A 144,179-nucleotide genomic window follows, 5' to 3' on the forward strand; every position below is an offset into this window, starting at 1 on the left:
CCCGCATCGGGCTCCCTGCTCAGCGGGGAGTCTGCTTCTCCCTCTGACCCTCTTCCCTCTCATGCTTTCTATCTGTCATTCTCTCTCTCTCAAATAAATAAAAAAAAAAATCTTTAAAAAAAAATGTCATAACATGAATAAAGGAAGGTGGAACAAAAACATGGAATGAGAGAGAGGACAAAGGCAAAGAGCACCCATCCAGAGTCTGGCTTAAGGACAATGAGCATTTTGTCAGCGCTGCGGTCGTCCCTGGGCAGAGACAAGCAGACGCACCCGTAGTGCCCCAATGGCCACTTCTGTAAGGAATGCCTACAAGGGGGCCTGTTTCCCTGTAGCCTGCTCAGCTCAGTAAACATCAATATTAAAATAAATCCCAGCCGGGGCAGAGCAAGAAGGCGGAGGAGTAGGAGACCTGGATTTCGTCTGGTCCCAGGAATTCAGCTGGATAGGGATCAAACCATTCTGAACACCTACGAACTCAACAGGAGATCGAAGAAAAGAATAGCAACACCTCTCTGAACAGAGAAGCGACCACTTTCTGGAAGGTAGGACCTGCGGAGAAATGAATCCGAGGTGATATTTGGGAGGATAGAGGGCAGGGGAGGGGGCCTCCGTCGCCTGCTTCTGGCAAGTGATAGAGCCGCGGAGCATAAAAGCGGAACTTTTAGAAGTCGGCTCCGCTGAGGGACGTTGCTCCAGTGGCTAAGTGGGGGGTGGAACCCTCACGGGACAGTGTGGTCTCAGGACCCTCGGGGTCACAGAAAGACCGGGGGTGCCTGAGTGCGGCAGAGCTCCCAGGTATCGGAGCGGGGAAGCCGGCTGCAGAGACGGAGCAGAGGGGCAAGCTCTCAGCTCGGGGTGGCCATAAACTGTGATCCGCGGCCCAGTCGGGCCACTGCTCCTCCAGCAGGGACCCAACAAGCAGCAGAACCAGGGAGACTCCCCTTCCTCCCCGGGAAGGAGCGGCGCGGGAGCGCACCGCAGGGATCTGCTGGGTTTGGAGACTCCACACGGGGTCAAATGCCAGAGACAGAAATGCTCGGTCACAGGCCGGGTGAGCACGGAGTGCGGCCGGAGACTGGGGACACATGAGTGACTGACTGCCTTTCTCTGGGGGTGCACTGAGGAGCAGGGCCCCAAGTTCTCCGCTCCTCCGAAGAGATTGGGAGGCCACCATTTTCACTCTCATCCTCCAACCTGTACGGAAAGCTTACAGGGAACAAAAGCTCCTGAGAGCAAACCCGAGCAGATTGCTTAGCCCGGACCGACAAGGGCAGGGCAATTCTGCTTCCGGCAAAGACATTTGGGAACCACGGCAACAGGCCCCTCCCCCAGAAGATCAGCACGAACAGCCAGCAAGCCAAGACCAAGTTTACCGATCAAGGAGAACGGGAGAACTCCAGCGCTAAGGGAATACTGCACATAGAATTCATGGCTTTTTTACCATGATTCATAAGTCTTTCAAAGTTAATTTTTTAACTGTTTTTTTTTTAATTTTTCTTTTTCCCTTTTCCAACCAACATCTTATCAATCCCTTTTTTTAAAAAAACATTTTTATTTTTCATTTTTAGAGTCATATTCTATCCCTTCATAGTAGTTACCCTTATTTTTGGCATATATATATAAGCTGTTCTCTCTTTAAAATTTTGAGATACAGTTTCTTCTAACAGATCAAAATATACCCTAAATCACTAGTGTATGGCTTTTTTCCAGTCTCCTACCTGATCGCATTCTCTCCCTTTTTTTTCTTTCTTTCCTTTTTTTTAATCCTCTTCTTTATTTTTTCAAACACCTTCTGATCAATTCCTTTTTAAAAATTTTTTATAATTTTCATTTTTACAGTCATATTCCATCCCTTCATCGTATCAACCTTTATTTTGTACATATATAAGTCTTTCTTTCTTTAAAATTTTAGGAGGCATTTTCTTCTAACAGACCAAAATATACCCAAAATCTAGTGTGTGGCACTGATCTATGCACCAGCCTGATCATATTTGATCATATTCTGTTTCTTTTGTTTTGTTCTGTTTTTGTTTATTTTTATCTTTTTCTTTTTTTCTCTCTCTCTTTCTTTTTTCTTTCTCTCCCTTTCTTTTCCCCTGGTTTGAGGTCTTTTCTGATTTGTTTAGAGTATATTTTCCGGGGATGTTGTTAACCTGTTAGCATTTTGTTCTCTCATTCATCTGTTCTCCTCTGGACAAAACGACAAGACGAAAAAATCACCTCAACAAAAAGAACAAGAGGTAGTACTGTCGGCCAGGGACCTACTCAATACGGACATTAGTGTGATGTCAGACCTAGAGCTCAGAATCATGACTTTAAAGATACTAGCTTGGCTTGAAAAAAGCATGGAAGTTATTAGAGAAACCCTTTCTGGAGAAATAAAAGAACTAAAATTTAACCAAGTCAAAATCAAAAAGGCTATTAATGAGGTGCAATCAAAAATGGGGGCACTAACTGCTAGGATAAATGAGGCAGAAGAGAGAATTAGCGAAATAGAAGACCAAATGATGGAAAATAAAGAAGCTGAGAAAAAGAGAGATAAACAACTACTGGATCACGAGGGCAGAATTTGAGAGATAAGCAATACGATAAGACGAACAACATTAGAATAATTGGAATCCCAGAAGAAGAAGAAAGAGAGAGGGGGGCAGAAGGTATATTGGAGCAAATTATAGCAGAGAATTCCCTAATGTGGGGAAGGAAACAGGCATCAAAATCCAGGAGGCACAGAGAACTCCTCTCAAAATCAATAAAAATAGGTCAACACCCCGACATCTAATACTAAAAATTACGAGTCTCAGAGACAAAGAGAAAATTTTGAAAGTAGCTCGGGGGAAGAGATATGTAACCTATAATGGTAGAAACATGAGATTGGCAACAGACCTATCCACAGAGACTGGCAGGCCAGAAAGGACTGGCACAATATCTTCAGAGCACTAAATGAGAAAAATATGCAGCCAAGAATATTATATCCAGCTAGGCTGTCACTGAAAGTAGAAGGAGAGATAAAAAGCTTCCAGGACAAACAAAAACTAAAGGAATTTGCAAACACGAAACCAGCCCTAAAAGAAATATTGAAAGGGGTCCTCTAAGCAAAGAGAGAGCCTAAAAGCAGCAGAGACCAGAAAGGAACACAGACAATATATGTAACAGTGACCTTACAGGCAATACAATGGCACTAAATTCATATCTTTCAATAGGTAGCCTGAATGTAAATGGGCTAAATGCCCCAATCAAAAGACACAGGCTATCAGACTGGATAAAAAAACAAGACCCATCAATATACTGTCTGCAAGAGACTCATTTCAGACCCAAAGACACCACCACATTGAAAGTGAGGGGGTGGAAAACCATTTACCATGCTCATGGACACCAAAAGAAAGCTGGGGTGGCAATCCTTATATCAGACAAATTAGATTTTAAAACAAAGACTGTAATAAGAGATGAGGAAGGACACTATATCCTACTTAAAGGGTCTATCCAACAAGAAGATCTAACCATTGTAAATATCTATGCCCCGAACATGGGAGCAGCCAATTATATAAGGCAATTAATAACAAAAGCAAAGAAACACATTGACAACAATACGATAATAGTGGGGGACTTTAACACCCCCCTGACTGAAATGGACAGATCATCTAAGCAAAAGATCAACAAAGAAATAAAGACTTTAAATGACACACCGGACCAAATGGACTTCACAGACATATTCAGAACATTCCATCCCAAAGCAACGGAATACACATTCTTCTCTAGTGCCCATGGAACATTCTCCAGGATTGATCACATCCTAGGTCACAAATCAGTTCTCAACCGGTACCAAAAGATTGGGATTATTCCCTGCATATTTTCAGACCACAATGCTTTGAAACTAGAACTCAATCACAAGAGGAAAGTCGGAAAGAACTCAAATACATGGAGGCTAAAAAGCATCCTACTAAAGAATGAATGGGTCAACCAGGAAATTAAAGAAGAATTAAAAAAATTCATGGAAACCAATGAAAATGAAAACACAGCTGTTCAAAATCTTTGGGAGAGAGCAAAGGCAGTCCTAAGAGGAAAGTATATAGCAATACAAGCCTTTCTCAAGAAACAAGAAAGGTCTCAAATACACAACCTAACCCTACATCTAAAGGTGTAAGCTAGAGAAAAAACAGCAAATAAAACCTAAACCCAACAGGAGAAGAGAAATAATAAAGATCAGAGCAGAAATCCATGAAATAGAAACCCAAAGAACAGTAGAACAGATCAACGAAACTAGGAGCCGGTTCTTTGAAAGAATTAAGAAGATTGATAAACCCCTGGCCAGACTTACCAAAAAGAAAAGAGAAATGACCCAAATCAACAAAATAATGATTGAAAGACGAGAGATCACAACCAACACCAAAGAAATACAAACAATTGTAAGAACATATTATGAGCAACTCTATGCCAGCAAATTAGGTAACCTGGAAGAAATGGATGCATTCCTAGAGATGTGTCAACTACCAAAACTGACCCAGGAAGAAATAGAAAACCTGAACAAACCTATAACCACTAAGGAAATTGAAGCAGTCATCAAAAATCTCCCAACAAACAAAAGCCCAGGGCCAGATGGCTTCCCAGGGGAATTCTACCAAATATTTAAAGAAGAATTAATAGAAATGGAAAGAAAACTTCCAAACTCATTTTATGAGGCCAGCATTACCTTGATCCCAAAACCAGACAAAGACCCCATCAAAAAGGAGAATTACAGACCAATATCCTTGATGAACATGGATGCAAAAATTCTCACCAAAATACTAGCCAATAGGTTCCAACAGTACATTAAAAGGATTATTCACCATGACCAAGTGAGATTTATCCCTGGGCTACAAGGTTGGTTGAACATCCACAAATCAATCAACGTGATACAATACATTAACAAAAGAAAGAACAAGAATCATATGATCCTCTCAATAGATGTAGAAAAAGCATTTGACAAAGTACAGCATCCTTTCTTGATCAAAACTCTTCAGAGTATAAGGATAGAGGTTACATACCTCAATATCATTAAAGCCATCTATGAAAAACCTACAGCAAATATCATTCTCAATGGGAAAAGGTGAGAGCTTTCCCCCTAAGGTCAGGAACGCGGCAGAGATGTCCACTCTCACCACTGCTATTCAACATAGTATTAGAAGTCCTAGACACAGCAATCAGACAAAAAAAAAAAATCAAAGTCATCCAAATCAGCAAAGAGGAAGTCAAACTCTCACTCTTTGCAGATGATATGATACTTTATGTGGAAAACCCAAAAGACTTCACCCCAAAACTGCTAGAACTCATACAGGAATTCAGTAAATTGGCAGTATATAAAATCAATGCACAGAAATCAGTGGCATTCCTATACATCAACAACAAGACAGAAGAGAGAGAAATTAAGGAGTCGATCCCATTTACAATTGCACCCATAACCATAAGATACCTAGGAATAAATCTAACCAAAGTGGCAAAGGATCTGTATGCAGAAAACTATAAAATACTCATGAAAGAAATTGAGGAAGACACAAAGAAATGGAAAAACGTTCCATGCTCATGGATTGGAAGAACAAACATTGTGAAGATGTCCATGCTACCTAGAGCAATCTACACATTCAATGCAATCCCCATCAAAATACCACCCACTTTTTTCAAAGAAATGGAACAAATAATCCTAAAATTTGTACGGAACCAGAAGAGACCCCGAATAGCCAGAGGAATGTTGAAAAAGAAAAGCAAAGCTGGCGGCATCACAATTCCGGACTTCCAGCTCTATTACAAAGCTGTCATCATCAAGACAGTATGGTACTGGCACAAAAACAGACACATAGATCAATGGAATAGAGAGCCCAGAAATGGACCCTCAACTCTATGGTCAACTCATCTTTGACAAAACAGGAAAGAGTGTCCAATGGAAAAAGGACAATCTCTTCAACAAATGGTGTTGGGAAAACTGGACAGCCACACGCAGAAAAATGAAACTGGACCATTTCCTTAAATATTCTTACAAACATATATCTTCATGACCAATATATAGTATTGGGGTCTCTATGTGTGGGTAATTTAAGCAGTATTGTTCCATATGCTTTATTCTTCATCTTGCCTGTTGTTCAGCAATATTTTTGAGATCTATCCACATTGACACATACGAGCTAGTTCATTTCACTGAACATCTGTGTATAAGTTCTATCATATGAATGTGACACATAGATTTATAACAAGATTTATACGAATTTATACTCCTACCAGTAGTGAAAGAGATGTAAAGTTGCTCCACATTCTATCTAACCTCTGTCTTTTTCATTTTAGCCATTCTGGTACGTATATCTCACTGTGGTTTTTATTTGCACTTGTCTGGCAGCTAATGCTGTTGATAATTTGTATGTTTGTCATTTGGATATTCTCTTTTGTGAAGTATCTGTTCAAGTCTTATGCCCTTTTTTTGTTTACTATGCCTTATTTCTTACTAATTCATAGGAATTTGTATATTATAGATAGGAGCCTTTTTTGGTTTTCTTTTATGGCAACTATCTGCTACTGTTCCATGACTTGCCTTTTCATTTTCTTAATTATATATTGCAATGAGCAGGCATTCTTAAATTGAATGAGGTCCTATTTATCATATCAGTCCTTTATTTTATGATTGGTGCTTTTACCTCCCATTTAAGGAATATTTGCATCTCTGAAATTATGTGATATCATCTTTTATTATCTTCTGGAGACTTTAATTCTTATATCTATAGTATAATCCACCTTGGAAGTATTTGTGTATGTGTGTGTCTATGATGTGAGATAGGGATCAAGATTCATTTTCCCTTCCAAATGAATTTCCAGTAGATCTGGCACCATTACATGAAAGGCATTCTTTACCATTGCTCCACAACTCCACTTTATCATAAATTAAGTACCCATATTTAATTGAGTCTATTTGCGAGCTATTTTCCCATTTATCTGTTTGTATATTCTTCCCTAATATCACAAACTCTTAATTATTTAAGTTTTGTAGACTTGATAATTAGTAGAATGACTCCTCCCACTTGGTTCTTCTATTAAAATTACCTTGGCTACTCTTGGCCTTCTTGCATTTTCACATAAATTTTCTTTCAGCTTGTGAATTTCCATCAGAAACCCTACTTGATTTTTGTAGAGATTGCCTTAAATTGTAGGTCAATTCAAAAGAGAATTAAAATCTTTATGATGCTGAGTCTTCTAATCCATGAACATGGTAGACCTTCTCATTTATTTACATTTTATATAATGTTTTAGGGATTTTTGCATAGATTTATCTTTTACTAGTTTATTACTTGATCTGTGGCATATATTGGTTAAATGGTATGTTTTTATATTTAATTATCTAACTTTTTTGTTACATATAGATATATAATTGTTTTTTAATCTTACCTATTTCTGGGCACTTGGGTGGCTCAGTCAGTTAAGCGTCTGCCTTCAGCTCAGGTCATGATCTCAGGGTCCTGGGATTGAGCCCCACATTGGGCTCCCTGCTCAGTGGGGAGCCTGCTTCTCCCCCTCCCACTGCTGCTCCCCCTGCTGGTACTCTCTCTCTCTGTCAAATAAATAAATAAAATCTTATAAAAAATCTTAGCTATTTGTCTTTTATTGTGTCAACACCATTGTATTTGTTTACTAGGGTTGCCATAACAAAATACCACAGACTAGGTGGCTTAAACTACTGAGATTTATTTTCTCACAGCTCTGGAGGCTACAAATCCAAAATCAAGGTTAAGCAGGTTTGGTTTCTCCTGACTCCTCTCTCCTTGGCTTGTAGATGGCACCTACTTACTGTGTCTTTACATGGCATCTCTTCTGGGTGCACACATCCCCAGTGTCTCTTCATGTGTGTCCAAATTTCCTCTTCTTGTAATGAAACCAGTCAGGTTGTAAGGACAACAATCAGATTATTCTTCTTGTAAGGAGACCATTCTAACAGTCTCATCTTAACTTAATCACCTCTTTAAAGGCTCCATCTGCAAATACAGTTCAAGTACTGAGAGTATAGGACTTCAACATATGAATTTGGGGGGACATAATTCAGTCCATAACAACCACATTGTTATAATTATTATAGCTTTACTATATGAATTTTACATGTTTAATGCATTACTTCCTTTTCTTCTTCCTTTTTAGAATTATTTAAAATAGTTATTTAGTTTTACTCTTCCAACAGAAAGGGAAACAGGAGGAAGAAAAGAATATGGGGATAGTTGAAAGCAAAACCTGGAGGAATTCCATGAAGTGCCAGAGAAGTAGTACTCATGGTCAAAGATAGAACCGGTAAGCATTCTGAGTTCCTAAGATTTCTCTCTTTCAACCTCTTATTGCAGGTAAAATAAGGCAATGAGTCACCTGGGTCCAGTGGGTGGAAGACCCTACCATTTTCTGGAGCAATCTGAATGTGGGACAGGGTTCCTATTTCCTTTTGTCTGAGTCATACTCTCCCCAGTGGACCAAGTAGTAGAGTTTACTGTAGCTTCCCCATGGGTCTTGGGCCTCTTTCACTTTACTACTACTACTAATAGCTACCATTTAATAACATTAAATTGGACCTAATTTAATCCTTTCAATAACCCTGTGAATTACATATTCTCCACATTACAAATGAGAGAACTGAAGTTTATGGAAACTAAGTAACTGTCCCAAGATTTCATTAGTTGGTAGTGGAGCTGAGAATTAATCCCAGGCTATTCTGACTCCAGATCTCATCTTGTCCCTTGGCTTTTATCCTCTCATGGCTAAGTAAGAGTCTCAGAGCACTGGCCGCATTGTCCTGGGTACAGGTCTGAAGGAAGAGGACTTGCCTAAGGGCTTTAATTCACAGAGCAAGAGAGTGATTCCAAAGATTTTCTAACCAAGATTTTTGTTAGGCCAAGAGGTACAGTATGAGAAAAGTGGATATCAAGGCACAAATTTTGGGAAACTAAGTAATAGTCGTATTGGTAAGAAGTGAATGCATGGAGGCAAATCTCTGATTTCTTTCCTACTCTAATATCCCTCCAGAATTCATATCTACCTGGAACCTCAGAATGTGACCTTATTTGTAAATGAAGATGTAATTAGCTAAGATGAGGTTATAAGGAATTAGGGTGGGTCCTAAATCCAAAATGATTTGTATCCTTATAAGAAGAGGCGAGCACACACAGAGATACCATATACATAGAGAAGGCCATATGAAGACAGAGGTAGAAATTATGCTGCCATAAGCCAAGGAAAGCCAAGGATTGATGGCAACAACCAGAAGCTGGGAGAGGTCAAAAAGGATCCTCCCCTAGAGGTTTTGGAGGGGGTGTGGCTCTGTTGACACCTTGATTTCTGACCTGTGGCCTCCTGAACCATGAGAAAGTACATATCTGCTATTTTAAGCTACACAGTTAGGGGCACTTAGTTACAAGTACACTACTTAGAAGTGGGAAGAGATATCTCTAATGAGATAATTGAGGTGACATCACAATACTCCTAATTTCTTATTCTTTTGGTTTTCTGACTTTCAGGGTTATCTCTGCTTCTTGGCATGTGAGATACAAATGACACAAAAACCTGGAGCTGGGGCTGCTTCTTGATATCTTCGTTTTAGGCTGTGATGGACTTCTCAAAATGAGCATTGTCTGGCATACAGTAGACTGTGCATATATAAGTGTATTGAAATGAATGAATACATTTATGAATGTTGGGCATGGGAGATAGAAGATGATTATACCTCCCTGTAGCAATCAGGCTCCTTCATATTTTTCTTTGATTCAGTTGTCTACTGGGGACAGTCTGGTCTGATGCATTATAGAGAATGGGCTGGAAAGTCAGACAAACCTAGAGTCACTTACTGTGTAAGTTTGAGCCAATCACTTAGCCTCACCAAGCCTTGTTTCCTCACTTGTGAATGAAGAGTACAATGACTGCCTCAAAGGGCTACTTGTCAGGGCACCTGGCCTACCATATGAGCATACATGGTCACAAGTACTAGAGTGCTGATCCACGCCCACTCCTCTTCTCAAGCAGGAGGTGCATAATGGTAACACTTGTAACAGCCTTCTGCAAACAGGAAGCTGCTTGCACACATGTTGTGATGTAGATCTGTGTGATGTGTGTATTTTTAAGTGTAAGGTGTGTACAAATTAGTGTGTGTGCATCAAACGTCTTTCCTTAAATAAATGTGAAAAGCTGTGACCGCCCTTGGCAGCGGCCTATTTCAGCTCTAGAAAAAAATCAGTTTTCTTAATAGTACTCCTCTGACAGTGGAACATCAAAGAATTAAGTCACTAAGTCACACATTTTACATCTCTATAACATTTTCCTCATTCATCCCAGGACTGTCAACACAGCTGTTACCCCAGCTTAGGTGTAGACAGCTTTCTAAACAGAGTGGTAAGTCCATTGGTTCTGGTTTAATAGACACAGTAGTAGATGTTTTCCAGTTTGGGCTACTGTATTCAATAAATCATCTTCTCTGGAGGAAATAAAAAGGGAACTAAAAGAAAGAGGGAGAAGACAAAGATATCAATCTTTGATAATGATCCCAGACCCTTCTCTCCCAGGGAAGAGTTTGGGAAGAGAGAGTGGATGCTAGTGCTATCAGTGGACACAATTAACCCATTCCAAGATCGATACACCAGCACCCCATCCCTGGACTGTGACCCTGGGGAACATGCTCCCAAGATGTTTGTAAGGAAGCAGTGGGAAGTCTGACTGCCGAAGGCAGCGGCTCCAGGTACCTTGGAAGCAGATGTTGGCAAACATGGCCTGGTCTCCAGCCAATTTCTTAAGCTTCACCAGATCCTATAACTAGAGCAAAGTGGCTTCAAGGCGCTCTTGGTAGATTTTAAATCCAGATACATACCTAAACCATTAGATGACGTTGCATCCGTGTTTTTATGGCTTTGTAAATCCACTCTTTGTCTAATGCCTTAGACACCTTGGAAAACTATTTGGGTGGCTGGGAGGAAGGGAAAGCCAGAAATCCCCAAAACAAGGCAGCACGGGCATGGAAGCTAGGTCTGACTCCAGACGCTCATAATCTGGCCTCAGCTCCTCTCTTTGGTCTTATTTCCCACAAATCTACACTTGCCTTCCTGGTCTCCAGCCACACTGAATTCCTCACTTTTCATGGATGCACATTAGCACTCACATTGATGTCTTTGCACTTACTTCCTTCGATCTGGAACACTCTCTGCTTAGAATAGCTTTTACTCTCCCGGATGCCTGCCAAATTTCTAAATAAGGGCAGCCACTTCTGAAAAGTTTTCTCCAGCCCCTTTCCCTCTGCCCTGGCTTTTCATAGCTCTTTTTCATAGCTCTTTTTTTGATAACGCATATTCTTGAGTCTCTAATTGTTCACCTGTATGTCTTCCTCACCAAACTGTCACATTCATCTTTGCAGCTCCTGATTTGGGAGCACTTCTGGGCTCTGGTGGTATTTGACAGGGATAATTTAATGAATGAAGGAAGGAAGGAATGGACAAATCCAATGAAAAATCTCTGTGAGAGTCCCCAGATCCTTGGGATGAGGTGAGTTATTATCATTATGTGTCACACACATCATTACATAGCATGCTAAATAAACCATGAATGAGCCAGATCTTTCTGAAGCAGACTACATGCTTTTTTCTGAGAGGGCAGAAGTCCCAGTTTGGCTATAAATTAATTATCAGAAATAATCAGCATTGCAGTCGTCAGCTGGTATAGCCAGTTATCTCATATATCCAAGGAAAGAGTTTAACTACTAATTCAACTACTACCTTAGCATGTGACTTTGAGCAAGTTTCCGTTGTTCCTTAATCTCCCCAATCATACATGAGAGATAAAGACTTTGATCTTTAATTCAAGGACTAATGAGATTGAGTGTGTGAAGGCTTTGAGCATCTTGGGGGAAAACACTTGCCACAGGATTTATGACCAGGCACTCTCATCTCATGTGGGGCATAGAAGTGGGTGGTAGAAGTTGTCACCATTCTTCTCCCCCAACTAAGGCAGATAATCTGGATTCAAAACATCACTATGGGGAAGGTTGCAGTTAAGATAGACATTTCTGGCTAAGAAAGAGAAGAATTAGCATTTTGGGAATTTTCACTAGCTTGAGGTACAAAATGAAGCCAGCACAGCTTTATAGGGCTAATTTTGGGGAACACCCAATTTGCAAAATGTAGGAAATTCTATCTTCCCTCTTGGATATCTCCCTCCCGTGATAAATTTGGGACATTCTTTCTTGCCCCCTGAAGGTTGGTCCTGGTGATTATGGTCATCCAGATGCTCCATTGCTTTAGGTACTGAGTTCTGTCAAAGGTCCCTCACGCTGAAGGCTGGAAAGAGCCATGCACCCAATTACAGATGCTCTACTCGAGAGAAACCTGGGGCTTGGATGCTGTGTTTTCCCTTAATCACATGCGGTGTCTGGAATGAGCTTTTCCCACAGAAAAAGTTCATGATATTTAGATGGCAGCTTCTCTCAATTAAAAAAAAAAAAATGAAACCCCACAACTATAAATGAATCAAGATGGGATCCTAAAATATTCTTCAAGTAACCAAAAGGAAGGCAAGTAGAAATAAACAAAGGAACAGAAAATAGAGAAAACAACAAAATGACAGACCTAAGTCTGTCGCATTCATGATTGTCTTAAATGAGAATGATCTAAATACCAATCAAAAGATAGAAATTGACAGAGTAGATTTAGCAATATGGTCAAAAATATGTTGTCTTAAGACATATACAAATACAATGATGTACAAACATCAAATACAATAACCTAGGTAGGTCGAAAGTAAAAAGATATATCATGAAAACATTAATTAAAAAAGAAACCAGGGATGGCTATATTAATATTAGGTAAAGTAGGCTTCAGAGGAAAGCAAAGAATAGATACAAAAAGGGACATTGCATAATGATAAAAGCATTTACCCACCAGGAGGACATAATGATCCTAAATGTGCATGCAACCAACAACAGAGCCTCAAAATACATGAAGCAAAAACTTTTGGAGCTGAAAGGAGAAATAGACAAGTCTACAATTATAGTTGGAGACTTAACACCTTGCTCTCAACAATTGATAGAACCACTAGACAGAAAACCAGAATGAACACCACCATCAACAGACAGGATTTGCTTGACAGGATTTGCTTGACATAGCAGGATTTGCTATTCAATAACAGCAGAACACACATTCTTTGCAAGTGTCCACTGAACAATAACCAAGATAGACCATATTCTGACTCATAAACACACCTCAACAAATTTCAAAGAATTAGAATCTTACTGAGTACGTTCTCTGAGCATAATGAAAATCAAACTAGAAATCAATTAACAGACAAGAGGAAAATCTCCAACAACTTGGAAATTAAACAACACACTTGTAAATAACCCATGGGACAAAGATAACGTTTAAGAGGAGATTTTTAAAAAATACATACAACTGAATCAAAATAAAAATATAAAACATCAAAATACGTGGGATATAGTTAATGTTGTGCATAGAGGGAAATTTATAGTCTGAAATTTTGAGTTTAGAAAAAAGGAAAAATCTCAAATTAGCAATTTAAGCTCCTACCTACTTGGGAAAAAAAAGCAAAATAAACCCAAAGCAAGCAGAATAAACATAATAATAAAGAGCAGGAATTCGTGAAATCTAAGACAGAAAAACAATACAGAAAAATCAGTGAAGCAACAAAAAAAAATTATTCGAAAAAAATCAGTAAAAGTGATAAGCCTCTAGCAAGGCTGACAAAGAAAAAAAAAACACAAATCACCAATATAGGTAATGAAACAGAGGATATCATTACAGATTCTAAAGCCATTAAAAGGATAAGAATGAAATACTGTGAACAGCTTTACTCTCATAAATTCAATAACTTAGAAGAAATGGACCAATTACTCAAAACCAGAAGCTAGCAAAACTCAGTGAGGATAAAATAGACAATCTGAATAGTCCTATAATCATGGAAGAAATTGAATTTATAATTTAAAAACTCCCAGAAGGGAATCTCCAGGCTCAGATGGATTTCCTAGAGAATTCTACCAAAGAGGAATTAACATCAACTTTACACAACCTCTTCCAGAAAACAGGGGAGGAGAGAACACATCCCAACTCATTATACCAGGCTAGTATTATACTGATACAAAACCAAAACAGTACCAGAAAAGGAAAGAAAGAAAACTACAAACGAATACTTTTTTTGATGCAAAAAAAAAAATCCTCAACAAAATATTAGCGAACAAATCCAGTAATGTATAAAATGAATTATAAACCATGACTAAGTGGGATTTATTCCAGGTATGCAAAGCTGGTTTAACATTTGAAAATCATCAGTGTAATTCACCATATCAGCGGGCTGAGGAAGAAAAGCCATATGAGCATATAAATTGATGTAAAAAAAAAAGGCAAAAAACAGAAAATGAAGTTCCATTTTACCAGAAAACAAGTGTGTGTTGTACTCATCTTGTCCAGCTGTGGCAAAGATGGAGATGAACAAGCTTTGGCCCCCTGGCCTTGGAAAAACAGGAAATCTGGGATGGAGTAGAGATACAGAGAAGGATGGAGATAGAGCCCTTGCACTATAGGCTCAAACGACTAAGTCCTTTGCCTTATGTCACACTGCCAGAAATTGAGAATCAGATTGTTTGACAGCAAATCCAGAGATATCTACACAAGTGTACCCTGGAATTATACTCTCGATCAAATTCCTTCCTAAAATTACACACACATACACATACATGTGCAGGCACATTACCATAAAGATGAAAACAACATGTATCAGGACAAGATCGTAAACACAGTAATGTGAAATCCTTGCAATAATTTCAACTAATGAATTTCATTCTCATAATATTTTGGAGGGATAATTGGCATCACAGAACTCTTTCAGATGCCTAGGTTTTCAAGGCTGAAGTTGAAGTTCAGAACAGTAAGGCTTGCTGAAGCCACAGAGTTACTTAACGGCACAGAGCAAACTAGACCTAGTTTACTGTCTGGCAAAAAAATGCTTTTTACATTGATTTTATGCAGTTCACTAAAACGTCAGTTATGAATGCACTATGTGTATTAATTACACAAGAGAACCTCATATCCTTCAAAAAATGTTAATGCCATGTAAAAATCCAGCCTCACTGTATCGTTAATTGGAATTATAAATCTGGCTTTTACTATAAACTGTCTCAAATTCTTCTAAAATTATGTGGGAAATACTTCATAAACACGTAGAATTAGATCTCATGGATTTGGTCTCTAAAATGAATATTTCAGCAAATATGGTAAATATCCATAAATATTTTAAGAACAAAATCTGGCTAGAGGATGTGGAAGGGATTGGTTTGGAGGCACTGTCTATGTTATTTACAAAAGCTGTTCATAAAAATGGGAACAATGTCTTATTTTTTCCCCAGTACATCTCCTCAAAGCAAACAGCTGTTCAGAATCCTTCCATGAACTGTTCTTTTCACAGGGATTTTTGAGCATTTGGAGGAGAAGGCATTTTTTAAATTGTATCTCATTAACATTAATAATGGTTTTGTGCCAGGCACAATTCTAGGCCCTTTCTACATATTTTTTTTTAAATCCTCACAACACTTTTCAAAGGTAAGTATTACTGATGGCAATATTATTCTAATTTTACAGGTGAGTAAACTCTTTAGCTCACCCAGCATCATAGTGGGCAGCTGGGGGAGCTGGGGCCGGACCCCAAGCAATTCTGATACAGAAGCCTGGGCCCCTCCTCACTCCCACTGCCCCCCCCCACCCACCATGCTCCCCACTCACCTCCAGTGATGGAAGTCAGTGTGAAGTTACCTTCCAGGATACTGTAAAGGGAAAATCTGAAAGGACTGCTCGGAAGGAGGGGAAGGTCAGGGTAGTCTGCAGACGTCACATTCTTGACCTGATGTAAATGCCCAGGATTTTGTAGAAAACTCAGAAACTGCCAGAATGGTAAAGGCTAACCATCACCTCAGAATGCAACTGAAATTGTGCCCACTACCAAGCAGACCCATGTCACATGGCTGGCCATATCCTTCCAAAAGTTCATGCTAAAAGGAATGGTTGCTTTGGCAGGCATGATGGCCCCACCAAGCACCCCTCCAGCTGCACCTGGTTTTGGATCAATCCTCAATTGACATCCATTCTTTTGCTTCCTATTTTCCAAAAGTTAGGGAGAAATTAGAACTAGACCTAAGAGGAGCAAGTATTTGATTAAAAGGAAAATAAAAGAGCTCACTGAGGGAAAGGTTAAAGGAAGTGGGTGGATTTGTGGGAAAATCACAAAGCCCACTGTTAATATCAATCATGGAGGAAAATCACTGTTTATGTAACTTTGGATCTGAGGTATACAACAGGTTATGGTTCTGAACAAAAGTGGTGGCACAGACCCTGGATTAATCCCATTTTGCAGGTGACCCTAGGGAAGTCATCTGACACTTGTGATGTTCAGTCGTCCCTGACCTGAAGGAGTTTTAGAGAATCAAGTGTGATAATGGACCAAAAGTGCTCCATGAATCATAGTAACTTATGTCTATCGAGGATCATTGAAAGATCATGGTTACCTCCTATTTCACCAGAGGTGACCCCACTCAAAAAAATGAATTTTTGTTCAGAAAACAGGAAACCAGACCGACATTGAGCCATGTGCTCCTGCCTCTGGAGGGAATGCTGTCAGCTTGGCACTGGGCCACCAGGGAGTCAATGGATACATGGAGTGCTAAGATGCAGGGTGGCTCTGGGGCCAGAATGTGGAGCCCTGCAATAATCATGAGAGTTTCCATAGAAAAGCCTCCTACACTGGAGATGCCACAGCTCTGAGCAGGGTCAGTTAGAGCGGGGAGACTGACATTGGACCAGAGTCAGCTGGAGCAGGACCATCCTGGAGAGCAGGTTGTTGAAGAAAGCAAAGCTGAGGAGCAGGCAGTAAGATTTCTACCAAGACTCCGGGCTTTCTCTGTAGCTTTGGGGCTTTGGGGGTTCCTGGTGACTGATCCAGCCACATTTGCTTGCTTAGAGCCTTCAAAAGTGCATTTCTCTGCTTACAACAGGGATAGCACTGGCCACCTTGGCAATAGGAATTGCTAGGGTTAGAAAAAAAGAGAAAGAAAACCAGAAGAATTAGTCGTCTATAGCTGATTCTTCCCCATTTTCCCACCATGGCCCACTTGGCAGGTAACAGTCAAGACTTACTCCCATGGGTCTACTTCTAGTGCAGCCTCTATCTCTTGCTCTATCAAGAGATGTTGGGGAGTGAGAGGGACATTGTTGGGAATAAACTTGAATCCTCTCTATTAAAAATTAACTGTTTTATTCATAATGCCCAAAGTTGGGAGTAACCAAGATGTCCTTCAGTAGGTGAGTTATTCAGAATTAAAAAGAAATGATCTATCAAGCCATGAAAAGACATGGAAGAAACTTAAATGCAAACCACTAGGTGAAAAAGTCAATCTGGAAAGGCTACATACTGTATGATTTCAACTATATGACATTCTTGAAGAGGCAAAACTATAGAGACAGTAAAAAAACCCATAGAGACAGTGGTTTCCAGAGATTGAGGAGAGGTGGTTGACTAGGTATAGCACAGAGAATTGTTAGGGCACTTAAAATACTCTGAGACTGTAATGGTGGACCCATGTCATTGTGCACTTGTCCAGACCTGTAGAATGCACAATACCAAGAGCGAACCCCAATGTCAACTATGGACTTTGGGTGATACTGATGTGTCACTGTAGGTTCATCTATTGTAAGAAATGTACCACTCTGGTGGGGATGTTCATGATGGGGGAGACTGTGCCTGTGTAGGAGCAAGGGGTATATGGGAAACCTTTGTAATCTCCACTCAATTTTGCTATGAATCTGAAACTGCTCTAGAAAAAAAAAGTTTTTTTTAATTAACCATTTACAGGGTAAATGCTTTCCTATGCATTAATTAATATGCATGATGCACCTCATTACACATCAAGACAGCAGGGTTTGGATGGGACAGGATCCATTCTCACATATTGCCTCAGGGTACATCCTCTGACTGAAATTAGCAACTAAAAGAAGTGCTAAAGAAGTGGACAGAAACCATATTTTACCAGTAGGAGAGCAGCCACCTCAGTGGTGACAACAGAGGGAAGCTGAGGTCTCAACACACACACAGCAGGCTGGGCTGGAAGGTGGACACACAGCTCTGTATCTCCTGCCATTGGCTCAGCAGGACTGACCCTGCCCCACTCCGCTCAGGAGGCTGAGGAGGCAGGGCTTCTAGGAGGACCATCCATATTCACTCATGGCAAAGTTTAGCTCTGAACCTGAATAATAAACTTTCCAGAACCTGGGGGATGAGGGAGGAGGAAGGGTTTTCTAACATGACCAAAGAGCCTCCTCTGGGAAATGCATTTTATGTTGGACTTACCAACATCAAGGTAACCTTGGTAACTTCCATATCATACCTCACTTGTGGCAACTGAAGGAAGCCATGTCATCTACAAGGGAAGCTCCACCTGGGGACAATTGCATAACCATGGTGGTCACAACATTTGCACTCTTTCAGCGGTATAGTCTAAGCCTAACATTTTAGGAATGAGAACTCTGCTCACCAGCCATATATAGGATATCCAGTCATCAGATTGAAAAATGATTTCTTTTCTTAGGTGACCACGACCAGATCTTCTTTAAAAAGTGAGCAGAAATTTCAACCTTAACACAGTATGGAGTTTAGTGACATTGAAAAATAATCAACATATTTTTATTTTAGTAATAGCTTTATTGACATATAATTCACATATCATAAAATTCACCCTTTTTAAAATGTACAATTGAGGAGTTCTTAGTATATTCATAAGGTTGTGCAATCATCACCACTATCTAATTCCAGGACATGTCATCACTCTCAAAAGAAAACCCATGCCCATTAACAGTCACTCCCTATCCCTACCCTCAACTACCTCCAACTTGCAAGGATTTTCTATCTCTATGGATTTACCTATTCTGAAAATATAATGTAAAAGCATCATATATATGTGGTCTTTTGCATCTGGCTTCTTTCACTTAACATGTTTTCAAGGTCCATCCGTGTTGTAGCAGGTATCAGTAGTCCGTTACTTTTCATTGCCAAGTAATATTCCATTGCATGTATATACCATATTTTGTTTATCCATTCACCAGTTCATGGACAGTTAGATTGTTCTCAATTTATAGCTGTTATTAACAATGCTATTATGAACACTCAAGCACAATTTTTGTGTGGACATGTTTTAAATTCTCTTGGATATATATCCAAGTGTGGAATTGCTCAGTCAATGGTAACTGTATGTTTAACTTTTTCAGAAATTGCCAAACTGTTTGCCCAAGGGTCTGCACCATTTCACATTCTTACCAACAATATATCTAAGGGCTCTCCAGTTTCTCCATATCCTTGTCAACACTGGTTATTGCCTGTCTTTTTTATTATAGTCATCCCAGTGAGGGTGAAGTGTTTTTTATTGCATTTCTCAAATGATGTTGAACATACTTTCATGTGCTCATTGGCCACTTGTGTAGTCTTTTTAATAATCAATCAATCAATCTATGCCCACTTTTTATTGGGTTATTTGTCTGGATACCAGACCCTTATTTGATATATGATCTGTAAATATTTTCTCCCATATTGGCTGTCTTTTCACTTTCTTGATAGTATCCTTTGATGCACAAGTTTTTAATTTTTATGAAATCTGACATTAATTTTTTTCATTTGCTGCATGTGCTTTTTGGTGTCATATCTAAGAATTCATTGACAAATCCAAGGTTTTGGATTAACTATGCATTATTCTAAGAATTTTATAGTTTTAACTCTTACAAAGAAATGTATAGTTTTAATTTTTACAGAGATACATTTATATCTTTGATTTGTTTTGAGTTAATTTTTCTATATGGTATGAGGTAAGAGTTGAACTTCATTCTTTTGCATATGGATATCCAGTTGTTTTAAGCACCATGTGTTGAGAAGATTATGCTTTCCCCCAATGAGTGACCTTGACACCCATCAATTAATAATAAGTGTGAAGGTTTATGTACAGACTCTCAATTCTAGATCACTGACCACTTTATTTACCCTTATGCCAATACCACACTGTCTTGATTAGTTTTGTAAGTTTTAAAATGAGGAAGTGTGAGTGGTCTACCTGTTTTTCTTTCTCAAGATTTTTTCAACTATTCAGAGCCCCTTGCAATTCCATGCAAATTTGAGGATCAGCGTGTCCATTTCTTCAAAAAGGAAGTTTTGATTTTGATAAGAATTGCACTAATCTGTAGATTATTGGAAGTATTGTCATCTTAACAATGTTAAGTCTTCCAGTCCATGAATATGGGAAATATGGGAAGTCTTGCCAGTTATTTAATTTAATTCTTTATTTCAATGATACCTTGTAGTTTTCAATGTGTGAGTCTTGCATTTCTTTTGTGAAATTTATTCCAAAATATGTTATCCTTTTTGATGCTATTAAAATGGAATTGTTTAATTCTATTTTCAGATTGTTCGTTGCTAGTAAATAGAGAAACGATTGATTTTTGTATATCGATCTTGAATACAGAAACTTTGCTGAACTCATTTCTAATAGTTTTAATAGTTTTTAGTGGATCCTTTGGGACTTTCTATATACAAGATCACAGCATCTGCAAATACAGTTTAAATTCTTTCTTCCCATCTGGATCCTTTTTTATTTCTTTTTCTTGCTTAACGCCAGCCTGCTAGAACCTCCAGCATAATGTTCAACAGAAGTGGCAAGTGCAGACATCCTTGCCTTGTTCCTGATCTTAGGGGGAAAATATCTAGTATTTTACCACTAAGTATGATGTTACTGTGAGCTTTTCATGGATACCCTTTATCAAATTATATAATTAGCTTTGTATGTGATTCCCACGACTAGTTAGTTTCATTTGCTAGCCATCACATACCTCAGGAGGTGTTTGAAGCTTTGTTGGTATCATCAGAGTTTCAGATGACAACTTCCCCTATTATATCTGTATAATATATCACCATCTGAATAATCATATTCTAGCATTTAATAGACCACCAGGCAAATATGTTCTCTTTGATACATTCTGGTAAAGCTAAAATAGCTTAGGCCAAATATCAGAAAACCTACCATGCTCTTGTTTGGAAAGGTACCTGCCCTGGCTTAGCATTAATTATCCCTCTATAACCCAGAGGGAAATTGCCTTTACTTTGACTTTCTAACCAGGTAAATAACTGGCAAATGAGAAAAAATGGATATGAAAATGCATGGGATCTTAGAGTGCTGCGTGGCTCTGAGGGTGATGATGTTGATGAGGAAGACAGACCAGGTGGAAAATACAGAGGTCCAGTTGGCCCCTGCCTGGAGCTGTGCTCTCGATTTATGGTTTTCATATTCTGGCTGCAGCATGCACGTGACCAATATCTCCACGAACTGAAACGGGACATCAAGTATGAGTGAGAACAGATGACTAGAACAGGCAATGTGCTCAGGGGCAGAGGAGAGTATAACAAGACAATAATCAGAAAAGGGGAGAGAGGGCTCCCCTTTACCTTTACCCCCACAGCTTCTATTGCAATGTGCCGTGAGGCCATGGATTAAATGGAAAGGGGAGCGGGGGCACTTCTTCTTTGACTCAGGACACGGAGGGTGCCTGACTCCGGGTGCACAGAAAGAGAAGCAGAGAAAAACAGTGCTTGTCCCTCCAGCCAGCCTGTCTCAGGGTGACCTCATGCTGCTCAGCTGCCAAGGCAGTTGACCTTGTGAGCCTTAAGTTTACCAAGAGCTTTCTTGACTTTGGTGTTTCCTGGAAGGAACCCTCTCTTTGGGGTGATTATCCATGATGGGACCCAAATGTAGCATTTTCTACTAAGCAATTTGATGATAAAATGATAACCTCAAGTTATAACTGAAAAAATATTTTTAAGAGTAAATCTGGAAGTTGTCAGGGACACGACACTCCAGTTACAACACTCACAGCTGCCTTGTTTTAAAAAAGGGAGCCGGGGGCGCCTGGCTGGCTCAGTGGGTTAAACGACTGGCTCTTGATTTCCGCCTAGGTCGTGATCTCAGGGTCGTGAGAATAGAGCCCTGTGTCAGGCTCTGTGCTGAGTGTGGAGCCTGCTTAAGATTCTCTCGCTCTCTCTGCCTCTGACCTGCCCTCTGCTCTCTCTCAAAAATAATTAATTAGTTAATTAATTAATTAAAGTAAATTAAAAATGGAGCCAGAGGACTTCTTCAAACGATGACCAAAAGTGAAATGTGTAAGGGTCTTGGCACAGTAACAGCTAACAGCCTCAGAGAAGAGAGACTCACTTTCCCTAGTTGGCCATCCTTGGAGCACCAGGACCCAGCTAGCAATGTCCCTGTGACAGCGCTGGGGACGAAGGCACCGCGGGATGCATGATGGGACACGTATTGGCTGGTAGCCTCACCCTGGACCTTCCTAGATAGAGTCCAAAGTAAAGCATTGCTCTGTGTCTGTGAGTGTGCGGCAAAGTCAAAACACACCAAACAAAACCCAAATTCATTTTGTTGATCTCTGAACCTGAGTTAGCAGAGCAATCTTGCTACAAAGTAGGTGGTCTTTGTTGTAAAGGCGGAGGCTCCCAGGAAGTTATTTGGAAAGAGCAAAAGGAAGAGAGCTAAAAGATGCTGTCTAGGAAATCAAAGGGAATGTGGATGTGGAGGAGGCCGACGATGAGAGTGGATGCTTTTGGGGGGAGGGGAGGAGGCATGAGGGGAGAGTCACACAGACCACTCACGAGAAATGTACTCAGTGAGGGGCGCCTGGGTGGCTCAGTTGGTTAAGCAACTGCCTTCGGCTCAGGTCATGATCCTGGAGTGCCTGGATCGAGTCCCGCATCGGGCTCCCTGCTCAGCAGGGAGTCTGCTTCTCCCTCTGACCCTCCCCCCATCTCATGTGCTTTCTCTCTCATTCTCTCTCTCTCTCTCAAATAAATAAATAAAATCTTTAAAAAAAAAAAAAAAAGAGAAATGTACTCAGTGAGAGATTCCCAGAGGCATGAGGTGGCTGAACACTTTGGAAAACAAGGCTGGTGTACATTCAGTTTTATTTGTTTGCTATGTGCTACTGGCATTTCACTTCCTGCCCCCCAGCCTCTCAAACCTTTAAGGGTCAGCTAAACCCCTGTTTACTTTTGAGGTGGTCTGGGGAACACAGACATGGGCAGCAAAGATTCCCCATCTCCATTTAGGGGACATGATCCCAGGCAGCAGTGTCCAAAAGAGAGGTCAGAAGTCCTGCAAGGCCCTGAAGTCACCAGCTGCAAAGAGCATGGAGGAGCGAGGTCCTGCTGGTGGGATGGGCCAATGCTGACGGACAGTGACAGGGACAGTTGGAGGGGCTAAGGCAGGTGGTGGTGGGAGTCAGCGATGGTGGGAGGGGCTGGGGCTGGTGGCAGAAGCCCCTGCCAATGGACTGGCCAGGAGCAGGTTTAAGGCCAATCTTATTTGTCTCCACACAGAAGGAAGTAGGTGGGGCACAGGAAACCTACCCAAGTAACCTTTCGTAAGTGTCATTCAAGCAATGAAGATGGAGAATCGGTTCAAACAAGAGCAGAAAACTGGGAAAATTGGTGCCAGTCTCAAGGTCGAGAGGCTGCCGGTAGGGCAGAATTGGCTCAGAATTCTGAGGCAACACAAATCGAATGTGAATCTTACTTCTGTCACCTGTGAGCTGAGTGATCTTGAGCAGAACAGACCTTCACTGGGCCCCAATCTCCTTACCCCAGAAATGGAAAGTAAGAATAATGATGGTGCTGGTAATCTTACCCCCTCATCCCCTTCCCAGGGGGAGAAGCCAACTTCCCCTTCGCCATGGCCATCCCCGGCACTAAGAGAGCCAGAGGGTCTGAACTAAGGAGGTCCTGTCTGAGGGAGCACGGGCTACCTCCAGAGTCCAGTGCGCTCCTGGAGGGCTCCGGCTCCTCTCTTGGCTCGTGGCTGCCAGGAGCCCTTTATCAGGCTGTGTGGACAATGCCCCCTCACTCTCCAGCACCAAGCAGGCCAGTATCTCTGGGACAGCAGCTCAGAAGGGGGTATGTGGTGGATTCCAACACAAACAGGGACTATGTCCCTTTTTAAACAACCTGTTTGGAAACATAGGAAATGGACAGGGGGATAGGGGAGGTACAAAGACCAATCCCTGTAAGAATACGACACAGCAGGTACCAATGATTATGTCCTGGAACGCATGAAAGGAGGTTCTGGGATATATCCTGGACTCTCAGTATTCCCTGAATTATCTACGGGGCCAGGACTGGACAAAGGTATTTTGGGGTTAGAAGAGGCTCTGTAAATCCGGGTGTAAAAGGACCAAGGTCTGGACAAGGCCTCATGGCAGAGATGCATTTTCCTGAACCAGTCCATGTTCCAGAACCCAAATGTTACTGTGTCAGCCTTCCATTTAAAGCCTTCTATGGTACTCATTTCACAGCTTAATGATGACCATTTCCTCAGCTGATGTTCTAGACCTTCTTGGTTCAGCCTTTCCTGCCCCTTCCCCTTCCTTCCACTCGCAGCATTCTGAGGTCCTCTCATACTTCCCAAAGGAGCTGAGGGAGGTACCGCAGCTTACCTCACTGCCTGGAAAACTCAGGCTCTTCCTTCACTGCCTGGTGTGTGTTTGTTTTTTTCCTGTCCTGCCTCCAGATTATGACAGTGTTTACTGTCTTTACTGTGCCGGGCACTTTGCTGAGCATTTTATGTGCTGAAATGTATTCCCATTTCATCCTACAAACAAATCGTCCACATTAAAAACCAAGAAATTAAGGAATTGGGCTAAAGTCAAACAGCCAGTAAGTGGCAGAGCCAAGACCAAACAGATTCATCCACATGCCCTCCAGCATTGTTTTAAAGTTTGGAAAAATTCAGTAATCTTTTTAAGCAAATTGTAGAGACTAAATTGAGGGAGCTATGCAGTGCAGGGAATGCGTGCGAGCTTATTTGCCACGTGCCTTTGAACCTGAGCCTCAGTTTCTTCCATCTATAAAATGGAGATAATCCTTTTGAACCACAACGCTTTTGTATGAATTAGATAAGCTAATGTAAGTAGGTCCTTAACAACCCTCCTGGTCAGGGCTGGAACACGGGTGAGGCCAGGCACGCACTGCCCCGCCAAGGGCCCGACATTTAAGAAGGTGCAGACTCTGAGGAGCCGACCTCCAACCAGAACGACGCTGAGCACGAACACTTATGCCCTCCTTTACCCTCGTACCCTCCAGCACTTGGGCGGCGAGGAATCATTACCAGTCCCTCTCCATCTTCTTAATCCAGCTGAGTTTTCTTCTAGCCACATGAGGCGCTATTTCCACAAATCATCTCTCTTACCTGCAATCATACACACCTCAGTATTATTACTGTTCTTATTAGGAACGCCCCCCTCCCCGGACTATTTTCAAATCTTCACACAGTTTCCACGCACAGTGGGAGTGATTTGCTGTGAGTCTGGTTATCCAGTTATCTGCAGAAGCTCCAAGGGGGCCCTTGGGCAAATGCAGTCACGTGCACAGTCTGTCCAGGAAACACGCTATCCTTTCCACTTCTAGAACGATTTCAGCCTTCCCCAGACAGCAGGGTCCTTCCCAAGGCTTTGGCAGAAACCTCACTGGGCTACAGAGGCCATACTCCTGCCCTAGGCCCTGTACTGAGCCTGAGACCTTTGACTCCCTCATCACTGTTGGACAGGCAGGTGGCTCCGGGGCCACATCTGAAGGGCTGGCCAGGTCCTGATTACCAGGAAACTGCTTCGTGACGTGTGGGGAGAGTGGAATTTGCTGCAGGGCCGTGCTATAATGGAGTGGCCACTGGCTGCTTGGTGGGGAAGGCCGGGCAGAGAGGAATGCCGGGTGCCCTACAAGTTTCTGAAATGTTGATTGTGAAATAATCCTGACAAAGGACTGGGGAAACTGAGTCATGTGGCTAAGGCTCCCTTCTGATTTTTGGGGAAATATTTCCTTGGGCATTTCTCCCCTTGTTGCCTTCCTTGCCTTGAAAACAACACAGCGGAGGTCGAGTCCTCTCGATCCGCACCCTCCGTGGCGGCAGAGCATGGGCTACATGCTGAGCCCTGTCCAGCACGTACAATTGTCTAGTCACCACATCAAGCAGAGTAAAAGCAGATGAAATGGATGTTTATGATGTATTTGCTTTAACTCAATATTTCCAAGCTATCATTTCTACATATTATCAATATAAAAGATTATTAATGAGATGGTTTCCATTTACACAAAATGCACTGTGCATTTCACACTTGCAGCACATTTGAATTTGGACTGGCCACATGTCAATGACTCTATGACCACTAGTGGCCCCCACGTAGGACATTGAACTAGTTCTAGACTCTCTGTGTCCACTCAGGATCACCATGCTGAAGCCCCTGGCAGAAGAACATAATGGATTCAGACAGACCTGGCCCATCAGTTGTCACATAATGGTGCGTTCATCTCAGTAAGAGATTTGAGTGCAACAGACCTCAGTCTTTCCCACTTATAAATGAGAATGGCATATCTACCTCATAGGTTTATTATAAGAATGAAGAAAATTGCTGAATTCAAAGTCACAAACAGTCAAAAGTGCTCATTATTATTAGAGTACTAGTAGTAATGGGGTACTATTATAAGCATCAAGTTACAGGTGTCAGAAACAGTGGGTCTATATTGTGAGTGATCATCTACATACGTTGTAAAAGAGTTAGGAGGGATGTCCCAGCCATTCATCGTAAGCAATAAAACTAAGGCCCAGAGAGAAATAGCAATTCTCCAATGTCACATAGCAGAATAGAGCAAACTCTTGATTTCTTGTCACAGATCCTCACACACATTTCCGCCTCTTCACAGTCACATCTTAGGCCTCAACCATCACTTTAAGATATTTTAAAGTGAGATAAAATTCTGACTTTTATGTGTATATTTTATAATATATACTATATTATATATTTATAATATATAATATATATATAATATATAATATATACTATATTATAAAATATACATATAAAATAGTAACTATCTTGCGTAAGGTCTTTGTCATACATCTCATACACATTACACACATATTTGGGCACAGACCAAAGAGATGGGTGTTAAGTTGTATTAAAAACAAAAGGTTTAGGAATGAATAATAGCGTGAAATCAGTGCAGGACAATTTATGACTAATATCAGGAAGTCCTTGTTAAGAATGCCATCTATTATTAGACTAAAATAGCCTCCCCAGGGAACCAGGGAGGCGCTATGACTTGAGACATTTCAGCCAAGACAAGGCACTGCTAAGCACAGGAGGGAAACAAAGCACCCTCCTCCCAGGGGATGCTCCCAGGGACAAAGCTTCAATGCTAGCCTGCTTTCTGGGTCAAGGGCATAAAACAGAAGTTTGAACCAGAATCAACCATGCCTCTGTATGTAGCGGCGGGACCTCAGTGTCCGGCCTGGTCAGCCGAACAATAAGCTAGCTCCTAATAGGAGCCACTTAAAAGAAATATGTCAAAACCCCACAGCAGAGCAAGGAAACACGAATGCACTTACTAGGCTGCACATAGGGATGTGGTGGGCTCAGTGTCTCTGGGTTTTTATGAGACATGTGACAAGGTGACATGTGGAAGCTTTTTGATCAATCTAAAGACAACAGGACAAGATCCTCATGGGCTCCTCATAAAAGCCTTGGTAGTTGATTGAACCATCTTTCACAAAGGGGTGTGATGAATGTGGACCCAAGGGAGCTCTCTAGGAGCTGCGTGGCCTCTTTAAATAATTAAGATGGATCATGGTAGTCAGAAGTACTAAGACATAGAAAGGTTACCTGCCAAACTCGTCAAATTGATCTGGAAGGTGTTACAGATATACTGGATATATAAAACTAATTCACATCTCAAATGATCTTTGGACATGAGAATTATGGACATAATAAACCAGGAAGAAATTTAATACAGAAATTGTGAAGATGTACCAAGACCAAATGACTGTGGTAACAACTGCCTGGCACATGGTGGGAATGAAATGTTTGCTAGCTACTCTGGAAAACAGTATGGAGGTTCCTCAAAAAGGTAAAAATAGAGCTACCCTATGACCCAGAAGTGCACTGTTAGGTATTTATCCAAAGGATACAAACATAGTGATCCAAAGGGGCATATGCAACCCAATGTTTTAATAGCAGCAATGTCCCCATTAGGCAACTTATGGAAAGAGCCCAGATGTCCATAGACAGATGAATGGATAAAGAAGAAGATATGGTATATACACATATATATATAGAACAGAATATTATTCCACCATCAAAAAGAATGAAATCTTGCCATTTGCAACAACGTGGATGGAACTAGAGGATATTTTACTAAATGGAATAAGTCAGTCAGAGAAAGACAAAATACCGTATGATTTCACTCATATGTGGAATTTAAGAAACAAAACAGATGAACATAGGGGAAGGGAAGGAAAAATAAAATAAGATGAAATCAGAGCGAGAGATAAACCATAAGAGACTTAACTCTAGGAAACTGAGGGTTGCTGGAGGGGAGGTGGGTGGGGGATGGGGTAACTGGGTGACGGGCATTAAGGAGGGCATGTGATGTACTGAGCACTGGGTGTTGTGTGCAACTGATGAATCACTAAATTCTACCCCTGAAACTAATAAAAAAAGAAATAAAAATGTTTGCTGGCTAGATTAATGGGTGGGATTAATTAGCATATATAAAAATGAATTAAATTTGAACATAAACGTAAAGTGCATCAGAAGTGCACAGGTTGTGAGGGGCGCCTGGATGGCTCAGTCCACTGAGCATCTGACTCTTGATTTTGTCTCAGGTCATGATCTCAGCGTCGTGAGATTGGGCCTGTGTCGGGCTCCGTGCTCAGTGGGGAGTCTGCTGGAGATCCTCTCTCTCCCTCTGGCCCTCCCTGACCCGCCCCCACCTTAAAAAAAAACCCAGTGCGCAGGTCGTGGTACATCAGCTGCTGTGCCCCCCACCTGTGTGTTCCAGGTACAGTCACGGGACCTGGGAAGTGACGTCCATCCTGTGCACTGGTCAAACTCTACTTACACGGTGTTTGAGGAGTGGATTGTGTGGAGAAGTGAGGGATCCCGCTGCTGAAATGACCTCCCACTGGGATGGCTGGAGGACCTAGGAGGGTTTGGAAAGAGGGGAAGGACTGGGATTAGCTGATGGCTGGGTTCAAACTCCTGAAGGGTGGTCAAGAGAAGCAGAAGTGTGCTTGCTCAGGGTGGCTTGAGAAGACAGCGTTAGGACACGTGGAGTGAGCAACAAAAGGCAGCTATTGGCTCAGCATAGGGAAGATATTTCCAGTGGTCTGAGTTGACAGCAATGGAATGGACTGCTAATGAGCTTCCTGTCCCTGCAGGTGTTTGAGCAGAGGCGGGACAGTTTCTTCCCGTGTTTGGCACAAGGCAAGATGCACGCACGCGCTGAGTGATCCGTGGTTTGTGCTCTCCCCAGCTTTGAGTCTTGAGAAAAGCCTCCAGCTTGCTGGCCGGACAGGAGAGGCCATGGCCAGCAGAGGGCGCTCTAACAGGGGACCCGAGAGCTAGCCGCCTGGGCGCGGGCTGGTGACGCAAGGGGAACTGAAGGTTGGCAGGGGCTTAATCCCCGGGTCAGAGAGGATTTACAAAGGGAGAAGAAACGTGTTCGCCTGAGCTAGGACACCACTGTTTCTACCACTGGCATGAATGTGAAGGCCTGCAGCTGAGGTCAGTGGGTGAAGTGGCTGGAAGGTGCCATGGGCGAGCTTGGGGCCCACTCAGCTTCCCCCACCCTCTCTCTGCCCCGCATGGCAGGAACTCTGGCTAACCCACAGTCCTTGCACTGCTCACGTTTGCACTTTGTTTGGGGGTTTCCCCTTACTCCTCTCTTCAAGCCTGCCTTTCCCCTCCCGATGGGGCCCTGGGCACACACTACACTCCTGGTCTCAGGGTGAGCACCTGCAGGCCGTGGGGGGCCCTCTGGGAATCGACTGCTCAGAAACAAACCTTCTAGGGCTCCTAGTGCTAATGGTTGAAGGGAAGCCGCTTGGCCCCTGAGGCAGAAAACATCTTTCTGGTACCACCCTCTCTGGTTTCCTTAGTGGCTTTTCACCTTGACACGCCATGAGGTGAAAATTCCTCTGCAGGTTTTCACAGGGGGTGAGCTCGGTTTGCTCAAACCTGGATCACACTGTTAAGCTCAAGCGTCTTGTTTCCCATGGATTTAGCCAACTCCACAATCTCAAGTGTCTTCCCCACAGGAGAAAAAGAGATGAAATGAACAGAGCTCCAGACCCAACCTTCCAGGGCCAAGTCTCTGGTCTTTCCCAGTCACACCAGGCAGCCAACTTTTTACAGAGACGTCTGGACCTTTCATAGAGCTGAAACATGGATGCTTCCCTCTGTCCCCGGGCCCGCCATCCCCCATCATGTCGCCACTGGACAGCATTAAGGGTGCTTGTGCTGATGCTGTGGGCTTTCGTCTGTGGACAGAGCATCCCCCAACGTACCTCATGTCACCCAGAATCATCAGTGAATTGTCCACCCCAAGCATAGTGAGGGCAGCTTTATCTGGGGCCAGGAGGCCAAATGGGGAGGTGGAGAGCTGAACCGACTCCATGCACACACACCAGCTCACAGGAAGCCAACTGGCCGCCCTCCCTCCCTCTCTCCCTCGCATATAAAACCATATGGATTATTCATCTAAAAGTTCTTTGATTCTTTGGCCCACATGATGTTTTCAGTGGATAAACTATCTGTTTATGATTAAAAGAGGCCACAGTTCATTAGACTTTGCTTGTTACAAACTGATTTTATTTCCCTTTTCCTAGGTAGCCAGCCTCCCCCAAATGAGCAACGCCACAACCCCCTGTGTACCTGGGCTACACAAGGTTGTGTGCGTTCCCCCCTTAACCTTCCCAATGGCAGGCCACAGAAACTAGACAGTGGACCAGAAAAGGGGACATGACAGCCAACGTTGGGGGGAGCCAGGGCAGGCCTCCAAAGCAAGTCTCCTGCAGCCTCGGGTGGGGGTGAGACATTCATCAAAATCCAAATTGACCACACGGCTTCCATCATAACAAGCAAGCTCTGGATGCAACACTTGATTCTCGGAGGGAAAAAAATAAACAATCACCCAGCTGCAAAACTATATTTTTTAACAAATTATTAAGTAAACAGTTTGGAAGATTTCTGCCAACCATTCACTGGGAAAAATGAAAAGCACTAGTAGGTTCCAGATTTTTTCTTTTTAAAGGCAGAGGACTCTTCCATTTGTTTGTGTTATGAAGATGTAACCGAGCTAGGGAGGGCCCAAGGTAAAGCTGTCACTCTGCTTCTCCTTTTCTGCAGTGAGATCTTTCACTCTGTGTCACCAGCTATTTCCTATTTCTAGGCTTTAATTGATCACCTTATTGCCAAGTGATTGATAGAAGCAACATGAGAGCACACAGATGAAAACATTAGATGGGACTCTGCAGCTTTCATGGAGACAACTGTTTAGAGGTCCCAAAATATACTCCCTACTCGTACAGGCCTCGGAAAGGGTTGGGAGCAGGACTTAGCTCATGCATAGCAAAAGCAATAAAAGTTGATAGATAGCCAAAGTATCAATTGTTGAGATGGTATGAGATGTCTCACGCTCCCCTGGGTGGCGTAGGCGTATTCTCTTTCTCAGAGCGGACTAAAGTCAAACCAGAAGGTTGCTTGCTCTACAAGGCCTGGGGCCAAGAGAATCACTCATCCCATGCACGCCTAGGACACACTGTCCACTGGATGGGCCCTGTGTGTGGTTGTGGCTCAGAGGCAGATAGGCTGATGATGGGAAATGCTGGGCAAATAGCAGAGGTATAAACAGAAGATGTATCACCACCCATCAATGATGGTTAATGGGCTAAAGGCCTTTGTGAGCCACTACCTGTGTTACAATATCTAGCAATGGTTACTTTCTTTTTAATATTATTTTACTGATGTAGGCAATAGACACTGGATGTGTTTAGACAGAAAAAGAAACATTTTAAAAGATATATTAACCATTTTGTCTTTTGTTTTTCCTTACTCTGATGCTTGGACATCTTAGGGCCTTGCTGGCCTGGAGGGCCTGCCCCTCCTAGGGTTAGGCACTTCCTAGAGATAGCAAATAACTTGCCTTTGAACATGTGTGTCGAATGCAAACCAACACAATGCAGTGCAGATGCAAAATTCCTAGCTCACATCCCCTTCCCACTCCCTTCAACAGCTCTCATCCTCTGGACCTCTACCCACTTGCCCTGATCACTCCAGGGCCAGGTACTAGACAACGGGGACAGTCTTTAGGCCCACAGCCTGCTGAAATTTTTCAACCTGGCCAATCCTTCTGACAGAAACCACAGAAGTGCTCCGACCCCCTTTTCCCCTCTACTTCTTCTTCCTCATCAACCCTGGCGCCACACTGTGTGGCCCTGTGTGGGTGTCCTCTCCTCTGGGAACTGTGAGTAAAACTGTCCTGTCAATGGCAGTCATCCCTGATCTGTTGGCCTTACTCTATCTAAATAATATTAAAACAGATATTTTAAAACAAAGAGTTGTGAGCAATGATTTTCCTGGGAGTCAAAAATGGCAAGCGTAGTATTTACAATATCCTGAGGGATTTCTCCTTAAAATGCTCTTTATGAGAAGACAGGACATATCTCTGTCCTAGAGGTACAGCAGATTGGTTCTAGGTCATTTTTTAAATTAAAGTAATACACATCCATAATTAACAAATCAAGTATTAAGAAGGGCTTATAATACAAAGTGGCCAATTCTCACCAGACCCCTCCATAGCGCAGAACCAACCAGCAGAGATGTTTCGCTTTCCGTTGGTAATTGTTCTGAGGGCACCTCTGTAACCCTATGTAACAGGCTTCACCTCTGCTGGTCTCGATCCATCTTTGTGCCTTATCCATCTGCCCCTGCACACTCTGCTGGGGACCTACGGGATTTTCTTCCCTCACAAGCTACCCCTTCCAACCTCTGCTCCTTGAACGTGTATTGTTACATCATTACTTCTGGTGCTTCTGCTGGTAATATCGTGCCTTTAACACACGCACCCTTTAGCTTCTGGCTCTGTTTACTTTTCACAGACTCTGTTGCCACTGAACTTTGTATAGTGAGGGTATTAGTTTCTACATTTCTTCTCCCTCTCCCTACTCTTCATGTTGGCTCAGCCATCCTGCCTTCTGTGGGCTGTGCCTGAACTGGTGCCAACTCATTCCCAGTCGGTATCCGTGTGCGGCAACGGCCAGACCAGGAGGTCTCGAGAAGGGAAAGGGGGTGATTTGTGCTAGTAACTCTCTGCTCTCCTGAGCCAGCCAGCCGATCTCCTGAAGCCTCCGAGGCCTCACGCGATTTCTTTTAGAAGTCTAAAATAAGCTGAAGTGGGATCAAATGAGACCCTGAGGCGGAAACAGGGTATAAGCCCCGCCCCCCGCCCCCGCCCCATGCTGTCTACGTGGAGATGGGGGATTATTGTCGTCTGTCCTCCAGGGGGCGCAGTGACTGAGTGGACGATCCTCTTGTCCCTGGGCATCTCCTAGCACTTCCGGGGCATGGATTGACGTCCTCTGGGCCTCTGGTTAAGAAGGGAACCCTTTCCAGGGGCCCCTTCCATGTCAAATCCTACCACCCCAGTCTCGTAAGTGCTCTTGCTCTCGTGGTTTCTGATGTGTCTATTTGAACTCCAGTCCTGTTTCGTGACTTTTAAAGGGGCAGAGGGAGTTATTTCATCATTATCCACCCCACTGGGGTAAAATGTTCTAATTTACTGATAATAAAATTCAATCCCCTCTTTCCCTCAATATCCTTAGTAGTCTCATTTGAATCCCTTTACTGGTTTTGCAGTAAAACCTTGACTATCCCAGAAATGTTATTTCTACGTGGCCTTGACTCACACTGATAAACCCCAGAAAGGATTGGTCTGTACCTCGATCGGTTCATACGTAGCACCCCCTTTCTGTCTAACTTTATTTTTCTCTGTTTGAGGATTGCTCTCTATTTTTGGACTCTAATCCAAAAATGTTCTAGTTGTTTTTTATTGTCTTCTGAATATTTATTGTCAATAAACAAAGCTGCCTTGGGTACATGATGCTTTATGTCACCTCCCTGTTCAAAGAATGACAGTGTTAGGGCAGTAATAATAGTGGTTCTGCCAGCAGCCAGCTTGATGGGGTGTCCCTGTACACGGCAAGACACTATGCGAAAGGATCTGTACCTGCCCCTCCTAAAAACCACCTTGTTATTCTCATTTTACAGCTGCAGAAACGAGAGATTCAACAACTTGAATTAAAATTTGGCTCAAGGCCACCTGATAATTCTGGTGGGAGGCACCTTCACATCTCTTCTGCCGGGTCCCCAAGTGGGGTGGTTTGGAGGCCCACGTGGGCAGAGCCCCAGGCTGGCATCACTTATGGAGTCATACTTGGCTTCCTGTACCTTATTAACACTGCGTCACTATGTAGAGGAAACGCTCGTGCTCCGTGGAGATAGCAATGGAAGCATTTCACAGAGCAATTAACTGCTCTTTGCACGTGATCACTCTGACAGATAACCCGGTGAGATCCCCCTCTACTGCCTCCTCCGACCACCTCTAGCCTCATAGCATCAGAGGCCCCTGGGTCATGGCTTTGATGGGAACGGGAGACGAGCCGGGTGGGGGAGAGAACACCTAGTTATTTAAATATCTTTATTTCTTGATTTTCCAATGTATTTGATGACAGTAACAAATACAGAGAGCTGGAATAATGCCAAGCACTCATGCATCATACAACATAGGTATTTTTGTCCTGGGACACTTTCTGGTGCCATGTTCCCCTTGATACGCTATGTTAAAAGAATTTGTAACTGAGTACATTGTAAATACATTCAGTGCTTTGATCTGGAAGGATCCCAGCGCCCTCAGATGGAAGCCCTGAGCACCTCTAGAGCAATGGATACCCCTTCCCTTTTCCTGCCACCCACCCCTTCAACAGAGATTTCCCTGGTATCCTGTCTTACACATTGACAATTATCTTGGCCTACTTTGGCATAGGCCTCATTTTTTCCTTCCTGGGGCCATTAAAAAAATCTTGGGATGGGCTCTTCTCTCAAGCATTACCACCCATTTGACACTTGCTACTCTGTCCAAGAATCTAGGAATATTCCAGTCTCTCAACTTTTCTCTCTCTTTTCATTATCCAAGCCTTGACTCCCTATGCTGGCACCTGGCTACCAACTCTACCTGCTTCACTGAGCTGGCTCCAGCCACCCCTGCAGATGGCTCAGGGCCAACAGACTTCTGACACCAGGAGATTAATTAGGTCCAGGGAAGCTGGAAGCAGGTGGCTGTGAGTGACTTGGCCATTCTTCAGCTGCTCTTTATGATAGAATGCAAGCCACCCCCCTCCCCCCCGGACACATTCCTAGTGTCATCATGACCGTCACGATCCCTAAGACCATGGCCACAGAGATCTTAACTCCAGTAATGGTGGGTGGTTAATTTAGCTACATCTCAAGTAAAGAAGTACAAGTCATGAAACCAGCCCTGGAAAATCAAAACCATTGACCACACATCATTCCAGGGAGAAGATCACAGGCTCCAGCCTGGGGGCATGTCTGTCACTAAGACTGGCCAGATGCTGAGTCATTTAGAAACCAGCAGTTAGGCATCTTCTCCTCAAGGAAAAAGTAGCCAGGGAAATACCTGTTGAAGTAGACCAGGAATCACAACAGGAGCAGTAATAATTGATTTTCAGGGTGATCTCTAGATCTAAAAACCTCTCCATTTGTTTCTGTATTTATGTATTCATTCATGCATTCATCCAATGGACAGTTTTAGGCTCAAAGATGAATGAAGCTCTGTGCTGGGTCCTGTGCTACAGAGGTGACCATGGCCATCAGGGAACTCAGTGTCCGGGGCATGATTTAAACACAAGGATTCACAGCCTGTAGTTAAGAGGCAATAACAGAAGTTAGACCGTGTGACATGGGAACAGGGTGGGGGGAGGGCTCAAGAACTCTACTCCTGGATGAGTTTCTTCGTGTCCATTCTTACCTCTACATCACTCATTCCCTTGACTTCCGGCAAGGCTGAATTTCCTTACTCTACCGAACACTGGCAATCTTCCAGAAACTCTAGAAAGACGCAAGACCCTGGCCTTCTTTCTCTCAGGCAGGTCAGGTCAGGCGTGTGTTCAGGAAAGAATGTGGACATGCAGCTGGTGGAGAGATAGACCTGCAAATAGCCTCCCACTTGGGAGGAACTCTGCCTATAGCACCCCTCCCAGAGCTAGAGGATGGACCTCCAAGGGTGGATGGCAGAGAAAAATTACTTTAGCAAAACCCCACAATATTAGCAGAGCCTGTGTCCAGAACCTTTCTCTCTATATACAATATATATGCATGTACAATATATAGGTTCAATATACATGCAATATATAGTAAGTAATGTGAGTACACAGTTGTGTAATGTGGCGCATAAAACAATCTTTTGGGATGAATTTGAAATATCCCAATTAGGGCACCTGGGTGGCTCAGTCAGTTGAGCGGCCGACTCTTGGTTTAGTCTCAGGTCATGATCTTAAGGTTTTGGGATCCAGCCTGGCACGGAGCCCCACCTGGAGCCCCATGTCAGGCTCCATGCTCAGCGAGAGGAATCTGCTTATGGATTCTCTCCCTCTGCCCCTCCCCCTGCTCACTCATTCTCTCTCTCTCTCAAAATAAATAAATAAGTCTTTAAAATATCCCCGTTGCCCTACCATTAGATGAAAGATTTTACCCTGAATGCTCACATCTCCAAAGAGCTGGACCTTGCAGAACGAGATTGTTACGAAGACTGCTTCAGGGATTCTCTCCATGGTGCCAGGCTTCTCTGGGAAAAGACTCCCAGTGTGTTTTAGCTCTCTGGGCATATGCGTTGCTGGCACAAGCCACCAGATCTGTGACAGCATGGTGTGGGCTCAGGCAGTGTGCCTGCCCTCTCTGTTCACGGACTCCTGCTCCAGACTCCCGGGCCATGGTTCTACGGCGGGTGTGTGTGTGTGTGTGTGTGTGTGTGTGTGTGTGTGTGTGTGTGTGTGCATGCAGGGGCAGGGAAGGACCGCCCACCCCCTGGTCTCTCCCTCCCCCCTTTGTTTTAATGCTTCCCTCAAATTACAGAATTGGCATATGCCCACCTTGGAAAATTGAGGAACTAGATACAAACTTAAAGGGAGAAAATAACACTTTTTCTAAATCCCCCCACCCAGAGAAAATTTCAGTTAATATTTTAGTGATTTCTCTTGCAATTTAAAAATCCATATTGTAGGGGCGCCTGGGTGGCTCAGTCGTTAAGTGTCTGCCTTCAGCTCAGGTCATGATCCCAGGGTCCTGGGATTGAGCTCCGCGTCGGGCTCCCTGCTCCATGGGAAGCCTGCTTCTCCTTCTCCCTCTGCCCCTGCCTGTGTTCCCTCTCTAGCTGTGTCTCTCTCTGTCAAATAAATAAATAAAATCTTTAAAAAAAATAAATAAAAATAAAAATCCATATTGTATATAGAGAGAGATTTCTGGGAGGAGAGGTGGCTAGAGTTCATATTCTACACTTAACTTGTCTTTTTATTTTATATTAGATGAATAAGTATTTCCTTATATGAACAGGAGTGCACCATAATTGAAATATTAACATCTGGGGTCATATGTTTCTAGATAGATCCACACACATCTTATATTTTCATCATGTTATGCATGTTATTCTTTAATCAGATTTTTTACTTAGTAGTCATTATGGATAGATTTTCATGTTAGTAAATATAGATCTGTATCATATGTAATTTTTTGTATGGTATTTTATAGAACAGAGGTTACCTTAATCCCGTATTGACAGGCACTTAAAATATGTCTTTTTCTTTTTCAGTTAAGAAAAAAAGAGTACCATGATGGTTTCCTGAATTATTTCTTTAGAACCGTTTCCTGAAGCTGGAGTTCCTAGAGTCAGGGAAGTGTGCTTTGAATTCCTGCCCATGACCCTGCAGGTAGGTTGTAATGCTGTTCCCGGCAACAGTTTATGAGCAAGAATGGCCAGAGTCCTTGTTAACATTTAAGATTCTTTTTTAAACTATGCTGATTTGGGGCTATGAATTAAATCTCACTAAGGTGTTTTCTTATTTATTGGTCATTTGCATTTCGTTGTATTCTATTCGAATTGCCCGTTTGTATTCTCTCTCCGCTTTTAAAGATCGCTTTTACCTTTTTCTTAATGTTTTATAAGACTTTTTCATGTAATAGCTATATTAATCTTTTTATATGTATTTGGCAATTCCCTTCCTGCCTGCCCCTTCCCCCTAGTTTTCCTTATCTCTAAACTTTGTATCCGGCAGGTTTTTGTTTTATTCAAAGGACATTTTAATTTTTTATGTATGAACATGTATTGATCTTTTCCTACATTTATTTCAGATTTTCGTTTGCGTCCTTAGAAAGAATTTTCACACCCAAATTTTCATACTACGTTTTACTCTATTTTCTTCTATTGCCTTCATGATTTCTTCTCTTTTAAAACATTAAAATATTTAGCCCATCTGGAATTCATTTTGGTATGAGGTATGAATTTAACACTATTTTCCCCTGAAATAGTTAGTAGGTTGTCACAACACATTCCCTAGCTAATCCTTCCTTTTCCCGGAGATTTAAGGAGACCTCTTTACATGTACATATCCCTGCATGTGCTTCTGTACCGTTTCTCAAGAACACCTCCACACAGTGGTGGGCATGATGACAGAGACTGAAATCTGTTAAGATAACCTCTCTGTGCCCGGACCCTTAGCTCAGCATTTGTATTGCAAATTTGGACAGTAATTCTTCCAGATGAAAACTCGGAATGACATATTGTTGGGATGTTAACTGGCATTTGGTTTATATATTAGTGGATTACTTTCCAGAGAACCATGATAGTCTTACCTAAATATAATAACCATTTTGTTTTTTTCCTTTCCAGTACTTGTATGATTTCCTTATTTCTCCTTCCTTTTCTGAGTAGCTAAAAATGTGAGGCCGTGGCAATGCTAAGACTTGATACTGAGTGTGGACATCCTCATTTTAGTCCCGACTTAGCCACAGATCCCTCTGTGTTTCACAGCTAAGTACGGTGTAAACAGGGTATTTCTACCAGACACTCCATAATGTCAGGAAAACACAGGAGCAGTTGTTGATTTTTATTATCTGCCACTTAAGCAATAAATGAGATAATTTGGGGATTTTCTCCTTTAATGAACTGTTGTTACAAATTATATTAACATATTTCATGCTAGTAAATTATTTCCACATCCCTTGGAATAAATCTGGCTAGTCCATGGTATTTTGTTCTTTGCATATACTCTTGGGTTCAATGTAAAAATATTTCCTTAATAAATGTTACATCTATATTCGTAAGTGCAATTGTTCTAAGAATACTTTTTATTGTTATTACTGTTAAGTTCAGGCTTCAGTGTGATGCTGGCCTTCTATAATCAAGACAATTTCTAAAAATTTTCTAGGCTTTAGAAACTTTTTGTTTTTAAGATTTTATTTATTTATTTATTTATTTATTTATTTATTTATTTGAGATAGCAAGAGCAGGGGCAGATGGAGAAGCAGATTCCTCGGTGAGCAAGGAGCCTGATTCAGGGCTCGATGCAGGGCTCGATAAGGGACTCAATCCCAGGACCCTGGGATCATGACCTGAGCCGAAGGCAGACGCTTAACGGACTGAGCCACCCAGGCACCCCTTTGCTTTGGAAACTTTTTAATAGCATCACATTTAACTATCCATCAAAGTCCAGTAAAATCAACTATGACTTATATTATTGATAAGGGATCTGGAGGAGGGGGGCAGTAATTTACATTTAAAGAAAACTCTCCTTCTCTGGGGTTGGGGTCCTTTGATAGAGTAGTTTTACAATTTCCATGTAATTAAATATTGTTGTCATCCTTTGTCTTTACTTGCTAATTTTATTACATTGTGGTCAGACAATAAGGCTGGTAGAATTTCTGCTTTATTTAAATAGAGCTTGTGAAAGTTCTGGGGCATAGTTCATGACAAATGTTTATAAATATTGCATGAACATATTAATATTTTTTAAAAATGTGTTTTATCTCTTTGTGGCTTACAAGACTTTGTAGCTAGTATGTCAAGTTTGTCAATGATATTACTAGTAATATAAATATCCTTATTTTTATCTTTTTGATCTGCAAAATTTTGCACAATGTGTTACAACTGTTTGACACCAAACAATTTCATTATCTACTCTTATATATTTGTGCATAATTTCTTCAATATTTGAAACCAGTACTAAAACCAGCATTTAAAATGGAAATATTCATGACTATGTCTTAATTTGGGATTATTTATTTTATAAATACAAATATATTTTCCCATTTACCATTTTTAGACTTTCCCCCTATATTTGACATAAAATGTATTTGTTAGATACTTGCACATTTCCTAAGTGTCAAAATATCAACCTTTCTGAGTCATTTTGCTTTAGGTACATATAAATTTTGCCTTTTGAAGCACTCTTGGATACTTGGTGTTTGAGTAGGAAAGTTTAGCCTACTTATTTTTTTAATGTGGTCTGATAACTGATAAGTTTGGTCATATACTTATTTCATGTTTTGTATTTATCATGTTTCTAGTATTCTTGCTTTACCTTCTTTTATTTCAGTGGGTTGATCCAGTAATATTTTTTCCCTTTGTTTGTTCAGAATTTGGCAAGTTATATATCCAGTTTCTCTTTTCCAGTGGTTATTTTTCAGACTGTAAAAATAAAATGCAACACAAAAACAACCTTGGTCTTATATTTCACTATAATTGTAAAAAAATGAAATGGTTTCCATCAAACAGGGTTTGGAAGAAAAAGACGGATCTTGTATTTCTCTCCCTCCTCCTGACTTCCCATTATCAGGTCTGGATGTCCCATCGCTGGAAAGACAGCCAGGGAGAAGTTCGAATTTGCCCTTGCTTGGGGGAAAATTAGTTTGATGTGGCTTTGCCTATGCCACAGAGATCATATTCAGGAAAGAAAAATGATGAACTGACCACATCATATCATAAAAGGCTATTATGGGGAGGAGCGAACATGTTCAAACACTATTTTGTTCCCTTACTGGTCCTGGCCTTTCTTGGGTGCCTGGTGATTCTTGGTATCTGCTCATCTTTGAACTTGGTATTCTTGTATGCTAGGACATATTTGTTAGGACCAAGCAGCAGAGGTTTGGGATCAGGCATCAGGCCAAGTGTCCACTCATTATTACCCATTATTCTTCTGCACATTTCCAGACACTCAGGTCACTGCTCTCACTCATGGGCTCAGGTAGACAATTTGGCACCCTCACCTGATGGAAAGAGCAGGGGGTGGGGAAGGGGAGGAAATGTCTGTAGCCCTGGCTGCTCCTATTTTGCCTAACAGATAACCCTGTTCATCTCCCAGACTCCCCTCCTGCTCCCACATTCACCACCTTTGGGCTTCAAACACCTGGCGAGCTGCACCCACCTTTTGTAAAAGTCCTCTCCTGTGTGAATTTGACCCATAGTTTCCTTCTTCAAACGAATCCCATTTACTCTCAGCCTGGTTTTTTGTTGTTTTGTTTTGTTTGTTTGTTTGTTTGTTTGTTTGTTGTTGTTGATTTAGAGAGAGAGCGTAGGTTGGGGGAAGGAGCCGAGAGGGAGGGAGAAAGACTCCCAAGCAGATTCTGTGCTGAGCATGGAGCCCAATGCAGGGTTCAATCTCATGACCCTGAGATCATGACCTGAGCCAAAACCTAGAGTCAGATTCTCCACTGACGGAGACACCCAGGCGCCCCTACTTTTAGTCTTTTAAGGATTTCTCACAGTTTCTGGTCCACTATACAGATATGTATTTGTTTTCTCACTCTACTCTTGATTTTGTAAGATCTTTTCTGCAACTTTTCAAGATTTTGGAGTGGGAGGCGGAAATAAAATGAGAGTATATTAGTTCACCATCTTTACCAAATGTCCCTTGTATTTGTCTCTCAAGATTAATTTTTGGTTGGGGGGTGGAGCAAGATGGCGGAGGAGTAGGAGACCTGGATTTCCTCTGGTCTCAGGGATTCAGCTGAATGGGGATCAAACCATTCTGAACACCTACGAACTCAACAGGAGATCGAAGATAAGACTAGTAACAACACTCTGAACAGAAAAGCGACCACTTTCTGGAAGGTAGGACGTGCGGAGAAGTGAATCCGAGGCGATATTCGGGAGGATAGATGGCGGGGGAGGGGGCCTCCATCGGCCACTTCTGGCAAGTGATAGAGCCGCGGAGCACAAAATCAGAACTTTTAGAAGTTGGCTCCGCTGAGGGACGTCGCTCCAGTGGCTAAGCGGGGGGTGGAACCCTCGCGGGACAGTGTGGTCTCAGGACCCTCGGGGTCACAGAAAGACCGGGGGTGCCTGAGTGCAGCAGAGCTCCCAGGTGTCGGAGCAGGGAAGCCGGCTGCAGAGATGGAGCCGAGGCGCGGGATCGCAGCTCGGGGTTGCCATAAACTGTGATCCGCGGCCATTCAGGCCACTCCTCCTCCAGCAGGGACCCAACAAGCGGCAGAGCCGGGGAGACTCCCCTTTCCTCCCCCAGGAGGAGCGGCGCAGGAGCGCACCGCAGGGATCTGCTGGGTTTGGAGACTCCACACGGGGAGGGGTGCCAGAGATAGAAACACTCGGTCACAGGCCGGGTGAGCACGGAGTGTGGCCAGAGACCAGGGAGATGGGAGTGACTGCTTTTCTCTGGGGGCGCACTGAGGAGTGGGGCCCCGAGTTCTCAGCTCCTCCGGGCAGAGAGTGGGAGGCCACCATTTTCACCCTGGTCCTCCAAAGCTGTACTGAGAGCTTGCAGGAAACAAAAGTTCCTGAGAGCAAACCTGAGCAGATTGCTTAGGCCGGACGGAGAAGGGCGGGGCAATTGCACCTCCCGCAAAGACATTTGGGAACCATGGCAACAGGCCCCTCCCCCAGAAGATCAGCACGATCAGCCAGCAAGCCAAGACCAACTTTACCGATCAAGGAGAACAGGAGAACTCCAGCGCTAGGGGAATACTGCACATAGAATTCACGGCTTTTTTACCATGATTCATTAGTTTTTCAAACTTAATTTTTTTAACTGTTTTTTGTTTTTTGTTTTTTTTGAATTTTTCTTTTTCCCTTTTTCAACCAACATCTTATCAATCCCTTTTTTAAAAAAAAACATTTTTTATTTTTCATTTTTAGAGTCATATTTTATCCCTTCATAGTAGTTACCCTTATTTTTGGCATATATATATATATATATATATATATATATATATATATATATATGTTCTCTCTTTAAAATTTTGAGATACACTTTCTTCTAACAGATCAAAATATACCCTAAATCACTAGTGTATGGCTTTGTTCTAGTCTCCTGCCTGATCACAGTCTCTCCCATTTTTTTCTTTTCTTTTCTTTTTTCTTAAATCTTCTTCTTTCTCCTTCCAAAAAACTTCTTATCAATTCCGTTTATAAAACCTTTTATAATTTTCATCTTTACACTCATCTTCCATCCCTTCAGTGTATCAACCCTTATTTTGTACATATATAAGTCTTTCTTCCTTTAAAATTTTAGAAGGCACTTTCTTCTAACAGACCAAAATGCACCCAAAATCTAGTGTGTGGCACTGATCTATGCACTAGCCTGATCATATTTGATCATATTCTGTTTTTTTGTTTTGTTTTGTTTTGTTCTGTTTTTCTTTGTTTTTATCTTTATCTTTTTCTTTTTTTTTCTCTTTCTTTTTTCTTTCTTTCCCTTTCTTTTCCCCTGGTTTCAGGTCTTTTCTGACTTGTTTAGAGTATAATTGCTGGGGACGTTGTTAACCTGTTAGCATTTTGTTCTCTCATTCATCTGTTCTCCTCAGGACAAAAGGACAAGATGAAAAAAATCACCTCAAAAAGGAAAGAGGTAGTACCGTCTGTCAGGGACCTACTCAATACAAACATTAGTATGATGTCGGACCTAGAGTTCAGAATCATGACTTTAAAGATACTAGCTGGGCTTGAGAAAAGCATGGGAATTATTAGAGAAACCCTTTCTGGAGAAATAAAAGAACTAAAATCTAACAAGTCGAAATCAAAAAGGCTATTAATGAGGTGCAATCAAAAATGGGGGCATTAACTCCTAGGATAAATGACGCAGAAGAGAGAATCAGTGATATAGAAGACCAAATGATGGAAAATAAAGAGGCTGAGAAAAAGAGAGATAAACAAATACAGGATCACGAGGGGAGAATTCGAGAGATAAGCGATACGATAAGATGAAACAACATTAGAATAATTGGGATCCCAGAAGAAGAAGAAAGAGAGAGAGGGGCAGAAGGTATATTGGAGCAAATTATAGCAGAGAATTCCCTAATGTGGGGAAGGAAACAGGCATCAAAATCCAGGAGGCACAGCGAACCCCTCTCAAAATCAATAAAAATAGGTCAACACCCCGACATCTAATAGTAAAACTTACGAGTCTCAGAGACAAAGAGAAAATCCTGAAAGCAGCTCAGGAGAAGAGATATGAAACCTACAATGGTAGAAACATCAGATTGGCAACAGACCTATCCACAGAGACCTGACAGGCCAGAAAGGACTGGCAAGATATCATCAGAGCACTAAACGAGAAAAATATGCAGCCCAGAATACTATATCCAGCTACGCTGTCATTGAAAATAGGAGAGATAAAAAGCTTCCAGGACAAACAAAAACTAAAGGAATTTGCAAACACAAAACCAGCCCTAAAAGAAATATTGAAAGGGGTCCTCTAAGCAAAGAGAGAGCCTAAAAGAAGCATAGATCAGAAAGGAACACAGACAATATACAGTCGCAGTCACCTTACAGGCAATACAATGGCACAAAATTCATACCTTTCAATAGTTACCCTGAATGTAAATGGGCTAAATGCCCCAATCAAAAGACACAGGCTATCAGACTGGATAAAAAAACAAGACCCATCGATATGCTGTCTGCAAGAGACTCATTTTAGACCCAAAGACACCCCCAGATGGAAAGTGAGGGGGTGGAAAACCATCTACCACGCTAATGGACACCAAAAGAAAGCTGGTGTGGCAATCCTTATAGCAGACAAATTAGATTTTAAAACAAAGACTGTAATAAGAGATGAAGAAGGACACTATATCCTACTTAAAGGGTCTATCCAACAAGAAGATCTAACAATTGTAAATATCTATGCCCCTAACGTGGGAGCAGCCAATTATGTAAGGCAATTAATAACAAAAGCAAAGAAACACATTGACAACAATACAATAATAGTGGGGGACCTTAACACCCCCCCGACTGAAATGGACAGATCATCTAAGCAAAAGATCAACAAGGAAATAAAGACTTTAAATGACACATTGGACCAAATGGACTTCACAGACATATTCAGAACATTCCATCCCAAAGCAACGGAATACACATTCTTCTCTAGTGCCCATGGAACATTCTCCAGAATTGATCACATCCTAGGTCACAAATCAGGTCTCAACTGGTACCAAAAGATTGGATTATTCCCTGCCTATTTTCAGACCACAATGCTTTGAAACTAGAACTCAATCACAAGAGGAAAGTCGGAAAGAACTCAAATACATGGAGGCTAAAGAGCATCCTACTAAAGAATGAATGGCTCAACCAGGAAATTAAAGAAGAATTTTAAAAATTCATGGAAACCGATGAAAATGAAAACACAACTGTTCAAAATCTTTGGGATACAGCCAAGGCAGTCCTACGAGGAAAGTATATAGCAATACAAGCCTTTCTCAAGAAACAAGAAAGGTCTCAAATACACAACCTAACCCTACACCTAAAGGAGCTGGAGAAAGAACAGCAAATAAAGCCAAAACCCAACAGGAGAAGAGAAATAATAAAGATCAGAGCAGAAATCAATGAACTAGAAACCAAAAGAACAGTAGAACAGATCAACGAAACTAGGAGCTGGTTCTTTGAAATAATTAACAAGATTGATAAACCCCTGGCCAGACTTATCAAAAAGAAAAGAGAAATGACCCAAATCAACAAAATCATGAATGAAAGAGGAGAGATCACAACCAACACCAAAGAAATACAAACAATTATAAGAACATATTATGAGCAACTCTATGCCAGCAAATTAGATAACCTGGAAGAAATGGGTGCATTCCTAGAGATGTATCAACTACCAAAACTGAACCAGGAAGAAATAGAAAACCTGAACAGACCCATAACCACTAAGGATATTGAAGCAGTCATCAAAGATCTCCCAACAAACAAAAGCCCAGGACCAGGTGGCTTCGCAGGAGAATTCTACCAAACATTTAAAGAAGAATTAATACCTATTCTCCTGAAACTGTTCCAGAAAATAGAAATGGAAGGAAAACTTCCAAACTCATTTTATGAGGCCACCATTACCTTGATCCCCAAACCAGACAAAGACCCCATCAAAAACGAGAATTACAGACCAATATCCTCGATGAACATGGATGCAAAAATTCTCACCAAAATACTAGCCAATAGAAAAATTAACAAGTCAGGGAACGACAGATGTTGGCGGGGATGTGGAGAAAGGGGAACCCTCCTACACTGTTGGTGGGAATGCAAGCTCGTGCAACCCCTCTGGAAAACAGTATGGAGGTTCCTCAAACAGTTGAATATAGAGCTACCATTCGATCCAGCAATTGCACTACTGGGTATTTACCCCAAAGATACAAATGTAGGGACCCGAAGGGGTACGTGCACCCCAATGTTTATAGCAGCAATGTCCACAATAGCCAAACTGTGGAAAGAGCCAAGATGTCCATCGACGGATGAATGGATAAAGAAGAGGTGGTATATATACACAATGGCATATTATGCAGCCATCAAAAGGAATGAGATCTTGCCATTTGCAACGACGTGGATGGAACTGGAGGGTGTTATGCTGAGTGAAATAAGTCAATCAGAGAAAGACATGTATCATATGACCTCACTGATATGAGGAATTCTTAATCTCAGGAACAAACTGAGGGTTGCTGGAGTGGTTGGGGGTGGGAGGGATGGGGTGGGTGGGTGATGGACATTGGGGAAGATATGTGCTACGGTGAGCGCTGTGAATTGTGTAAGACTGTTGAATCACAGATCTGTACTTCTGAAGCAAATGACGCAACATATTTTAAGAAAAAAGAAAAAGAAGAAGATAGCAGGAGAGGAAGAATGAAGGGGAGTAAGTCAGAGGGGGAGACGAACCAGGAGAGATGATGGACTCTGAAAAACAAACTGAGGGTTCTAGAGGGGAGGAGGGTGGGGGTATGGGTTCGCCTGGTGATGCGTATTGAGGAGGGCACATTCTGCATGGAGCACTGGGTGTTATGAACAAACAATGAATCATGGAACAGTACACCAAAACAAATTATGTAATATATGGTGATTAACATAACAATAAAAATTTAAAAAAAAATACTAGCCAATAGAATCCAAAAGTACATTAAAAGGATTATTCACCATGACCAAGTGGGATTTATCCCTGGGCTGCAAGGTTGGTTCAACATCCACAAATCAATCAACATGATACAATACATTAACAAAAGAAAGAACAAGAATCATATGATCCTCTCAATAGATGCAGAAAAAGCATTTGACAAAGGACAGCATCCTTTCTTGATCAAAACTCTCCAGAGTATAGGGATAGAGGGTACATACCTCAATATCATAAAAGCCATCTATGAAAAACCCACAGCGAATATCATTCTCAATGGGGAAAAGCTGAGAGCTCTCCCCCTAAGGTCAGGAACGCGGCAGGGATGTCCACTCTCACCACTGCTATTCAACATAGTATTAGACGTCCTAGCCACAGCAATCAGACAACAAAAGGAAATCAAAGGCATCCAAATCAGCAAAGAAGAAGTCAAACTCTCACTCTTTGCAGATGCTATGATACTGTATGTGGAAAACCCAAAAGACTCCACCCCAAAACTGCTAGAACTCATACAGGAATTCAGTAAAGTAGCAGGATATAAAATCAATGCACAGAAATCAGTGGCATTCCTATACACCAACAACAAGACAGAAGAGAGACAAATCAAGGAGTCGATCCCATTCACAATTGCACCCAAAACCCTAAGATACCTAGGAATAAATCTAACCAAAGAGGCAAAGGATCTGTACTCAGAAAACTATAAAATACTCATGAAAGAAATTGAAGAAGACACAAAGAAATGGAAAAACGTTCCATGCTCATGGATTGGAAGAACAAACATTGTGAAGATGTCCATGCTACCTAGAGCAATCTACACATTCAATGCAATCCCCATCAAAATACCATCCACTTTTTTCAAAGAAATGGAACAAATAATCCTCAAATTTGTATGGAACCAGAAGAGACCCCGAATAGCCAGAGGAATATTGAAAAAGAAAAGCAAAGCTGGCGGCATCCCAATTCCGGACTTCCAGCTCTATTACAAAGCTGTCATCATCAAGACAGTATGGTACTGGCACAAAAACAGACCCATAGATCAATGGAAAAGAATAGAGAGCCCAGAAATGGACCCTCAACTCTATGGTCAACTCATCTTTGACAAAGCAGGAAAGAATGTCCAATGGAATAAAGACAGTCTCTTCCTCAAATGGTGTTGGGAAAATTGGACAGCCACATGCAGAAGAATGAAACTGGACCATTTCCTTATACCACACACAAAAATAGACTCCAAATGGTTGAAAGACCTAAACGTGAGACAGGAGTCCATCAAAATCCTAAAGGAGAACACAGGCAACAACCTCTTCGACCTCAGCCGCAGCAACTTCTTCCTAGAAACATCGCCAAAGGCACGGGAAGCCAGGGCAAAAATGAACTATTGGGATTTCATCAAGATAAAAAGCTTTTGCACAGCAAAAGAAACAGTCCACAAAACCAAAAGACAACCGACAGAATGGGAGAAAATATTTGCAAATGACATATCAGATAAAGGGCTAGTATCCAAAATCTATAAAGAACTTATCAAACTCAACACCCAAAGAACCAAAAATCCAACCAAGAAATGCGCAGAAGACATGAACAGACATTTTTCCAAAGAAGACATCCAAATGGCCAACAGACACATGAAAAAGTGCTCAACATCGCTCGGCATCAGGGAAATCCAAATCAAAGCCTCACTGAGATACCACCTCACACCAGTCAGAATGGCTAAAACTAACAAGTCAGGAAATGACAGATGTTGGCGGGGATGCGGAGAAAGGGGAACCCTCCTACACTGTTGGTGGGAATGCAAGCTGGTGCAACCACTCTGGAAAACAGTATGGAGGTTCCTCAAACAGTTGAATATAGAGCTACCATAGGATCCAGCAATTGCACTACTGGGTATTTACCCCAAAGATACAAATGTAGTGATCTGAAGGGGTACGTGCACCCCAATGTTTATAGCAGCAATGTCCACAATAGCCAAACTGTGGAAAGAGCCAAGATGTCCATCGACAGATGATTGGACAAAGAAGATGTGGTATAGATACACAATGGAATATTATGCAGCCATCAAAAGGAATGAGATCTTGCCATTTGCAACGACATGGATGGAACTGGAGGGTGTTAGGCTGAGTGAAATAAGTCAATCAGAGAAAGACATGTATCATATGACCTCGCTGATATGAGGAATTTTTAACCTCAGGAAACAAACTGAGGGTTGCTGGAGTGGTGGGGGTGTGGGAGGGATGGGGTGGCTGGTTGATAGACATTGAGGAGGGTATGTGCTATGGTGAGCGCTGTAATTGTGCAAGACTGTTGAATCACAGATTTGTACTTCTGAAACAAATAATGCAATATATGTTAAGAAAAAAAAAGAAGATAGCAGGAGGGGAAGAATGAAGGGGAGTAAGTCAGAGGGGGAGACAAACCATGAGAGATGATGGACTCTGAAAAACAAACTGCGGTTTCTAGAAGGGAGGGGCGTAGGGGGATGGGTTAGCCTGGTGATGGGTATTAAAGAGGGCACATCTGCGTGGAGCACTGGGTGTTATGCACAAACAATGAATCATGGAACACTACATCCAAAACTAATGATGTAATGTATGGTGATTAACATAACAATAAAAAATAAAAATATATTAATTTTTGCTTAATAAAATTTGGTTAATAAAATCTGCTGAATTTATTTTTTCAGTCTCCATTCTGTTCTTAGTTACTTTATCAGTTTATCAGGTTGCTGTCACTAAAGATTTGCAGTTTAACAATAAAGATGTGTCTGTAATCGCTCTCTTTTCTTTCCCTCAGAGTGCTTGCTCTGTATGGCAGCCACATCAGGTGATAGACTGGTCCTTACATATTTATAAATTAAGGTAGACTGAAGATGAATATGGATCTTAACTACACTGGCAAAGGCAAGTCAAATTCAAATACCCATTCGTGGAATTGGACCAAATGAAAACAGTATTAAGGAAGGTTCACGTGTAGTTGGCAGGGCACAAGGGAAACAATGATTGATTGAGCTGTTTGGGTGGGTACAGAAAGCCCATACCCAGCATGATGGACTTGGTCTTTAACTTCAGTCCGCTCAGGGACACAAGGCTTAATGGTTCCTTAAGCACCATGACTAATCATTATCTGATTTCCCACAGAATACACATTTAGAGAAGTGGGTTGCATAGTGGTTAAAGGCTTGATCTCCAGACAGCAATTCTCAAACTTCAGCATGTGCCAGAATTACCTGGAAGGCTTGTTCTTAAAACAGATTTCTTCCTCCCCACCCTGCCCCCACCCCAGACTTTCTGATTCCAAAGGTCTGGGTGAAGCTCGAATAGTTGCATTTCTAACACATTCCCAGGTGATGCTGATGCTGCTAGTCAGGGACATACTTTGAGACCCACTGACCCAGAGTCTGACAAACTCAGGATTGAGACTTTCTTTATCACAAGTGATTGATCCTCTCAGCCTCAGGGTATTTCACCAAGGGTCCTAATAGACCAGAATAGTAGCATTTCCCTCACTGGGTTGGCATAAAGATCAAATGAGATTAAGTGTACACTAAGCTCTGAATATGCACCCAGGTTACAACAAACACTCAAAATCTAGACCTAATCATGATTTGCTTTGATAAAATTAAGGATTATAATTTTGAATTTTAAAAATGCAATTTCTTCTTGTACATACTCTTAACTTGTATTTCAGAAACATGTCACAGGGCGTTCAAGCCTGGGTAGCCACTGCCAATCTTCCCAGTGTTAGCACTTAACTCTAACCCAATTCATGGAAAAGTCCATTAATTATGCATCTAGTCGGTATGATATTCCATTTGTAGCTACTTATGAAGGTGAAGCAGAGACATAGGTTACCAGAATATATTAGGCCAGTCTTTGTATTTTACATTATAACATGCAAAAATCTATTGGAAACTGGCAAAAATGAAATGAGGATGCCATGCCCAAACTTAGAATCCATATAAAAAAAGTCTAGTTTTTCTTAAATATTAATGTTTCCTTGGAGCTGGTTCTCAAAGTTATGTCCCTGACAAACATCATCAGCATCACCTGGGAACTTGTTAAAAATGCAAGTTCTCCAGACCTACCCTGTGTTAATCGAACCAGCAGCTCTGGGGATGGGGGTGGGCCCAGGTGACCCACCCGTGTGTGATTTTGAGAACCACTGCTCTGGAATGCCAGCATTCAGAACAGGAACCGATGCAGCCCACCTCCCTGATTCTACAGGTGGGGAAACTAACATCTGGAAGGAAAATGGTTCACACCAGGTCACAGGGCAGACTGGTGGCAGAGCCGAGATTAGGAGGGGGGTGTCCCCCATCCTGGGCCTGCCTGCTGTCCCAGCCTCGGTGCCTTCGCAGACCAGAGTCACTCAAGCCCCCCGAGGAAACAAAGACTCCCCCGGAAGCGCGGAGCCGCCCTTTGGAATGTGGCTGCGTGGAGAGATGAAGCTGCTTCCTTTGTTCCTGGTGACACCGCCCTTATCACAGAGCAGCTGAGCCAGAGCCCTCCCAGAATCAAAGGCGCCAGGAAGACAGACCTCCTCTGGAGGCCATGAGGAGGAGGCCTGGCGAGGAGGCCGGGGCTGAAGGCGGAAGGCTCGGCTCCCGGGAGCGCGGCGGGGGACGTGCGGCTGGGAGCGGAAGCCGGCCGTGGGACGGCCTTCCCCGGCTTCCTGGCTGCCCGTGGGCCCCCCTGCAGAAACGCGGCCGATTTGGGGGCTTTGTTTTAGTTTGCCGAGAAGACTCAGTTCCTCCAAGACATGAGCCAGCCCTGGCAGAGCGACAGGAAGCTGGGCCTGCTCAGAAATAACTTGATTGTCTCAACACGTCTCTGTGTCCCTCCTTCTAATCTTCCCTGTCTGGGAGGTGGGGGGAAGCCCAGCTCTGCATGTGAGTGGCCCTGGAGCTGCAGATGTTTCTCCTGGTTGCTGCTTTGCAGGGCAGACAGGCTCCCAACATCGCAGGACGGGACAACCGCTGAATGCGGAAGCAGGGCTCTGCCTTCTGGTCTACCATCCAGCCTCCCCTCCAACCTCAACACCTGTGGGACTGTATCTCCTTTTTGGAATATATATTATATATATATATATATACACACACACACATACACATACACACACACATATAAAATATAACATATATAATATATAACACATATATGTTATAATGTAAAGATACACACATATACATATATGCATATATAAGTATATGTATCTTTACATTATAACATACATGTGTTATATATATACATATATATAACATACATGTGTTGTATATATACATATATAACACACATGTGTTGTATATATACATAGATAACATACATGTGTTATATATACATATATAACATACATGTGTTATATATAACATACATGTGTTATATATATACATATATATATAACGTATATATATATAATATACATGTATTTATACATATAGTAAGTTGTGGGGTCCAGGTGGAAACTCATTTCTGTTTGACTCCAAAGACTGTCCCATCTCATGTTCCTTAAAAGAGTCAAGTCCTTAAGAATAGAGACCTAGCCACTCCCAGCTAGATTTTAGGCAAGTCACCTTCACTTTGGTGTCACAGCTTCTTCATCTGTAAAGTGGGGATATGAGATGGTTATCTATCATCCATTGTGAGGTTTAACTTTGTCATGCGTGCAAAGAGCTCAGAACCAGGTGTGCATCAAGCACTGTAGCAATTTAGTAATGGTTAGTGTTTTCCTCTCTAAGACCCCCAGATGATGAATGTCTGTGTCCTCCGCTTCCTGCTCACCTCCAGAGGCCCTCAGAGCCTCCATATGTGGTCTGTGCACTGGCAGGCAGGCCCTAGCTCACCTCTGAGTGGCTGGGTTGTGTCCACAGAGTGGCCTCCTGTATTGTGGTCACCTGCTGCTCTCTAACTAGGCCCCTGGATGGAGCTTAAAAATTGATAGGGAAGGGTGGGCTCCTTAAATGCTCCTCTGTGGCAGGAAGAGCAGAAGGTGGGAGAGAAAAGAAGTGAGAGAAAATGGAACAGAGCATTGATGGTCCCTGCATCCTGGAGAGGAGGTTGCTGAATGGAGTGTCACGATTGGAGAGCATATAACTTGTCCTTGCCTGAAATTCCAACCTTACTTCTTGACTAAGACACATCCCAACAGAGTCCTGTTAGGGACAGAGGTCCCAGGAGCAAGGCACCAGAGGACCCTTTTATCACCTCAACCCCCCATCACCTGCAAAGTGTAGGCCTGGGCTCCTCATGGCCCCTGCCCATGAGTGAGGCTCTTCTGGAGTCAAGTGTTGTTTCCTTCAGGCCTCTGTGAAGGAGAGAAGGAGGTAGGACTATGAGAACCACAGAGGAATGAGCTGTAGCAGAGACATCTGGCTCCTGCTTCAACCATTGACTGAAATGTTGAAAACAAAATTTAATTGAGTGAATTTGAAGATCTAATTGGTTTATCAAGCAATTCATGAATTGGACAGCATTCCATCCAGCAAGTAGAGATGCTCCCAAGTTGTACAAAATGGAAGGTTTTTATAGGAAGGAAGATGGGGCAAGAGGTTATTTGCAAAGAATTGTTTAGGCAAGATTGTTTTGGGGGGAGGGAAAGGCATACTTGACCTCACTAGTGCTGATCAGGAAATTTCAGATGGACTTTTAAAAGGGATTCCTGGGATGGATTGAAACTGTAATCAAGTCTTGGTTTGCTGTCATGGAGGGCAAGTGACTCCAATTTGGACTTGTTTTTCTCTTTTAACAGAGACCACTTAGCAAAATCTGAGTAACGTTATCACTAAACCCAGTGAAGTGTTTTCCTCTCTTCCCGTTTGTCCAGTTGGCAACATAGGGCACTGTTAACCACTTCCTTCCTTCATCTCACTGTCCATTCTCCTACCCCTTCCACCATTCCATCCTGCTTTGCCTCAACAAGAGGTGCCATGTTTTAGATTACTTGACATAAGACCCAGAGAACTTTCTAAGGGACCTCATAGTCCAGCCAGGCAGGGGCCTCAGCCACACATCTGGGCTTCCCTGGAGGCACTGTGTGGGCCGGCCTCATAGGAGAATCCTGGGCTTTCATAGCCCACCTGGCCTGGGCTCCTACGTTGCAATGTGTCGCTTCTATTGATCACTGACAGATGCTCATGAAAGAAAATAGGGACATTAATATTTGCCAAGTCTAGGTTGTGTACATAAACTGCAAGTCTTTGTAATTTCAGTCAGGTTCTTGATGAGGCAGTAGGTACATAAAGGAGAATTTTCAAGGAGTCAGCTCTCAGTGGGGCTTGAGAAAATACACGTTTTGCTATGGCTTCCCCATCACTGCATCATGCAGTAAGAGCCATTTCAGTGTTGCTCAAAAGGACCCTCTCCAGTGATGCACTTTGCCAGCCCTTGGAAGCCCTGCCATTTTGCTCATCAACAAGCTCTTGGTTATCATTTTATGAAGCAGGAGGTACTCTACCCCTATTGTTTCCAAAAGCCACAGCTCAGCCTGTTTTCCATAAATCACTTTAATAAAAGACACGTGAAAAAGTAAAAATCCTCTTTAGCATGTGTGAAATGAAATTAAAAAAAACAGTTACAAAAATACCAAAGAATCTGGTGGGTGAATCCACAATCAAGGGGAAAAAGAGGAAATCTATGCCCAATTCCTAGGTGAGATATCGGTTTTCTACCAGGGACAGAGTGAAGGCTGCTTTCCAGAAAGATTCGTTATAGAAGGGAAGCAAAGAATGCCAAGAAAAATAATACAGCTTGGTTTAATTAACTTAGTTGAATGCATGTTTTCCTTCTGTCATGGCAGCCAGCTAAAGGTTTCTGGCCTGAGTCACTCAACCCTTCCACCTTTTACTCTTCTTTGTCTTCATTCAGCCCTGAACTCCTCCAGTCCCCTTAGGAAGATCCTCCATCCAATGAGTTGTCCTAGTATCTTGATGGCCTTTTCTACTTTGGGCAACTTCCTCAGTCTTGATTTTGGTTCCCAAACTTCTGAACAGGCTAGTCTGAGTCTTCCTTACATACTCTCAATGGGGCAATAAACAGGTATAAACTTTATGGAAGGAAATGTCATCAAGTCTGTTACACTCTTGGACCAAGGAATTCCACTTTTATGAATTTGTAATACAGAAACATGGACACAGGTATGTAAAGATATATGTACATAGGATACATTTGTAGAGTGGTTTGCAAAAAACCCAACTTTTCATTGAGAGGGACTTATTCAATAAATTATGGTGTAACAGAGAACTGAATTAATATGCCATTGGAAAAACTAAGACAATGCTATATGGATTGAAATGGAAAAACCCAATAGGATCTTAAATGAAAAACTAAATTGTAATACAATATGTATAGTAAACATTATCTGCTTAAAACATAAAGTATACATAGTAACACAATCTGAAAGAACATACCCCAAAAGCTGATGGTGGTTTTGAGAGTGAGGGAAGGGCAAAGTAGATCGTGGCTTCCCACCCATCCCATGCATGTTAATGGAGTGTGTTTAATTCTTGCTGCTACCTGGATGATTCGTCAAGATATTTCCTTTCAAGTTTGCTCAGCTGCTTCCACTGGACCTTGTAACCAAGTGCAGAAAAACTCTGCTGTCTTTTTTTACCTGCCTTATCACATCTTTTTCCTGACGAAATACATATGCTTGAATGGGGAGAAAGGAAAACTGCAGGGAAAGGTAAGTAATTTGGGTAAGAATTGACATTGTTAGCTATAATGTTTTGGTTATTTTTATAAGACATTACCATAAAGATTAAGCAGTACCAAAAAATGGAAAAAGGACAAAAATTGGCTATCTGATTTACTAATCATATGAGCACAGCCATTTTGAGTCTTTGTTCTGGGAAGCCTTTTGAGGAGGAAGAGCAACCGAAGATTCTGTAAATCTGCTCTGTTGTCATTTGGACCCAGCTGCATTGAGAAGGCACTTTCAAGATGTCACAGACATTGAGATGAGTCATATCCAGCCTCGTGGAGCAATGATGCAAGGGGAGGAAACCTGAACAGGAGGGCCAGGAGGGGCCTCCTACAGCTGGGGCTCTCAGAAGCCAAGTCAAAGCAGCAGATCTGAGCTCCTCCGAGTTTGTGCTCTGCTACCACAGAACCCTCTGGTAGTAGGTAGAGGCACAGGGCCATTGTTGGTGTGCTGGGAGAGCGTGACTAGTGGAGATAGGGCACTCCAGGGACTCCTCCAGGGGCACTCCAGGGACTCCTCCCCCAAGCCCCAACCCCGGACCTTCACAAACCCATGTGTCCCCTTCCCAACGTGACATGTAGGCTCCAGCCCCCTCAGCTCTGCCTCTGCTGTGTGAGACTACCCCACCGGGTCTCAGGGACACCTGAGTTCACAGACAACCCTGGTGCTAAGATCTCAGGGCTATCTTTCCCTTTCTGGGCTCCTGTGTGGTAGAGACACATCTGAGGTGAGGATTCTTTTAAATTCTCTGTGTAATCACTTCTTTTCCCTGTAAGTTTTTTGAAAGTTCTTTCCCTGACAATCGTATTTAGGCCCATCACCTGATATCCTCCTGGGTAACTGCTTGTCACGTGTGGTCTGAGGCTTTGGTTCCTCCAGTGCCTTTGCCTTCGGTTCAATGCCAGATCAATTACATCGGTGTTTCTCTGGGCAAAAGAGGTTCTCTCCACCGTTCCAGTTTCTCTCCAGTTTTCTTGGACAGAAGGCCATCATTCTGATACTTTAGACCAATTATGATATTTCAACACTAGCTTGGAGTCCTAATCCTAACCTTAACATTAACTTCAAACCAAAGCTTGCCCCCACACCCCTTTCTCAAGGCATCCTATAAGGAAATGCCATTAGCTGTGCAAAGAATTCCAGGCTAGAATAGAAAGAAGTCCGAGATACACTGTTAATTTACAACAGAGCTGGAGGACAGCATGTTTGGAAGGATCTCCCTTCCTCAGTCTCATGCAGCTCCTGCTCCTGGGTGTCTTGGTTTCTCGGCCCTGGGTGCGGGGTCCTGGGAAGCAGCTCCATGACTCCTTCCTGCTGGCTGGCTGGGTAGCTCGCTATATCCTGGAGCTGGGGATGGCCCTTGGAGCTAACCTGGGTGACTGCCTCTTGATTTTCTCACTTACTTCTTTGCCCAGGTGCAACCAAGCCATGGCCAAGTGGGACAGTCCCCTCCCTGGGTCAGGTAAAGTGCAAGAGGGCTGGGCCTTGGGGAACAGGGCTTTACTCATCGTGTTAGTTTCCTGGAGGCTGCTGTCACAAATTACCACAAACTCTGTAGTTTCAAATAACCAAATTGTATTCTCTCACAGTTCTGGAGGCCAGGAGTCTGAAGTCAAGATGTCAGCAGGGCCATATTGCCTCCAAAGCCTCCCCCAGGAGGATCCTTCTTTGCCTCTCTCAGCTTCTGGAAGAGTGGCTCCCCTGGCATTCCTGGGCTTCTGGCTGTATCTCTCCGATCTCTGCTACTGTCTTCACAGAACCTTCTCTTCTGTGTACTTCTGTGTCAAAATTCCCTCTGCTGCTCTCTTAAAGGCATATGTGTATCTGAAATGAAAACAGTAATTTGAAAAGATATCTATCATTGCTGCTTTCTTTACAACAACCAAGACATAGGAACAACCTAAGTGTCCATCAATGGATGAATGGGCAAAGATGTGGTGTGTGTGTGTGTGTGTGTGTGTGTATGGCTATATGTGTGTGTGTATATATGTGTATATATGTGTGTATATATATGTACATATATATATATAATGGAATATTATTGGGCCATAAAAAAGAAGGAAATCCTCCCATTTGCAACTACATGATTGACCTTGAGGGCATTATGCTAAGTGAATAAGTCAAACAGAGAAAGACAAATATCATTTGTTTGATCTCACTTTTATGTGGAATCTAAAACAACAAAACAAAACACAAAAACCAAGCTCATAGATACAGAGAACATATTAGTGGTTGCCAGGCAGGGGTGGGGGAGTGAAATATGTGAAGGGTGACAGATATCCAGTGACAAAATAAATGTCATGAGGATGCAACATACAGCACGGTGACTAATAGTTAATAATACTGTACTGCATATTTGAAGGTTGCTCAGAGAGTAGATCTTAAAAGACCTCATTACATGAATCACAGACCTGTACCTCTGAAACAAATAATACATTATATGTTTAAAAAAAAAGAGAGAGAAGATAGTAGGAAGGGAAAAATGAAGGGGAGGAAATCGGAGGGGGAGACAAACCATGAGAGACTATGGACTCTGAGAAACCAACTGAGGGTTTTAGAGGGAAGGGGGGGGATGGGTTAGCCTGGTGATGGGTATTAAAGAGGGCACGTTCTGCGTGGAGCACTGGGTGTTATACAGAAACAATGAGTCATGGAACACTACATCAAAAACCATATTTTTATGTTTCTCTCATCTCAAAAATGTTGAAGTCACACATCCTAATGCATGACTTGTTCTGCTTAAAAAAACAACAGAATAAAAACAAACAAACAAAAAGATCTCATCACAAGAACAAAAATGTTTATAACCGTGTATGGTGATTGATGTTAACTAGATTGACTATGGTGATCATTCAGCATATATCATATGTCACATCCCTGTCTTATACACCCAAAACTAATATAATGTTATATATCAATTATACCTCGATTTAAAAAGAAATACAGGGACGCCTAGGTGGCTCAGTCATTAAGCATCTGCCTTCGGCTCAGGTCATGATCCCAGGGTCCTGGGATCGAGCCCCGCGTCGGGCTCCCTGCTCAGCGGGAAGCCTGCTTCTCCCTCTCCCACTCCCCCTGCTTGTGTTCCCCCTCACGCTGTCTTGCTCTCTGTCAAATAAACAAATAAAATCTTTAAAAAAAATAAAAAATAAAAAGAAATACATGTGACTGCATTCAGGTCCCACTCAGATAACTCAGGATAAGCTCCTCCTCTCAAGATCATTGACTTCATCAAATCTTTTGCCCTTTAAGGTGATACTCATAGGTTCCAGGGATTAGAACATGGACATATCTTTTGTCCCCACCACACCCACCCATGGCATTCATGGAGCTGAGATAGATGTCAGAGGTCAAGTACTGAAGAGGGTCAGAACTGTTCACACAAACGACCGCCCCCCCAAGTAAATGAATGCAGCAGTGAATCAGTACACAGGCAAGGTTTGTTTGCCTTTGGCAAGTACTGAGTTAAGTGGACTCAACTCTCTTATGCCACTCAGACCGCTGTGTGTGCCTGCCGGGTCAATTCAAGATCCTTCTGCTGGGTTTGGCCCCAGAGATGCCTCAGGGCAGAGGTCAGAATCCCTATTTTGGGGAGTGTGTAGATACAGAGTACCAGGGTGTGATAGGGAAGCACTGGGCTCAAGTCCTGGATCTACCACGTACTAGCCGTCTGTCCTTCAGCAAGACACTTGCTTTCTGGTTTTTGAATCAGCAAAGAGGGACAAGAATAATCTCTACATTTTTGGATTGTATAAGGATTAAATGATAAACATGTATGTATATTAAAACCAAACTCTTAGCACCACAAGAGCCCAGGGATTACGTGGCCCTGCATTAGGCTACAGAGAGGGCAGTGGGGGCAGGCTGGTTGTCCTAACGTCTACTATCAATGGAGCAAACTGACTTCAAGTCTTAGCTCTCCACTCTGTTTCTCAGTTGGTTCAGGAAGTTCCAGAGACTCAGAGGGCACACCTACCTTCCTCCACTAGCCTGAGAAAGTGGCAGTAACGCAAGGTCTCTGCAGGTAGGGAATGACACTGGACACTGGACACACAGAAGATAGTCACCCCTTATGCAAGATGATTTCTTCCTCCTGATTCTTATCTTTAATGCACAAAGATATTAAGAGTCCCAAAAGAATAGGCAAAACGGGGCATCAGGGGCATTAGAATTTCTGTTCTGCACCAAGATGTGAGAGGCATTCTCCCCAGTGGGAACAGTTTCCTCCAGGCTCTAACTGAGAGATTAAATAAACACCCTCTTGGCAAACCCTCTTCTCTTGGGAGGCCTGACCATCCTATTTGTTACTATCACCATCATCACCAATGATAACAGTTATGTTAACAGACACCATGGAGACGCAGGGCAGGAAGTGGTCCTGACTAGCCCCTTGGGCTCTGAGGCCATCCTGGGCCTCCGTTCTGATCCACCCTGCCCCCCGGCCCCCAGACGGTCTACACAGGCTCCCATGCCCATCCACCCAGCCCCACCCTGGCTGCCAGCCACAGCTAAAATGAAGTGAAACAGAACTGTGAGCGGCTGTCAATAGGCAAAGCCTCCAAGGATTTGTACTAAATTCAGTCAGGATCTGTGGCTTATTTATGAACTCATGCGGCTTTTTGACTTCTCTGACTTTTGCCAGATCGCTGACATGTTTTTAAATGATCCAGTTTTTGTTTTTCCTTCGTCTTTGCTTCTCAGGAAGATAAAGCCTCAGGCATGTGGTCCTCGTCTGCCCCTAACAGTGATGGTTTTCTGGGCCATTGCTTCCCGCCCAGACCACCATTCACTGCAGTTACCCTTTCAACCCAGACCTCAGAAGCGCTCAGCCCCCCAGCCCCTTGGAGCACAAAAACAGGCAGTGAAGAGGGAGGAGCTATGGTGCAAAGGTGTTTTCGTTTCGTTTTGTTTTCATTTCATCTATGTAGCCATATAATGGGAAATTTCGTGGGAATTCAAGAAATTCCCAGGCACCATATGTACTTTTACCCGGTGATCTCTAATGGTCCAAGCAAATCCAGAAAACTCCCTGTTGCTTCAAGGACTGACATGATGGCAAATATCAAAGGCTGTTTCATCCAAAGTCATGAGTTGTTTTATAGCAGAAAAGCAGGGTGTAGCTTTGGAGACAGTTGGCTTTGTCCTGCTGAAAGAGTCCCAGGAGATTTGGCCTGTGGGCTGTCATCTGAACTCCACCCCAGTCCTCCTCACCACGCCCCATAGGGAAAGCTGCGGTGCTAAGGCTCCCCGAATTCAGCACTCCCACAAAGTTCAGACTGGGGCCGATTAACACATTGTAACTTTCAAATTAAAGACAGGAATTCTCCATCCTCATCTGGGTCCTACACAATTACTCTAGAAAATGCTCACAAGAGGACATCAAAGAGAAAAAAATAAGCACCAACCTCCCACATCGCAGCTGGGATTGTCACTTCCTAAAAGAAAACTCTCACTTGCCCTACCTAAGCCTGTGACATCATCCTGCAGGAGTTCACTCAAGATGCCGAAAGCATTGGCTGCGGTTCATCTCTGTGTTGGGTGTATCAGCATGGCCCCATTTGCACTCACGGTTGGTCGGTGGTGCTTTGAAATATGTTCGCCAATTCTCGGACGCTCCCTTCAAACAGCAGACCCCTCCCCTTGAGCCTGGTGGTCTTGGTGACATGCCACCGACAAACAGAAAGATGGCAGAAGTGACAGCAGAAGTACAACTTCAGAGAATAGGTGTATTCATTTTTTATTGCCATGTAACAAATGACCACGCATTTATCTTAATTAACACAACTTTATTATCACATAATTCTGTAGGTCAGAAATCCAGGCACAGCGTGATGGGGTCTTCTGCACAGGGCCTCACAAGGCTGAAATCTGGTGTGGCCAGGACTGAGATTTCATCTGAAGCTCTGGGTCCTCATCCAAGCTCATGTAGGTTATTGTCAGATTTCAGTTCCTTGCTGTTGCAGGATTGAGGTCTCCATAATCTTGCTGACTATTGGCTAGGGGCCACTGTCAGCTCCTAGAAGCTGCTCTTGGAGCCTTGACACATGGATCCCTCTACAGTATGGTGCTTTGCTCCTTCAAGGCCATCAGGAAAACCTCCAGCTTCAAATATCTCTCATCCATTTTAAGGGATCACCTCATTAGATCAGACCAACCCAGGATAACTTGCTTTGTCATTAACTCAAAGTCAACTTGTTAGGGGTCTTAACTGCAATATCCCTTTTGCCACATAATGTGACAGAGTGAAGGGGGTGAGATCCCATCATTGTTATAAGTCCTGCTTACACCCCAAAGCAGGGTATTACATGGAGCCTGTGCATCAGGGGGGCAGAATCTGGGGGGCCATCACAGAATTCTGCCCATTGCTCTGAGTCAGAAAAGCCCCTGTGTCTTCCTGCTTGTCTCACTCCCTCTCTCTGGGATCTCTCACTTTGGAGAAAGCCAACTGCCATATAGTGAGGATACTCAAGCAGCCATGTAGAGAGGTCTCCCAGGTGGAAATGAGATCTCCTGTTAGCAGTCAGCTGGGAACCAAGGCCTACAAACGACAGCCATGTGAGGAGCCTTCCTGGAAACAGATCCTCCAGGTTCAGCCAAGCCTTCAGGGGACAACAGCCCCGGCCAACATTATAACTTCAATCTGCCTGCAGACACTGAGCCAAAACTGCCCAACTGAGCAGCTCCCAGATTCCTGACCCTGAAAGTTTGTGTGATATAATAAATATGTGCTGTTTAAGATGGTATATTTTCAGGCAACTTGTTATACAGCAGTAAATAACTAATACACAGACTTTTACTAAGAGGGCAATTAAAAACAGTCGGAAAATGTTGCATTAAAAAAAGGAAAATAGGGGCGCCTGGGGGCTCAGTCGTTAATCGGCTGCCTTCGGCTCAGGTCATGATCCAGGGTCCTGGGATCGAGCCCCGCATTGGGCTCCCTGCTCCACGGGAAGCCTGCTTCTCCCTCTCCCACTCCCCCTGCTTGTGTTCCCTCTCTCGCTGTCTCTCTCTCTCTCTCTGTCGAATAAATAAATAAAATCTTTAAAAAAAAAAAAGAATAAAAATCCCAACAAAACTGCTTTCTATTTTCAAAGACAGAGCTTTCCTCTGGACCTTTGTCACACCAGCCAAAGACTCTGGGTTACACTGTGCTCACCAGTGGATCCCCTCCCTCCTGGGGGGCAAGGGGATTGCAGAGCCATGGTGCCAAACCACCAGTCCCATTTCCCAGAGTTCTGGTGCCTCCTGGTTCATTCCCAAGTCTCTCCCCAACATTTTCCTTCTTTCCCATTAATACCTTGCTCCATGCTGAGCACCAAACTCATCACCCTAAGTGTTCTTGACCCTGCTGTGCATCCCAGATTTGGGAGGGGGCTGGGGCAACAGAAGGCAGAGCTCAGGTGGCCCCCGAGAGGGCGCATGTGGGGCTTCCCACACCCTGGCTCAAAGCCATGGCTTGATTTAAGCTATTTCATGGTGGGAAGCGATGCTCTCAAATCTGGGTTGTTTTCCTCCCAAGCTCTGAACTCAGCACTAGATGACAAATCACAGCATCTCTTCCTCCAGACCGCTGCATCCACTCCCGGCAGTGAGGGAGAATTCAAGGGTCGGCAGGAGGCAAACATCCAGCCTTTGCCTTGAGCTGGGGTGAGTGAAAAGGGCAGGGTAGGCTTCAGTCCCCCCCGTTCTTGCCACTCGTGGGAATCCACTGCCAGTCCAGCCCGGACAGAGGGGGGTGGAGGGCCCTGAGTGCCCCATCCTTCACTGGAGTCAGGGACGAGAGAAGCTCCTCCAGCAGCAGCAGATCTGAGCAAAGTGCCAGTTCCAGGCCCAACAAAGCCGAGGCTGCAACTCTTCCTATTTCAGGTCAGTTCACCTTGAGCTTGAAGGAGCCGTCAGTCGCCAGAAGGCTCAGTGTGACACAGTGCAGACCCCTCCCCCGCCCCTGCCAGCCGTGAGTAATTGGCACGAAACATGGGATGTGTCTGGATTTAATCTAACCTGAGCTCAATTCCTTGACTCGCCTGATGGAAAGCTGCCCGGGCTCCAGTGTTTAAGTGAAGAGGGCTCTGAGATCTTCTGAACCCTGCAGCACAGGTCCTGCCTCCTCCTCCTCAGGCTGGCAGTGAGATGCACCCAATCTGGGCCGGCAGCCCGCTCTCCACGTGCTTCCCCGACCATTACCTCATCCCCAAGGCACAAGTGTCCTGCTGGGAGGGATGGGGTTTAGATGCTGCACCCCTGTCACTCGGTGAGAAGGTGGAGGCTCTGAGTCAGTCACCTGCCCCAGGGATGGAGCAGAAGTAGCTGAGAAGAGAGAGAAAACTATGGTTGTCCCTTCCTACAGCACTGTGACCGAATGCGGCTCAGCCTCCCAGCACCCCCAGAGAGGCAGATTAGCCAACAGAGGCCCACCGGGAGAGACCTGGGCCCAGGCTATGAGTCAGCCCACTGTGCCCTTGTTCTGCATCTGCATTTGATTTTCTGAAGCCAGCCTGTATCTCTCAGCTGGAATCTTACCAGCCTCCGAGACCTCTCCTCCCACAGAACAAAGACAACTTACACAGGCTGGAGAGGCCCAAACCCCAACCCCACTGACCTCTTTCCCTTCCTCCCGTGTCTTCATGCCTTTAGGCTCATTTCCAGCCCAACCCTTCAAAGCGTCTCTGCTCCATCCAGCCCATACCTTTGAGAAGGTGTCTCTGCTCCCTCCAGTCTGCCTCTGAATTTGGTAGCTCTTGCTGTGGAAACCTCCCCCAGAGCACATCCAGGTGCTGTTGGTGGGACTGGTTCCTGAGGTGGCCATCTCTCCCTCTTGAGCATTGTTCTGTCCCTTGCAGGCAGTGGGTGTCTGCAGGCTTGTGGCATCAGGGAGAAGAGAATTCTCTTCACTCCATCTCATATAAGCTCACGTCTCCACTGTGCTGCAGCCACAGGCCTCACCCTGCCTCCCAGCCTGGCCCCTGCTAGGCTTAGAGCAAGCAGGAGAGTCCTGGAGGGAGCTCTCAAGCAGGAGGTGGGACGTGTCCAGCTAGAACATGCTTCTGTTTGCTTCGGAGCCGAGTAGGCACCCTCAGGGAGTAATCAGGCTGCCATTGTGGAATCCTGCCCTGACTTCCATCCGGATTTCATACCTCCCCCCAAAGGGCTGCCCCCCAGACCCCTGCCCCGAGTTGGAGAGAATTAAAAGGACATACAATTGGAGGGTAATCAAATCCTCTCTCATTATTTTTCTCTTAAAACTCTGACTCCCAGGCTAAGATGTTGTCAGTGGGAGAAACAGAAAAAGTGTATATCTTAGGAGCTTCTGAAAGGTCATGAGCTGACAGGGGGTGAGACTAAACCAAAACCCAAGCCAAGGAAGCTGGCAGAAGCGACAGATGGTTGTCACTGCTTAAGGATGCCAGCAGGTGTAATCTTCGTCACCCCCAGCCACTCTGGGCCCCGGCTGAGTATGACTCTTGCTCTAAAGACCTGATTTTTTTTTCCTAAGAGTTTTAAAAGCACCATCAGGCACCTAACATTGGAAGACAATTTGAGGCAGGAATGAGCATCTCTAAATCGGGTAACATGGACTGGATTAGATACTCCCTGGGAGAGTGTTTGGGGATCTGGGAAGAGCCTCACTCAGGTGAAAAAGGATTCTTTTAACCCTACCATGGGTTGGTAGGTGTAAAAACAGCTCTCATCTGAATACTGGCCTGTGGACAGCAATGCCACTTTTTGGCTCGTTCCCTGAGATTTAGAGACCAAACCTTATAAGGCATTTGTGAAAACCAAATGTCTGACACTTTTGCAGGATGTGTGAAGCCAGGGACAGACATTTCTGGCATGTTTCCAGATTGCTGTAAGTAGCACCAGGCCTGTGCTATGCTAATGAGGTCATTATGGAAATCACAGTAAGCCTCTGAGGTGTGAGGAGCTAACTGAGCATCAGACAGCCTAGCATCACGGGCCTGGGAGCTCTGGTAGTGGTTCCCCAAAATTCACATCGAATTCCAGGGAGAGTTCCATGGCCCCCTGCAGCCTGTTGCCATACACATCCTTCTTTGAGGTCTCTGGCCACAGCCACGCAGTGAAGCCTTGAGTTGGTGCGAAAATGTGCATGTATGAAGCCATCTGCCACCAGGAACCAATGACCACTGGCTGGTCCTAGTCTCCCAGAGGCAGTTGCTACAAAGCAATCTGTGATTCTACCAGCAAGTGCTCCATGAATCCTCACCATCTCCCGTGAGGGGGATGGGTCCGAGGCTCAGAGGTTATCTGCCAACAGGGCCCGGGGCCCTGAGATGGACGGGCCAGCAGAGTGAATGCTCACATCCCCCTCGGTGGTCATACACAGCCCATGTGCAGACTGGGCTCTGAGGCAGTGGTGCAGCCCTTCGCCCTGCTCCAGAGGTGTGAACACAGAGGTTCCATGACTTTCCCAAGAGCAGAACACAGAATACGGCACAGCAAACACTCTACCGGGAGATCTGCTGACAACCTGTTCTGCCTCTCACCTGTGCCTTCTTTGTTAATTGATGTGGAAGGGTAGGGTGACTCTCTGGTCCCCCACGCACCCTGATGCTCCCTCCTATGCTGACCTGTCATACTCTGCACCTCTCCCCTCTCACCAGGCATGTACCTTGTTAAGACAGGAATGATTCTGAAAGGTGATGCGAGGGGCCCTGGTGATGGAACTGCTCTGTATCTTGACTGTGGTGGCAGTCACGTGAACTGACAGGTGAGAATTTGCAGAGAACTAAACACATACAGAGAAACATATGCAAGTTGGTGGAATCTAATAAGGCCGCTAGTTGTAACAATGTCAGTTTTCTGCCTGTGACACTGTATCACAGTTTTGCAAGACATCCCCATGGCAGAAATCTGGGGGATGTCTCTGTACTATTTCTCACAACTACACATGAACCTACAATTATCTTAAAATAAAAATGAAAAACATACATTGAAAAAAACTAATGCTCACTGTGTGAAGTGTGTTTGATTTAAGCTATTTTAAGAAAGAGGCAGCTGAAGCCCAGGAGGACCCTGCTTCATTGCCTCTGTCCCCGCTCGGATCTCAAGATTCACACTCACCCCCCAGGACCAGGAACTGAGGACTGTGAGCGGCCTCCAGGCAAGGACTGGGAGGAGCATTTCAACAAGGGGAGCCAGGTGGCTGAAGGGTGAGAATGAATCCAGGGGGAGCCCTCCAGAGAGCTGGGGTGTGCATGGGGTTCCCAGCTCACAGCTGGGCAGACAGGTCTGGCTTCTTGCAGGAGAACAGCCCCATCTGCTCTCAGATCTTCACCATGTGGACTGCCTCTCAGGATGAGACAGAGGGAGATTTAGAGCTGGCATGCAGACATATTAACCTTATTTATAACAACCACAAAATGCCTATCAACAAAAAAAAAGTATACCATGAAAAAATATTTTTAATTGATGTGTTTTTTGTTCTATTATAGACTCCAAACATATTAACATTTTGATTTTCCCATTTTAAGGCAAGCATGATCTTGTTAACCCTGATTTGTGTTTATCAGGACATTATAATTTTAAGAGCATCTCATGGTCAAAGACATTTGGGAGATGCTGACCAAGTCAGCCCCGCAGGCCTCCACATTCTCCAAGGCCACCTCCTAGGCCCCCTGAAGTCCCAGGGCACTTTATACCTGCTCTCCTGTGGCAGGCCGTGATTGCTGCAGGAGTACTGGGCTGAGCCCATGGGTGTGAGCAAAAACCAAAGTTATTCTCACAGCTCAGTTTTGGGAGGGCAGGAGAGATGATTAACTGCAAAATGAGGTGGTGTCTGGTCTAAGCTCAAAGATCCTGCAACCCTGCTAATGAAAGCATGTCTGCCCTTGCGGAAGCTGTTGGTACTGGTATGTATGTGTGTGTGTGTGTGTGTGTGTGTGTGTGTGTGTGTGTGTGTGTGTGTGTTTTGTTTTGCTTGGGATTATGACTTTTCTTCCATGTACCATTCATAAAAGGCAGGAATCAGTGAGATCCGATGCCATTTCCCTTCATTGAGAGTTAGCCAGGCTTGATTCCTTTCCTGAGGCTCTGTCCTCTCTCCCTTGCTTAGGGGAAAACATCTCAGACCCTGTGTTCCTCTACTGATGTAAAGTATAAACAGAATGCAAACCAGAGTGGGAATCTTGCCTTGAGTGTATTAATGAAGAATTATCTGCATAAGTGCTATCAATTAAAAACTTAAAGTATTTCCCAGAGGTTCTTACCTCATCATATTAGAAGACAGTAATTTAAGACTGCCCTAAGGGGATACCTGGGTGGCTCAGTAGGTTAAGTGTCTTCTTCAGCTCAGGTCATGATCCTGGGCTCCTGGGATCAAGTCCCACATCAGGCTCCCTGCTCAGTGGGGAGCCTGCTTCTCCCTCTCTCTCTGCCTACCACTCCCCCTGCTTGTGCTCACTCTCCTCTCTCTCTGACAAATAAATAAACTAATTAATTAATTAATTAATAATAAATGAAACTGCCCTAAGGTCAACATCCTAAGCAAAAGCAACCAATCTGAGAAATAGGGAGTAACACGTACTAGAAGCTCATGGCACGTGGTGGACATGGACAGGTCTGCAGTACCCACAGCTGGTGGGTAATTAGAAGGAAAGTTGCTTATTGGGAACATGATAGGTGGTAGGTTGCCATTTATGTTCATCAAATTTAAACAGTTGGTTTAATACAGAAATGGGGTTTCCTAGGCCTTGATATTTGCTAAAAGCAACTATTTCTACATAACTTGGATCGTGTTTTCCTTATAGCTACCTGAGCTCTGTCAGGGACCACAGGGTGTGGAGCGAGGCTGACAGCATGCTAGCAGCACGATTTCAGGGTGGTTTTGAGATGAGGTTGGCACTACAGAATGAGACCCCCGGGCAATCTAGCCCCCATGCACAGATCCCCTTGCCCACACTGTCCTGGGGACTGGTGAAGCCTGGACCCTCTATTCTGAGAAAAACCATTTCACTTCGTATTTTTTATAGGTCAGCAGCATTGTAGAGTTGTATGTAAATTGCATGGCCACAAACCAGTGTGAGGCTCGTGTTCCTAGTTCTGGGGAGGGTCTTGTGCTGATAAGGAAATGGTGAGCAATGCTTTATGTCCTACAGATGCAGAGTGCTTCACAATATCCCAAATGTTTTCTACTCATCATAACACCTTAAAACACTTGTTTTTCCTCCATTGTTCTCATATTCAGTGTGTTGTTCTCATATTAAGTTTGAGAGACATGAGCTATAATGAAGCACATGGGTTTAGGATCAACTCTGAGTTCAAGATCTGCTTCTACCACTTGGAAATTTTCTACTCTTGAAACTTACTTAAGCTCGCTCACTTCTGTCTCCTCATGTCTGAAGCAGGGAGACTGATGCCCACTAGGCAGTGTTAAGGAGCAGTCTTAATTATTACCAAGGTGACATTCTATCATTCATCGACCACTCTGTGCCAGCACTCTTCTAAGAACTATATGTTTACTATCCAGGAACTGTTACAACAATATAATAAAGTACTATTCCCATTTTGCAGATCTGGAAACCAAGACTCATGTTGTTAAATGACTCAGTCGAGGGCGCAAGCCAATAAGTTATAAGAGACAAAGGTCAAAGCAACTGTCTTTAAGAATGTAACCTCTTCACTACATGAGAAAACTGGCTCACATGCATCCAAAATGCCCCTCATTGTGATTTCCTGTGAAGTTCCCTCCTCCGCGGACATCCCCTCTGTGTGGATGTTCACCCCTGCACAGACATTCCCTTTGCTTTCTTTCATCTTGCTCTGTGTACAGGAGATGACCAGAACCCCCGTCCCTTGCCCTCCGAGAAGACAGAAATTTCTATGATGGCCCCAAAATGCAGGCAGTGCACAGAAATACTAAGGCAACGTAGGATCCAAAGAGAACGTATGGTTAAAGAACACACTGATGAAGCTTAAAGTCAAGCTCATTGCCTTAGTGACTCTGTGATGTCCATGGCCACAGGCTGAATTTCTCCAGTACCAGGCTTCTGGTAGATTCTATATGGCCATTTGGCTTATGTTTCTTAGAAAGTGTCGAACTCTAACAAATACGAGCAGAACAACATGAAGAAAATGAGTTTGCTCATGTTCATCCAGCATGCTTCCTCAGCATAAATTGTTAATCTGATTCCCAGGCTAGGCCAGCCTCCTGAGAAGTAGTTCTCAGAATAAGGCAAATCGTCCTTGACTGCTCAGTCTCAGGCACCATTGGTACATTAACTCATTTAAACTTCATAATCGCCATGTGAGGTAGACGTCACCATCATCTCTACTTTGTAAATGAAAAGGCAGACTCTGAGGGCAAATAGTGACTTCCCAGCCAGTACTAGGATGCAAACTTCTATCCCGGGTCCTCTCACTACCCTTATCTATTCCTTCCCATTCCCCAACCCTACACGACCCTTAAGAGATAACATCATTAAGCTCAGTGGAATAATTGTGTCTTTAAAATACATAATTATTGGGGCACCCGGGTGGCTCAGTTGGTTAAGCGACTGCCTTCAGCTCAGGTCATGATCCTGGAGTCCTGGGATTGAGTCCCACATCGGGCTTCCTGCTCCTTGGGGAGTCTGCTTCTCCCTCTGACCCTCCCCTCTCTCATGCTCTCTCTTTCTCTCATTCTCTCTCTCAAATAAATAAATAAAAATCTTTAAAAAAATTTTCAAATACATAATTATTAATAAATACAGTATAAAATGATATGGGGTTTTTCAAAAACTCTATTCCCTAGAGTTAGATACTGTTATAGTTTGAATTGCAGCTTTATAGACTTATAAATCTAATTATCTGTTTGCCTCTGTAATACTACTTTACGATTCGCTCTTTGAAACAACATGCTTCCTTTTTTTTTTTATATACAAACTGTTTATTTTCCGTCAACCTTTTCCATTTCTATTTCCATTTTGTTTGCCTTTGTGGAAGACCAGCTTAAGACCACTCAGTGGTTGTTCCTACCCATTCAGTGGCCTGAGCAGTGGGAGCTGCAGACCAGTCTTCAGTGGCTGGTTGCACGCTCCAGTCTTCAGTAGGGAACTGCTGAATAGGCACTGAGGGCACCTGCATGCTTTCAGACCAGTCTGCGACTTCAGGCTAAGTAGCAGTGAACTCAGGAGCTGGAGCTGTCCATTCACCCTGAAATTCCTCCTTGGTCTTCCAAATGAAACATAGTTATACAAGCCATAAGAAAGTTAAGCATTGCAAAGACTCATGAAATAGCCATGAGCCCTCAACATAAGTCTCTGAGCAAACAAAATCCCCCACAAACTAAACACCATAGAAACAAAAACATGTCAATGGGCCCAACATGGCAGCCCCAGTGAGCCTTGGCCTGGCCATTGTCTGAGCAGCTTCCAGACTATAACACACAGAGTGTTGTACAATTCGTGTTTTTCCACAGTGGAACCTCACTTCAAGAGTCTAAGAATTCTGAAGTGTAACTAACTCAATGCAAATAAAAGAAAAAAAAAAAAGAAACGAGGAAAGCTCAAACTAAATATTTTCAGCTGCCAATGGCATGATGTCATGACTTACGTAGTGTTTAGTTCTCAGTGATGTCATTGCAAGTGTGAATTTGATGTAGTGACAATGTCTATCGAGAATGAGTAGAAGAGCCTTGAGGACATTATGCAAAGTGAAATAAGTCACTCACACAAAAGAATAATACTGTATGATACGAGGTACCTAGAGTAGACAAACACATAGATAGAGAAGGTGGAATGGTGGTCACCAGGGGCTGAAGGGAAGGAGGGATGGGGAGTTGTTGCTTAATAGGTATGCAGTGTTAGTCTCTGCAAGATGAAAAGTTTGAGAGATTTTATGCACAACTATGTGAGTGTGCTTAACACTACTGGTCTCACATGTAACAATGGTTACGATGGTGAGTTTTACGTTATGTAGGTTTTACCACAAAGGTTTTGTTTTTAAAACAAAAAAGAATGAGTGGAAGATGAATATCCTTCATATGCTATGCTTCCCTGTATTTTCACTGTCCCATAATTAAGATTACTAGATAGCCCTGTTTGCTTAGGACAGTCTCAGTTCACTCTTACTGTTCTTGTACAATTACTCATGGTGTCCTTTTCACTCTTCAAAGTGTCATGGGTGATAGTCATTCTGCCCATCTTATCCAATATGCCTTTGGTAGCAAAGAACAACCAGAGAACTTAAAGCTAGTGAGCACCTCGTGCATATCATTAGCATCCACATTCATTCATTTACTCCTTCATTCATTCAATCGGAAGGACCTCTGTGTACCTTGTACCTGTTACCACTCTGGGCCCTACATTTGTGTTCGGGTGACTGTCTTCCGAGATAACCTATGGGTTCCTCAAGGGCAGGACTGATATCTAATTCATCTAGTGTCCCCAGATCCCCAGCCCAGGGTCTGACACATATCAGGTTCCCAGCAGATGTCTGCTGAATTGCAAAATGTCCTGGTTCCAGTGAAAGAGGACTGGCCCTCATTAGTGTTGAACCCTCAGAACGGCCTTTCCCCTCTGCCCTCGGGGATGGCCCCTTGGATGGGCAGACAGAGGGAGAGCAAGGGCCTCAGCTAAATTTCTCTCTCATGTGTTACCCACTTCCAAGTGCCTTGTATGGTCTTTATCTTTCCTGATGATTCTGTCTGTTTTATTTTTTAAACAAACTTAGAAACATTTCCATCAGTCCTGAAATAGATGCTCACAGTAAGCCAATAAATGCTTGATAAAGCTTGTCCTTGAGCCTCTAATATAAGACTCATTTAAATATCAGAGCTTTGAAACTCTGGTGCAATGGCTCAGCCAGCTGGGCTAATTAGCTCAGCTCGGTGGCAGGCTTTGTAAATCTGGTTTTGGGGTTTCCTCTTTCCAAGGCACGAATTGAGCATGCCCTCAAGGTGAGATTCAGGGAGTCACCTCCTCAGATGCTGCACATTTATCTCCAAGTAGGGGTTGAATTACATCCTCGTTTGAGTGTTGTTTGGCTCTCCTCTGATCTCTAATGATCTGTGGTCACTTAGGAACTCAGGGATGGCATCTCTATCTTCCAAGTTGCTTAAGATCTCTGATTCCAGGAAAGCATGGAGCTTAACATGCTCCAGTCCTCTGCTCACTTTCTCCTCCTCCTCTTCAGCACAGTAGATTTAGGGGCTCAAGACCCCAGGGCAATGGGAGGAAAGGTCTAGAGAGGAGCGCTAAGTAAATGTTAATGACCCAGCAGGTTCAGATAGGAATGTCTTTTAGGGATTTCAGAATTGTTTTGATAAATTAAGCCCAACATCTGGATGGCATTTGGATTAAGAACCATCAAGAGCTACCTATTTATCCCTTGGCCAATCTTGCCCAGAGTGCATCCTTTTTATTAGTCTTTTCAAAAGAACTTTGGTTTTATTTATCCTCTCTAGTGTATTTTTTCCTATTTTATTACTTTCTGTTCTCATCTTATGTTCTTCCTTCTATAAATGTTCTTAACGTCTTAATACACATCTTAGTTGTTAATTTATAACTTTCTGGGGAGCATTTTTTTTCCTGCTGATTGTCAGATTCATTAGTGTTCCTCTTTTGACACAGTGCCATGATGTGTCCTGTGTGTAACTGGCTAATGACTAAAAGATGAGACAATTATCTGTCAAGGGAGGGGGGTCTATTTAAGGAAGGAGACAAGACGGTACATGGTAAGTGTTCAATTAATAACACAGTAGAAGTGACTCTAAGATTTCAGAGGAATGCTTACCAGTGACAGTTCCAAGGAGGACGGGGGACCAAAAAGTCAGTTCCTGTAGGACAGGCTGAATCTGAACGGACTCAGAGGAGTTGGAGGGAAGGCCAGCAGAGGCACCTTCACAAGCCCACCATGATCCAGAGGAAGACCTCTCCCAAGGTGAGGAGACTATGAGGCAAAAGGCCTGGGGAAGGAGCCAAGACCACAGTGCCGAGGACCCAGTGTTGGGCATAGAGGCATGCTGACCCCTGAGAGTGGTGTGTGCATGCAGTGAGACATCCTGGAACCCTCAGATCAGCAGCACCATGAGCAGAGTGAGGTTAGAGAGAGACAGCTTGACGTGGAGACACTGGAAGCAGGGGGACCCGCAGGGAAGAACTGTGGGCAAAATCACGAGTAAGATGACAATGGGAGGATGTGGACTGGGTGACTTTCCACCTGAGCTTCTGGAGGTGGGAGGGGCAGGGGGTGCAAGCATGTTTCGTGTATGCAGCTCATCTGGTTCAGACACAGATGGGTCCATTTAACAAAGAATCTTTATGACAAAGTCATGAGTCCAACCTTAGACAGGAGACAGCGGTGAGGCCACACAGTGAGTGGCACCCAGGGGGGCTACATCCTAGGCTTCTACTACATCCCACCTCCTTTCCAGACCTTCACCCAGGTCACTTTTGATCCCATCCCCTTAATTCCTCCAGAACACTTATCATGAGCTGCAATTCTTTTCTTTGCCCACTAGCTTGTTGTCTCTCTGTCTACACTACAATATGGCTACCCAAGAGCTCTCCTCTGAACTCCCAGCCCCGATGACATAATAATACCCCTGGCATAGAAGGGGCTGCATGCATGTTGGTTGAAATGAAACAACACGTCTTCACCCCGGCATATTCATCTGTCACTTAGGAGCCAGGGTGTCACTCTCAAGGGCAGCCGCAGTGGGGTAGAGGCCTGGCCCATTCTACGGTCAGCCCCACATGGATTCCAACACAGCTAACCAGCCCTGCAGCTCCAGGGGCCCCAGCTCCTACCTCAGAAAATGGGAATCCTAACTTACAAGGCTATTGTGACAATAAGACAAAGCATATGAAGTGCCAAGCCCGGCACAGATGGTCAGTGAACAATTGCTACTATGACCATACCTGATGACCTCACAGGGTGCTTGTCTGTTTTGTTGTTTTGTTCTTTTTATTCAATTTTTCTAAAAGGAAAGTGACCCGGGTCACTCAGGACATCGGAGCTGATGACCTCAGGGATACTAGAGGTGGAAGGGAGTGGAGGGGCCTGGGTTCCCTGAAGCCCTTGGCTGAGAGGAATTACTCCTCCTGCCTCGGGAGAACTTTGTCCAAGGCTGCAGGAAACACTCCTGTGGCACCCCAGCTCTCCCAGGCAGGGTGGTGAGGAGTTTTAAGGTTATAAAGGAGTAGGTTTAGACCTTGGAGAGGTTCTTATGTTTTTCAGACCTGCTCCAATAGTATGAATCAAAATTTCCCATTAAGAGCTTAATAGTCATTACTCAGGAGAGAATTTGTAGAAAAAGGAGAATTTTTGTCTCATAGCTACTTAACAAGATCCCTAACTTCCTAAAAGTTTACCCCCACCCTCAGCCTCTAGGAAACACTCTCTCTTCTTGATTCTGCAGTTTCATTTTTCCCTGGTTGTCCTCCCCCTCCTCTGGGGTCTGTCTCAGGCTCTTTGTGGGTCCACCTTCTTCTACGCCCCAATAAGCACTGGGTTCCTGTCCACACTCTTTCTGATTTCTTTCTCCAGGTGTACCCCCATGCCTATAACATCATCCATTTGCCCAGAATGATCAACATGCACCCTCCCCTTGTCCCACCTCTCTGCTTCAGACCCACATGCCTGACCATCTGTACAGCCTCTCCATTTGGTGGCTCTAAGCATCTCAAGCTCAACATGCTCCATGCCCCAAATCTGCTCATCATTTTTCTCTGAAGGCCCCTCTCCAGGTTCTCCGGCTCAGTACATGGCTTCCCCACTCCCCAGGGGAAGACAGCAGCCAGGAGCTCAGACTTGGCCTTTCCATCCCCAGACCACACACAGTCAGTCACCTGGTCTGGTGGATTTCACCTCTGTCTGCCACTCTTCTCCATCTTCTCCACACCCCTCCCCATTCAGGCCCCACTACTTCTGCCCTGGTATCTGAAGAGCCTCTAACTCAATGTCCCAGCCACAGGTTGTCCCCTCCCATCTGTTCTTCATGCTGCCATCAGCACCATCTTTCCAAAGGCACCAAATGCAAACCAGATGGATTGCATATCCCCCACCCCCATTAGAGTCCTATAGGACTCCATTTTGATGAAGTTCAGTTAAGGTCAAGAAAGTGGCTACCCCTGGAGGTGGGGCAGGAATGACTGTGAGGGGCAGGAGGGAGTCCTGTGCAGATCTGGAAATGTTCTATATTATGATCCAGGTGATGGTTATCTGGGTAGATAAGTAGATCGACAGCCATCAAGCATGAACTGAACATTTGACACTTTACTATATGCTAATGATATGTCAAAAAATAAAAACAGAAAATTGATAAATCTACACAATCTATTGAAAAGGGAAAAAATTTAAAAACCTATCAGGGCTTTCAAATCTCTTATAGGATGAAGCCAAATATTTCAACATAGCCTATGTTTATGATGTTCATTTATCTTGGCTGGTCTGGCACATTCTTGGCTTATGCCTAAGGTCCTGCTATAATTATTAGCATGCCCCAATTTGTATGATCAATTATATGGCCATCTCCCTCCTGCCTCTGGGCTTCACCCTTGCTGTTCTCCTTTACCCAGTTAACAACTCATTCCTCAGATCCCAACTAAACATCACTTTCTCTGAAAAGTTCTCTTACTTAGCTGCAAATCAGTCTGAGGATGTTGACTACACCAAGAGTAATCTGTATTTCTTCCACCCCACCCAAGTCAGTTGGCAAATTAGGATGGCAATATTACCATCCTTGTAGTTTTGACATCTATTTAAATGTATTCATCTTCTTCTATTACGAGATCAGGAAGTATAAACCTCTCATTTTATAGGTGAGGGGACTGGGATTCAAAGATACTAAATAGTTCCCCCAAAGTCAACCTGTTAATTATTGCCAGAACCAAGACCAGAACCCACAAGAACTCTGATTCAGGGTCAGGATTCCATAAGTTACTGTAGTGATTAGACTTTTTGGTGGAGTTTTGGGGATACAGTTCTGAATATAAGTTCCAATTCCTTGGGACTAACACAACAATTCAGAAAGCATAGAAGATTTAATTTAATGTCTTTGATCCCATTGACCATCCTGGAAGTTTACCTTATCAAAAAAAACCCTTGAGTGAATAAAACTCTTAGCTGAAGCTTTAGGTCCTAGGCCTTCCCCAATGGGGTACAGTCTAGAAGTTGAAAGTCTATTTATTACTAAGTGTGCATTCATCCAGTACCGGTCCATCAACACGGGTGGCTAGACCACCTGTACACTGGCATCCTGGGCAAATACAGACCACTAGAATGAGCTCAGGGCAGGAAGCTGGGTCTCAGGTCACACTGTCCAGACCTGTCCCAGCCCCATCCCTCCCAAATGTGTGTGACCTTGGGGAAGCTATCTAACCTCTTTAGACCTGAGTTTCTCATCTGAAAATCTGGGAAATATAAGCGCCTACTTCATAAGATTGTTTAAATGACTGAATAAGATAATCCATTCAAAATGCGTAACATGTAGTGAGTACTAGTAAGTCCCAATTCTTCCTCTTCTCCCCCCCTTCCCCTTCTCCTCCCCCTCCCCTTCCTCCTCCTTTTCTCCTTCTCTTCTTCTTCCTCTCCTTCTTCTTAATGATAATCTAAATAATAAAACCACAGCTTTTTAGGATGAAGATTCTTTTCTATCAGCTGCAGGAAAGCCATAATGTATGAGCCGTAAAGTAGTGGGCATAGGAGATGAGGTCATGTTTATATTATATCATCCATTTGAGCTATCTTACTGCTTGAGACGTTCTTAGGCCAGGCTTCAGTTTTTCACATCCTTTCTAAAAGGTGGGTGCTAGAACTAAAACATCTAGGTGTGTTTGTCCAGAGCAGAAAAGACAACTCCACCACCCACTTGCCCAGGAGCCACACTAGTCTTCCTGTAGAGTAGCCTCAAAGAGCATGCTTTGGGGTCACAAGATCATTGGTTGACTCATAATGAGCCTTTCAAAAACCTGTTTAATAATATGAATTATTCTGGGACACCTGGGTGGCTCAGTCAGTCAAGTGTCTGCCTTCAGCTCAAGTCATGATCCCAGGGTCCTGGGATCAGGTCCTGCGTTGGGCTCCTTGCTTGGCTCCTTGCTTGACTAAGCAAGGAGCCAGCTTCTCCCTCTGCTTGCCTCTGTCTCTGTCTCTCTGACAAATAAATAAATAAAATCTTAAAAGATAATAATATGAATTATCCCAAAATCCCAAGTAGAGGGCAAGGCTGCAGGGGTCAGGTTATGCTAGCAAACCATCTTCTGACAAGGAGAAGTTCAAAAGAAGTTCCTCTGGCAAATATTTGTCTGGTTTGGGCTGTTACCACAAATCTTGCTTTGTTTATCTGGAGATCACATAGCCTTTCAAGTTTACATCTAACTGGCAGCTGCAGGCCCTGGCAACCACACAGCTGGGCAGATGTTAGAAATTTGAGCTGAGCTGTAGCAGCTGAAATGTCCAAGTGGGTTCCCCAGAGCCACTGTCTGGGAGAGAAGTAGGCAAATGGCTTCAGGGACTCCATCCTTCTCTGCCCAGTCTCTGGTGACTAGCCCCATCGTTGCCCACTATGACTGGACTGCAGTCACCTTCTACACACGAAGGTCATATCATTGACCACCTGCGGGACAGCAGGCCCCAGAGCTATTTTGCTGGCAAGTGGGTGGAGCTTTTGAGTCAGTGTCATCATTAAGACAACATTTTGCAATCTTTCTGGCCAAAAATCAATAGATCTGAGTTTCTGACCTATATTATTTTCCTTCTCTTTTTAAAGAAATTCCTTTAACATTTTTTTTGCAGAGCAAGTCTACTCTCAGTTTTTGTCTGAAAGTCTTTATTTCTCCTTCACTTTGGGGGGATAATTTTGTAAGGCACAGAATTCTAGGTTGGTGAGGTTTTTCTCTCAACACTTCATATAATTCACATCCCTCTCTTCTTACTTGCATGGTTTCTGATGAGAAGTCAGATATAATGTTGTCTTTGTCCATCTGTAATAAAGTGATTTTTCCTCTGGCTTCCTTCAGGATTTTTTCTTTGTCTTTTACTGTCCATAGTTTGAAAATGATATGTCTAGGCGTAGGGTTTTTTGAGGTGGTTTTTTTTTTTTTGAGGGAGTGGTTTTGTGTTTTTGTTGTTATTGTTGTTGTTTTAGCATTTATTCTGTCCAGTGTTTTATGAAATTCTTGGATCTGTGGTTTGGTATCTAATGTTAATTTGGGGAAATCTTTTTTATTAGTATTTCTTTTATTAGTATTTCTTCTCTTTCTTCTCCTTCTCATATTCCCATTAAGCATATATTATACATTTTTGTAGATGTCCCACAACCTTTGGATATTCCATTCTGAGTTTTTTTTTTAGCCTTTATTCTCTTTGTTTTTTGGGGGGAAGGGGGTTGGGTTTTGTGTGGGTGCTTTTTTGTTTTGTTTTATTTTGAGGATTCTACTCTATATCCTCTATCACAGAGATTCTTTCCTCAGTCATGTCCAGTCTACTAATAAGTCTATCAAAAACATTCTTCATGTCTGTTACAGCATTTTTGATCTCTAGTCTTTCTTTTTGATTCTTTCTTAGGATTTCCACCTCTCTGCTTACATTGCCCATCTGTTCTTGCATGCTATCTACTTTATCCACTAAAGCCCTTGGAATACCAATCACAATTGTTTTAAATTCCCACTCTGATAATTCAAACATCACGGTCATGTTTGGTTCTATTGTCAGGGCCTCCTAGCATCCTATAGTCCTATGATTAGGTGTCTGCCTTTTAGTAAACCTATGCCTCTGGACTATGAACTTCACAAGTGTTTCTCCATGTTTTTACCCACTTAGGTGGGACAAGATGGCTAGAGTGGGCTGGAGTTCAGTATTTCTCTTCCCCAGGTCAGTTCGGTTTGATAATACCTTAGCAGTTTAGGCCCTGGTTAATTGTTTCCCCTGAGGTCAAACCTTGTTAAGAACAGAGTGCTCTGGTTCCTTTTCCTCTTCTCCTGCCAGAAGCCTGAGGGAATTTTTCTCTGATATTTATAGTGGGCACCTGGTCAAGTTCCTGGAGGCAAATCTCACATTATCGTGGAAGCCCCATTATGACTGGGTCCCCCTAGAATTTTTAACTCGCAGACTTTTCTGCTCTGAGCCTCTAGCAATTCAGCCACCATTCCGATTTTCCTACCCCACCACTGGCTCCCAAGGCAGTTTCCTCTTGTGAGTCTTTGGTAAGCTGTGACTCCCTGTATTTGCCTGTCTTTCCAATCTTAGAAGCTGTGGTTTGTCCTGTGTCCTCCCCTCTCTTATAGATCCAAGAAGAGTTGCTGAATTTTCAGTCTATTCAGCATTTTTCCCCTCTATCTATTATTGATTTCAACAAATACCTTGAGGGGAAAACCACCAAGCGTTGGGCTGATTTTTTGTGGTTCACTCCTCTCACGAATTTCTACCACTTAATTCCTAGCTATGTTGGTATCTCTTCAATGTCTTCAAAAGATGTTTATTTTGCATTATATCTGGATTTTTAAATTTTTCTTGGCAGAAGTGTCAGTCTACTTTAAGCTACTCTATTTTGGACAGACTTAGAAATCCCTCTAATTTTCATTTTATGAGAGACAGACTAACATACATCAACAACTGTAGACTTAGAAAGATCTGTGTTTCATTTCTGGCTCTGCCACTTACTAATTTTGAGAACTTGAACCTGTTTACCTAACCTCTTAGTGATCAAATTTACAAAGTCCTAGAACTGTTGGAGCTAATGTTTTAATGGAAGGGGGGGAAGTAATAAGAATAAATAAATTGATACATTACAAAATCTGATCAATACTGTGAAGAGATGACAATTATGCATCATTGGCATACAAATAGTATTTAATGATATGGGAATAGACAGCACCCATTATGGAAACAGGTTAAAGAAGAGAAGAAATTCCAAAATGCAGTTCTGAAAAATGACACCAGCATGATAGAATTAGGTAGAGAAAGAGAGCTGCCAATAAGTAGTAGGTGAAAAATTGTGGAGATGTGGCATGACAGAAGCTGGCAACATCTAGAGCCAGACAAAGAAGTAGACAGCCCTGTCAAATACTGCTATGATATAAAGTAAGATGAAGGCAAAATATTACTTATTGGATTTGACGCTGTGAAAACTGTTGGAAGCTTCAAACGAGCAGAGATTTTTGTAGACAAAACCAGATAGAGAGGAGTGGAAGAAAGAATTAGTGGTAAAGAAAGGGAGACGGCCCATTAAGACAACTTTTGCAAGAAGTCCAGCCTAGAAGAGGGGCAGGAAGGGGAGTTGTGCTTACAAAATCTCAGCAGAGTGTTTCTCAAGACCGCCCCCCTCCATCTCATAAACTGTAGAAAGCCACAAACTCAGTGCTGGTCTTGTCTTTTCCCCAGCTTTCCCGATGAGCTCTTTCTTTTGTTGTCCGTTCATATGGCTTCTCTCTCTCCTTTCCTTTTCATTGGTGGTATAACTAATATTATCTGGTTCAGCCTTCTCAGTTTTTAATGCAAGTTGAGTTCTTTCTCATCTTTTTAAAACAACATTTCAGACTATGGTTACTTTAGATAAATCAGTTGGGAGCTAATATCTTCTATTTATTTATACTTTTCAAAACTACAAAAATCTGTCTTAAAACAATGTAGTCAAATTGCAAAGTTTCTGTAACAGATTCAAAAGATAGATTGCAGGCAAAGCAACATGGTAGAGTAGAAAAATCTACAGGATTCTGAGCCAGAAAAATTCCAAGTTCAAGTCCAAATCTGTGTCATCTGGGGCAATTTATTAATCTTAATTTTATAGATTTTATATAGAGAGGGATTTATATAGTTTATCCATATATAGGTTACATAGAAACTACAGATTTATATATGTAAATTATATAAATCTATAATTTTAAATATATCTTTAATTCATTTAATCTTTAATTGTATATTCATCTCTATTATATATCATTTAATCTTTAATTATATATTCATCTTTGCATATATGTAGAGATCTATATCTATACAACTGTCCTTAGTAATCTACTGAGAATCCTTGATTAGATATTCAAATACTGGCCATACAATAAATTGTTCCTTTTTTCTTTTTTCCTCACAGCCATCTCTTTAACCAGTGATACAGCTTTTCAAAAGATGTACCCTTCTTTCTTCCTTTTCCAAGGTTCTCTGGTTCCTAAGAGTTGCCTGTTCTTATTGGCACCGCATCTTGCCTATCTGCTAGGCATCATTCAATTCAGTGCAATCAATTTTAAAAAAATTGTTTTGCAACTTACTGGGTCACACACCAGGCTTTTTTTGACACTCATCTTTCATTTCATAGGCTGTTTCCTGAGCCTGCTACTTATTTATCGCTACTGTTAAAATTATGTTAATAACCATTTTAAAGAACCAGTCTTCCTTCCTCACACACTTAATTCTTACTTCTGTTTCCTGATTCCCAACCAACCTCTGCCAAATTACTGCATTTTCATATTATCGTCTGCATCCCTTGCTGTTCTGTCTGCATTTTTTAGATTTAAAATATTCTGCCTTCTTTCAAGTCCTGTCTTCGAGGCTGGCTACATAATTCGTGAGGCCCAGAGCAAAATTAAAATAAGGTACTCTTCTTCAAAAAACAGGAAAAGGAGTGGAGTTACAAATGTAAAACTATAAAGGTTTTCCTGTAATAACATTTTATTATGCATAAAATGTAATGAGACAATAGTGATATTATTTAATCCCAGTATAACATAAAAAGAACAGGGATCCCTCCATGCTGTCCCGAGGCGGAGCCATCGCTGTTTCTACTGCTGCCACCCCTGTCGCGGCTGCCAGTGTGGACCCAGATCCCAGAAATGATCGTCCCTCCAGGGTCGTGAAGTGCCTGAGACCGCTGGATGGCCTGACCCAAGATGCATCTGCTGCCGCCTGGCGCATCTCCCGCGTCCCATCCGACTTCACTTACAAAACACAAATCCAAGGATGAAGTTGTGAAGAATTTCAAGATGTCCACAGCAGAACAATAAACCAAGTGTGGGCACTTCTGACCAAGGGGACTCCAGGCGACTGCCCCTGTTGTAGCCGCGTGGGGCCGAGCAGCCCCCGCCCCTGCCCCTTCTCCCGTCTGAACCACAGCTGCGGGCACCGTGGGTGCTGGGAGAATCTAGCTGCGGCATGCCTGCGATGGACACACACTGGACCAGCATACCTTTCTTTCTTCCTCACTTTCAAATTAGTTAAGAGAGGCTCAAGACCCGTGTTTTCAAGGTTCACATGCCAACATAGGCTCTATTTAGCAATGCAACCTTTGAGTTTGTAAGATTTGTTTCCTATACCTCAGTTTACATATATAAAACGAAGATTTATTTAGTTGTCAAAAAAGTGAGAGATCATGAATGAACCTCCTGATTTCTCATTTAAATCTATACCTTTACAGGTGCTTATTTCTTTCCAGCTATCAAGTGGGAAGCTTCACAGAGAAATCATCTTGATTGGAATCCAGATGGATGAAAACCAGTTTCCCAAGTGCACGAGGAGGGGAAAGAACATTTACAGGCAGCCTGTATGTATGAGCACAGAAGTGAAAGTTTAGGACATTCGGCGGGAACTGTAATAGGAAATTTGGAACAGGTGGCAGAGGGACAAGAAGGAAGCAGTACAAGTCACAGGACTTTTCAGCCTCATGAGGAATTTTGGACTGGATCTTGGGAGGAGGTCTTAGAAAGACTTTTAAACAGATGAATGGCATGGGCAGTTAGTGTTGTTGAGAATTTTTTTAATATATATACCTATTGGCTATTCATATGCCTTCTTTAGAGAAATGTCCTTATCCCATTTCTTAATCAGGTTATTTGGGTTGTTTTGTTTTGTTTTTTGTTTTTTTGTTTTTGTTTTGTTTTGTTTTTTGTTTTGTTTTTTGCTTTATTAGGTATATAGTTTGTAAGAATTTTCTTCATGATTTAGTCTTAGTAGATTGTATGTTTTTAGGAATTTATCCATTTCTTCTACATTGTCCATTTTATTGCCTATATTCATTCAGAGTAGTCTTTTATGATCCTTTTTTTCTGGCATCAGTTATAATGCTTCCTATTTCTTTTTTTTAAGATTTCCTTTATTTATTTGAGAGTGAGTGAGCAGGGAGGGGCCCAAGAAGGAAGGAGAGGGAAAGGGAGAGAATCCCAAGCAGACTCCATCATGCTGAGTGTGAAGCCCAACTCAGGGCTTGATCCCAAAACCCTGAGATCATGACCTGAGCCAAAACCAAGAGTCAGACACTGAACTGACTGAGCCCCCATGTAATGCCTCCTATTTCATTTCTGAGTTTATTCATTTCAGTATTTTCTGTTTTTTTCTTAGTCTAGTTAAGCATTTGTCAATTTTGTTTATCTTTGTAAAACACCAGCTTTTTGTTTTGTTGAGACTTTTTGGTTGCTTTGTTTTAACTTCAGGTTACCTTCTGCATATATACCAATTTTTCCAAATTCAGCATTGGATTCCTTCTGACTCTGGATACTCTGTGCCTCCAAATGTTTCCCTTTCCTCCTCCTTAAAGTAACGAGTACTTTGGAGTTCAAACTTAGGGACAGAGCTGTAGACTGAACAGGAGGCCCATCAAATTTGTGAAGGCCCATTAGAGTGTTTCTCTCTGAAACATCAACTCTAGCAACATAAAGTCTACCTATGATAATTGGGCTCCTTCTGGAGGAGCTCCAAGCTCCACCAAACTGGGAGTTTGTAAGGCAAGTGGTAGAATCTCCCAAGGTTCTATGCTCAGGCTTTGGTAGCCACTTTCTCACTGTAAATTCTCAGGGTTTGGTGTGTTCTTTCTGGTCCCTGCCTGACCATACGCCAGATCCTCTCTGCTGTGAGTAATCAGCTGGAAGATCTGCTTCTGCTTGAGGCACAGATTCCTTGGACTAATAATCATGTGCAGCAGCTTCTAGATTCCAGTAAGAAAGGCAGTTGCCTCTCACTCTGCCAGATGGGAAGCAGAGGATTCATTCTGCAAGCATTTACTGAAGGGCGTGAAGAAAAAGATGTGCTTTGGAATTACACTAACTCGGGACCCACCACTTTTTAATTATGACTCTGGGCAAAACTTTCAGCTTCTTTAAACCATGGATTTTGTTTTGTTTTGTTTTTTCATTTGCAAGATGTGAATAATAATATTTTTCTTCTGGCATCATACAAAGGTTAAGTATAATGCTTATAGGAATTCCTAGCAGAGAGCCTGGCACATGGATGAGATAAATGGCAGCTGCTCTTTTTTTATGCAAAGAAATAAACAAATGGTTAACAAGGAATGTTAAGAATCACATTGTCTAGTCTTCACACTATTTTCTCCTCACACAAAAACACTGAGTCCTCTAATCTTTATACGTTCTAATTACTAAAAAAATTTTTTTCTGATTTTCTTCTTATTGTGTATATTGAATTTTTTTTTTTTGCAATAAAAAGCTCCAACTTGGTAACCTGAATCATGTTGGTTTCTCAATTCAAGCATAACTGGGAAGACCTGCAGAGATCGTTTTGTATTTTTCCCATTCATGGAAAATGGGAATGTGATAACTTGGAGCAAGGATGATGGTCCAGTGTTGCAGGGAGAGGTGATTTTGACTACAATTTGGTGGACTCTCAATAGATTGGCCTATAGTACATGAACTAGAAAGACAAGGATTCAAAAAAACAGGGAGAGCTATTTCACTAAAAAACCAGGTGAGGAGCATCTGGGTGGCTCAGTTGGTTAAGCGTCCGACTCTTGATTTTGGCTCAGGTCATGATCTTGGGGTCCTGGGATAGAGCCTCACGACGGGCTCCACACTTAGCAGGGAGTCTGCTGGAGATTCTCTCTCTCTGTCTCCCTCTGCCCTTCCACCCCCACTGTGCTCACCCTTGCACACACAAGCTCTCTCTCCCTCTGTCAAATAAATAAATATTTAAAAAAATGTGAGAATTGGACATTGAGGGCAAACCCTCCCTGGGGTCCAACATATTACAGTGTTGCATGAGTAGTGGTCAGAAGTACTCTTGCCAAATGAGATATTGTTAAGGCATACTGGAACATCAGAAAAAGTATGAATGAAATGGAAAATAGACAGGATTACTCACTGCCCTGTACAGTGAACACTTCTAAGTTATCCCTGCTTTTCACTGCCTCTGAGCTATTTTAGTCTGTAAATTGTAGAAAATGGATAATGATGAAAATGACTCTTGTCTATAGAAATAGAAACTAATTGTGTTCAATGGAATGTAATTATTGCCCTGGGGATATGCCATTTTTGCAACTAAGTTAATTTCAACATCTTTTCTCTGCCTATGCATGCATGATACTTTGAATTCACCTGTGAACCACTTGAAAGAAACATCTGACTCATCACATTATTATTATTAGGGCAACATTATTATAATAAATTATTATATTACATTATCAATGAGTAAAGTACAACACTTGACAAGTGTTATTTTTATACCTATATGAGAGATATAGTTATATCCTCTTGAAAAAATAATATTTTAACAGTTTGGGATATCATCTGAAATGTGCAGCGGACTCACCTGACAGAGGCAGGTTAAATGTGTTGCCAGAGAAGTACACAGCAGATAAGTTATTCCTAATTGGTGACATCAATGATTAAGAATTTTGCCTGACCATCTGGTCATCTCCCTAAATGGATTAGTGGATAGAGATCTACTCTGGGTTGACAGAGAATCTGGTTTGTTAGTCTTTTGTTTGTCATTATGCCTATTTTAACTCAAGCGAACTAAGAATGGCTGGGTCACCAGGTAGAAGTATTGCTCGTGAGACATAGTAGAAATCAACTGTAACTCTACCAAGGAGAGTCATGGGGTCAGAGCGTCCCACCCAACACTGAGAAAGGGTCTGTGAGGTTCCCACTGGAGCCTGAGATTCAAAAGTGGACTAGGAGTGGGTAGATGAAGGACAGTGTCCCTGGTAGAGGAAGCAGCATTCGAGACGAGGAATCAGGGGCTCTATGTGGTGCCAACATAGTTGTTCTTTTGCCATAACCATGACTGAGCACTCATGTGCTATGTCCACACACGTGCTTGAAGAAATGAAAATCAATAAGCACCATCTACATGACAATGGCCATGTAAATACTGTTTCTAACAGAATGCATAGGTTTTAGGGCAAAGGTCTCAATCCCTGGGCCACTGCAAAGAGACTATCTCTGTGGATGGACCTGAAATTGGAAGAAGAGGTCTATCTGTCTCCAAATTCACCAAGTTATTCTGCCTTCCAATCCTCCAGAATATGCTGGCAAGTGGTTCAAAAGTAAATACACCTAAATATTTTTTTTAGCAATGTTAGATATTTTCTGTCTCAAAGTACACACCACCACAGTCCTGAGATCCATGCCCAACATTCCCTAGAGAAGACATCTGGCTAGGAGGACCCAGGGAATCCCAAAAGAAGATGGCCACAGCCAGGAGCCTGTGACACGGGGCACCCCTTGGAGTATCCCCAAGCAGTAAGAGGGAAAACCTCTCTTGGCAACATGGGCATGTGCTAATGGCGTGTGGAAGACTGGAGGGTGTAAAGGAGAAGACTCCAGCCTCTCCTGAGTGGCTGCTTTCTTCTCTGGCCACCGTGGACCTCCAATGGCTTTTCTTATCCTTTTAGGACACAGACAAACACACTAGTGCTGTTCTTCCCCTTCTACTCACTCTCTGTCTCTCCGAGCCATCCCGTGCTTGTTCTCACGCCTTGTGGAACACTTAAAAGTCTGGGCATTTTCACTTCCCTTCTCTGGCTCCCTCCTCCAACTTTCCCACAAGAGAGGGGAGAGTAGGTGGCAGGCACACTCATTTTCTTCTTTACACCGATTCTCTCTAGTGATGCATGCCTGCAAGAAAAGCAGAGGGAGGATTCAGACACTTAAACAGATCACTCAAGGTCTGAAACCCCTGGTTTGTCTTCTGTTGAGAAAACACAAGCATCCAATTCCTCTTATTTCATGTTGCCTGATTTTGAAACAGAAAAATCTAGAGCTGTAAAGGATACACAAGATTACCTTTTAAACTACCCCACTCCCCATGTTATAGATGAAGAGATTAAACTGAGAGCAGGGAGGATAAGGGACTCCCCCTTCTACCCCATTATGGGCTGAATTGTGTCCCTCTCCCAAAACCTGTATGTTGAAGCCCTAAGCCCCAGTACTTCAGAATACAACCTTATTTGGAGATAGTTTTTGCAGTGGTGATTAAGTTAAAATGAGGTCATTAGATTGGGCCCTAATCCAGGATGACTGGTGTCCTTGTAAAAAGGGGAAATTTGGACACAGCACAGAAGGAAGTCCTTGTGAAGACACAGGAAGAAGGCAGCCATCGACAAACCAAGGCAGAGGCCTCAGAAGAAAGCAAACCTGCTGACACCTAAATCTCGGACTTCCAAGCCTCCAGGACCATGAGAAAGTTCATTTCCGCTGTGTGAGCCACCCAATCTGTGCCACTTTGTTACAGCAGCCCTAGCAAACTAATACACCCTTAACTTACACTGCAGGAGGTAGCAGGTAGGGCCTGCCCCTGGGCCTGCCTCATTGTCTCTTCTGTCCCCTGCCCAAGGCTTCTGCCCACTGCCTCATTCTCACCTTGGTGGGTTTCTCTCTTCCCCTAGGGGAACACCCAGCACATTTGGACCCTGAAGGATGAGTATGCAGTTATGTAGGTAGAGAAAGGGAATGAGAAGATATGTAACAGGAAGGAAACAGCACCAGCAACATTGTGGGGGGATGGCCGGCCTGGCCGGTGGGGTCACTAGAAGCAGCTGGGAGAGATGTAAGGAAAAGTCAGGGATAGTCCAGAGACCAGGGTGGAAGAGCAAGCAGGGCTGGGCCCTGGTACTTCTGCTCTCCCAGCTAAAGATCTCCCACTTTATCCTACACACAATGGGGGCCCCAAAGGATTCTAGACAGGGAGTAGTATGGTCAGATTTAGTCTCTGACAATTTGTTCTGGCAACCGAGGAGACCTGGATGGTTGGAGAGAGACCAGAAACAGAAAGTCTACTCCACTGGAGACTGCTCCAGTGGTCCCTGTGAATAATGATGGCATTCTACATGCCTGGGCACACCCCGTGAACAATGAGCTGGGATGACCACATGTCACCTTTCCTACTTCTCTGCTACCCCCAGAGCAGCACAGGAGGGCTTCAAGGGAGGACAGGTGTGTTCTGCAGCCACTCAGATAGGAGGGGGAGCCCAGCCTCAGAGACTATCTTCTAACTGTCAGAGCTAAAAGAGCAAAGCATTTTGCAAAGTTGGAAGAACATATGATCTAGCAATTCCAATTCTGGGTATATATCCAAAGGAAATAAAAACAAGATCTTGAAAAGATATCTGAATTCCCACATTTATTGCAGCATTATTCACAATAGCCAAAATATAGAAACAACCTAGTGTCCGTCAAAATGGATAAAGAAGATGTGGTATATATACACAATGGGGCATTACTCAGCCTTGAGAAGGAAGGAAATCCTGCCATTTATGACAACATGGATGGACCTTGAGGGCATTATGCTAAGTGAGGTAAGGCAGACAGAGAAAGATAAATGCTGTATGATCTCACTTATATATGGAATCTAAAAAAGCTGAACTCAAAAACTGATACTAGAACTGTAGCTACTAGGAGCTGGGGGTGGTGGGGGAATTGGACAGATGTTTGGGGTTGCAAACTTGCAGCTAGTAAATAGTGAAGTCCTGTAGATCTAATGCACAGCATAGTGATTATAGACAACAATACTGTCTTATAAACATCAAAGTTGCTAAGAGACAAGATCTTTTTTTAAATTTTTTATTGTTATGTTAATCACCATACATTACATCATTAGTTTTGGATGTAGTGTTCCATGATTCATTGTTTGTGCATAACACCCAGTGCTCCACGCAGAACATGATACCCATCACCAGGCTAACCCATCCTCCCGCCCCCCTCCCCTCTAGAACCCTCAGTTTGTTTTTCAGAGTCCATTGGCTAAGAGACAAGATCTTAATTGTTCTCACCACAAAAATGGTATTTATGGGATGTGATAGTGGTGTTAGCTAACACCATAGTGGTAATCATACTGCGATGTATAAATATATCAAATCAACACATTATACACCTTAAACTTACACAATGTTATATGTCAATTACATCTCAATTAAAATAATACATTTGAGGAGCAGTTGATATCTCATGCATATGAAAGCAGTCCTGTATGAAAGGCATTAGAGACCTTATAGAAACTATAAGGAAGCAGCAGTTTTCCTGTTGATAAGAGTTCAACAAATAAAATCCACATGTTATTCACATTTGTTTGGCCCAGTGAACCATTAGCTCCCTGTAGCTGAAATATAGGAATAATCTGGTAATGACATTATTTTATGTGGAGCATGTTCCATGTTCTTAAGCTAAGAGGTGACTATGGGAAAGATCTAGAAGGGGGTATTAAAGTGTTTGGGTAGCTTGGAAGACAATGGGAGAGGCAGCATATAGAAGCTCATTCACAGCAAGATTACAAAAACAGGAGGTATTTATTACTTTTCAATTATGTGATAACATTCCTATAAAAGTAATTTATAGACAGACCCCAGGCGAAGCTGGGAAGCTGAACTTGTGGGTTTTAGAGAAGAACCCATAAGCTCCAGGCGGGAATTGTGTTGAGTTTGTGTTTCATGGTTGAGGTCACTGCTCTCAGATTTCAAAATTGCCATGCAGTGGGCACCAACAAAGCCAGTTACAAACCAAGTGAATCAGGAAGGAATCTAGAGAATTTCTACATCCCCAAGTTCCAAACTGTGCAGAAGCAGGTAATTTTCTATGTGTTTTATGTTCATTTCTATGAGTTTTGTGACAGTGTTGGGGAGGGTGGCTGGACCCTGATGCGCAAGGCCCGCCAGGGACCAGGAGCAGGCAGGCTCGGCAGGTTGGTGTTTGCGTTCACTCACAGACTTACACTGAGCTTGGAAGTAGTTTTGCAAATGAGATGAAGTGGAAAGAGCAAACCTCGTCTTTTATCTTATTAAGGCAGCACTGTGATTCTAAATTAGTATTGGATGAGAAATGGGAATTTGTGGCCAATGTAAAGGAATCAAATCTAGTCTGGGGTGGGAAAGGAAGGCTTCTTGAGTCAGTAACATTTGCTTTAGCCCTAAAGGTCTAGGAGTGTGGGGGAGAATATTCCAGGCATAACTGCATGTTCAAAGGCCCTGAAGCAGAAAGGAGTTTGGTGGGTTCCAGGAGAAGAGAGAAGGCTGGTTGTGGGTAGAGCCATGAGTGAGAGCATTGAGATAGAAGACAGAGCTGAAAAAGTAAGCCAGAGACTCATGATTCAGGGCCTTGTAGGCCATGCTAAGAACTAAAAGAAAATTCTCTGCCATGATGTGGGCATGTCACCAAGAGCAGTGCAGATGAAATGTCTCTTCAGAGGCCACAAAATATGGGAAAAGTTCTGCTCAGGCTTAAGGACAAGGCGTTTGGAAAAGGAAGAGCCTTCCACTTTGGGATCCAAGGTGCTTCCCATCAGTGAGGTATGGTCATGCTGAAATGGAAACAGTGGGCTTCTGTGTGCCAACTGGGTGGAAGAGCTTTTGGAACATTCCCAGTCATCTACTCACCACCATCTAGTTTGCATTCACTCTGAGCCCAAAGAGAATACTTTCTTCAAATTTTCCCTTCCTCCTTTTATTCTCCTTCCATTTCTCTCTTCCTTTTGCCTTCTACCCCAATCTCCCCTTTTCTTCCTTCCTTCTTCTATTTTTTAATACATTTATTGAGGTACATTCCCACACAATAAACTGCACACATTGATCTATACATACACTCATGAAGCCATCACCATAGTCAAGATGGTGAATATAACCATCACCCCCAAATGTGTCCTTGTGCATATTTGTAATACATCCCCCTAATCAGCCCCGTGCCAGGGCAATTCAACTGATGTTATTTTTGTCACTAATAATTACTTTGTATTTTCTGGAGTTTTTATGAATGGAATACTATGTCCCCTTTTTGGTCTGACTTCTTCCTCTCAGTATAATTATTTTGAGATTCATCCATGTTGCATATAAGAATACTCACGCTATCCCTTTTTATTACTGAGTAGTCTAAATGTATGGCTGGACCATGATTGCTTATCCATAAAGGTGTTGATGTCACATGTTACTTGCTCTTTGGTGAAGTATCTGGTCAAATCTTTTAACTATTCTTTTACTGGGTTTTTTGTTTTCTTATTATGAGCTTTTGAGGATGTATACTGGATATAAGTCCTTTATCAAATATTTCCTCCGCAAGTATTTTCACCCAGTAATTGTTCATCTTTTCATTCCCCTCACAGTGTCTTTCAAAGAAGTGTTTTTAGTATGTATGAAGTGAAATTCATCATTTTTAAAAAATAGACTGTGCTTTTGGTGTTGTTGCTAAGAAATCTTTGTGTAACACAAATTCACAAGTATTTTCTCCTATGTTTTCATATAGAAGTTTTATCATTTTAGACTTTACATTTAGATCTACTATTTGTTTTGAATTAGTTTTTGCATCTGGATCAAAGTTCATCATTTTAGCATGTAGAGATCCAATTGCCCCAGTACTAGTTGTTGAAAAGACTCTTTTCTCCACTGAATTGCCTCTGCACTTTTGTCAAAAAATACTTGTCCTACATGTGTGCCAGTCCATTTCTGGACTCCGTTCTGTTCCATTGATGAACTTTTCTATCTTTGTGCCAATATCTCACTGTTTTGATTACTATAGCTTTATAACAAGTCTTAAAATAAGTTTGTGTTAGCCCCCTACTTTACTCTTCTTTTTCAATGGTGTTTTGGCAAATCTAGATCCTCTGTATTTCCATAGAAATTTTTAGTACCAGCTTATAAATTTTTACAAGAAAGCCTGCCAGGATTTTGATTAGGATTGTATTAAATCTATAGATCAATTTGGGGAGAATTAACACCGTAGCAATATTGAACCTTCTGATCCATGAACAAGGTATACCTCTCCACTTATTTGGGTCTTTTAAAATTTACTCAACAGTATTTCATAATTTTCAGTGAACAGATTTTTCACATCTTGTCAGATTTATTAACAAATAGTTAATATTTTTGATATTATTGTAAACTTTTTTATATTTTTATTATTTTATTGTTCATTGCTAGCATATAGAAATAATGTGATTACATCCTGTAAATTGCTTAACTCACCTATTAGTACTAGTACTAGTAACTCTTTTTTAGATTTCATTTGTACATAGACAGTCAAGTCATCTGTAAAACAAACCATTTTGCTTCTTCTTCCTTTCCAATCTGGATGCACTGGCTGGAAGCTTCACTACAAGGTTGAAAAGAAGATGTGAGACTGGACATCCTTGTCTTTTTTCCTGATCTCAAGCCGGAAAACATTCAATTCTTCACTAATCAGTATGATATAAGCTATAGGTTTTTGTAGATGTTCTTTATCAGGTTGAGGAAGTTCCTTGTTTGCTGAAAGTTTGTCAGCAACTGATGTCAAATTTAAATGATCATATGGCTTTTCCTTTTTAGTTTATTAGTAGGGTAAATTATACTGATAGATTTTCAAATGTTAAATCAACACCACATTCTTGAGGTAAACCTCACTTGGCCATGATGTATCCTCTTTTATACATATTATTGGATTTGCTAAATTTTGTTTAATTTTGTTCAAATCCTTGCATCTTGCTTCAGGAGAGATATTAGTCTGTAGTTAGGAAGTGTTCCCTCCTCTTCAGTTTTTTGGAAGTATTTGCATAGAATGGGCATTATATCTTCTTTGGTAAATTTCACCACGGAAGCTATCTGGAAGTAGGGGGTTTTTCATAGGAAGGTTTTTCATTACAAATTAAGTTTCTTTAAGAGATACAGGGATCTGCATATTATCCATTTCTTCCTGAGGGAAGTTTGGCAGTTAGTTCACTATCATGCTTTATGAGAGTTTGAATATAGGGAAGAACGGATGATTAAAAAAAAGGGGGGATTTATGCCAAAGTGACAGACTATCCTAAAATGGCAAAAGAAATCTCCTAGATAGAGATGTCTTCTGAACTAGAGAAGTTAGTGCCTACTCGGGAGATTTCAGGAGCTCTGCTGGGGTCAGAGTTGGAAGGATTTCAGGGGCCCCTGACCACAGGACCCTATTCCATTCCTTAGGAACCCTGCACCTATCAGCAGACAGGCCTTCAGAATGTACCTAAATTATTGGGAATACTCATCTGGCACCCAGGCCACAAAGATCTTGTGGGAACAGAGACCCTATCAGGTTGTGGAGTCTTTTTGAGAGTGTCAGGTCTCTCTCCACTTTACACAAACCCTCTCTTTCTGGGGAATCGCTCGATGTCCCTGACCTTGCCATTTCCCTAAGTTTTCCTTCCAAGACACGGCCTCTGGTGGTGATGAGTAATATAGGTAAAGAGATGCCCCAAATAAGACAACTAATGCTGTATTTGCCCCTGGCCCTAAGGTGCCCTGCTTTCCTGACACCAAGATATAGTGAAGGAGGGATGTGTGTATGTATGTGTATGTGCATGCACAAGCATGTGAGGTGTGGGGAGGGGGTGCCTGTGTGTGTATACATGTGCATGGGTGTGTTGGATTTGCCAGGGAGGTGGTTCTCTTATAATCCAAGGAGCTGACAAATAGCCAATGGCTTCAGCCTGTCTCTGGAGTGGGGTTCCTTGGTCTGAGCTTCTTATGAGGGAGGGAGGCTTCTCCTGGACACTGGCTCTAGTCTGTAACCTTGAGCTGCACAATGGCCAAAATTTTCATTGTTTGAAGGAAAAATTTTATAATGGGTCTCTGAAATGGTTACAACCAGGTTTTTATTATTAAAGAAACCAAAGCCAAGAGTTTCCCTTTATAATGTGTGTGGAGAAGGAAAAAAATTTAAAAACAGCTTCCCATCATGATATCGCTTCAAAATGAGGTCCATTCTGTGCCGGGCCCCACCCTGAGGAGAGTTGGAAGACTCTCAACAGGGTGGTGTCTTTCCCCATCCAGCTCTGCTCTGTACAGTCACAGGTCACCCTCGTCACCCTGGGCTCTGCCAAGGCTACTGCAAGGAGCGAATGTCCCACTGGGCTCTCTTTACAAGACAAAAGCAACAGACCTAGAGCCAGGGTTTAAAATGGGAAGCTAAAGTAATCCTTGGAAGAGATTGTGGGATTGCCAGCCGGGCTTGCAGACACTTTTCCTGTCTTACAACACACAGTCCTAGTTTGCCCAGAATCACTGTCTCCTAAATTCTCTGAAAGTGCCTCTTCCCATGGGCAGAAAGAGAAGACAGCATGCACACTGAGGTTTCTCCCCATTTGTCAAGAGTCATCAACAGTGAACATTGATCCTGAGCATCCTGTCAGACAGCTTGACGTGCAATTAGTTTAACACAAGAATCAGACCAACATTAACAAAAATATATACGTGAAGATTTCAAAGCCACAGAGTCTCTTACGTAACTATTTCAAAATGTTCCCTTGCCTTGTCCCCTCTCCCCACCCACAAATAAATAACACCACAAATGAAGGATAAATTCAGTGGGGATTGAAAATGGAGGGATCGCTTTCTCCCACCACTCAAATGCCCCCTTTCCTCGCTTCTCCATGAATTAAGGGCCTTTGTCTCACTCATCACTGCAATCCTACACACACAGTAGGGGCTGGGCACAGGTCAAATATAGTCATTATTTTTTTCTGTTTTACATTTCAAGACAACTCCAACACAAGGAGTAATAGATGAGTTGAAGTCACTACATTCATGATGGGACAGAAACATGCTAGAAAAAAATCCTCTTATTTTCTCGCCCAGGCATTTGCTTGGGTACCAGAATTTATCCATGTATCACCAAGTTCAACACTTTTATGTTGGCCTTCTTCCTGTGCAATAGTCTCTTTTGTAAGATGGGAATTTCCTCTTTCCCTTTGAAATGCAGAGAGGAGCATGAAAAATGAACACGTGACAATACTGGATTTGCTCAGGATAAGCTCAGCAGAGAGAAGGATCCTAAGGAGAATCTTTGGGCTCTTCCACTCCCATTCCACTGCTCCTGTCTTCCCGAAGCTGAACTTGGGCTTCTCGCTGGGCTCCTGCATCCTTTATCTTTCTTCCTTCCCTCCCTCTCTCCCCTCCCTCCTTTCTTTCCTGATCCATCTGATGCGTACAACAGGTTTACCGTGCTAATACCTAGCTCCAGCATGCCTGCACGAAGCCCACAATACAGTCCCCCTCCCCTCACCCTGTTACCTGACAGTGAAACCTTTCAGCTTGGCATTTGAGTCCTTCTACTATGTGGTTTCAATTCACCACCTTTTAGAAGGGAGGCCTGGGAGGGTGAGGGTTTCTCCATGACTGAGCTGGTGAGGAAGCCACTTATAAAGGGAGTGGGAGGGGCGTAGCCTAGAGAAGAAAGGATCCAAAGGAGTTAGGCAGCGAACCACAGCATGTCAAAGCCTCCCTCTTCGACTTTTTCCCTGTGCTGCCTGAGCCCCAGCCATCCTAGCCTTCCCCATTTTTGACTGTGCCTGGTCCTTCAAGGTTCATGAGATTTTTCCCCACACTTCCTAGAATAAACCTTTCTTCACTCATGACTTCCTACCTGATGGAAATCCTACCAGCATTCAAGTGCAAGTTGCTTCCTTCTTGGAGGTTTTCCTGACCTTCCCCAGTAGCTTTGGGTCTCTTCCCCTGAACCACAGTGTTTTCTGTTCCAAGTCAAGCCACACAGTGACGACCATATGTGGGATGTGGGACAGGCTCTCCTGCAGGAAGGGAATAAGACTCGGAGGAGCAGACTGTGAAGCGGCAGAGATAGGCAGTGCAGGATTGACTGAAGGGTGATGTTCTCAGCTCTGACCACTACATCATTTTCCCTCTTACCTACCGTCGTCATACGGACTGACTGATGAATCCACGGGACATGGAATAAATGCAGTATATTTCATAATGGCCAGAACTATCTTATTTTATTTTTAAGAATTGTACGGGTTGCTTTGTGGCACTTCCAACTAATGCCAAGGGCATCAGATCTGACCTCACAGACCACAGGGAGGTGGTAGCTCAGGGCAACTCTGAGCCAGGCTGCCCAGGCTCAACCCTGAGCTCTCCCCACAACCAGCTGGTGATCTGGGCAGGCTGCCTACCTTTCTTGTGCCTCAGTCTGTTCATCTGTAAAATTACAATACTGTGAAACCCCATAGGTTTGTTGTGAGGATTAAGTAATCTATGGTGGATCAGATCCAGAGCCATTGGTGTCCAGCAGAGTCACACTGACCCCTTTGAATTCTACTCTGAGCACTTTCCTCATGTTCTAAGAAATTCAATCAAACAAACGTAGCCACGTTGAGCAACAGGGCCCCCAGTAAATAATTTTGCTTTGACTTTCTGCAAAACACATTCTGCAGTGCCAACTAAGTTCGCAAAAACAATTGCTTGGGGAGTCTATTTTCTTAATTTCTAAATAATAGCTCTGCAGTGCCTGGAGGAATGTTATTTACATTTGCAAATTTAAGGTTTGTGAAAGAATTTGCCATACTAGAATTTGAAAACTCAGCAAGTTTCTAGTTTTGTGACTGGTTTTTCAAGTTTTAAATTTCCTTCACTTTCATACAAAGCTAACTCTCATATCCCAAATATTGCAACCAACTCGGTGCAGAAAATAACTCTCTAATAGTTAGATCTTTGTTTAAAATCTAGCTCTGCCCTTGGGGAAATCACATGCATTCTCTGCATCTTGGTGCCTTCAACTTAAGTGGCAAAAATGGATCTCTTTTCATGATTTTTATGACTCCTATACAGAAAATGGACATGCTATACTTGTTTTTAGATAAAAGGCTCAACAAATAATAGTAAATACTGGTTTGGGGGCTGATGTTTGCTATGGGCTACACAATTCATTTTTGTCCATAGGTTTTTCCCCCAATAGACTTTGAACTTCTCAAGTACAAGAACCTTGAAGAAACGGTAGAAATTTAGGCAGATTGCCAGGTGGAGATCCATGGAGTGTTTAAAATGGGCAGAAGGAGAAGACACAATACAAAGTAAGAACGAAGGGTATCAAATTCAAGGGAACAGAATATTGAGACAAAAACTAAGAAAGTCTCTTAGAATTGTTACACGTGATTTTAGCAACATCGTGTTGGCCTAAAGGTAAATTGGCTTAAAGCAAGGTGGCTCAAGTTCATGTGGAAAACAAGATGATATGGCCTAAGGGCATCTGAGTCAAAAGCAAACATTAAGCTCATGGGTCACTTTGTACACATCCTGGTGGGTAATTTTGTAAACTTTGATTTATCTCGGAGCAGAAACTCTTTCTAATGTCCACAAATGTGATGGGATTTTAGATTGTTGTTTCTACTCTGTAGAACTTTAAGTAGTAAAAAGATAAAACAAATAATGTCCAACAGTAGATTATCTGGGACAATTTCTCAGATAAATATTAGCAATTTATATGATTTAATTTATATAGAAAAGATATTTAAGGACATATTCCAACATGGGGCTGCGTGGTTGTTCAAAGGTGGGGGGGAAACTATGGAGGGTTTTGTTGTTATTCTTTCGCTTTTCTGTATTTTTAAATTTTTTAATGAACTTGGTTTCCTTTCATAATAGAAAGAAAGACTAAATGTAAGAGAAAAAGATCTGGAACATTCAGAGATGTTGAAAGAATATTTTCTGGAAAGAATATTTTCAATTCATTTTAAGCCGATGTTATATCGGCTTGTAGGGGACAATTCCAGAGTTCAGGGCCAGGGAATTGAGGGGAATGACCCAGTGAACAAGGAAAGGTGGACAATGTGTGTGTCTGAAGAAGACACACCAGGCCCTCTGATATGCTCCTTTCTCCCTCCATCCCTTCATCTCAGGTCATGTGGTGAAAATCATCATCACTGTTGAATATCCAAAGATTTGGCTTTGCATTATAATGCAATTTACTCCTCTTTATGGGCCTACACAGTGCAAAGATGAGGGAAAGACACTTTCCAGTTTTTGTTGTTGTTGTCATCAGTTTGTCAGGAATAGCACACATCTAGTAGTCTCCCCAGTAAGAACCCTTCACAGGGAAGTACACAAACAAGGATCTGAAGCTATGCAAATGTCACCAAATGAAGAGAGAGATGGGAGAGTTGGTCGCTGTGTGTACATTTGGTACATGATGCATGGCTCAGAGCCCTCATGGCAAAGCTACCATGTCTGATGTATAAACAAAGACATCACACTCTCAATTTGTTGCTTGCTACATCATATTTTCTCCACTCAGCTGAAATGTGGTAATTAGTCACTGGTTTGGGTTTGAATTACTGCAGTTTTTCTTTTCTTTCCTTTTCTTTTTTTTTAAGTGTGAGACTCAAGCTCTTAAAGACAAATGAAGACATTCTTTCTGTCGAATGTGTGCAAGAGTTACAGCTTCTTGATTAAATTCATTTATTTTTTAATTCTACATGGCTTGAACTTTTCAATGGGGCAATGCTATAATTTTCGAATTACCAAATTGCAAACTGTAGATGAATGAAGCGTGTTTTTGAACTTGTAGCTCAGATGGATTTGGCAATATTGATATTTTCCTTTCTCAAGTTTCCCAGCCCTTTGGCTAAGGCATCTGTGCCCTCCATGTGCTCCTCGTTAGAACACTATCTCTCATTGAGGGAGGAGTTCCCGTGCCTAAGATGGAACTAAGCAATGTTTTCTCTCCAGTGGCACTAGTGTACCTTGCCAGAGCCATCCAAGAAAGGCAAGGAGCTCAGGCCCTCTGAAAGACTGACAAAGTCCACTTCATGGAATACAACATCTGGAGTTTGACAGGACACTCATTCAAATGTCTCAATCAGAGGAACTTTTGGAGATAGAACCAACTGTGCCCCAAGCATCAGTTGCATGCCATGGCACATGACTCATCAGGGACAAGTGGCTCTGAGAGAAAATTCCAAAACCCAGAGGTTCCTGAAAACTTGAAAAAGGAAAGCCCGCTTCTCATATCTCACTGGAATCATTGTTGTGGTCCCAGCCAAGTAGCTTCGGGACTTACCTACGTATCGTTCAGTAGGTCACTAGGTTTATAACAACTGTTCTGAAATTGGACTGCATCGGGCTCAGCAGGTGGACTCAGGTTGCTGAGATTCATAATGGTCTCCCTAGCTCTGTGCCACCAGGTATCTGTGCACCACTCTGGGTCAGAAAGACCCCACGCTGCCGTGGGAGCTATGCAGATGGAGTCAAGGTCACTGAACCTCAACTAGAGCACAAGACATGGTGTGGAAAAGGGTACAGTGGTGTCCCAGGAATGCCACAACGATTCACCACAGTCTTAGTGGCTTAAAAAACAGAAATTTATCTCTCCCAGTTCGGGAGGCTTGAAGTCTGAGATCAGCGTATCAGCAGGGCTGGTTTCTTCTGAGGCTGCTCTCCTTGGCCAGCAGCTGGCCACCTGCTCACTCTGTGTGTCATCTCTCCATGTCCTGATCTCTTCTAATAAGGACACCAATCATATAGGATTAGAGTCCACCCTAATGACACTATTTTAACTTAATTACCTCTTTAAAGACACTATCTCTAAATATGCTCACGTTCTCAGGTACTGTATCAATGGGGAGGGGATGCAATTCCGCCCATAACAAAGAGTGGAGAGGAATTTGGCAGCTCTTGCTTTTCCTTGCCCACCTTCTTCACAATGGAGAAAGGGCATGATGGAGAAAGGGCACAATGGAGAAAGGGCACGATGGAGAAAGGGCTAGGACTCCCAGCTTTGCATCCCAATGCTAAGTACCATATTTGGACTAGAGAGCCATTGAGATCAATTAAGCAACAATTCAAATATCTTTAGCCTTCACCTACTTAGTAATTGCTATATTCCTTAATTTCTGCCTCCATATCTTAGTGTAGTGGTTGGATATCCCAGAAAGATGCTAAGTAATAATAATAGGCTCCGCTTCCTTGCATCTGATTTTAAAAGCAATACCTCAAGAGTTTCAACATCGTGAGGGATGTCCACTATTGCATTTCCTTAGATATTCCTTGTCATGCTCATTGCTAATTTACCTACAGTTTTCATAAGACCATATGTTGAAATTTATCAAATGACCTTTGAAATTTTTCAAAATGAAGTTGTATCATTTCTCCTTTGGCCAATCTATTTCAGGTAGTCTCTTAATGGATTTATTTTAAACAGATCAGCAATGCATTCCTGAAGAAAACACATAGGATACCAGTTTTTAAATATGTTGCTGGATCCTATTTACTAGCCTTTAATGTAGAATTTTTGCCTTGCTGCTCATAACTCAGCTAAGCCTAAAGTTTTCCTCTTTGTTTTAGTATTTTCAGATTTAGATGCTACCGTGGTGCTCACATGAAAAGTGACTTGGGAAGACTTCACATTTCCATATTCTCTGGAACAGGTTACATAATGTAAAGATTATCTCAATGTTGAAAAAAATTATCGATACTACCCTGCCAAGGAACCATTCTGGCACAGTCCGGTCACCTTCACCTAGATTCCTGCGACTCTCTTCAAGCTCTATGTTCTTCTAGTTAATCTTGGTAATCCCTCTTTTCCTGGGAAAGAATTAATTTCATAGGCATTTTTAAACATGTTAATGTGGTTTTATTCTGAGTGTTTTCTTGTAAAATGTGAAGTTTATGTCTGTGGTTAGATATTCCTCATTTTTAGCTTTTCATCTTTATACTGTCTTTTCCCCTTTATTTATACTTCTCAAGTATATCCGTATAATTGTGGCTTAGCTTTTCCCCCTGCAAGTGTCAGCTCTCACATCGATCTAAGTGGTTATAAAATTCTTCTAGGGGAGGGATGGGGAAAGAATTCGCAGCATGAATCAGGAGAGAAAAAAAACAACTGGCCGTTTCTCTGCCTGAAGGCTCAATGAGCTCAACTTTGTGAGGTTTCATGGAGTGAGGACATTGACAATGTCCACAGATTATTGTGACAACATTGTTTATGTCTCACACAATCCTAAACCTCAAAGAAGTCAGTCACTGTGAATATGGGACACATTAGGATAAAGTCATAAATTGGTGCTAATACCATGCTCGTTCTGAACAATTAAGGACCTTTTCTTTACTATTATTGTCCTCATTTGATGGAAATAAGCAGAGGAAATGAAAAACAATCCCCTCCAACATACACACATACCCCCCCACACACATATACACATACACACACATACACACGCACACACACACACACACACACACGGACTGTCAGAGCCATTCTCAGCAGTAATCAAATGAAAGAAAGAGGAAAAATCACTGAGGTCAACTTTTAGGGACTTGGCTTTCAACTCATAATGAAAAAAATTGAGGTGGGGAAACACTGAAGAACAATATAATAATAATAGCTTCAATATTGAGGAATTATCATCCAGGGTGTCAGTCAGACTCCTATAATGGGGAAAGACTGGAAAATTAAATGCACTGCTTTTATTGAGAGAATCCTCTGACCTAGATGTTCTGGCAATCCAGTTGCCCTAATACTCATCTGCAGTGCATTATCTTCTGGCAAACCTGATCGAATTCCCCTCTGAGCCAGGCACTCTGTTGGCAGCTGAAGGTGTCAACATGCACAGAACACAAACTCCCAATATTTACTTCACTTCACTGTGCTTCATCTGCCTTGAGGGGCACACTGATTCGTCGGTGTGGGTCCCCATTTCCAATGATGCTGTCTACACTCAGCATCTTCAATCAGTGCCTCAGGAGTTAGCACTTGCCTTGCTCCTGTTCCCAGAGGAGATGCCAGCTGGTCCCCAACATGCCCCTGACTTATTAGTCAAATCTTCTCATTACCAAGCTAAAAAGAGGACTCTCGGTCATGTCATCTTGATTCCCCTCCATACATGATAATCTCTCTAAACCTTAGTTTTCTCATCTCTCTTTGGAAGATTGGAATATATTGCACATGGGATAGTCACTTCTTGGAACAGAATACTGCAAGAGCAAAATGAGTGGCTCCCTTCAGCTGATGCACTCAGAGTGAGGATGACGTGCCCATCCAATAACGGAGCCCTGGTAAGACTTCAGTCTGTCACATGCAGGGAGTGTGGTTTAACAACTCAGGGCTACAGGGAATGGAGAAACACGGTGATGGGGATTCTGGTCATGGAAGTGTTTTTAACAATGCCTAGTGACACAGATTTGTGAATTATTCTTTTCGAATTGGACTTGTGATTTAATCTGTAGGAGTACACATGGGGACGCATTGCCTCTCCTCTGGCATGTACACGATCCACAACACAGCTTAGACTATGGCTCATTTCTTATTTGTGAGCCTGGCACAGTGGGCCTGACACAGGGAAGGGGCACTTCAAGCATGGAGACATCCCTGGATGGAAGAAATGCTGATTTCAACCTGTGATATCTCTGAAGCATTTTATCTTTCATCTCAGAAATCTGGGGAGATGAGGTGACTTGAGAGCTATAAAATGAGAATGACTTCATCCAACTCACAGTTATTGAGAAGACCAGGTGAGAAAAATGATTGTGATAGCATGTTCGGCGTTGTTTGTAAATTGCTGAGACAATGTGGGGGACATTTGTTACCTCCTTCGTGGGAAACATCCTAAATAGATCAGGGCTTCTAACCCCACACCGGTACAAACACCGGGACAACTCTTTGCTATCTCTGGGCTGTAAATCTTTGAACTTCAGGCCTAAGTGAAATTCCTTTTCTCACATTTTTTAATGAAATCAAAATAAATACAATTACTGAACAGAAGCCAAAGATCACAGGAGGTTAGAAGTGGGTGAGGATATAGTCAATACTATTTGTTTGCATTTTAACACTGTTTTCTTGGCGAATATTTCACTAATGGGGGGGCTATGACGGGGCAGGGATGGCCCTTCATTCCTCCTGACGGATGTCTGCTGCTGATTAACCCTGAGCTGTGGTAGCTTTGTGATGTCTGGGCAACTGCAGATCTTAATGAGGACACAGTCTAGGAGAATGTGAGAGGTTGAAACTAGAAGATATTAAAATACCCCCCAAGTAAAAGCTTTTTCTAAAGATTAGACATTTGCTCTCAAAATCATGTTTAGGAATACATAAATATGCATGGACCCTTCTGTATTCCAACCCTGCATCCAAAGACCTTGAAACCCACTTTTTTTTTCCTTTAACCCAAGTGAAAGTACATAGAAGAATTAGCAGTTTACTCTAATGGAAAGTCTAGTCTTTTAAGGAAAGCCTGGACTTACAATTAATACTCTGGTTGGTTATTCAATTTGCTGCTGATTCCCCATCACAGAGCTAAAGACGTTTGGTAAATGCTATATCAATATCATTGCATTTTCCACAGAAAAATCATGGCTGCTAAAACCAAAATGAGCAAGATATCAGAGCAGTGCAGAAAATTAGTAATTATCCAGACCCTATTTCAGTAAATCTCACTTTCTTGGAGAAACTGTCTTGTTAGACCACAAGTAATTTTTGCTGGTATAAATCCCCATTCACTCTCATTAAGCCATATTATGTATTCAGGATACATATAAGAGAAGTCTTGGCTTCTCCTCCCAGAGGGCTCAGTCAATAATTCATTTGCAACTAGGTATAGTGAGTTCTCTGTCATGCCCCAGGAGACAGAGAAATTCAAAATAAGGCTAACCAATCTGGTATGGGATTCTCTAATGCAAGTATGCTTGTGTTTTACTTACACTCAGATCAATGCTCATGGCTTTGAAATACTAACTCTCTTACAATCTCTCATCAGTGCAAGGGATGATGTTATTCTTTTTTTTTTAAAGATTTTATTTATTTATTTGACAGAGAGAGACAATGAGAGCAGGAACACAAGCAGGGGGAGTGCGAGAGGGAGAAACAGGCTTCCTGCTGAGCAGGGAGCCCGATGTGGGACTCAATCCCAGGACCCTGGGATCATGACCTGAGCCGAAGGCAGACACTTAACGACTGAGCCACCCAGGCACCCAAGGGATGATGTTATTCTAAAAGAAAAACAGAATGAGCTCAGCTAATATTTGTCAACAGAATTGCAAACATCAAGCTGCTGCCATCTTGCAAATCGCTACTCCTCCCCACAAACATAGACGCCAATCAGCAGCTGAATAGTGGAGCTTGACTCATTCTTTCCAGGGAGACTAGGGTGGTCTTTCGATCTCAAAGGAAGCACAGGCACCTTCTGTTTGGCTACATCTTCCTTAGATTTATCTTTGGGAATATGTGGGTGTGGAGGAGTCCTTCAAATACATCTACTGTTTATATTAGCCTGTGAGCTGTAGGAAAGATCACTATAGCTTCTGGGGTCATCCTGTCATGTGTGTCCAAATAGGTATAGCCGAGTGAGGAAGATATTGTATCCTGATCACACCACTCAATCTTTTTATTCTGCACCTCACCAAGAGAACAGTTTCAGGACAACTGTTGATTTAAATGGGTGCTGGGCAGAGATGACCAATGTCTTTGGGTATATTTGTCCACTTCAACCACACTGTAACTGGCACATCCACTGAAAGATGATGAGTCAAGGTCACCAGGAGTCCAAGATTGCCGGTCTTGGGTCAGATTGACATTTACAGGCCATATATCTAATTCTGGACCGATGATTTGCTAATGGGGAGTTCCCGACCTCTCCAGCCTCCTTGATGGGCTTTGCTCACAAAGAGAAATGATAACCCAGAAATACAGAGGAAATCGGCTTCTGGAAGTCGCTCTAAAATACCTTTTTTTTTTTTTAATTTAAAAGACCTTAGAGCTAACAGAGAGCTTAAATCATGCATATTGAGCTTCTATGCAAGGAAGAATAAATAAATGAAAGATACTATGAAGAAGAATGCTTGGCTGGCCACATGGAAGTACATACACTTGAATTTGGTTCCCTTGAGCAATGCATTCAGGTGAGACCGCCTTTTCTTAATTGTAACAGAACTGCTCTTTTTGGAAAAACGAGATCCCTGTGGCACAAGTGAGACTCGGAATTGTTGCATTTTTAGATGCCCTGTGTAACATTCCTACCTAAGACATCGAGGCAAAATGGTTACGGGAGACTAATTACAGGAGCAGTTGGTGGAAGTAAGATGGGGGGGCAGAAAGAACATGAAGAGCAAATGTTGCTAACTAGTTTTATTTGGCCCAACACAGTGCCCAGTGTTTAAAGAAATATGGTTTTGCAATTAATTACCAATAGTTGAAAACCAAGAAGCTTCACATAAAAATCCAAACTCCTGCCATCTCTTGGACGAACACTTGGTTTTCATTCAGGTGTGGTACCTGTCAGAGGTGCCCTGCCGCCTTAGCTAGCCCACACCCACTAGCTCCCTACCTATAGGCACTGGAGTCTTAAACCTACTTCCTGTTGATCATTTCCACCCACCCCTGTTACATACTTGCCCTAGAGCCACGCTCACATCGAGCATATTAAATGAGTGAGAGAATCCTCTAGGAGAGTATCAGAAACATACAAAGGTATGTTCTCAGACTAGCACCTCCCATGAGTCTGAGAGCCCCGCCTGATTTCTAATTACATGTGCCCGGTATTAAAATAACCTATTTACATAAATACATGTCCCTGGAAATTCTGAACCACCCCTAGGCCAGCCCCCCACAGAACAATGACTCCTATGTGTAAGTTGTTGTCAGTGATGTTTTTAAAGATTGATGACACTGCTCTATCCTTGACTCTTAGCTTTAACTTTTTTAAAGAAACATGTAGAAATTCATTCAATCCTAATGTTTGGAAAAGTCCTAACAAGCTGAGAGTTGGTTTAGAATTATTTAAGCTATTCCCCCAGGCTCTCCCTACAGACAGGACTAAACCTCAAAGCCCTAAAGGTGTTTGGAAACTCTGGTAATTTGAAATGTCACTTTGTACATAATCCATTTTCTTTAGGGAGTAAAAAAGCTAAGTCTGGCTAAACTCTTGAAAATTATACCAGCACCAAGAACAAATCAGCTTTCTCAGATAGTAATCTAACATTATTAACTTATTAAAGGTTTTTAGCTTAAACTAGTTTGTAATTATTAAATGTTATGCAATAAAATTCTGGAAATTTTTACCTTACCTTATCTTACTTTTTTTTTTATCATCTTTGTCAGTGTTCAAAAGGAAAAAGAAATATGGACTCTGCTCCATAATAAATGGGTCTACTCTTGGGCACAACACCCCCTCCCCCCCCCCATGAGCTCATTAATCATTAATCACTGAGGTTCCACTGGGTAAATCAGAGGCAGTGAAGTAACAAAATTCAATCCCCATTTCACAGATGGGGAGGCCAAGGCAGCAAGAGGCAAGCGATTTTTGAAGACAAGACAGCAAGACGATGGAAGAGCAGGGCTAGACCAGTATACTGCCCTGGGCTATTCTGGCAGCTCTGTGAGGCCCCTCATGAAGAAGTGGGGAGACCTCGACTCAGGGTGTGGTTACAGCAGGAACCCCACAGGCCTGCCCTCAAAACATCTCCCAATTCATGGACTGAGACTTTGGCTAAGAAGCTTCCCTGAGTCCCATTTCCTCCCTCTTCAGATAGTTATAACAATAATCACAAGTAGGATCTTTTTTTGTTTGCTTGTTTGCGGTGAAGCTCACTTAACGTTCACATACAAAGAATCTCTAACACATTATGGACATTCAGTCGTGTCTCCCTTTGACCCTGCAACTCACCCACAAATAGAAAACTATTCTTTCCTAAGTCAATCAGAGAAAGACATGTATCATATGACCTCACTGATAGGAGGAATTCTTAATCTCAGGAAACAAACTGAGGGTTGCTGGAGTGGTGGGGGGTGGGAGGGATGGGGTGGCTGGGTGATAGACATTGGGGAGGGTATGTGCTACGGTGAGTGCTGTGAATTGTGTAAGACTGTTGAATCACAGATCTGTACCTCTGAAACCAATAATGCAACATATGTTAAGAAAAAAAAAGAAGAAGAAGATAGCAGGAGGGGAAGAATGAAGGGGAGTAAGTCGGAGGGGGAGACGAACCGTGAGAGACTGTGGACTCTGAAAAACAAACGGAGGGTTCTAGAGGGAGGAGGGTGGGGGGAATGGGTCAGCCTGGTGATGGGTATTAAAGAGGGCACGTTCTGCGTGGAGCACTGGGTGTTATGCCCAAACAATGAATCATGGAACACTACATCAAAAACTAATGATGTAAGGTATGGTGATTAACACAACAATAAAAAATTTTTTTAAAAAAGAAAACTATTCTTTCCTTCCATTCCTGGACTGAGAAACCCTGTGTCCACCGTGGCACCCACCAGGAGGACAGGGGAGGGTGGGCAGGGCCAGCCTAGGCTCTCCGCAGTCCTGTTGGGTCCTACAAGATTTCACCTGTATCTTGCTATCTATTCCATGAGCACCCTTTTATGATGCTGAGAAACTGTTATGATTATAAACATCATCTCCTCCAACCCCTCACAAGTGTACTCTGGGTCTCTACATATTTATGTGTTTACTTCCTTTCTAAAGATGTCTCTATATAGCCCATAAATAGTGTAAACATTCTACTGCTACTCATTTATGTAACATTACCTTGCAAAGAACATCACCATTTGTCCCAAACTAAACATGAATTTCCTTCCAAAATTATTCAGAGTGGCAATATAATCACTGTGAATCCATGATGTTTGGTGTTGGCCATTAAAAGGGGAGATGGTGAAAGAGTAATTAGTGAATAGACAGTGAAACATTCTAAAACCCACAGGGTCATGAAGATCAGAAAGCTCGAATATCCTGTGCCAGGGGACCAGGCATCCCTCTCCCCTAGCCAGACACTCGGAAGTCATCCTGTGTCTCTCCTACCTCTGCCTGTGGCACCATGTCCTGTACACCGCAGGTCCCTCAGCCTCTGCAGAGCTGTCTCCTTCCCTTCAACCGCTGGAGTTCTGGCTGCATGCCAGCCCCCAGCATCCATCCCATGTTTGAACCGTGGTAACAAGCTTCTAGCTCATGTCCCTGCTTCCATTTTTACCCACTTCCTGTCCATCCTCCGCACAGAGCCAGAATGTCCTCTAAAGTGCAAATGTGACCCTGTCCTTGCTCTGCTTAAATTCCTTAGTGACTCCCCTGGGCCTGTGAGGAAGGACACACAATGTTCTCCCCGAGTGGGGACTGCCTCCCTCTCTGGCTCTCCCTCCCACTGTGGCCACTCTCCACCCCTCACACCCACATGGACTGCCTCCTTTTCCCCCAAGCCTAGCAAGTTGGTCCCTGATTCAGCACCCCATCACCCTGCCTCACGTATCCCCACTGGGCTTCTTAGAGCAGCCACCTCCCTAGGCCTGTTCTCCCTTCTTCTGAGCCTCTCTTTAAGCCTCCTCAGCAACTGTTCTCTAAATGCTCATCTCCTCCGCCTGCCTGCTGGTCTATACGGTTCTGTGGCTTGACTGCCATGGATTCATTTTCCTTTATCCCCCTTGGGACTCACGACACAATGTCAACTGAAGATTTATTACATGTGGAAAGTTCTGGGACTTTGATATGACCTCCCACATCCTCTCTGTCTTACCTACTTTTACAACTCCCGTTGGATGGACACTGGATCTTCTTCTCTGTATTTTCTAAACTGTGGGGTATATTTTCTATCTCCAGTTTGCTCAGCTCCAGCACCCAACCATTTGCTCTTTCTTCATTTCAATCTCACTTGCTGGCACATTATCTTCTTGTTTACCTCAATTACTACATTTTTATTTCGGAAGTTCATTTGCTTAACTTTGCCCTGCTTGTTTTGTTTTTCCCCAGAATCTATTGTTTCATTTGAGATTCTGGTCATTCTTTCATCTTTTGGATACATTAAAAGAGGTTTATTTTTAGCCTCTTGCAAACAGCTTGATTATCCCATATTCTTATGCGTTATTTTCATGTTTGTTGGGTTTTCTAAGCACTTCTCACAGTTGGCTGCTTTCTTGTACAGTTCATAATTCCTGTTTTAAGGTCCACCTTCTGAGGAATTTATTTCTCTCTAGGTGCTCGGGGCACCCTGGACTGTGGGAAGTTCAGGCAGAGGGGTTTTGCCTTTATTCCTACAGGGTACCTGTTTTGTGTGGGGCTCAGCCTATTGATGGTGATGCTAGGCTAGGACTGCTCTAGGCCCTCACCTGGACCGTACGTCTTATGGCCCAGCCCCCACAGACGGTTCTTCGACCAGAGCCAATGTTGAAGCTGGACCAGCCCTTGTGGTTTAACGACTGCAAGATGAACCTCAGCAACAGTCATCACAGAACTTCAGAAAGATACGTTTTACTTTTTTACTCACAGGTCTTAGAGGGTACATGGCATGCCTGGGGCCACAAAGTGAGGTCACGGATAGAAAGAGAGAAAAAGAAAGCATGGTCCTAGAGTTCAGCCTTTATTGGGGTCAAGAGTGGGGGGCCTAGGGTTTTGCAGATTCACTCTTTATTGATGAATTTAAAACATAAGAGTGGGAATTAAAGCATGGGAAGGGAGGGGCGCCTGGGTGGCAACATCGGGTAGACAACCGACTCTTGGTTTTGGCTCAGGTCCTGATCAGAGGGTCGTGAGATCGAGTCCCATGTGGGGCTCCACGCTCAGCATGGAGTCTGCTTGAGATTCTCTCTCCCTCTCCCTCTGCCCTCCCATGCATGCTCACTCTCTCTCTCTAAAATAAATACGTCTTTTAAAAAAGAAAAAAAAAAACGCAGGAAGGAAAAAAGCAGGCTCGCACAACTGGTCAGTTAACTTGGTCACTCAAAGCCTTCCATAAGGAGAATTCACAGGCCTGGCTCCTCATCTAGCTGTGTAGCTGGCGGTGTGTTTATTCCAGATGGACATCTTTGAAATGGACGTCTCCACAGTCAGAAGCTTAATGTCAGCCACTTATTCTGTTACAATAAAAAAACCTAATTGCCAGGTCCTTACACTACAGCACCTTGCCAGGTCCAGTGCCATGCTCACTTCTGAGGGGTCCCAAGGGGTACCATGTGGGGATACACACTAGAACTCTGCACCACCCCTCTGCGTGGCATGGGCTTCCTGTTTTGAAACCCTACAGGTCACTTTTCTTTCCTTTCTCCTCAGAGCCCCAGGTGAACAGTAGGCTTTCTTATGGCTTCCATGTTTGGAGCTTCCCTTTATAAAAGGACAGCCCTTTCAGACCCAGCTCTTTCTAGGGCATCCCAGATCCGACCTCCAGCCTTCCACAAGTCTTCTACCCCTTCTCCCATCCTGGTGGGACATCCAGTGCCCACCCCTAGCCCCTGGGACCTGCCTCCAGATTCCCTCCTTTCCTGGCTGAAGCATCTGACCACAGGCTACTTTTCTACCTTCAGTTTCCATTTCATTTCTGGTATGTGGAAATGCATCTTTCTTTCTTTCTACTAAGGTCAGCTATGTGTCTAACAAGACTTTGTTTTGGTTACGCTTATCCAGTATTTTTCTGCTTTTATAACTGGAAAGGTATCACACATTAGCCCTGTTCCCTTGTTTTATGAACTCGAATCTTCCCTCCGGGCTCTGCGGGCCTTGAATTAGGACATGTGGTTTATTCAGCATTCAGCAAGTGCCTCCAGTGCATAAGACACTTAGATTTTGACTGCTGAATAAATAAAACCTGAGATGAATCTCACCTTCTCCATTTAGCAACTGGATCTTAGAAAAGCCATGAAATCCCTGTAGGCCTCAGGTTCTCCATGGTCAAACCAAAGGAAAATAATCCCTCCCCCGTTGTCCCACACAAAGAATGGGCTGAGAAAGTCAATGCAATAATATTATGAAAGACCTTTACATAGTCATAAGCGTTAGTTAAGCAAAAGATGCTAAGGAAAAAAATAATACTCTACCAAGCGATCATTCTTTCACTTCTTTCCCACAGGACAGCAAGAGCCAGAGAGAACTGAACACCTCTGGTCTCTGTCAGTTGGTGTCAAACTCCTAAAGTGACATCAGCAGAGCAGGACAGGAAGTTCGCCGATGCTCCTCCCTCAAACATAGACCCTTCTTCTGTGGTCTTGTATTTGAATATTTTGTGAAAAGCTTGAAGTTCTCCCTTTAAACTTGGCTCTGCTATTTGTCCTGTCTTTGTCCAGTGCTGGGAGAAATGGGAATGCCAAGGGCAACGGCCTCCCTGCTGGACGGCACTGAGCAACAGCTCCCTCTCTGACTCATGCTTTTTGTTTCCATTAATCTACTGGTCTAGTTGGCAAGTACTTACTGAATGACAGCCACGTAACGGTGATTATGACATGTGCATTTTCCCTTCCCTTTGGGCTTATAGGTACTTACTGCGGGGGAGGAAATACAAGTCTAATCATTTGAAGCATTTGCTGTAAGAGTCTTTTGGCCCCTAGCTTCACATGTTCTAGATCTAATCCAGTGCTTTTCACCACGGGGAACCAAACTCCCCTCTGAAAGCCTGCCCATCTTTTCCTTTACCCCCCACTCTGCTCCTATGCATTCCCTAGTCATCTACTACAGTGTTCTACAGTATTTGTGAAACTGTTCAAAATCTGCACGAGATCTTAAACAGGCTCCTTGATTTCTGGACCCAGTGCCTTTGCAATGCTATTCTGCTGCCCTAAACTCAGCTTCTCTCTTGAAGCCTCATCTGACCACAAGGCTGAGCTCATGTACCTCGTCTGTGCTCCCCATTCAGGCAAGCTGGTGTTCTAACTTCAACAGACAAGGTTGCCTATGCCCCCCGCTTAGAGCTCTTACCAGGCTCTGGCAAATACTGCCTTCATTTAAGGGATGGTCTTCTCCCCAGATTGGCAGTTTTTGTGAAGTGCATCTACATCTTTCTTACTTACCTTGGCACTCCCACATACCAAGCATGGTATCTCACCCAAAATTAGTGCCTAATAAATGTGTGCAGCTATTGGTTTAATTTGGATGAATAGGGGGTGAGTTTTCAATGCAAAGAGATAATCCACTCATAATCCACAACAATACCTAGGCGATAAAGTTAAATCAAATTGAAATTTTGGAGTACTCAGTTCTACAAACTGGTGAGCAGTAATTTGTTCCTTTAAAGGACATTTCCGAATCATGAGAATGCCCTAGAAAATTCTTAGTCCATTACTTTGAATCTAGGGTCCTAAGAAAATGTCTTCATAGGTTCTATATTTTGTCCCTGGGGTATCATTTTACCCACTGAGCAGATGCACAAATCAAAGCACAGAAAAGGAAATGTCATGGAGGACAGACTCATTTCTATGTCTCATAGAAAGCACAGAGCCAGAAATAGAACAGAGTCTTTTGTGTCTCACCCTTTGGCCAATGGCATACACTGCTTTGCACGGCATTATCATAAGCTATGAAGCACAGAGGGCATAGTTCTTGGTTGACTGTGAGCAATAAAGCATTTCAGATTAGTGTGGGAGAAGGAACAACATGGAAATGATGACAAATGTACACTCATTCATTTATTTATCGGTTCTCAAATATGTGGTATGCATCACAATACACCTGGGCAGGGTGTGGATGCATAGGAAATGGGTGTTCCTAGAAAAGACCTCAGAAGACCCCGATACAGGCAGTCATTGGGGCGCCCTTAATGAAATTGAATTAGATGTGCACAGTTCAATGAGGAGTGAGCCAGAATCCATTCACTATTTTACAGCTGGCTTTTTTTTAACTATAAAAAAAATACTTTGTATATTGTTTCACATCGGAACATATCGAGGAGCTTATTATTCTCATTCTTTTGACAGCTGCAGAGTATCTCATAATATTTTTTAGCCAGTTCCATGTTGATGAATATTTAGGTTGTTTCCAAACATTTGCTTGTTATAAAAATTTTTTAAGACCACAATGATATCCTAAACATATATTATTTCACATGTGTGCCAAATATACCCTTAGGAAGAGTTTTTAGAAATGGATTTGTAAGTCAAATGACATGTGCATTTTACGTTTTGATAGATATTGCCAAATTATCTTCCATAGAGACTGTAGCTGATATTCTAGTTTTTAAACATTATTTATTTACTACCTATTATGAACAATGACAGGTTGTTTTATTTTCTTTCCCTTTCTATTCTTTTTGCTGAACAGTTCTTTTAATTGTCTTATTGCCCTGGATAGGACCTCCTTAGCAATGTTAAATAGAACTGGTAAGAGCAGACCTCCTTCCCCAGTAAGGCTGTTAACCTCTTTTCCTATTGACTTAGTTCTGTCGTATTCTACTTTGCTGAGAGTTCATGCTCCACATCTTATGTGAGTGTTGAATTTGTCACATCTTTTTCTTGCATCTGTTAGGATAACTATATGTATTTTCTCTTATTCTGTTCATGTGCTGAATTACACGGATGGATTATTAAATATTAAACCCACATGCATACCTGGGAGAAGCAGTACATGATCATAATGATTATCTTTTTTTATTTTTATTGTTATGTTAATCACCATACACCACATCATTAGTTTTTGATGTAGTATTCCATGATTCATTGTTTGTGCATAACACCCAGTGCTCCATGTAGAGCCTGCCCTTCCTAATACCCATCACCGGGCTAACTCATCCCCCCAACCCCCTCCCCTCTAGAACCCTCAGTTTGTTTCTCAGAGTCCATCGTCTCTCATGGTTCGTCTCCCCCTCCGATTTCCCCCCACTTCATTCTTCCCCCCCTGCTATCTTCTTCTTTTTTTTTTCTTAACATATATTGCATTATTTGTTTCAGAGGTACAGATCTGTGATTCAACAGACTTGCACAATTCACAGTGCTCACCATAGCACATACCCTCCCCAATGTCTATCACTCAGCCACCCCATCCCTCCCACCCCCCACCACTCCAGCAACACTCAGTTTGTTTCCTGAGATTAAGAATTCCTCCTATTGGTGAGGTCATATGATACATATCTTTCTCTGATTGACTTATTTCACTCAGCATAACACCCTCCAGTTCCATCCATGTCGTTGCAAATGGCAAGATCTCATTCCTTTTGATGGCTGCATAATATTCCATTGTATATATGTACCACATCTTCTTTATCCATTCATCTGTCAATGGACATCTTGGCTCTTTCCACAGTTTGGCTATTGTGGACATTGCTGCTATAAACATCGGGGTGCAGGTACCCCTTCGGATCCCTACATTTGTATCTTTGGGGTAAATACCCCGTTGATTATCTTTTTTAAATATTGCTTGATTCATTGTGTTCAATTTTGCTGAAAATATGTGTTTCTGTCCTTCAGGGTCATTATGGTTTCCTTTTCTTGTAATATATTTGTTAATTTTGGTACCAAGGTCATATTGGCCTCAGTTTGGGAAGAGTTGCCACATTCATTTCCTGAAAGAATTTGTGTAAGCTTGTATTTTTTTTTTCTTAAATGCTTGATAGAATTTATCTGTGAATCTATTTAGACCTAGAGATCTCTTTGTGGATTTTTTTTTTTTTTTTGGTCTGATGAATTCAATTCCTCTGATAGATCTAGAGGTATTCAGATTTCTTATTTTATTTATCAGTTTTACTGAGTTGTATTTTTTATAGAATTTGTCCATTTCATCCAAGTTTTCAAATTTAATATATAATATTACTCATTAGGTTCTCTTACTACTCTTTTGATGGTTTTTAGGATCAGAGTAATAATTCTTTATTGTTCCTGATACTGGTGATTTGTATTTTCTCTTTTTTTCTAAATTAGTTTTGCCAGAGGTTTACGTTTTACTAATCTTGTCAAAGGATTAACTTTGGGCTTTGTTACTTTTCTCTTTCATGTACCTATTGTTTATTTCATTGATTTCTGCTCTTTATTACTTCTTCCCTTCTAATACTTGGGTACTTTGTGCTTCCTCTTCTAGCTTGTTAAGATAGAAGCTTAGGTAACTGACATTATGTCTATCTTCTTTTCCAACATAAATAGTTAAAACTCTAAATATACCTTTTCTGGGGCCCACAAAATTTTGATATGTTGTATTTTCATTGTCACAGAAGTTAAAACAGTTTCAAATTTCCCTTGCAATTTCTTCTTTAACCCATGAGCTGCTTAGAAGCATTCTGTTTGGTTGTCTCCTATTTAGGGATTTTCCAACTTTCTTCTAATTTATTTTGTGATCGGCTATTTATAATTTCAATTCTTATAAATTTATTGATACTTGTGGCCCAAAATATGGTTTCTCTTGGTGAATGTTCCATGTGCACTTTAAGAGAATATATATTCTGAAATTATTAGATGCAATATTCTGTGAAAGCCCATTAAGTGTATTGATTGTGTTTTTCAAACCGCTGAAAATATCCTAGTGGTATTTTCTCTCCTTGTTTTGAATGCAACTCACTGAGAGCACAATGTTGAAAAATGTCCCAATATTAGTGTGAATTTATCTATTACTCTCCTAATTCTTTCAGTTTTGCTTCAAGCACTTTGAAACTCTTAGGTACATAAACATTAATGATTGTAATGTCTTCCTGATAATTGAATGGAATTTATAATTTTATTATTATAAAATATCCCTCATGCAAAGTACTTCTAGGATGGTGGAGTTAAGTATCTCCTAAAACACGCTCCTCTATAAAAGCAACAATAATACTGGCAAAGGTTGTCAAAATTAACTTCTTCAGAACTCCAGAAATTAACCAAAGACTTGTAACTATCCAACAGCATTTAGTCAAGAAAAATGTCTGAATCCCAGTAAGAACAGCAAACTTTGGGGCATTTTGACTTGCCATATTCCCATCCTCCTATATTGTGTTCCATGGTAGCCTTGAAAACCAACAGACTCAGAACCGTTGTAGATGTGAAAAACAGCAGCCTAGCAGACATGGAGGGGGCAGAATGGGTTTGGAGCTCCTTAGAAAGCCTCATCCTGAAAGAACTGTCACTATTTTACCTGTCTGGCAGCTCCCTTAAAAAGCCCTAATAACAGGGCTTATCTTTATTTGACCTGACTTAGAGCTTGCTCAATGAAGAGAATCCTAACCCCAGAGCATTGGTTGAAAAATCAGCTGCAACTCTTTAACATTCAAGCTGATGGAAGCAATGCTAATAATTGGGCAAACACAGGGCTGACAAAAGTAAATTTTAAAAGAAAATCTAGGGAATGAGATTGGAAAACCTCAGACATATTCCTGAGCATATAGAAGATTCTAAGTTCTAGTTTTTATGTTGGATAGAGATTCATGGGTGCTTATCACATTATCAAAAATATATTACTAGTGAAATACATAAATACATGAATAAAATCGGGCCATGATAGTATCACGCACCAAAAATGATGTTGTGTGCTTGACGTGAGGGAAATAGAGACACAGACACTGAAGAATATCAATCAAGTGGGAAACAACAGCTGCAGATCCTGATGTGAAAGAAGGAGGCATTATTTTATGTTGTTCCTGTCCAGTAGGGCCAAGTCCAGCCCACCATAAAATGTTACAAAGGTTGTTGATGAGGGCAGCCCGCTCTGAGCCCAGGCTGGAGCAGACTCGGCATGGGGAGCCACCCATCCCACCTGTCTGTACCTCACTCCTCATCCTGTTCGCTGGATTTCTGAGTTGAGTTTAATGTCAGTCTGCACTTCCTTCCTGACACTTCAGCTTTCTGCATAAGTGTTTCTATTGTAGATGGTTTCCTGCTCTTCTGACCACACTTCTGCCCCTGTATTTCTACTCAGCCACTCGTATTTCCCCTGAGTTATGGCCCACCCAGAATTGGAACTCATCTCAGGGACACTCAGGCCCCTGTGGTCTGCTGTCTGACCCCACTCCCCACCCAGCCCCCAGACAAAGGACACACAAATAGGTTTCAGTCAGAGACTTAAGGATGAAATGAAGGCACCAAATGCCATTTGAGATTGACATTCTAGTTATATTCCTGGGCATCATGAGAGACACATAACTAAAATAGAACATTGTTTTCAAAGACCTCCACACTGCTTGACTGAGACAGGTGGTAACTCTATACAACAGAGGAACCATGGCATCAGCTGAGAGCGGCCTTGGCACATCCCAACAGGCATTGCTTTGTGGAAAGGAAGAGGAAGTTTAGACCAGGGCTTGCACACTCAAATTCTGGAGCCAGCCCACCCAAGTTTAAATCCTGGCTCTGCCATTTCCTAGCTGTGTGATCGTACCAGAAAGTTACTGCCCCAGTGTTCCTCAGTGCCCTTATCTGGCAGACAGTAAGAATCCATAGGGTTGTTGTGAAAGTTACAAAGGCCATAGGTTAGCATACACAGCACCCTCCAAATACTGCCTGGTACAAGGTAAATGCTCCATATGCATTTGCTATTATAAGTGCTCCTTCTTCTATGTTCCCACTTGTCTATATGTCAGGAAGAAGAGGGTGGTTGGTTCTGTGGATCTTTGCTGCTCTCTCAAAGCCCATCTCCTGTTTTCTCAAATGTGATTGTGCATGTATCCACTGCAGGGTCTGGCAAGAAAGGTGGTTTGGAGAGAAGCTTTGCCCTGCCTTTATGCTCTCTATGCTGCCCCTTCTGAATGCTTAGTGGGCAGAACTCACAGCAGACTCCATAAGAGGGGTTCTATCCAGTCCCCTCACAGCTTCTCCATGAGCCTGTCAGGGTGGCAGATGCTGAGTTCTCACAGAGTGATGCCTGAGCTGCTTCAAATGATGCCCAACAGCTGGTTTCGGACCAGTTGTGGGGAAATCAGATCCCAGAAGGGAAACCAGCCAGATCATCCACTACTGCCACCACACCCTTCAGATGATCAGAAAACGATCAACAATTCTAAGCATCCCAGGGGGCGGAGCAAGATAGCAGAGGAGTAGGAGACCTGGATTTCGTCTGGTCTCGGGAATTCAGCTGGATAGGGATCAAACCATTCTGAACACCTACGAGCTCAACAGGAGATTGAAGAAAAGAATAGCAACAACTCTCTGAACAGAAAAGCGACCACTTTCTGAAAGGTAGGACGTGTGGAGAAGTGAATCCAGGGTGATATTCGGGAGGACAGATGGCGGGGGAGGGGGCCCCCGTCGGCCGCTTCTGGCAAGTGATAGAGCCGCGGAGCACAAAATCGGAACTTCTAGAAGTCAGCTCAGCTGAGGGACGTCGCTCCAGTGGCTAAGCGAGGGCTGGAACCCTCACGGGACAGTGTGGTCTCAGGACCCTCGGGGTCACAGAACGACCAGGGGTGCCTGAGTGCGGCAGAGCGCCCAGGTATCAGAGCGGGGAAGCCGGCTGCAGAGACGGAGCCGAGGCACGGGCTCTCAGCTCGGGGTGGCCATAAACCATGATCTGTGGCACTGCTCCTCCAACATTGTAAGTGCCAACAAGTGGCAGATCCGGGGAGAACCCCCTTCCTCCCCCGGGAGAAGCTGCGCGGGAGCCCACGGCAGGGATCTGCTGGGTTTGGAGACTCCACATGGGGTCGGCTGCCAGAGATAGAAACGCTCGGTCACAGGCCGGGTGAGCACGGAGTGCGGCCGGAGACCGGGGAGACGGGAGTGGTTGACTGCTTTTCTCTGGGGGTGCACTGAGGAGTGGGGCCCTGAGTTCTTGGCTCCTCTGGGCAGAGATTGGGAGGCCACCATTTTCACTCTCGTCCTCCAAAGCTGTACCAAGAGCTTACAGGGAACAAAAGCTCCCAAGAGAAAACCCGAGCAAATTGCTTAGCCCGGACTCACAGGGGCGGGGCAATTCCGCCTCCGACAAAGACATTTGGGAACCACGGCAACAGGCCCCTCCACCAGAAGATCAGCAGGAACAGCCAGCAAGCCAAGACCAAGTTTACCGATCAAGGAGAACGGGAGAACTCCAGCACTAGGGGAATACTGCACATAGAATTCATGGCTTTTTTACCATGATTCTTTAGGTTTTCAAAGTTAATTTTTTTAACTGTTTTTGTTTGAATTTTTCTTTTTCCTTTTTTCAACCAACATCTTATCAATCCCTTTAAAAAATTATTATTTTTCATTTTTAGAGTCATATTCTATCCCTTCATAGTAGTTACCCTTATTTTTGGCATATATATATAAGTTGTTCTCTCTTTAAAATTTTGAGATACAGTTTCTTCTAACAGATCAAAATATACCCTAAATCACTAGTATGTGGCTTCGTTCTAGTCTCCTGCCTGATCACATTCTCTCCCAATTTTTTCTTTTTTTTAAATCTTCTTCCCTCTTTTTTCAAACAACTTCTTATCAATTCCTTTTATAAAATCTTTTATAATTGTCATCTTTACATTCATCTTTCATCCCTTCATTGTATCAACCCTTATTTTGTACATATATAAGTCTTTCTTTCCTTAAAATTTTAGGAGGCACTTTCTTCTAACAGACCAAAATACACCCAAAATCTAGTGTGTGGCAATGATCTATGCACTAGCCTGGTCATATTTCATCATATTCTGTTTTTTGTTTTGTTTTGTTTTGTTCTGTTTTTGTTTTTATCTTTATCTTTTTCTTTTCTTTTTCTTTCTTTTTTCTTTCTTTCCCTTTCTTTTCCCCTGGTTTCAGGTCTTTTCTGATTTGTTTAGAGTATATTTCCTGGGGATGTTGTTAACCTGTTAGCATTTTGTTCTCTCATTCATCTATTCTCCTCTGGACAAAATGACAAGATGAAAAAAATCACCTCAGCAAAAAGAACAAGAGGCAGTACCGTCTGCCAGGGTCCTACTCAATACAGACATTAGTACGATGTCGGACGTAGAGTTCAGAATGATGATTTTATTTTATTTTTTTTAATTATTTTTTAAAGATTTTATTTATTTCTTTGACAGGGAGAGACACAATGAGAGAGGAAACACAAACAGGGGGAGTGGGAGAGGGAGAAGCAGGATTCCCGCCGAGGAGGGAGCCCGATGTGGGGCTTGATCCCAGGACCCCGGGATCACGACCTGAGCCGAAGGCAGACGCTTAACGACTGAGCCACCCAGGCGCCCCAGATTTTAAAGATACTAGCTGGGCTTGAAAAAAGCGTGGAAGTTATTGGAGACAGCCTTCCTGGAGAAATAAAAGAACTAAAATCTAACCAAGTCGAAATCAAAAAGGCTATTAATGAGGTGCAATCAAAAATGGGGGCACTAAATGCTAGGATAAATGAGGCAGAAGAGAGAATTAGTGATATAGAAGACCAAATGATGGAAAATAAAGAAGCTGAGAAAAAGAGAAAGAAACAACTATAGGATCACGAGGGCAGAATTCGAGAGATAAGCGATACCCTAAGATGAAACAACATTAGAATAATTCGGATCCCAGAAGAAGAAGAAAGAGAGAGGGGGGCAGAAGGTATATTAGAGCAAATTATAGCAGAGAACTTCCCTCATGTGGGGAAGGAAACAGGCATCAAAATCCAGGAGGCACAGAGAACATCTCTCAAAATCAATAAAAAGAAGTCAACACCCCGACATCTAATAGTAAAACTTACAAATCTCAGAGACAAAGAGAAAATCCTGAAAGCAGCTCAGGAGAAGAGATATGTAACCTACAATGGTAGAAACATTAGATTGGCAACAGACCTATCCACAGAGACCTGACAGGCCAGAAAGGACTGGCATGATATCTTCAGAGCACTAAAGGAGAAAAATATGCAGCCAAGAATACTATATCCAGCTAGGCTGTCATTGAAAATAGAAGGACAGATAAAAAGCTTCCAGGACAAACAAAACCTAAAGGAATTTGCAAACACAAAACCAGCCCTAAAAGAAATATTGAAAGGGGTCCTCTAAGCAAAGAGAGAGCCTAAAAGCAGCATAGACCAGAAAGGAACACAGACAATATACAGTCACAGTGACCTTACAGGCAATACAATGGCACTAAATTCATATCTTTCAATAGTTAACCTGAATGTAAATGGGCTAAATGCTCCAATCAAAAGACACAGGCTATCAGATGGATTTAAAAAACAAGACCTATCAATATGCTATCTGCAAGAGACTCATTTTAGACCCAAAGACACCACCACATTGAAAGTGAGGGGCTGGAAAACCATTTACCATGCTAATGGACACCAAAGGAAAGCTGGGGTGGCAATCCTCATATCAGACAAATTAGATTTTAAAACAAAGACTGTAATAAGAGATGAGGAAGGAAACTATATCCTACTTAAAGGATCTATCCAACAAGAAGATCTAACAGTTGTAAATATCTATGCTCCTAAAAAGGGAGCAGCCAATTATATAAAGCACTTAATAACAAAAGCAATTAAACACATTGACAACAATCCAATAATACTGGGGGACTTTAACACCCCCCTGACTGAAATGGACAGATCATCTAAGCAAAAGATCAACAAGGAAATAAAGACTTTAAATGACACACCGGACCAAATGGACTTCACAGACATATTCAGAACATTCCATCCCAAAGCAACGGAATACACATTCTTCTCTAGTGCCCATGGAACATTCTCCAGAATAGATCACATCCTAGGTCACAAATAAGGTCTCAACCGGTACCAAAAGATTGGGATCATTCCCTGCATATTTTCAGACCACAATGCTTTGAAACTAGAACTCAATCACAAGAGGAAAGTCAGAAAGAACTCAAATACATGGAGGCTAAAGAGCATCCTACTAAAGAATGAATGGATCAAGCAGGAAATTAAAGAAGAATGTAAAAAATTCATAGAAACCAATGAAAATGAAAACACAACTGTTCAAAATCTTTGGGATACAGCAAAGGCAGTCCTGAGAGGAAAGTAAATAGCAATACAAGCCTTTCTCAAGATACAAGAAAGCTCTCAAATATACAACCTAACCCTACACCTAAAGGTGTAAGCTAGAGAAAAAAAACAGCAAAGAAAGCCTAAACCCAGCAGGAGAAGAGAAATAATAAAGATCAGAGCAGAAATCAATGAACTAGAAACCAAAAGAACAGTAGAACAGATCAACGAAACTAGGAGCTGGTTCTTTGAAAGAATTAACAGGATTGATAAACCCCCTGGCCAGACTTATCAAAAAGAAAAGAGAAATGACCCAAATCAACAAAATCATGAATGAAAGAGGAGAGATCACAACCAACACCAAAGAAATACAAACAATTATAAGAACATACTATGAGCAACTCTATGCCAGCAAATTAGATAACCTGGAAGTGGGTGGGTGGAGCAAGATGGCGGAGGAGTAGGACAGCAGGATTTCGTCTGGTCTCAGGAATTCAGCTGAATAGGGATCAAACCATTCTGAACACCAACGAACTCAGCAGGAGATAGAAGAGGAGAGTAGCAACAACTCTCTGAACAGAGAAGCGACCACTTACTGGAAGACAAAATGACAAGACGAAAAAAAACACCTCAGCAAAAAGAACAAGAGGTACTACCGTCAGCCAGGGACCTACTCAATACGGACATTAGTACGATGTCGGACCTAGAGTTCAGAATCATGAATTTAAAGATACTAGCTGGGCTTGAAAAAAGCGTGGAAGTTATTAGAGAAACCCTTTCTGGAGAAATAAAAGAACTAAAATCTAACCAAGTCGAAATCAAAAAGGCTATTGATGAAGTGCAATCAAAAATGGGGGCACTAAATGCTAGGATAAATGAGGCAGAAGAGAGAATCAGTGATATAGAAGACCAAATGATGCAAAATAAAGAGGCTGAGAAAAAGAGAGAGAAACAACTACAGGAACACGAGGGCAGATTTCGAGAGATAAGTGATACGATAAGACGAAACAACATTAGAATAATTGGGATCCCAGAAGAAGAAGAGAGAGAGAGGGGGGCAGAAGGTATATTGGAGCAAATAATAGCAGAGAACTTCCCTAATGTGAGGAAGGAAACAGGCATCAAAATCCAGGAGGCACAGAGAACCCCTCTCAAAATCAATAATAATAGGTCAACACCCCAACATATAATAGTAAAACTTACGAGTCTCAGAGACAAAGAGAAAATCCTGAAAGTAGCTCGGGAGAAGAGATATGTAACCTACAATGGTAGAAACATTAGATTGGCAACAGACCTATCCACAGAGACCTGGCAGGCCAGAAAGGACTGGCAAGATATCTTCAGAGCACTAAACGAGAAAAATATGCAGCCAAGAATACTATATCCAGCTAGGCTGTCATTGAAAATAGAAGGACAGATAAAAAGGTCCAGAACAAACAAAAACTAAAGGAATTTGCAAACACGAAACCAGGCCTAAAAGAAATATTGAAAGGAGTCCTCTAAGCAAAGAGAGAGCCTAACAGCAGCAAAGATCAGAAAGGAACACAGACAACATACAGTTAATAGTCACCTTACAGGTAATACAATGGCACTAAATTCATACCTTTCAATAGTTACCCTGAATGTAAATGGGCTAACTGCCCCAATCAAAAGACACAGGCTATCAGATTGGATTAAAAAACAAGACCCATCCATATGCTGTCTGCAAGAGACTCATTTTAGACCCAAAGACACCCCCAGATTGAAAGTGAGGGGGTGGAAAACCATTTACCATGCTAATGGACACGAAAAGAAAGCTGGCGTGGCAATTCTTATATCAGACAAATTAGATTTTAAAACAAAGACTGTAATAAGAGATAGGAAGGACACTATATCCTATTTAAAGGGTCTATCCAACAAGAAGATCTAACAATTGTAAATATCTATGCTCCGAACATGGGAGCAGCCAATTATATAAAGCAATTAATAACAAAAGCAAAGAAACACATTGACAACAATACAGTAGTAGTGGGGGACTTTAACACCCCCCTCACTGAAATGGACAGATCATCTAAGCAAAAGATCAACAAGGAAATAGAGAATTTAAATGACACATTGGACCAAATGCACTTCACAGACATATTCAGAACATTCCATCCCAAAGCAACGGAATACACATTCTTCTCTAATGCCCATGGAACATTCTCCAGAATTGATCACATCCTAGGTCACAAATCAGGTCTCAACCGGTACCAAAAGATTGGGATTATTCCCTGCCTATTTTCCGACCACAATGCTTTGAAACTAGAAATCAATCACAAGAGGAAAGTCGGAAAGAACTCAAATACATGGAGGCTAAAGAGCATCCTACTAAAGAATGAATGGGTCAACCAGGAAATTAAAGAAGAATGTAAAAAATTCATGGAAACCAATGAAAATGAAAACACAACTGTTCAAAATCTTTGGGATACAGCAAAGGCAGTCCTGAGAGGAAAGTATATAGCAATACAAGCCTTTCTCAAGAAACAAGAAAGGTCTCAAATACACAACCTAACCCTACACCTAAAGGAGCTGGAGAAAGAACAGCAAAGAAAGCCTAAACCCAGCAGGAGAAGAGAAATAATAAAGATCAGAGCAGAAATCAATGAACTAGAAACCAAAAGAACAGTAGAACAGATCAACGAAACTAGGAGCTGGTACTTTGAAATAATTAACAAGATTGATAAACCCCTGGCCAGACTTATCAAAAAGAAAAGAGAAATGACCCAAATCAACAAAATCATGAATGAAAGAGGAGAGATCACAACCAACACCAAAGAAATACAAACAATTATAAGAACATATTATGAGCAACTCTATGGCAGCAAATTAGATAACCTGGAAGAAATGGGTGCATTCCTAGAGATGTATCAACTACCAAAATTGAACCAGGAAGAAATAGAAAATCTGAACAGACCTATAACCACTAAGGAAATTGAAACAGTCATCAAAAATCTCCCAAGAAACAAAAGCCCAGGGCCAGAGGGCTTCCCAGGGGAATTCTATCAGACATTTAAAGAAGAATTAATACCTATTCTCCTGAAACTGTTCAAAAAAAATAGAAATGGAAGGAAAACTTCCAAACTCATTTTATGAGGCCACCATTACCTTGATCCCAAAACCAGACAAAGACCCCATCAAAGAGGAGAATTACAGACCAATATCCTTGATGAACATGGATGCAAAAATTCTCACCAAAATACTAGCCAATAAGATCCAACAGTACATTAAAAGGATTATTCACCACGACCAAGTGGGATTGATCCCTGGGCTGCAAGGCTGGTTCAACATCCATAAATCAATCAACGTGATACAATACATTGACAAAAGAAAGAACAAGAATCATAGGATCCTCTCAATAGACGCAGAAAAAGCATTTGACAAAATACAGCATCCTTTCTTGATCAAAACTCTTCAGAGTATAGGGATAGAGGGTACATACCTCAATATCATAAAAGCCATCTATGAAAAACCTACAGCGAATATCATTCTCAATGGGGAAAGGCTGAGAGCTTTTCCCCTAAGGTCAGGAACGCGGCAGGGATGTCCACTCTCACCACTGCTATTCAAAATAGTATTAGAAGTCCTAGCTACAGCTATCAGACAACAAAAAGAAATCAAAGGCATCCAAATCGGCAAAGAGGAAGTCAAACTCTCACTCTTTGCAGATGATATGATACTGTATGTGGAAAACCCAAAAGACTCCACCCCAAAACTGCTAGAACTCATACAGGAATTCAGTAAAAGTAGGAGGATATAAAATCAATGCACAGAAATCAGTGGCATTCCTATACACCACCAACAAGACAGAAGAGAGACAAATCAAGGAGTCGATCCCATTTACAATTGCACCCAAAACCATAAGATACCTAGGAATAAATTTAACCAAAGAGGAAAAGGATCTGTACGCAGAAAACTATAAAATACTCATGAAAGAAATTGAAGAAGACACAAAGAAATGGAAAAACGTTCCATGCTCATGGATTGGAAGAACCAACATTGTGAAGATGTCCATGCTACCTAGAGCAATCTACACATTCAATGCAATCCCCATCAAAATACCATCCACTTTTTTCAAAGAAATGGAACAAATAATCTTAAAATTTGTATGGAACCAGAAGAGACCCCGAATAGACAGAGGAATATTGAAAAAGAAAAGCAAAGCTGGCGGCATCCCAATTCCGGACTTCCAGCTCTATTACAAAGCTGTCATCATCAAGACAGTATGGTACTGGCACAAAAACAGACACATAGATCAATGGAACAGAATCGAGAGCCCAGAAATGGACCCTCAACTCTATGGTCAACTTATCTTTGACAAAGCAGGAAAGAATGTCCAATGGAAAAAAGACAGTCTCTTCAACAAATGGTGTTGGGAAAATTGGACAGCCACATGCAGAAGAATGAAACTGGACCATTTCCTTACACCACACACAAAAATAGACTCCAAATTGTTGAAAGACCTAAACGTGAGACAGGAGTCCATCCAAATCCTAAAGGAGAACACAGGTAGCAACCTCTTCAACCTCAGCCGCAGCAACTTCTTCCTAGACACATTGCCAAAGGCACGGGAAGCCAGGGCAAAAATGAACTATTGAGATTTCATCAAGATAAAAAGTTTTTGCACAGCAAAAGAAACAGCCAACGAAACCAAAAGACAACCGACAGAATGGGAGAAAATATTTGCAAATGACTTATCAGATAAAGGGCTAGTATCCAAAATCTATAAAGAACTTATCAAACTCAACACCCAAAGAACCAAAAATCCAATCAAGAAATGCGCAGAAGACATGAACAGACATTTTTCCAAAGAAGACATCCAAATGGCCAACAGACACATGAAAAAGTGCTCAACATCGCTCAGCATCAGGGAAATCCAAATCAAAACCTCAATGAGATACCACCTCACACCCGTCAGAATGGCTAAAATTAACAAGTCAGGGAACGACAGATGTTGGCGGGGATGTGGAGAAAGGGGAACCCTCCTATACTGTTGGTGGGAATGCAAGCTGGTGCAACCCCTCTGGAAAACAGTATGGAGGTTCCTCAAACAGTTGAAATTAAAGCTACCATTCGATCCAGTAATTGCACTACTGGGTATTTACCACAAAGATACAAATGTAGGGACCCGAAGGGGTACGTGCACCCCAATGTTTATAGCAGCAATGTCCACAATAGCCAAACTGTGGAAAGAGCCAAGATGTCCATCAACAGATGAATGGATAAAGAAGATGTGGTATATATACCAATGGAATATTATGCAGCCATCAAAAGGAATGAGATCTTGCCATTTGCAACGACGTGGATGGAACTGGAGGGTGTTATGCTGAGTGAAATAAGTCAATCAGAGAAAGTCATGTATCATATGACCTCACTGATATGAGGAATTCTTAATCTCAGGAAACAAACTGAGTGTTACTGGAGTGGTTGGGGGTGGGAGGGATGGGGTGGCTGGGTGATAGACATTGGGGAGGGTATGTGCTATGGTGAGCACTGTGAATTGTACAAGACTGTTGAATCACAGATCTGTACTTCTGCAACAAATAATGCAACATATTTTTAAAAAAGGAAAAGAAGATAACAGGAGAGGAAGAATGAAGGGGAGTAAGTCAGAGGGGGAGAGGAACCATGAGAGATGATGGACTCTGAAAAACAAACTGAGCGTTCTAGAGGGGAGGAGGGTAGGGGGATGGGTTAGCCTGGTGATGGGTATTAAAGAGAGCACATTCTGCATGGAGCACTGGGTGTTATGAACAAACAATGAATCATGGAACACTACATCAAAAACTAATGATGTAATATATGATGATTAACATAACAATAAAAAAATTTAAAAAAAAGATAACCTGGAAGAAATGGGTGCATTCCTAGAGATGTATCAACTACCAAAATTGAACCAGGAAGAAATAGAAAACCTGAACAGACCTATAACCACTAAGGAAATTGAAGCAGTCATCAAAAATCTCCCAACAAACAAAAGGCCAGGGCCAGATGGCTTCCCAGGGGAATTCTACCAAACATTTAAAGAAGAATTAACACCTATTCTCCTGAAACTGCTCCAAAAAATAGAAATGGAAGGAAAACTTTCAAACTCATTTTATGAGGCCACCATTACCTTGATCCCCAAACCAGACAAAGACCCCATCAAAAAGGAAATTACGGACCAATATCCTTGATGAACATGGATGCAAAAATTCTCACCAAAATACTAGCCAATAGGATCCAACAGTACATTAAAAGGATTATTCACCATGACCAAGTGGCATTTATCCCTGGGCTGCAAGGTTGGTTCAACATCCGCAAATCAATCAACGTGATACAATACATTGACAGAGAAAGAACAAGAATCATATGATCCTCTCAATAGATGCCGAAAAAGCATTTGACAAAGTACAGCATCCTTTCTTGATCAAAACTCTTCAGAGTATAGGGATAGAGGGTACATACCTCAACATCATAAAAGCCATCTATGAAAAACCTACAGCGAATATCATTCTCAATGGGGAAAAGCTGAGAGCTTTCCCCCTAAAGTCAGGAATGCAGCAGGGATGTCCACTATCACCACTGCTATTCAACACAGTGTTAGAAGTCCTAGCCACAGCAATCAGACAACAAAAAGAAATCAAAGGCATCCAAATCGGCAAGAAGGAAGTCAAACTCTCACTCTTTGCAGATGATATGATACTTTATGTAGAAAACCCAAAAGACTCCACCCCAAAACTACTAGAACTCATACAGGAATTCAGTAAAGTAGCAGGATATAAAATCAATGCACAGAAATCAGTGGCATTCCTATACACCAACAACAAGACAGAAGAGAGACAAATTAAGGAGCCGATCCCGTTTACAATTGCACCCAAAACCATAAGATACCTAGGAATAAATTTAACCAAAGAGGCAAAGGATCTGTACGCAGAAAACTATAAAATACTCATGAAAGAAATTGAGGAAGACACAAAGAAATGGAAAAACGTTCCATGCTCATGGATGGGAAGAACAAACATTGTGAAGATGTCCATGCTACCTAGAGCAATCTACACATTCAATGCAATCCCCATCAAAATACCATCCACTTTTTTCAAAGAAATGGAAGAAAGAATCCTAAAATTTGTATGGAACCAGAAGAGACCCCGAATAGCCAGAGGAATGTTGAAAAATAAAAGCAAAGCTGGCGACATCACCATTCCGGACTTCCAGCTCTATTACAAAGCTGTCATCATCAAGACAGTATGGTACTGGCACAAAAACAGACACATAGTTCAATGGAACAGAATCGAGAGCCCAGAAATGGACCCTCAACTCTCTGGTCAACTCATCTTTGACAAAGCAGGAAAGAATGTCCAATGGAAAAAAGACAGTCTCTTCAACAAATGGTGTTGGGAAAATTGGACAGCCACATGCAGAAGAATGAAACTGGACCATTTCCTTACACCACACACAAAAATAGACTCCAAATGGTTGAAAGACCTAAACGTGAGACAGGAGTCCATCAAAATCCTAAAGGAGAACACAGGCAGCAACCTCTTCGACCTCAGCTGCAACAACTTCTTCCTAGAAACATCGCCAAAGGCAAGGGAAGTAAGGGCCAAAATAAACTATTGGGATTTTATCAAGATAAAAAGCTTTTGCACAGCAAAAGAAACAGTCAACGAAACCAAAAGACAACTGACAGAATGGGAGAAAATATTTGCAAATGACATATCAGATAAAGGGCTACTATCCAAAATCCATAAAGAACTATCAAACTCAACAACCAAAGAACAAATAATCCAATCAAGAAATGGGCAGAAGACATGAACAGACATTTTTCCAAAGAAGACATCCAAATGGCCAACAGACACATGAAAAGTGCCCAACATCGCTCAGCATCAGGGAAATCCAAATCAAAACCTCAATGAGATACCACCTCACACCCGTCAGAATGGCTAAAATAAACAAGTCAGGAAATGACAGATGTCGGTGGGGATGCGGAGAAAGGGGAACCCTCCTACACTGTTGGTGGGAATGCAAGCTGGTGCAACCCCTCTGGAAAACAGTATGGAGGTTCCTCAAACAGTTGAAAATAGAGCTACCATACAATCCAGCAATTGCACTACTGGGTATTTACCACAAAGATACAACTGTAGGGATCCGAAGGGGTACATGCTCCCCAATGTTTATAGCAGCAATGTCCACAATAGACAAACTGTGGAAAGAGCCAAAATATCCATTGACAGATGAATGGATAAAGAAGAGGTGGTATATATACACAATGGAATATTATGTGGCCATCAAAAGGAATGAGATCTTGCCATTTGCAACGACATGGGTGGAACTGGAGGGTGTTATGCTGAGTGAAATAAGTCAATCAGAGAAAGACATGTATCATACGACTTCACTGATATGAGGAATTCTTCATCTCAGGAAACAAACTGAGGGTTGCTGGAGTGGTAGGGGAGTGGGAGGGATGGGGTGGCTGGGTGTTAGACACTGGGGATGGTATGTGCTATGGTGAGCGCTGTGAATTGTGCAAGGCTGTTGAATCACAGATCTATACCTCTGAAACAGATAATGCAATATATGTTAAGAAAATAAAAGAAGATAGCTGGAGGGGAAGAATGAAGGGGATTAAATCGGAGGGCGAGATGAACCATGAGAGACGATGGACTCTGAAAAACAAACTGAGGGTTCTGGGGGTGGGGGGATGTGTTAGCCTGGTGATGGGTATTAAAGAGGGCACGTTCTGCGTGGAGCACTGGGTGTTATGCCCAAACAATAAATCATGGAACACTATATCAAAAACTAATGATGTGGGGCGCCTGGGTGGTTCAGTTGGATAAGCGACTGCCTTCAGCTCAGGTCATGATCTCAAGGTCCTGGGATCGAGTCCCGCATCGGGCTCCTGCTCAGTGGGAAGCCTGCTTCTCCCTCTGACCTTCTCCCTGCTTGTGTTCCCTCTCTCACTGTCTCTCTCTCTGTCAATTAAATAAATAAAATCTTTTAAAAAAAAAACTAATGATGTAATGTATGGTGATTAACATAACAATAAAAAATAAAAATAATTATAATAATACATGGCAGAAAAAAAAACAATTCTAAGCATCCCAATAAGTCTGATAAGCCTGTATAATAAGCTAGGAAGAAATAAAACTGCGATCCATCCAAAGATATCTGGCTTGAAAAAAAGAGCTCAAAGTGTTTTTCAAAACATCTGGTTCTTGACAGAGAACAGGATTTTGCCAACCAGTTCTCCCTTGCTAAAGCCCTGAGGTCCATTCTATGTGGTTTTGATTCCTTTTTCCTGGCCTCCATCAAAGGTTACATAAGGACCATGGGATTATTCTATGTTCACAAAACTTTGACTCTATCTTGCCCCCATGCCATGGCAATTCTCCCAAGTGGGCCGTACATAATGGCCCAGCCCCACTCACCCACCCCAAGTGGATGTTTGCCCAAGGTCAGCCATGCTCCCAGCCAGTACGGTTTCACAATGCGTGGTGTCATGGCCTCCCACAAGTACTCCCCTTGTGTTCTCTCCGAGAGTCCCCTGATACTCTCTGGGTGCTTGGCAAATATGAAACCACAAACAGAACTGGAGTTCACAGACATGGTCAGCTCAAAGGGGATTTCCTCAATGTGCATTCTTTTCTGAGAACCTCATTGATTGTTCTCCTGAGGCTGATTGTGGTAAAAACTCTGAACTCACCCCATTTTGGTAGATCAAGGGCCGCATTTAGGGGAAATTATCAATAAAAGAGCTGAGATGAGGCAAGTCAGATGTCCTACAATTGGAAGTCCTCTGAGACAGCTCTGGAGTTGCAAAAAAAAAACAAAAAACTTTTTTTAGAGGAAAAAATGAGAGCAGGGTCACCGGCTTCCAGTGACAGAGTCCATAGGGTGATACAACTAATAGCTCTGTGCTGAGTGCCTTGGAGACCTGTAATCAGGATACTCATATTTAATTACAATTACAATTAAAGTAATGCATGCATATGATTTAATATCAAATCCCTGTCCCCTCCTATAAAATGAAAGAAAATATATATTTATTGTACCTGTTCCACTCCCCAAGGACAAACTTCGGTTCTGGTGGTTGCCATCATTTGTAAACCGAGTTTAAAACTGTTCCTTCCTCTTCTATTTTCTGGAAGAAATTGTTTAGAATTGGCGTTATTTCTTCTTTAAATGTTATTTTAGATTTTGCCAGTGAAACCACCTGGACTAGACATCTCTTTTTCAAAAGGATTTTAACTATAAAGTCAATTTATTTTATAGTGGTTATCTATTTAATTTTGAGTATGTTTTGGTAATTTATGGTTTTTAGAAATGTGTCCATTTCTTTTAAGTTGTCATATTTATGAACATAAAGTTGTTCATAATGCTTCCCTATTATTTTTTTAAAGATTTTATTTATTTATTTGACAGAGAGAGAGATAGCAAGAGCAGGAACAAAAGCAGGGGGAGTGGGAGAGGGAGAAGCAGGCTTCCTGCTGAGCAGGGAGCCCGACGCGGGGCTCGATCCCAGGACCCTGGGATCATGACCTGAGCCGAAGGCAGATGCTTAACGACTGAGCCACCCAGGCGCCCCTTCCCTATTATTCTTTTAATGTCTGCAGGATCTACAGTAATACCCCTTCTTTCATCACCAATATTGATAATGTGAGTCTTCTCTCCTTTTATCTTTGTCAGTTTTTCTAGAGGTTTGTCTTTTTAAAGAACCAGTTTTTGGTTTTATCGATTCTTCTCTTTGCTTTTCTGTTTTAAATTTCATTGATTTCTGGTCTTACCTTTATTCTCGTCCTTCTGCTTGCTTTGGCATTCTTTTGCTCTTCTCTTCATAGAGACTTAAGATGAAAGCTTAGATGAAAGATGAAAACTTATTTATTTGAAACTTTCCTTCTTTTCCAATATAAGCACTTAATTCTATAAATTTGCCTCACAACATCCCTTTACCTTCATTCTACAAATTTTGTATGTTGTATTTTCATTTTTGCTCAGTTCAGGTAATCTACTTTCTCCTGAAATGTGTATTCTGCTGGTTCAGGTGGGAAATTCTATAAATGTCAATTAGATCCACTTGGTTGATGGTGTTTATCAGTTCTTCTATATCCTTGATGATTTTCTCTCTGTTAGTACTATCATTACTGACAGAGTGCTGAAATCTCCACCTAAGATTGTGAGTTTGTTTATTAATCCTTTCCATTCTGCCACCTTTTACATTATGTATTTTGAAGCTCTGATTTTAGCTTTTATACATGTATGATTGTTAAGTCTTCATGAAGAGTTGACTCTTTTGTCATTATATATTTTCTTTCTTTGTCCCTGGTAATTTTCTTTGCTTTGAAGTCTAATTTGATATTAACATAGCCATTTCAGTGTTAGCTTAGTGTTTACATGGAATATGTTTCTCCAGCCTTTTACTTTTAACCTACCTCTTTCATTATCATTTAGACAACATATAGCTGTGTCATGTGTTTGCTTATTCATTCTGACAGTCTCTCTTTCTTAATTGGTGTGTCTAGACCATTTATATTTAATGTAATTATTTATATATTTAGATTTAGGTTTACCATTTTGTATTTGATTTCTGCTTATTACCTCAGTTTTTCATTTTTTTTAAGATTTTATTTATTTATTTGACAGAGAGAGACACAGCGAGAGAGGGAACACAAGCACGGGAAGTGGGAGAGGGAGAGGCAGGCTTCCTGCTGAGCAGGGAGCCCGATGCGGGGCTTGACCCCAGGACCCTGGGATCATGACCTGAGTCGAAGGCAGATGCTTAAGAACTGAGCCACCCAGATGCCCCCAGTTTTTCATTTCTTTGTTTCCTTTTTCCTTGCCTTCTTTTGGGACATTCCAACACTTTTTAATATTCTATTTTCATTTATCTGTTGTATTTTCACTATATCTCTCTGTATAGTTTGTTTTCCTATATTTCATTTGTCTGTCTGTTTAGTGATTGCTCTGCAGATTATGATAAACATATTTAACTTTAAAAAATTTTAGAGTCAATGCTTTACAACTTTAAGTGGGATATATGGACCCTACCAACATACAGGTCCCCTTTCCCTCTCCCTTCTATGTAGTAGTATCAGAAGTATTACATCTATGTGCTTTGAAAATCTCCCCAGAAAATGTTATAATATTTGCTTTTAGCCATCCAACATACTTTAAAGAATTGAAGAAGGGAAAAGTAGCCTATTGTATTTATGCAAATATTTACTATTTCTATTGCTCCTCCTTCATTCCTGATGTTTCAAGTTTCCCTCTGATATAATTTGCCTTCTGTCAAAAGAAATTACTATAGCAATTCTTTTAGAAAAGATCTGCTGGCTTTCACTTCTCAAGCCCTTTTATTGGGTAAGCCTATTTTGTTTACAGGATCATGAATACAGGTTGCCAGAATGGACAAATTAGCCAATCATGCCTTTCTGTGAAGTCAGAGCAAATTTAACAAGTTCCCCTAAGCAATGAGAGGTACTGCTACTGTGAAGTTTTCAACTTTGGTTCACACAGATAAAATTAATTATTGCTACAGCTTTCTTTCATATACAGCCAAGGCTTAAATGATTTTAAACTTCACTCATCCTGCCTTGATCAAGAAAATACCCACTCAACTTCTCATGCCTGGTGACTTCTGGCAAAGAGTTTCTCTGATCAATTACATGGGTACAACCTATTGTCTGGATCTCCCACTTTCCTTCATAATTCCCTACCCCCAATCCACATATTCCAGATCAGAGGCAATTTTATAGAGGAGATGGCAAAGAGGATTTGCATTACCCAGCCCCAATATGATAAAAACAAAACAAAACAAAATGCTATTAGACATTTCTGTTTGCTCTTTTTGGATCTGCTCTCAACTCCAGAGCCGTTAATCATCCCTTCCCATGGGAGTCAGTCCTTTTTCTCCCCTCCCGGATTTGTCTCTGTAGGAACATCAAACTCTTCCCCTTCCCATTCACTACACAGTTTTTCTCTTCTTCATGGAAACTAGGCACCAGCCCAAAACGCAGGTCCTTAAACTTGTTTCTATTGCCTCAATAGACTTATAAAGCCAATTTCCAAAAAAATTCAAGTCCCTTCTGAGTGAAGAATTCTTGTAATAACCACTAAGAAGAGAAAACATTTCTTCACTTCATGACATGCAAAACTCAGAAGAGACATTTGTGTTCAGGTTGTAGGGACATTTCACTCTAACCCTCAATGTTTTGTCCAAATGAAAGCCCAGTACAGCAAGTTTCCACAATGAGTGTGAGTTTGTTGTAAGCACTGTTTCCTCTAATATATTTGTGGGGGGTCCCTGTAGTCATTTCTCCATCTACTCACTAATAAGAACACATTGCACTGTGTGTATTGTGCAGGGTCCCAACCCAGTTTCTCCTTTCCCAACTCCTCCAGTAGAATATCCCTGGAGCCAGCCAGACTTACACCTTTAACTGAGCTAAACTGCAGGCTCATACAACTTTAGCCAACTTCTGTACTCAAAAGTTTGAAGGGTCATACCCTAAGTCATTCACTTGAGGGTAGCAGGGTGCCTATATCTTGGGTGAATTCAGCAACTAGCCCCATAAAAACCACACACAGAAAAGAACTAGAGCAGTAGGTGGAAATTCTGCATGCCTGTTGCCGAGGTCACAAGCCTTGGCTCTCCTGTACTCCATTCTGTTCAAATGGCTTCCCTATTATATTTTCAAGTGTGACTCTGCCTTCCTACTCCCAATATCAACTCCTTGGCTCCAGTTCATAAAACTGGCCATGTGTCTTCAGCTCCTTCTGATTTCTTTTTCTACTACCTCCCTGATTCCCCAGCCCCTATGAGGACTAATGTCCTGTTCTACTTTTATTAGACCAACAGAATGGGGTGAGGCACTGACCGGAAGCTATACCTGCCTCCAGATATTATCAAATGGTGTAAAGATTACAACAGAAACAGTTCTTGATGGAGAACAAGAGTGTTCAAGGTCATGTTTAAGGAGTTCCTGGTTCCTGACATGAGACTACCACTGTCATTCACTTATTTCATTTATTTGTATGCTATAATCACCCAATAATTACTATTATTATTTTAAACAATTAAAATTTAGATCAGTTAACAATAAGAAAAGTAAAGATTCTATTTGACCTTCGTTTTTTTCTTCTCCAACACTTTCTTTACATAGATCAGGTTCTCACTTTATTATTTTCCTTTTATCTGAAGAACTTCTAAAACATTTCTTAGAGGACAGGTCTGACAGTGATGAATGTCTTCAGATTTTTTTTCTAAGAAAGTTTTTATTTCTCCTTAAATTTTGGAGAATAATTTTCCAGGGTGCAGAGGGTGGGAGCCAAACTTTTCACTGGAGCAAGTGTTGACAGATAAGCAATGAGAGGAGGCTAAAATATTCCATACAGAAATGCATTAGAGTTGGGGAAATAGCATAAATTCATGTTTACATTAATAAAGATACAAGTGCTTGTGTATATACATACATATATGCACGTACAAGCATACACGCATATGCGTTAGTATACACACAAATATTTCCTTTCTCTATCCCCTGAGAGGACCCAGAAGCAAACACCCCCATAGCAAGGAGCATACCTAGCACCCAGATCTTGGTTTCTAATACCATTCTTGATATAAAGAAACTGTGCTTCTTGGAAAAAATGGTAATTGTAGAACTGGGGCAGAAAATACACAAGATGAGCCTAGAGCATCTTATAATGCCAAAAAGTAAGGAAATGATCAAACAACAACAAAATATATTGATGGGGCACATTAAAAGGACACAGGAGATAACTGAAAAGCTCCCAATGGCCAAAGTTGGAACAATTTCATCAGCAAGATAAATAATGTAGTATAGTTGATCCTTGAACAACATGGGTTTGAACTGCACAGGTCCACTTATGTGGATTTTTTTCAATAGATACAAAACAGTACTGTAAATATACTTTGTTTTCCTTATGATTTCCTTAATCACATTTTCTTTTCTCTATCTTAACTTTATCATAAGCATATAGTATATAATACATATAATATACAAACTATTTGTTAATCAAATGTTTATGTTATTGCCAAGGTCAATAATAGGCTATTAATAATAAAGTTTTGGGGAAGTCAAAAGTTATATATGAATTTTTGACTGCACAGGGGGTCAGCACCCCTGACCCCTACATTCATTGTCCAAGAGTCAACTGTAGATTATATTAGTATATTATATTATATTAGTATATTATATATACTTAGATTATAACCCAAAATATAAAGTAAATATTCATGAGTCCATATGGATATAAATAAATGACTGAATAGATAAATAACTGGGGAGAAGAGACAAATCTCCCATACAGAATTCCAAATAAATTATGTAGCTACTCAGCCTTCAATGGGGTGGGGCATAACTGTCCATAACTCTCCATGAGTGAGTTACATAATGACTTCCTTCTAAAGAGTAAAGTATGAAAAGGGAGAAGGGGGAGAGTAACTTCACAGTGGAGAAGCCTGACAAATACTTTCTCAGTCAAGTGATTAAGGTCAATATCAACAGTAATGTCACGTTGATAACATGTACCCTTGATATGATGTGATGAAAATGGCTCTTTACCTCTATGGTCTGCCTCCCAAGAACACAAAACTCCAGTCTAATCATGAGAAAAAGTATCACACAAATCCCAGTAGAGGGGCATTCTAAAATTCTAAAATACACCTGACCAGTACTCCTCAAGACTATCAAGATCATCCAAAACAAGGGAAATTTAAAAAACTATCATAGCCAAGAGGAGCCTAAGAAGACATGATGACTAAATGTGATATAGTGTCCTGGATGGGATCCTAGAACAGACAAAAGGGATTAGGTAAAAACCAAAGGTAATGTGCATAAAGTATAGACTTTAGGTAAATCTAATATATCAATATTAGGTCATTAATTCTGGCAAATGTACCACCTAATGTAAGATGTTAATAATAGGAGAAGCTGGGTGTGGAATATATGGAACTCTCTATACTATCTTCATAATATTTTTGTAAATCTAAAACTATCCTAGCTTTTGGCTTAGAGGAGGCAAAAGTTCAACAGTTTTCAGTGGTCCCAAATCCGGGTTCATTTAACATAAGCCACCTCCACCATGGGCCCAGGTTGGACCCCAGTAAAATCAAAGTCTTCTACCTAAAGTGCACCGGTGGGGAAGTCAGTTCCACATCTGCCCCGGCCCCAAAGATCGGCCCCCTGGGTCTGTCTCCAAAAATGTTTGGCGATAACGTCGTCAAGACAACCGGTGATTGGAAGGGGCTGAGGATTATGGTGAAACTCACCACGCAGAACAGACAGGCCCAGATTGAAGCAGTAGCTTCTGTCTATGCCCTGACTATCAAAGGTCCTCAAGGAACCGCCAAAAGATAGAAAGAAGTGGAAAAACATTAAGCACGGTGGAAATGCCACTTTTGGTAAGATTGTCAACGTTGCCCAAAAGATGTAGCACCAATCTTTAGCCAGAGAATTCTCTGGAACCGTTAAAGAGATCTCGGCCGGGGACTGCCCGATCTGTGGGCTGCAATGTCGATAGCCACCACCCTCATGACATCAATAGCAGTACAGTGGAATGCCCAGTGAGTTAAAAACTACAAAGGAAAATATTTCAATAAAGGATCATTTGACAACCAAAGCATTTTAAAAAAAAAAACATTTTTAGACTATCCTAAGAAAAATTAAATTTATTTTGAAACAAATGAGCACAAACTTCTGATTGAATATGGCAGTCCAATTGAGGAAACATTTTCAATCAATACACTGGTTTTTACCAACTGTGGTAGAAATATTAATATACAAAAAGTTGCACATATTTAATCTTATACATCTTGATGAGTTTGGATAGATACATACCTGACAACACTTTTCTCAAAAGAAAAATCCCCTTCGTTTTGGTCAGGTGCTCACCCCGTAGTCCACTGTGACTTTCTCGGAGGCAGCTGAGGAGGCTTACTTCATACCATCAGCAGCTGTCAGCACTGTGTCTACTCCACGCCAAGTTCTATGCTAAACTCCTCGAATGGACGATCGTGGCACCATTCTATGGATAGGGAAGAAGCAGGGCAGACACTCCTAGTTGCCTACTCATCATTTATCCCCCTTCTTGTTCACCAGCAGAATATTTTGTTTAGGGCAGTAATACAGCCAGTTGCCTCACCAGACAAACTGCCCTGAATTGGGGGTCTCAGAGCAGGTTGCCTCCCACGTTCTGGTGCCATCCTTCTTCTGCTCTGTTCTTCTGTCCATCAGGGGTGCAGACACAGGCTGTGGGGAAGCAGCCTCCCCCGAACATGAGGCAGGAAGCGAGAAGACAAAAGCCTCACCTACGGGCAGCATAGAAAAAAAGGATCCGGGGACACAGATGACATGGAGAGCCACTTCACCAGCCTGGACAGCTATCTCAGGACTTTGTTTCGTGTGCGAAAGAAAATCCTTAATTGGTTAAGCTATCCTATTGTTTCCACTCTATGAATTTGAGCATAACTCTAATGGAAGAATTAAGTGCCCTGCCCAGGGCCTCATATATGACATGACACATCTGGAGTTCAAATCAGGCTGGTGCAACCCCAAAGCTTGAAACTGCTGCATTTTCCTTCCTTTTACATTTGTGGTCATTGTTTATCATTAACTATTCCATCCCAGGCCTTCCCAGCTCCTGATTTTCAATATTGACTTTATAATTGAAACGCTCAAAGGACTGTTCCTGGGCTCACCCCCTGGCTCTTCCTGGTCCTGACCACCCCAGGCAGCAAGCCCGCCCTTAAGTGCACCCCTGGACCCTGAGGTGTGGGGCTCAGACAAAGCAGATCACGTGGGCACGAAGTTTTCAGCTGCAGCTTGAATTCACCCCTATACCTTCATTGGCCCTTTGATCTTGTCATGAGACAGCTGTTCTCCCCAAGCCACATCTCTCAAACCCCGACTCCCATGCAACTCGTACTCATCAACGAATCAAATTATTAGTGTCTAGCCCGATGTCAGAGTCCTGGGTTACAACAAGGGAAGATGATGGCAGCCGGGACCAGTGACCGTAAGGACGGGCAGCCGTGAGCACGGTGGGGAGGACACCCTCTCACCCCTCCCTTCTCGTTCCCTCCTCCCCACCGCACCTCCGTCAAACCCTGCTTCCTCTCCCCTGCCTTTGGTTAATGCTATTCTTACCACATCACAGACAGCGACTTTCGGAAAAAATAAATCAGTAAAGGCCCCTACCCTTGGCTTGAGTCCTCGGTTCACCTCCATGTGCCCAGGGCTGCCAGGACCCCCACGGAGCTCTGTGTCTGCTGCCTGGTGCCCTGAGCAGTGCCGGCTCTGTCTGCTGCAGGCGGAGACCAGGACCTAGACCCCTCCGGAACTAATGGCACCATGGACATGAGCACAGGGTGGCCCCGATGCCCCACCGCCTCCACCCTGGTGCTTCTGAGTCTCACTGCTAAGAACTGAATGGCTCAGAGGCCAGTGGCAGGGTGCTCGACGCACCTTGGCACTCATAGTCCCTCCGAGCGCCTGGTGGAGGAGGCGCCTGGCGAGTACCCTTGGAAGGAATCCACAAGCAATACGCACCTCCTGTGCAGCCAGCCCTGGCCTCCCTGAAGAGAAGCAGCTCCTTGTGTCCGCTTTCTCCTGGCCACCGCTGCCTGATGCCCCAAGGACACCCTACACGGAGCAGTGCCCCAGTAAAAAACAATTAACCCCCCCTCCCCAGCCTGTTCTTTCTTGCGGCGCGGGACCAGTGTTAGAGCCATCCTCAGCCTCAGGCTCTGCAGAGAGAGGAAGGCAGAGTCTCCTCTGGCCCCGTCTTCTCTCCTTCCTCCTCCCTGACCTCCCTTTCCCCAGACATATCCTCACCTGGGCCTTGCTGCCTGCACCGCCCACTGCTGCTCTGTATTATCATGCATATTTCCACCTGACCTGTACTTGAAGCCCTCACTATGTGCACCTGCCTCCCTCCCACTCCAGGCTCCTTCCCCATTATTCCTCCAGCACACTTGCTGTTCCAGGCCCATCCTGAAAGGGCTTTTTCCATTTAATTCCCCCTAACTCCACCTGTTGAAAGTGGATATCTCCCTTCCGAAGCCCCGAACGCCTGCTCTCTCTCTCCAAGAGCAGCTTTTGTTTTCTACCTAATCATGTAGTAGACGGTGCATGCATCTTATCCCAGCTGACTTTGGGGCAGGACTATCTCCACATCTTGTATGGTCGTGAGACCAGTCATTTTCCATGGTGGACACTCAGGAAGGAATAGAATCCCGGAGCTAGAAGCAATCTCAGAGCTCACAAAAGCAGCCGCAAGTATGCACATCCCATTGCCAAGGTGAGGAAGACCCTCAGAGAAAGGAAGCTGGTTGCTCAAGGTCACACCCCTCACTTATGACAGTGTTAGCCTCAGATGACAGCTGAGTTTTGAACAAAAATATGTCAGACTTGGAGCTGTAGAACATTTGTAGGATTCCAAATGTCAGTGTGGAATTCCAGCTCTGATCGCTCATGGTTGATACATAAACAATTTTTTTTAAATGGCTAACATGGATTAAATTATCATGATGTGCAGGTGCACTGCTAGGAACTCTGGGTGAGCTGTCTCATGTGATCCTCACAACAGTCCTATCACTTAGGGCTAGTTTTGCCCCCACTTTCTAGATGACCCCGAGTCTTAGAGAGACTAAGCAACTTTCCCCAGTCATATATACTGATGAAATTTTTAAGAAAGGTTTGAGCCTAAATAGTCTCACATGAGAAGTCACACTCTGAACCAACACATTAAGTCACTCAAACTCTCTGGACCTCAATTTTACCACCTGTAAAATAGGCATAATAGTAGTTTATCTTCGTGGCATACAACATACATGAAAGAGCTCCAGAGTGTGCATCACTCTCTATAGCTCAGTGAAGACTCCAGAGATCTGAATACTCATCTCAGCTTCTGTCCTTTGACCTGGTGTACACAACCCTTCACCTCTCTGTGCCTCACTTTCCACATCTATAAAGTGAGGAGCTTGACCACACAGTATTTAAGACTTCCTCTACTATAGTCTGAGCATCCTTGTGGTGAGTCTTCTGGCTGGAATCTGCTAACATCCAGTTGATTTTGCTTTGTGCTGAGTCACGTGCTCATTGACATGTGGTGCCATTAGCATGATGTACCATGTTCATTTACATGCCAGGCTTGCCTCCAGCTCTACACATAAAAACAAAGCTTCACATGAAATATTCTTTCCGTGTTTATTGTCACTTAGTGTAGGGGACATACTTGGAAAGCGGTTTTTCTTTGCTTTTTAACTAAAGATACTATTTTGCACAATACTATCCATATGTTACTAACATTAAAACTTAGAAATATGCCTTTGACATCACTTCATGGAATACAAATAAATATGCTTCATTATTTTTAATAATTGCATAATATATGATATGAATTTACCTAAAATTTGTTTTGTTTCTGCTATTTTCATTAAACATTGTTTGAAATATTTTTCTCGATTCAACATAGTTTTATAATTTTAGAGCTTGCATAAAATTTCATTGCACTGAAGTGCATAATTTATTAAGCTCTAATGTTGGGTATTTAGGTTATTTCCAATTTTCCTTGGATTTAAGTGCACATTTGTGAAACAGTGGATTTCTGGGTTAGATTGAGATGTTGAGCACCATCTAAAATTGGCAATAAAATGAAGTCCAAGTTTTCAGGTCTAAATGAAAGGACACATTAATATTACCCAACAGTGAAGTTCCCATATATGGCTCTGTGTTAGACCCAAAAGCTCAAGTTTCTAGGGCAAAGAACTGGTGCATAATGATTTTTTAATTTATTTCTTCATCATGCATTTATTCAATTTATCTAAATATTTATTTTAGGCTTACTGCATTCTAAGCACTCTGCTAGGTTCTGATGATATGGGTAGAATGCCTTCCCTGACCTTGTGGGGGACTTATAATCTAGTAAACAAACAGTACAGCAGGAAAACAAACATGCATGAGAGATCACATATGGAAAAGAAATCTAGGTATATTTAGGTCACTTACTATGTATGTACCTCGCAAGTCATGTAAACTTTCTGTGCTTCACTGTCTTCATCTGCAAAATAGACAGAATAACAGTTAACATGTGTAAATGTTTAAAAGGGTCCTTGACACATACTAAGCACTCAATATGTTTCAGTTATTATTGTTTTTTGTTTTAATTATTCACTGCTACATAACAAATCACCTCCAAATTTAGCGGCTTCAAATAAGCTTTTATCATCTCACATAGCCTCTGATGGTCAGAGATCTGAAAATAGCTTAGCTGGGTGGTTCGGAGTCAGGGTCACTCATGAGGCTGTAGTTATCTGAAGACTTGGCTACAATGGGAGAATCTGCTTCCAAGAGGCCCCCTCAACATGGCTGTTGGTGGGAGGCCTCCGTTCGTTGTCCTTTGGATGTCTCTGTAGGGCTATTAAATGTCCTTACACTATGGCAGCAGGCTTCCCTGCTAGCCAGTGATCCCAGAGAAAGAAAGAGGAGGCAGTATCTTTCATGACCTAATCTCAGAAGCCCTACACACCATCACCTCCACCCCAATCTATTTGTTAAAAGTGAGTCACTAAGTCCTGATTTCACTTAAGGAGAGGAAACTTAGGATCCACTTTTCGAACAGTGTAAAAGAGCTTGTGGACATACCGTAAAATGCCATACAGACAAGGAAGGACCACTCAGCGCCTGACCCACAGAAGGGGTCCTCTCTTCCC

At 42.4% G+C, this 144,179-nt stretch overlaps 1 long non-coding RNA gene across 1 annotated transcript; it reads right to left on the reverse strand.

Annotated features, from left to right (window-relative positions):
• Nucleotides 1–57,659: 57,659 nt before the first annotated feature.
• Nucleotides 57,660–111,953, reverse strand: LOC113919957. Its single transcript, XR_003519181.1, has 3 exons — nt 111,727–111,953; nt 87,665–87,843; nt 57,660–57,898 (listed from the first exon to the last, which is right to left on the reverse strand). It is a non-coding gene; the product is annotated as an uncharacterized LOC113919957 (long non-coding RNA).
• Nucleotides 111,954–144,179: the final 32,226 nt, after the last annotated feature.

Source organism: Zalophus californianus, chromosome 15 (genome assembly GCF_009762305.2).
Source record: "Zalophus californianus isolate mZalCal1 chromosome 15, mZalCal1.pri.v2, whole genome shotgun sequence".
Taxonomy (NCBI): domain Eukaryota; kingdom Metazoa; phylum Chordata; class Mammalia; order Carnivora; family Otariidae; genus Zalophus; species Zalophus californianus.